Source organism: Crassostrea angulata, chromosome 7, assembly GCF_025612915.1.
Source record: "Crassostrea angulata isolate pt1a10 chromosome 7, ASM2561291v2, whole genome shotgun sequence".
Taxonomy (NCBI): domain Eukaryota; kingdom Metazoa; phylum Mollusca; class Bivalvia; order Ostreida; family Ostreidae; genus Magallana; species Magallana angulata.
The window spans coordinates 31,385,497-31,528,309 of record NC_069117.1 but is presented as its reverse complement, the minus strand read 5'-3'; the positions used below and the strand labels follow the sequence as shown (position 1 = coordinate 31,528,309).

The 142,813-nt window shown below is 34.3% G+C and overlaps 14 protein-coding genes across 21 annotated transcripts in view; 6 read left to right on the top strand and 8 right to left on the bottom strand.

The window, feature by feature from the left end:
• The window catches only part of LOC128191155 (importin subunit beta-1-like), a 9,066-nt gene extending 5,252 nt beyond the window's left edge, over positions 1 to 3,814 (bottom strand). For 2 of the 3 annotated variants that reach the window (XM_052863222.1, XM_052863221.1), the window contains exons 1-11: positions 3,649 to 3,814; positions 3,453 to 3,511; positions 2,795 to 2,977; positions 2,484 to 2,684; positions 2,115 to 2,191; positions 1,909 to 1,984; positions 1,748 to 1,807; positions 1,570 to 1,659; positions 1,324 to 1,434; positions 1,106 to 1,216; positions 1 to 44 (exon numbers count right to left, since the gene is read on the bottom strand). The exon at positions 1 to 44 is cut by the window's left edge and continues 128 nt beyond it. In XM_052863222.1, the coding sequence (XP_052719182.1) occupies positions 1 to 44; positions 1,106 to 1,216; positions 1,324 to 1,434; positions 1,570 to 1,659; positions 1,748 to 1,807; positions 1,909 to 1,984; positions 2,115 to 2,191; positions 2,484 to 2,684; positions 2,795 to 2,977; positions 3,453 to 3,511; positions 3,649 to 3,688 (1,052 nt within the window). In that variant the 5' untranslated portion in view covers positions 3,689 to 3,814. The remainder of the gene's footprint in view (positions 45 to 1,105; positions 1,217 to 1,323; positions 1,435 to 1,569; positions 1,660 to 1,747; positions 1,808 to 1,908; positions 1,985 to 2,114; positions 2,192 to 2,483; positions 2,685 to 2,794; positions 2,978 to 3,452; positions 3,512 to 3,648) is intronic. The other variant, XM_052863223.1, reaches the window with a different exon arrangement.
• A 1,369-nt stretch (positions 3,815 to 5,183) lies between these two features.
• Positions 5,184 to 7,769, bottom strand: LOC128156546 (uncharacterized). Of its 2 annotated transcripts, none has more exons than XM_052818720.1 (3): positions 7,635 to 7,769; positions 6,054 to 6,261; positions 5,184 to 5,489 (listed from the first exon to the last, which is right to left on the bottom strand). In XM_052818720.1, exons 1-3 carry the CDS (start codon positions 7,696 to 7,698, stop codon positions 5,393 to 5,395), a joined length of 369 nt encoding a protein of 122 aa, XP_052674680.1. In that variant the 5' UTR covers positions 7,699 to 7,769; the 3' UTR covers positions 5,184 to 5,392. The 2 variants fall into 2 exon arrangements, with proteins under 2 accessions (XP_052674680.1, XP_052674681.1); XM_052818721.1 differs by having other exon boundaries at positions 6,054 to 6,258; positions 7,635 to 7,738.
• A 2,211-nt stretch (positions 7,770 to 9,980) lies between these two features.
• Positions 9,981 to 19,444, bottom strand: LOC128156780 (actin-related protein 3). Of its 2 annotated transcripts, none has more exons than XM_052819069.1 (10): positions 19,291 to 19,444; positions 18,265 to 18,433; positions 17,606 to 17,716; positions 15,176 to 15,379; positions 14,204 to 14,347; positions 12,832 to 13,005; positions 12,546 to 12,638; positions 12,221 to 12,346; positions 11,893 to 11,976; positions 9,981 to 10,624 (listed from the first exon to the last, which is right to left on the bottom strand). In XM_052819069.1, exons 1-10 carry the CDS (start codon positions 19,332 to 19,334, stop codon positions 10,529 to 10,531), a joined length of 1,245 nt encoding a protein of 414 aa, XP_052675029.1. In that variant the 5' UTR covers positions 19,335 to 19,444; the 3' UTR covers positions 9,981 to 10,528. The 2 variants fall into 2 exon arrangements, with proteins under 2 accessions (XP_052675029.1, XP_052675028.1); XM_052819068.1 differs by lacking the exon at positions 19,291 to 19,444 and adding an exon at positions 18,886 to 19,066.
• Positions 19,445 to 28,758: 9,314 nt separating this feature from the next.
• Positions 28,759 to 33,688, bottom strand: LOC128157353 (uncharacterized). The gene is made up of 4 exons (XM_052819850.1): positions 33,409 to 33,688; positions 32,544 to 32,613; positions 30,622 to 30,667; positions 28,759 to 30,064 (listed from the first exon to the last, which is right to left on the bottom strand). Exons 1-4 carry the CDS (start codon positions 33,590 to 33,592, stop codon positions 29,798 to 29,800), a joined length of 567 nt encoding a protein of 188 aa, XP_052675810.1. The 5' UTR covers positions 33,593 to 33,688; the 3' UTR covers positions 28,759 to 29,797.
• Positions 33,689 to 37,639: 3,951 nt separating this feature from the next.
• LOC128156802 (phosphoglycerate kinase 1-like) lies at positions 37,640 to 46,015 on the bottom strand. The gene is made up of 12 exons (XM_052819101.1): positions 45,860 to 46,015; positions 45,337 to 45,387; positions 42,824 to 42,976; positions 42,468 to 42,612; positions 41,361 to 41,464; positions 40,247 to 40,366; positions 39,985 to 40,099; positions 39,529 to 39,708; positions 39,273 to 39,349; positions 38,982 to 39,082; positions 38,788 to 38,886; positions 37,640 to 38,244 (listed from the first exon to the last, which is right to left on the bottom strand). The coding sequence occupies exons 1-12, from the start codon at positions 45,919 to 45,921 to the stop codon at positions 38,201 to 38,203; spliced, it is 1,251 nt and encodes a 416-aa protein (XP_052675061.1). The 5' UTR covers positions 45,922 to 46,015; the 3' UTR covers positions 37,640 to 38,200.
• Positions 46,016 to 47,124: 1,109 nt separating this feature from the next.
• On the top strand, positions 47,125 to 62,407 carry LOC128192856 (enolase-phosphatase E1-like). 3 transcript variants are annotated; one of them, XM_052865858.1, is made up of 9 exons: positions 47,125 to 47,338; positions 47,574 to 47,668; positions 57,066 to 57,126; positions 57,570 to 57,705; positions 58,000 to 58,212; positions 58,468 to 58,521; positions 58,698 to 58,744; positions 58,887 to 61,736; positions 61,898 to 62,407. In XM_052865858.1, exons 1-9 carry the CDS (start codon positions 47,219 to 47,221, stop codon positions 62,180 to 62,182), a joined length of 3,861 nt encoding a protein of 1,286 aa, XP_052721818.1. In that variant the 5' UTR covers positions 47,125 to 47,218; the 3' UTR covers positions 62,183 to 62,407. The 3 variants fall into 3 exon arrangements, with proteins under 3 accessions (XP_052721818.1, XP_052721817.1, XP_052721816.1); XM_052865857.1 differs by lacking the exons at positions 47,125 to 47,338; positions 47,574 to 47,668 and adding an exon at positions 56,222 to 56,378; XM_052865856.1 differs by lacking the exons at positions 47,125 to 47,338; positions 47,574 to 47,668 and adding an exon at positions 56,426 to 56,576.
• Positions 48,167 to 53,753, bottom strand: LOC128192857 (uncharacterized). The gene is made up of 7 exons (XM_052865859.1): positions 53,631 to 53,753; positions 53,518 to 53,555; positions 52,828 to 53,011; positions 51,488 to 51,714; positions 51,070 to 51,330; positions 49,774 to 49,893; positions 48,167 to 49,251 (listed from the first exon to the last, which is right to left on the bottom strand). Exons 2-7 carry the CDS (start codon positions 53,546 to 53,548, stop codon positions 48,959 to 48,961), a joined length of 1,116 nt encoding a protein of 371 aa, XP_052721819.1. The 5' UTR covers positions 53,549 to 53,555; positions 53,631 to 53,753; the 3' UTR covers positions 48,167 to 48,958.
• Positions 62,408 to 70,828: 8,421 nt separating the features above from the next.
• LOC128191761 (glutamate-gated chloride channel alpha-like) lies at positions 70,829 to 75,108 on the top strand. The gene is made up of 8 exons (XM_052864019.1): positions 70,829 to 71,148; positions 71,237 to 71,301; positions 71,576 to 71,637; positions 72,548 to 72,783; positions 72,899 to 72,981; positions 73,105 to 73,233; positions 73,319 to 73,662; positions 74,589 to 75,108. The coding sequence occupies exons 1-8, from the start codon at positions 71,078 to 71,080 to the stop codon at positions 74,733 to 74,735; spliced, it is 1,137 nt and encodes a 378-aa protein (XP_052719979.1). The 5' UTR covers positions 70,829 to 71,077; the 3' UTR covers positions 74,736 to 75,108.
• A 4,933-nt stretch (positions 75,109 to 80,041) lies between these two features.
• LOC128191760 (glutamate-gated chloride channel alpha-like) lies at positions 80,042 to 82,798 on the top strand. The gene is made up of 8 exons (XM_052864018.1): positions 80,042 to 80,205; positions 80,304 to 80,368; positions 80,707 to 80,768; positions 81,348 to 81,583; positions 81,686 to 81,768; positions 81,879 to 82,007; positions 82,108 to 82,451; positions 82,563 to 82,798. Exons 1-8 carry the CDS (start codon positions 80,135 to 80,137, stop codon positions 82,707 to 82,709), a joined length of 1,137 nt encoding a protein of 378 aa, XP_052719978.1. The 5' UTR covers positions 80,042 to 80,134; the 3' UTR covers positions 82,710 to 82,798.
• A 218-nt stretch (positions 82,799 to 83,016) lies between these two features.
• LOC128191762 (L-aminoadipate-semialdehyde dehydrogenase-phosphopantetheinyl transferase-like) lies at positions 83,017 to 87,744 on the bottom strand. 2 transcript variants are annotated; one of them, XM_052864021.1, is made up of 6 exons: positions 87,649 to 87,744; positions 85,569 to 85,741; positions 85,198 to 85,411; positions 84,957 to 85,075; positions 84,323 to 84,532; positions 83,017 to 83,510 (listed from the first exon to the last, which is right to left on the bottom strand). In XM_052864021.1, exons 2-6 carry the CDS (start codon positions 85,704 to 85,706, stop codon positions 83,337 to 83,339), a joined length of 855 nt encoding a protein of 284 aa, XP_052719981.1. In that variant the 5' UTR covers positions 85,707 to 85,741; positions 87,649 to 87,744; the 3' UTR covers positions 83,017 to 83,336. The 2 variants fall into 2 exon arrangements, with proteins under 2 accessions (XP_052719981.1, XP_052719980.1); XM_052864020.1 differs by lacking the exon at positions 87,649 to 87,744 and adding an exon at positions 86,517 to 86,657.
• LOC128191759 (uncharacterized) lies at positions 87,689 to 91,697 on the top strand. Its single transcript, XM_052864017.1, has 7 exons — positions 87,689 to 87,821; positions 88,398 to 88,540; positions 88,659 to 88,775; positions 89,231 to 89,344; positions 89,464 to 89,825; positions 90,123 to 90,284; positions 90,604 to 91,697. Exons 1-7 carry the CDS (start codon positions 87,697 to 87,699, stop codon positions 90,769 to 90,771), a joined length of 1,191 nt encoding a protein of 396 aa, XP_052719977.1. The 5' UTR covers positions 87,689 to 87,696; the 3' UTR covers positions 90,772 to 91,697.
• Positions 91,472 to 112,063, bottom strand: LOC128191758 (laminin subunit gamma-1-like). The gene is made up of 27 exons (XM_052864016.1): positions 111,577 to 112,063; positions 107,692 to 107,993; positions 105,596 to 105,726; positions 104,710 to 104,894; positions 103,788 to 103,976; positions 102,743 to 102,860; positions 102,431 to 102,538; positions 102,133 to 102,269; positions 101,768 to 101,890; positions 101,123 to 101,425; positions 100,501 to 100,728; positions 99,986 to 100,171; positions 99,595 to 99,733; positions 99,259 to 99,371; positions 98,822 to 98,968; positions 98,122 to 98,274; positions 97,776 to 97,913; positions 97,455 to 97,646; positions 96,901 to 97,210; positions 96,090 to 96,227; positions 95,693 to 95,870; positions 95,272 to 95,394; positions 94,960 to 95,074; positions 94,521 to 94,720; positions 94,241 to 94,399; positions 93,873 to 93,972; positions 91,472 to 93,687 (listed from the first exon to the last, which is right to left on the bottom strand). Exons 1-27 carry the CDS (start codon positions 112,031 to 112,033, stop codon positions 93,422 to 93,424), a joined length of 4,938 nt encoding a protein of 1,645 aa, XP_052719976.1. The 5' UTR covers positions 112,034 to 112,063; the 3' UTR covers positions 91,472 to 93,421.
• A 1,564-nt stretch (positions 112,064 to 113,627) lies between these two features.
• Positions 113,628 to 116,872, top strand: LOC128156841 (DNA ligase 1-like). Its single transcript, XM_052819149.1, has 6 exons — positions 113,628 to 113,765; positions 113,860 to 113,930; positions 114,033 to 114,102; positions 114,374 to 114,444; positions 114,831 to 114,954; positions 115,371 to 116,872. Exons 1-6 carry the CDS (start codon positions 113,749 to 113,751, stop codon positions 116,308 to 116,310), a joined length of 1,293 nt encoding a protein of 430 aa, XP_052675109.1. The 5' UTR covers positions 113,628 to 113,748; the 3' UTR covers positions 116,311 to 116,872.
• A 23,570-nt stretch (positions 116,873 to 140,442) lies between these two features.
• On the top strand, positions 140,443 to 141,212 carry LOC128156834 (uncharacterized). Its single transcript, XM_052819143.1, has one exon. The coding sequence runs from the start codon at positions 140,455 to 140,457 to the stop codon at positions 140,983 to 140,985; it is 531 nt and encodes a 176-aa protein (XP_052675103.1). The 5' UTR covers positions 140,443 to 140,454; the 3' UTR covers positions 140,986 to 141,212.
• Positions 141,213 to 142,813: the final 1,601 nt, after the last annotated feature.

Sequence of the window (142,813 nt, the reverse complement as noted above, 5' to 3'; positions counted from 1 at the left end):
GCCGCCTTACAAGGATTCCACTCGTCATCGTCGTCTACCTCCTCCTGAAATCACAGCTCATATATATAGAGTTGTAACTTTGAAATAGCGGGTTCCTTGATTCAAGGCTTGGCTGTTCATACATAACTTTATACTAAATGTTGATAAATCAAAGGATGGAGCCATCATGGAGGGGGAGAGATATTTGATATATATGCAAAAAAGAATACTGTGAAGGTTGTCCATCTTTTAAGGTAGATCCATCATTACCAAAACCCTAACACAGACTCTCCATCTGACACTTAACTTTGAGGCAATTTTTAAGAAGTTTAACTGCATTTATAATTTCATTTTTAAACTGACTTGATACCCTCTAATTATTCCCTCTGAATTATTGATAATTATTACATTAACATTTTATATGTAAAATTGGTATCTAAGAAATTTTAAGATCATTATCTGTAATCCACCTAAAATTCAAGCTTTTTTTTTTTTTAAGAAACCCTATACTCATTTAAAGGAAATAAGATTATCTCATATTTTTTTAAATATTATGTTGATATATATTTATATACAAGTTTATAAATGGTATATCTGTGCAAAGTGTTAAAAAAAAACTTGCACCAAAAGAACAGCCATGCAAATTAAACCCAAAGATACCACATCAAGGCAAGATATTGAATAGAATACAACATAATAACACTGTGAGTATTATTAAAAAATTAAATTGAAACTCTAAAATACTATAAAGCTTTATCTGTTAGATTTATGAATATAAAGTATAAATAAATAAAATTTTCACCAGAATATATGTCAAATTTTCTCAAGTTAGAAGGAAGAAATCTACACCTTACAAGAGTAAGTCATTACAAGCTGCAGGTCACGATTTCAATTCATAACTTTTTCATAATTTATCAAAATATTGATTCCCTTACCCCCTTCCCTACTTTACAGTTTTTCCTTAGGCATTCATGAATTATTACAGGTCCAATTTCCTAAAACCAATATTGATTAATTTAAAAGTCCAGGAATGTTGTTGGGGTGTAGAAAACCTCCTTCACCGGCGCCTACCTGAGGGCAGCAATTTCTTGCATTAGTAACAACAGGTGGTAGGCTGAATACGTACATGCATTACCTGCTTTGTCAAGCTGTGTAACAAGATAGGAGATAAATACTGCAGAGCGCCTTTAGCGTAGAATCGACTGGTTCGTTCTGGTGGTCTCCCTTGCTCAGCAGCCTGCAGGAAAAAAAGGGGGCATAAAACTAATCAAAATTGCTACAGGTTCTAGCAATCAAGTAAAACATCATTATAGAAAAGAACAAGAAAATGTTGAATCTTAATACCTCTGACAATTCAATAGCCAGGTCAACTTCCTCATCACAGACTGTGGACCAGAATTCAATTCCTTGCAGGGCTATTTCATCAACATCACTCTTCATGGCTTCCATAGTTATCTGTATGCAAAATCATTCCAATATAGCAGTCATTTGATACAAAATCTTGAGAATTTCCAAGGAAAGTATCTTCTTGTTATTAATGTCTGTAGCCAACACTGAACAAAAATCCCATTTAATTCTACAATAACTTACTGCAAAGAGTGCTGGACCCATGTAATGCTCCATGTATGTATAGTAGAGTGACATAATCTTCACTAAACACTGCAAAGCGGCAACTCTGACCTGAAATATAACAATGAAATAATTTCTAGTCACTATACACTGAACATAAAGAGAAACTAAATCTTTTTTTTAAATAAAAATTGCCTACCCTTGTGTCTGGAGATTGTGTTGCCTCACAAACTACTTGCATTATGAAGTGTCTCTCTGTCTGCAAGTACAAGAACAATAAATTTTAAAACTCACAATTTTCATGCTTGAATGAAAGATGTCACATCACCATGCCAAAATCACACTTCAGCTTTTTATTACCTCTTTGTCGAAATTGGCTTTCGTAAATTCTAACGAATTCAATAATGCATTGGTTGCTGCTAATCTCACATGGTTGCTATACAAAGATAAAACCATAATTTTAAGCAAAGCTTTGTAAAGAAACTTCATGTATTTGATTTGCTTGCCATTTTCTGATAATCTGTTAAACTGCAACATTCTATAAAGTAAATATCTAGCAAAAAAACCTTGGTTCTTCCTTTTTCATTCCATGAACAATGGCTGTGAGGATTTCGTTGGACTGATTTTGAAGAATCTCTGGGTCCTATAATGCGACACAACTATATTTTAAACTTGAGTCAAGAAATAAGTACATGGAACTCTGTCTGTATGCGAACAAATACACTTAGTGCATACATGTATACTGCATAACAAAAATAGTTGATGACATAATATTTATCAGACCTTGCACTAAGTTCTGTTTACTATTACAACCCAATATGCCCTTAATCCATTAAAAGGTGTAAACTTCATATCATTGAAAATTACACTGCTGACAAAAACATTTCTATAATACTATAATATATGTAGTTAATCTACAATGACAAAAATCTTACAATGTCTTGGCAGATATAACCAATGGCCTCAAGTGTGGCTTCCTTCATCATTTCTGTACTGTTTTGGTTGGTCACGTTGCTTGTTAGAACAGCGATCAAGTCTGGCCACATACCAGCTGGAAGCTCGGCACAAGCTACATAGGCTACGCATTGGGCAGCTGAGCTAGGACGGATTGTTTCTGTTCCCAATGCAGCCAAAATCTAAAAAAAAATATATAAGACAGCTCAGATTACCAAATTAAAACAAACAAATAACAATTTATTTCAAGAAATGGGAAGTAAGCAAAGACCTGTACACACAAAATACTTACATTGGCTTTCACTACATTTCGTACATCGTCAGGAAATGTTAGCCATCTTTGTTGATATTCCGCTTTAATGTTGGAGTCTTTGGAATATAGAGCATTTTTCAGCTGTATACCAGATTGCATTCGAGTGACAGGGCTGTTGCCTCCATGTTTTAAGATTTCTGACAAGGACTTCAAAAATTCTTGCTAAAATAAATAAATTGAATCACAATGTCATTTCCTGCAAGAATTTCATTTTTCATGCAGAATATTTGTGTCGGGCACCACAAGTAGATCTTTCCCCCAAAAAATTACATTGACGTTCCCAGCACTGGGTTATTCCATATTGAAGTTAATAAAAAAAGAGGTTAAGAATAAATATCTTTTCTATTGGAAAACTTATACAAGTTCTTTATCAACACGTTTGTTTCCGCAACTGATGCTGAAAAAATAAAGCATACTCGAAAGTATTTTGAATTTGCACCAGACTTTTTGCAAAAAGTTAGGAAAACAGGACAATAAACTAAGGAAAAGGAAACAATCAATAAAAAGAAAATCAACAAGTTTGGTCACTTAAAACTATTATACTCCTAATTACAGATGATGAGCTAATGACTTGCACACGTGCACGCAGTCCTAGACCAATGGAGAGGTCAATAACTCATCAATCAAAAAAACTTACTAGATTGGTCTGAGCTGCCTGTTCCAGAAAACGCTGGGCTGCTTCCAACTCTTGTTGATCTACAAAATGAAATTTTCAATCAATAGACGACCATGATTCATTCAATGAAAATTTGTAATACTCATCACTTTTGAATCAAACATGTCATTTTAACTTTCTCTTTCTTCTTGAAGAAAAATCGTTCTTCTGCGCATACCTGGAGATACTGTCTTCTCAAGCACACTCAACAGATCCATGTTGACCGCATACACCTATCAAATTGTTCAGTTATAAATAAGATTAAATACGACAGTTCCTTTCGATTGTACCGGTATATTCCATGTGCAATGCGGACGAATCCAAAATGGCGAGAAAAAGGGATAGAGAGCTAGCCTTTGTGTATCAGAGATTTTAATTGGTTCAGACAGTGGAAAAGTGGGCGTTTCTATGAATAATGAACCAATTACATTTCTTCTTGTTTAAATATGATATAGTCTTACCGATAAAGAAACCTAAACTTTTATAACCATTTTAGAGCAAAGTTTAAATATTATCGAAATGACACAACTTCAATTAATTAGTTTAGGATTTTATATACTGGCCATACACACAAAAGCATAACATATTTTATTATAGAGCGCGTAATAGAACATGTAAATAGGCGCATCTGTCTATTTCATTATTTTCGCGCCAAAATATTATTAAAGATGCAAACATTTATTAAAACTTTCGTTTTTGCTTATCGTCATCTGTTCTCTGTACTGTTCTCCTCTGTATCTAGATATTTAGTATTAGGTCACGGTTGATTTATCAAATTTTCTTTGAAAACGCAAGTTAACATATGCAAATTGATCAGTCGTGCTTACGATTCAGATTGCTCCTCTACAACAAGCAGAATGGATCTTTAGCAATTGGGGCTAGCGAAGATGATAGAAAGGTTGATTCATGTATTCAACTATTTATTCTTTATTTTATTTTTTTTAAATATCAAATTCATTAGCTGATCATGAAAGATAACTGTTGAACAGTTGTTGAATTTGGGGGTGTGGGGGGGGGGGGGGCAGACTCAAGGCAAGCAAAAAAGAAGGGTAAACTTAATTCCAACAATCATGCAAATCCTAATCCGTAAGGGGGCCGGGGGTACGCGTAAAGCGTAGTATATCGTTTACCTGTAATCAGTCGATCACTTTCCTTACTTTCACTACAATTTCGTTAACTTTCTTACTTTCACTTCAATTTCAGCCCCCCCCCCCCCCCCCCCCCAATGCTACGTGCCTGGATAAGATACTATTCCAAGTATAAAAATATAAATGATATACAAACGGGGAAAATATCATCACAATTACATTTGATTTTTTAAGTATTTAATTTACTTGCATGAATATACATTATACATGTAGTCACATGCGGAGGAAATTCAATTTCGTAAATCTACATAGTATAAAAATTATCGAAAAAAGCCCCCACCCCGCGGGCTAACATAGATATCAGGGCAAGAAATTCTCTCCCCTCCCCTTTTGTGAATGCTGGAAGAAATTTTAGAACGCCAGTTGGTATTAAATGAATCTTTTTTATTGTATATAGCACGCAAACATTTCCAAAACTTCATAGTTTGAATAACAAAAATTTTAACTTGAAAATATATAAAATACTTATACAATATACGTATACATGTAGTTGTATAAAACCAAACGCGCATTTTTATCATTTGATGATTGCTGATTTATACTTTATTCATATTTTTATAAAAAGAAAAAAAAAGAAAAGTCAACGCCATTGCATTGAATGACAAAAAACATATTGTCCAAGTTTGTGCATCACATATATAATTCTCCCACAAAACTTTTTTTTTATTTGTCGATTTCACAAATGCATGCTCGGTATTCACGTTTAGAAAACAACTTCTCGGTATTGCTTCCTCTTTACACATATTTATTCTATAATTGGTCCATTTTAGTCTGTCAGCAACAGAAACAAAAGCCTGGAATGCAACAGCAACATATCCCGCAACCTATGAGGATGGCAATGATCACTACGGCTATCAACACTGGCGCCCACCTACAAAGAGAATCAAACGTTACATGTATCATAATCAACTCATAAATGGCACCTGACATATAATTTACATGTACTTCATGCTAAATGGTGCTCTCGCATAATATGCTTCCGTGTGAACAAAAAATGGTCCCTTGCTTTTACGTGAACAAAGTGCGTTATGTCATGTGAAGATGCACTTTCACTTGAAATAGCCACAAAAAAAAACACCTTACCATATCATGAACCAAACAACAAAAGGTACTTAATGACTTTTAGTAAACGTCTCATAGGCGTCAGAACCGGGGGGGGGCTCTTTTTTTGCAAAGTTAAATTTTGGTAGGTAAGAATGTTTTTTTTTTAGAACTATAGGTATACCCCCCCCCCCACCCCCCCGCCCACGGATTAGGATTTTCATGATTTTTAGAAACAGGTTTTGTCAAGATTTCTGAGGATTAGTCTAGCCGCCCCCCGCCCCCACTTTCAATTTGCTTCCAACGCCACTGCGTCTATATACTAGGTCGATTCATTGAAACATCATTCACCAAGAATGTCTTTCGAATGCGACCTTGAAGTCATGTGACCTACAGATTAGAGGACGCAGAGAACCACGAGCTGCAGAAGTCGAGTCGATCCGATCTCTCGGCTCTCATGAAAAAATCACTGCAGCAGTAAAGAGGGCTGTGCCCGCGCACCCGGTCCTGGCAGCAGTAATGACTGCACCACATTGTCTCATGACGAAATCCGTTTGCGTCATAATGGGCCCTGCAACACTCACCGCCCTCAGCTTTATCTACTACAAAACAAAATTACACAAAAAATTTAAATGAACAGAAATTTAATTCAATTTTTTATGTCGAGGTAGAACAGAGTGCATGAACCATATTTTCTGATACTATATGAAACGAGAATTGAATTCAAATTCAATATACAAATATATACAATCATTATTCAGTCTAATGTCCCTTAGTTCCATAAAAATGGAATCTTTGCAAGAAAAAAACGCATGCAATCACATTTTACATATGTTGCAAGACATAATGCATTTTCTTTCTAATATATTACTGATATATATAATGACGATTGCTTGGTTTTGAAAACTCCCGTAGGAACGAAATTCAACTGACTCGGATCAGTCAGACATGTTCTGGGTTCGATCCAGAAGGATATGAATTTTCTGTTATTATATATTTTCTTCAGCCAGCTAAGATTCATTCTTGATGTGTGTGGTAACATAAAATGCCTTTTTGGGGATATTTTTTTACACTCCTCTTCGTCAAAGTTCTTTGCGACATCTTTGGCGTGTTCGAGATGATTACTTGCAACGCCATTAAAAAAAATAATTTGTCCGCCGTTATCACACGCGTTCCCCCTGTATTTTTAGTTTGTGTTTAATCTCTCTTCATGCCCGTTATGCTACTGAAGTTCAGCAACTGCTAGATATTTTTTCTGCATAGTACAACTGAGATGAATGAGTCAGTCTGTTTGTTTGGGAAATGACATTTTGACATTTTTTTTAATAATAATAAACAAAAACACAACAACAATGATTTCATTGATTTATAATACCATATCAATATTCGTACTAAAATTGTCCGTATATTAAGAATCTATAAAAATATGTACTAATTAGAGATAATCTAATTACGTATATCTAAAGATAACAATTAATATATCTGTACGAGAATTTATGACTCACCCTTAGTACCGAGTCGGTACACGTTGACGAATGGAAACATATCAACAGAAAGTTAGGAATTGGGGAAACGTAGAAAAACTTTAAAAAAAAATATGTACAGCGCTCCTCACGAGGTTAAATCTAATGAATTTGAAGTTGAACATATTGCTAGATTACTATTTTTTCAAGATTTTCTTATGTGATGGTGTGCCTGGGTCAGTCTTAAAATTACTCTTTGTTTTCAACGACATGAAATCCCTTTTACAGGTAGCTGTATATGACGACAAAAGCTGGTGATGGTTTACAAGTTCAAACATTCTCTATGACACTGTCCTTTCTGACATATCTTATTTTTCAAACCAAATCTGCAACATGACTACTTTTTAAGGAACCTGTGTATTTTATTTAGTGGATTGAAATATAGTGAAACCTTTTCATAATGAAAAACTCGGTTTTTTTTACCTGAAAAACAAATTCTAAAATCTACATACCTGAATAAAGTATAAACACAAGAAATCCAAGTAAAAATACAGAATACACAGACGCAGAAGACATGATATTCTAGCAAAGGTAACAATACACTACTGAATGATTAACATACGTACGCTGTGTTCTCCTTGCTTTCGCCGCGGGATGGGGTGCGGATCAAAACACACTCATACCGTGGCTAGCATGTTCTGACTAATTATTTGTGAAATGAGAAAATCGTCATCAGCATCATTAATTACATTGCTCGCGTTCTCTCTAGATCTGATATCTACCTGTGCGTGTAAAGATGAACCATGCAGACCAGGGCAATTTGTATAGGAGGATAAAGTCGGTATGTGTATACAAGAAAGCGTAAATGCTTCACAAACAAAAGAAACAATAAACAAGATGGTACAGGGAAAGTTAAAAAAAACCCAGATATCAAAATAATTGAAAAAAACCCCACCAAACACTTATATATATGTGCATTTTAAGACTGCTTTGACAATTTAAAATGTGTACATTGTTTATGTGTGTGTACGACAATTACAAAAAATCACATTTGTATATTAATACAACAAATTATAAAAACGTCGTTTATTGGGGAGGGGAGAAAGTTGTTGTCCCTCATCATCGATATAATCAACACAATTTTGCGATAGATGTATAACGCAGTAACCTAGAATATAATAGTAAGCCTGCGCTCTATAGGACTCTTTTTCAACTTTTTTCATTTTGATACGTCGCTCATACGAGAGAGAGAGAGAGAGAGAGAGAGAGAGATCGATCATTGAGAGGTAATGTTTTAAGTTTATTTTTGATTTGTTGGTTCTGCAGTCTTTTGTACATGTGTACATTGGAATTAAAGTTTGCCATTTTGTAAAACTCACTTTAGATTGTTACAACGGTAAATGGAAGTATTTTATTTCTATAACTTACTAATTTCCTCAATATACTGGTATATAGAAAAAAAGAAAACGATCAAAATCTTCCCTGTTATACTATATATGCAAAATCTATGAAAGGATGTAGTTCTAGTATATGACAATGATGTATACTTGTCTGTAATGCAAGAAAACACCACCCTCGATCCTACACACCTCAACAAAACCACTTGCACTGAACATATTGTATATAGGTAAATCAACACATACATAAATTATCGATGGATCTGTAAAGTTCTTCACATTATACACTAATTAACAGCAAACTTTAAAATTTCTTTGTTGAAACCAAATAAAAATTTCCAGTTTTTCCGAGACCAACCCCCCACCCCCTCCTATAAAAAATCCTATATAAAAGGACTATATATATGATAATAGTCAAATTTGGTACCCATGATTCAGCATTTTTCAAAATTCTTTTGTTAATTCTTGGAATAGTTGGTATATAAAAGGTATTTTTCATCTATTTATCATATTTTATTTCAAACAAAAAACTGAACTTTAATCATTTTATAACGATTGATAAACAAGTTCTACAACTTAAATTAATATCTCTCGTCGGCACGGATGTTAGCGCGAAGTGGTCATTGGTGTGGGAAGAAGCCGAAGTACCCAGAAAGAACCCACGTGTCCAAGCGGGCGATCGCCATACCCTATCACATACAACCACTGTCGATCACGGGGATCGAACACGGGTCGCAGCGGTGAGAAGCGAGTGCGTTGTCCACTACGCTACTTGGTTAGGGGAGCCGAGGGGGGTCTCAGAAAAATTGGAAAATTTTATTTGGTTTCAGCAAAGAAATTTTCAAGTTTGCTGTTAATTAATGTATAATGTGAAGAACTTTACAGATCCGTCAAATAATATCAATCGCTGGCAGTACATGTATAAGACATCAGAAGTGACACTATCTTTAGAATTCAAATAAAATTAGTCAAATACGTGCATTTTTCTTATCTTTTTGATTGTGAAATATAGATCGTAGCCTCAAACAAGCAAAATCTTCCTTTAAGTTACCTGTAATAGTCTTATAGGATGGATAAAAAATATTTTGTTAATTCAAGCTTGTGCTCACTGTTTTCGGACAGAAAAACTTCCTTAAAATAAGCTGCATTGAGCAAAACATGCAAAAATGGCTGGAAATGGTGGACTTAATGATGTCATACATTTTGAAACTCGGGGCACTTGGATCAAAAAGAAAATTATATTAAAACTTCACATGTACAAAGGAAACATAGTAGTCATGCAGTCAAAATATGATGCTTATTTTAGGTGGCCATACTAGTCTCTTATCACACATAGTTCTATCTATGGGCTTATATTAGCCTTTCAAATGTGAAATCATAAAATCTAATTTAAAATTTGATTGGATATCATATCTCAAATGATATACTTTATATCGATATTAACAAGTAAAAAAGAACTGGTTTCCATTATAAACTTTTATTTTTTTTAAATACATATCATGTACATAATAATAAAATTTCAATCTTTAATGAAATTGAAAAAAAATAAGAGATATACAAAATGTTATGTGCACCCTACATGTACATATGAATCTTTTGACAATTCAGTCTTTTAAATCTTTTAATTGTGACTCACATTGATATATTTTTTGTTCATTCGTTCAAATAAATTGCATTAATATCATAAAACAGCATGTTCTTAATATCCTCAAATCAAAATTTGACTTTTACACATCAGAACACACTGCATTGTTTGATACCCCTACAAAGACATACTGATTCCAGTATTTCAAGTTTTTTAATATATTCTTTTTTAAAATAAACAAAAAATCACGGTACCAGATAATATACTCTGTATCATTTTAATATGTCTAACTGATAAACTCTATCTTTTTGTCCAATCCAAATTGGTGTCTATTGTTCTATTTGGAAGCCAATGAGCTGTTATTCTAATATCTTTTCCCTGTCCCCCTTGTCTTTCAATGTCATTCTGAGCTGGTTCACATGCACTAGGACATTGTACCGAACACGGGGTTGTGACGACAAATGCTAGGTCCGTGCTCGTCGTAGTCCGCCTTCGTGTGACACACTTGATAAAATTCAGGCTGTAAAAAAGGAGTGTCTACATTACGTAATAACAATGACTATATACAAGTAATTATAAAGACATACTTTTGTTTGTGACAAAAAGAAATTCATACACATTTTTGTTTTCCCTTGGACTGAAATGTCACACTTTCATTGGTTTAAACATAGCACGTGATTGCCTCATATATCTCTATATTTGTTCGGTGAGAAATAATATTAGGCAATATGGCCGTCATTGGCCGACGCTTCGCTTACTCGTTTCGACATTTCATAGTATTTTATACATAAACTGCATGCCGTAAGTTCTTAAAGTATTTGGAGTTGTTGCCCTTTGAAATTCTTTAAAATTAGAGTAGTTGCCCTTAGAATATTGACGTCACATTATTTTGTCTGGGGCAGAACAAAATGGCAGCGTCTAAATTTGCTCAAACCTCTGCAGAGGAAAGGGAGAAAACATTTGAAATTGAATAGCAACAAAACATTGTAAGTAAACATGGGTGAAGCAAAGATTTTGAAAGAGTATTTGAAAGGTGAGATTGAAAATTTTGAAGATTTTAAATGAGTTAAATTGGACGAGATGTAAGGCATCTTGTACATGGCTTTGCGTAGATCATCGCTATTTGTGAATAAATATGTCGCTTGATAGTCCTCGAGAAAACAAAACACTTATTAGGTTAGTTACTGACTCACTACGGAAATATATTGGGTTGATCAATCTCATAGAAGGCTCGGCTTCGCCTCGCCATCTATGAGATTGATCAACCCAATATATTTCCGTAGTGAGTCAGTAACTAACCTAATAAGTAATAATATCCATACCAGAAATAAGATGTGTGGACAGTACTTTTTCCCTTACATCTGCTTATTTCTTTTATTTAGCGTTGAATTAATATGAATGTGTTTTGAACAAAATAAGGAAGGAAAACACCTAATTTCCAGGTTGTAAAATGCATGTTAAATACACTTCAAAACACTGCTTTAAAGTGTTTATACATAAAACTTGAAATGAATACATCCATTGCATATTAGAACAATCACAAATTCACATGCACATGTAAAACCATAGTTAGACATTTTATATAAAAACAAAGCATTATTTTATGACAAGAAGAAAAATCTCAATCTGACAAAAGAGAGTAGGGATTGTCTTGTTGTACTTTTCTTCCCTCAGTTTGAAATTACCTGTTGTTGTACTACTTTACTTCCCTTATTTTGAAAATGACTGGAAAGAATGACCAGTAAGTAAGACTAGTTAACTTTTTACATCTGAAGTAAAAACACTTACAGTAGATGCCAGCATACTGCCTCCAAACCACACGGCGTATCTTTGCATATGATGAGTAATCACCTGGACATCGATTGGTTTTGGCTGTGAACAGATATTAAAGGTCAATCACTTACAGATACATTCTTTCAATAGTTATAGGTAAGAGTGCTTTTTATGCTGTTTTTTTTTAAAATAGAGGACCTTCTGGAAATCCTACATTTCTTACTTTATGAAGTGTTTTCTAGAAACTATGATTCCAAATTTCAATCAGATTTGATACACTAATTTTCATTTACAAAATACAACAGCACAGTCAATTGAAATGAAAACTACATATATATTTTACCTTGATTCTTCCCTGACTTAGTTCTTCGCTCATTCTTAATCTTGCATCCACGACCTTTTTCACATCACGCTGAATTTTCCTGCCAAAGTCCTTGAACATGGTCGAACCTCCAGACAACACAATGTTCTACAAACATAGGATAAAAATCAAACCGTGTCATACTGTAACATCTCTCCAACTGTTTTACTCTAATACATGTATACTGAAGTGTTTCCACTTAAAACAGTCACAAATCACATCAATACATACTAATACACTTGACAGTTTCTGCACAGCCTTTTTTTTCCCTCCATATTTTGCATGTTAAGCTTTGATTTATATGTACCTTATACAGTCCTCTTCGGGTGTCTATAGGACAATGCTGTATAACTGTATCTACCACTTCTGAGATAGGCGTGATAAAATCTGGATTGCAAAACTACAACAACAAAAGTGGAGAAAAAAATTAATACAAACTTTAATTTTTTTTTCTTTTTAAACTTATTCTTAAACTCTGATAAATATATATTTCAGATAAGAAAAAATTGAAATATTTTTTCTTATTGACTTTTTACAAATAAAAATGTACAAATTTTACAACTTAAAATTGAACAAATAAAAACAGATCATACCTCAGGATGGAAGAAAATTTCTGGACCTAAAAAGCGTTCATATCCCACATCAACAGAGAATGGCTGCTTTGAAATGTAGTTGATACTCTCATACTTCTTCATCCACTTGCTAGGGTCTTGGTCGTACTTGGCAAATTCTTTCGCAACATCAGGACATACATAAGAATACTTTTCCTACAATCAAACAAGGAAACAATTTTTTAAAAATCACAAAATATCAATTTTTCAACTAAATCATTGACCTTAAAGTGCATGGAAAAGGAATTCATGTACATTTACTTTTTAATCAACAAGTACAGTAAAACTCGTTTAGTACAAACATGGATAAAGTGAATTGTCAGTTAAAGCTAAGATTTTTTGAGTCCCTGGTAAAATTTTTAACAAATCTTTGCAAAATTTTGCGGTTAACACGAATTCGGATATAACGAATTTATGGATATAGCGAACTGATTTTGAGTCCCATAGAGGTGATAATAACAAAAGCACAAAATATAAGACCACAAAAAAGAAATACCAGTACTAGTACACATCAGCCACGTGTACAATAGGGTGTAATGAAATCGAGGGTTTATATACCTAATTGGCATGCCTATTTATGAGTTGTGTTAAGCTTTAAGTATGGTCATGTTTATAGGAAAATTTTGTAAACTTGATACTCATCATAATTCATTAAAAAGGCTGAATTTGTCATGTTTAAACTGGAATTATAAAATAGGCTCAAGAAAAGCACTTTTCATCTTTGCATTGTTAGAAACAATCAAAGTACTGAAGTACTGAAAGCCGGGCTCTTTTGGTGTGTCTTTATGCATATTGTGTAGTAAAGACTGAAAATCTCTCTCTCTCTCTCTCTCTCTCTCATGCTTTTAATGTCGGCAAAGCATCAGAGAGCGACCAAATTTTGTAAGCGGCTATAAACAAAATATAAGTCTGTCTAGTAGAAGTTAAAAAGTTCAACAGTTGCTGCCTTGAATTTTGCAACAAGCATTATATTCAATCCCCGTTTCTTCATCGTGCAGCAAAGTAGTTCATGGAAATTCATGCGCATTGTATGTGTCCAAAATGCATAGTAATGTTTTAAAAACATGTTATTAATAAGAAAACTAAAAAAGATAGACAATTCATTCGAAATTTAAAAAAAGAAACAAAATGCCAACTTTTTTGACAAAACGTGGCTCGTTGTGTAACTATTTGGTATGGCGGAAGCTTTACCTTGACGCTGTTTGGTTTTTTGTTTATTTGTGCTATTTATAGTAACACTGGCGATTGGCATGCCTATAGCCAGGACTCTGCTTTCAGCAGAGCCCGGCTAAAAAAACCTTCATGTACAAAACTGACCATTGATATCACTACATATAAATTTCTAATAACAGACCTTGATGGCTTTGGCAGTTTCTAAGGACTGTTCAGGGGGAATTCCCACCTCCCTCTCTCTCAGCAGTTGTTGAATGAAATAGGTGATGTCACGGCCAGCGATGGGGATGTGCTTGATGCAGCTTCCTATTACATAGCCCTCAGCCTGTTCAAGTGAAAAAAAAAAGATGAAAAATTCATTACTAATTTATTGATGGGTTCTTCATCAAAATTAGAGAGCAAGAAAAAAAAATACAATTTTCATGAAATAATATAGGTATATCAGTAATTGTACCTCAATCCATATCAAATTTATACACTTTTAACCATCAAAACTGGTAAACTTAAGAAATCCTTTCAACTTTTTATGGCTAAAACAAACTTTGTTTTACTGCATTTACAGACATAATGAACTGATTTTGAGTCCCGTAGAGGTGAAATTGTTTTGTACTTTACACCTTTTACAGCAAATTTATTCATAATTTTAAAACTAAAGGAATACCATTTGACACAATTTTTTTTGAAAATTTATTTCCACACAAATCCTTCAACTTTTCATCCAACTATTTTAGGTTTCCAGAGAAGGTTTTTCCTTTTATGTCTTAATAAGCTAAATGGTAGTAATGTGAGAAAAAAATATTTAAAGCAAATTCACAATACTGATTATTATGAATTTGTTTTACAAATATAACAAATTACGGATATACTATAGCGATGTATATACACTGGTCTATAGGACTTCTTAATGACCAAGTTTTACTATGCATTGATCAGAAACATAAAATGCAAAAGGAATAATATAATTCCAAATAAACCTTGTCCTTATCAGATATAACACTAATTAACTGTGTTTTGTACAATAATCAGAATTAAGAAATGCAAATGGGATACTATCATCCCTATTCTGTATCAAATTCAATATAACATTGATTTGCCATGTTTCTATAACATTTTGTGTACAGAACAACATTAGATCCCAGTACACTATACTTACAACAGGAATGACGTGAGTGACGCCGTCGCCGGAGTCGATGACGGTTCCTGTGAGGGTCCTCTCTCCAACCTGACGTGACGTCCACGACGCAGCCAGGGCAAGCACGGCCTGAACAGCGATATACAGACCAGGGACATTGAATGATTCAAACATGATTTCTGCTGTGTATTCACGGTTCTCTGGTGTGTTCAAAGGAGGTTCAGTCTGTGAGAAAAAAAAAATAACTGAAACTTGTTAACTTACATAAGTTAATACGTATATATAAGATTATAAGGTTAATATAAGATACTGATACATGTACTCTTCAGCTTTATAGTATAGCAATGAGTAGCGACTGTGTTCACATTTTATTTATGCATTGTTGTCTGATAGATTTATGTTGGCAAATGTAATCTGACCTGTCAGTAAATGGAAAAAGAATTGGTTCACTGATTTTGCATAAGATTATCTTGGCCGACTGTGCCTCACAGGTATTTTATGTGAAAAATACATCTACATGAATATCATGTAATATACATTTCACAAGATACTTTGTAAATTTTTTCACCTGATATCCTTCTGTGCTAAATTTCACTACTTTTTTTCATATGCACTTCACATGAAATTCATTTTATGTGAATTTCAAGAGAAATTCATGCAAGGCAAAAATTCCTATTAACATGGATTGGATATGGATGCAAATTATGCACCAACAAGCACTTAGCACCTTGCTTTACACTTACGATAAAGAGAAAAAACCCATAAACTTTCACATACATTTTGTTTTGGAAAAAAAAACCATATTAAGATGTACCCTAGAGCAGGTTATTTTTGCAGATCACTATTTTTTGTATATCCTGACCAAATTACCAATGTTCGGAACATGTATTCTCTTTGAAATAGCTGGGAGGCAATAATTTAAAATGTTAAGATTGACTTTTCATTTGTTTCTGCAAAAAACAAAAACCACCCCAACAATAAAAAAAGACTTGGTTTTTTTTTATATTGATAAATACACAATTCAAACTTCCTGAAGCTTAAGACATAAATTTCATATCCATTTCCCTGTTCACAACTAATGGCTACCAGCCTTTATATTAAGTACTTCAGAATGAACTTTCTCCCTTAAAGGAAGTGAACATGAAAAAATTATCAAGGGCTCAAATTTGTCTGTTTGATGTGTATAATGATATCTGAAAATCGTTTAGACAGAACTTTCCTCAGTAAGAAGATATGCCACTTAGAATAACTAATTCTTGCAATCCATGAGCGCTGCCATATTGTTAAAATCATTACCTCCCTGCTGGGTTATCTCTAAGCATCTAAGAGAGGGCAGCACTGATGCTGACGCCAGTGAGACACATTGCATTTTTACACACGTTTAGTAATAGAGATAAAATGCCATCATCAAAATGTGAATTGAAACTTGCAATGGATGTAAAGAGTTGTCATTTTTAAACAGTGTTTATTGGAGGAAGATTTTGGATCTCAGAATGATGCATTCCCACCAGCAGTTAATGTGACATGTAACTAGAATGGAATGTCCGTGGATCAGTGTTATTGTGACCTATTTTTCTTGCACTCGGGAATTTCTTATTAATGAGTTTGAATATTATGTGTGCTACATAAATGAGCACACAAGTGCATTGCTCAGCATCCTGACTTTTAAAAAGTGCCTTAGTCCTGTTATTCTTCTGACAGCATAAACAGAACCGGCGTACATATATCATCAAGATCTAAGATAAAAACAAATCAGAAAAATTTCCAGGGCATTTAAATAAAAAGTAACGGTAAGAAACCATAGCCACAAAGAAAATGAAATTACATTTTTATAATAATTTAAATTGAAATCTAAAAAAGCATTTTATTTATGTAAACACTGACTGCCACATCTCCGTACAAACATCTGGAATGCGATGGTCTCATATTTCACAAATTAATTTATTTATTCATTTTTTGCACAAATCATATATAGTTATCTGAGGTTCATTTATAGAAATGTACTAAATCCTTGTCTTCTCATGACAGTACACAAAATTTTTCTTCACATCAAGGCATATTTTTTCTTGTAACTTTTATCAACTCTGTACATAAACACTGGCCTAGTTCCAACATTGACCCAGTCACCAGCAGCAAAGTGGCTTATCTACGTCAGAGAACAGATGCATGCTGGGGAATAATGGATTACCTCCATAAACCTTTCACTGAGAGTGTTAAATTGATAAAATCTCTTGATAGAAATAAACAAAAAGGTAACAGACTTCATTTTTAAGTTTCAAAAGGCTTTTAAAATTAATTAAGCAACAATTAATTTTTTCATGTTCACTTCCTTTAAGATGCTTTCAGATTACAGTTCGTTTTTACTTATATGAAATCTGTTATCATCAAGTAGATGGAAGAATGCACAAGCTCACCTAAGTTTACTTGTTTTCCCAAATATCTCTCACTTACCAATAAGAAGTAATGATCTTCAGGTTCTGATCGCAGATATTTAAATATGGCCTGTTCTAGGAATCGCTCCATTAAATCCCAGTCCTCAACAATACCATGTCTTATAGGCCACTAAAAGTGAAAGAATAAAATTTACAATGAGTAACATTCACACATACATGCAACTAAGTTATCGACAAAGTTGTTGCAAAACCCCAACTTTCTTTTAAATTCTCAAATACTGATATAGATATAAGTTAAATTCTGAATGTATCTGATAACAGACTGTTGAAAATGCCATACTATATGCATTAAATGATTGGGAAATGATAGCACTCAGAGTCTCTTTAAGAAACTTTAAGATTTCAAAGGATATGGAAGCTGTTGATTTTTTTGAATTTTTTATATTGTACATTGTACATTGTTTAGTTTTCATTAACTTTTTTATTGGCATATCATGAACCTTAAGTATTTGTCTTGTGTTTAAAAAATTTATGATTTCATCATAGAAATTCAGTTTTTAGATCAAAAATAAAATCTAGATTCAGGAAAAGTTTTTAATATTGATTTTAACATACCTCTATCTCTGAATCTTGATAACATTATTTACAAATTTGCAGACAAAAATAGCCACTTCAGTCAGTATTTTACTTTGTAAAATTTCCAAATACCACCCTCACCTTAACAGAATAGCCTGTTGCATTGACAGCTTCATCCCCAATATAAAAGTCTAAATCTTCCACTCCTTTGGCCTGTCGGCTGCCGATTGAAGCACTCTCTTTCACAGCAATGGCTGATGGAATGATGAACTGTGGTTCAGTGTTACCAGCATATCCCATTTTAGTATACCTGCAGAAATTGTAAATGAAAATTGAAGGAAAGGAAATTTATGAAGATATTTGGTTTGGGTTGTGGTGAAGAGGAAAAGAATCCCTGAACAATCAAGTATGTAAACTATAGTTTCAGAAAACCCATTTAGATACCACAAACATTGTGATAATATTGTACAATCTTCATGCATATGTAAATGTGTGTTATCTATCTTGCAGAAATTTGCTTCCTACATTTGTGATCAATGTACCAGCACAAATTTGCACAAATTCACTGAATATCAAAATAAGTCAAACTGAAGCATAATAAAAACCAAAACAACTGATTAAATCACAAAAGTACTGATGATGACACAAATGTATAACTTTTCTTTCAAAAATAAAGAGTTTAAAATGGCTGTTCATCGTGATCCTAGCATCAGGAAACATATGCACAAAGCAATAAAAATAGTACACGCCCTGCTTACATACCCTGTCCCACAGTCAATGATTACAGCGGGTGTCCCCGTGGGGGAACCCTTGAACCCTGCCGACAACGACATGATCACAGAAATGAATTTCACTCCCAAAAACTGTCCCCTATCAAACAGCCCAGGGACCTCCCAAAACTATACACTAAGTCTAAGAGCAGGAAGTATGCGGATGTGAAACATCGAGCCAAGTTTCCTGTTGGATTATACATCATGATCACGTGTTCATTAGACAGAGCCTCGATCTATTTAACAGGAAGAATTTAAGATGTGTCTATTTTAAACGTATTGTGCGAAAATATTGAGCAGATAAAAGTAAAAAATCCGCCCACCCTGGTACCTTACTCTTGAGGTGTGCATTTCTTGTTTGTTATTGAGTGGAAAACAAATAAATCTGATAGCATACCCAGTTCCATTGTCAATGACAACTGCTGGCAGACGACCTGCCATTATTTCTTTTGTTTTAAGATAGAGTATAATACGTTAAAAAAGATTTTTAGGAATACGGAAGTGACTCAACCGGCTATGGTCATGGCCGTCCATTCAAAGTGACGAAAACGCTTAACACAAATTAAAAACATGTTGTCAAGCGTCCCAGTGATTTTTACTCCTGTGCAGGTCGAGCCCGATACATTTGCAGACGGCATGGAATGCAATCATTGCATGTCGGTCAGATGTTACGACTACCTGACGTTGCAGGAAACAGCAATTTCAGTTTTAAAAATTAAAAATCTTAGCAAAAACGATCATATTTTCATATAGTTATCCTTATACGTAAATGCTTTCCTTCTGTTTGAAACTTTTTGAGACCCTAAACTTATTTTTGTTTTCATTTACACTGGTAAATATTGAAATTGATCTATACATGATTATCATTATGATATACGGAAATAACAATTACAGATATAGCTTAGTATATTCACTGGTCCCTAAGACTTGCTAATATGTTCTACGGTGTGACCGTTCGGGCGAGCGCAGAAGGAGCCACACATCTGTCATCATTGTTAAATGCAACCCGTGGACTTAACCAAACCAAAAAACTTTGGCTTTGTCTCGGAAACTTATTTATTAATTACAAAATGACATGGCTACACGTAGATCTAATAACGATTAGACTTTTCTTTTTTAAAAATTTTTTGTCACCTACCTAACGTATGCAAGGATTGGATAAATATGCAATAAATTTAGCATGAACTTGCATGTGTATTTACTGAGCAAAAAAAATCATCAAAACAAAACTAATCAGCCAAAGAGTCACCGTTAATAGCGAGCGCAGTATCCTACTGAGTACTTCCTACACGTTACATTCAGTACAGATGCTTGATCCACCTCTAAATGTATCGCGGGAATATAAAACGCGAGATCACTGTGACGTCATACTTAACGTTTTGCCCTCGACAGTTTTCGTAAATTGTCGGACAAATTCGGGGAAGGAAATGACGTCATAGGTACAGTTTTTTACGTAAGCATATGTGTTGTTTACTTTAATGTTTTTAAAAGGATTTTTTATTGTTAAATGAAAATGATGTATGCGATTTACAGGTAAGAATTTTCCTTAGAAACGCTTCCTATTCCGCCATGTTGCTATGCAGCGCAAAGGATCACTGGGATAGTAGAACGTTTTCACGTGGCCTCATAAAAATTTCTTTGAACAATGTGCAGATTTCAACTCGAATTTCCTCCGTTCGTACACGTTGTCTATGGAGCTCGCTACGCGAGCGGCGCTTCGCGCCGCCTCGCTGCGCTCGCTATTACCAAGTTTTATTATGCAATGAATAGAACCAAAAAATGCAAAAGAAATTAAATAATTCCTTAAAAAACCTGGTCTCTATCAGATATAACATTCCTTAACTATGTTTTGTACAATAATCATAATCAAGAAATGCAATTGGAATACTACCATCCCTATTAAACTTCTTCTGTATCAGATATAACATTTCATATAGTTATCCTTATACGTAGATGCTTTCCTTCTGTTTGAAACTTTTTGAGACCCTAAACTTATTTTTGTTTTCATTTACACTGGAAATGCTCTGTAATTCACTGGTGTTAAGCCGATATTTGGTACGCATATCATAAGATGGCGACAACCTCTGCAGGTTCGTAAGTTTACACAACTCTTTTTATTTATTCAGATCGTATTTCAGCGGGTAAAACATCAGTGTTTGAAGGGCTAGCGAGTCTTCACGTGTAGCAACCTATAAAATAATCCAAAACTGCATATTAATTGATATTTTCTTCATTAATGAAAATCCCGATGATATGCGTACCTACAAAAACAGATATACGTACCATAAAATAAATAAGAATTTCTGGATATGCGTACCATCGGTAAGATATACGTACCACTAATATACAAATTGATTTGGTTTTTTTTTCAAGGGAATTGTATATTTATAACTTATTTAACTGTATTTCGTTAAAAAAATTAAAACAACTTGTTAAATGAAAACTAGAAATGAAAAAAAATATCTAAGAAAGAAATACAGGTGATTTAGATTGCCTGATATATAATCATCAGATTACCAAAATCTCACTTTAAGTCTAAATTCAACATTCAAGTCCAAATGATACAGATATTTAGAGTCCTTCAATTTCTTTATAAAAAAAATATTCAAAGTATGAAAATGATTTTGTTTATTAATACAGTCAAACTTCGCAATTTCGAACTAGATGGGGCTGTTCATAACTTCGAGATATTCGAGTATACGAGGGTACGATACTTCAAAAAATGAGTGGTTGTTAATTACAAATCACTTCGACACATCCATTGTATTCGAGATATCGGTGTTCAAGATATCGCAGTTTAACTGTATAAAATTACGAACGAATGAAACAAAAAAGAATATTTTGTTCAAAAATTTACCATTTAATGTTGAATTCTGTTCAGATGATTAAGCATGAAACAAATAATACTCGGCGTATTTATCATTTTAAAACAATTGACATTGAACAGATAGGATAATTTCTTGACAATTATTTGAATATATTATCTACTTACTAGGGATCCATCCATTATTGTATCTGAATTCTCTGCATGGGAAAAAAAATGCCAGAATCGAGGTTCAGTATTAAACGTATATCAAAACCGATTGAACCGATCGACCGAAAACAAGAGATCAATTTATAAGATATATTGACAATTTGAATGTTTATTTACCCGCTATTATGAAGTGATGATATATGTCCAAGTTCTCAACATACTGACGCTCTGGGAATAATGATACTAAAACAATATCACCCCTGCGAATGTTATTGTCATTTAAATTTAAGACCACGTGGTTTTATTTGACCCTTTCAATTTCGCAGTAAAAATCGTGCCTCGTGTCTATAGTCTAGTTCATAGAATCTATAGGTACTTTTATAGTCAAATATTAAATCTAGAGGTTTATTGATTTTAAACTTTATCTTTATTAATTGGTGAATAAAATGTGTTCTAGAAATAAATGTGACAATACAAAAAATAGTTTTTGTCAGCTGTTGCAACAATTAACATGCTAAGTAGAGATCCCCCCTAAGGATTAATTTTCGATCCGCGCCTGACCTAGTAATAGCATCAATAGTGAAACAGACTATACAATTTTATGCAGAATGTTCCTTGAAAATGACTCGATATACTAAGTTTTTATGCAAAACAGACATCCATTATTTTTTTAAAAACATGGTATTGCACACCACAAGCATCAAACATGGATATGATTTTATTAAGCCACGCAATGTTTATATTTTCAACCACTCAACACGTGGTTGAACACGAACGATAACTCTGTTCTGAATATTATCGTTTAATATAAAAAAAACCTAAATGGTGAAATAAGACGAACTTATGAAAAGAATTTCATGTTTTAAAATAAACAAAAGTAGGATACGATATGAAAAACGACCAGAACTTACGTATTTTGAGAATATAATCCGAACACTTATACTTCCGCTCGAAATTTCACAGGAACTGAATAAATCTCGGTGAAGTCTCGTGAACTTTCATTCGAGCACCTCTGGATTTATTACATACTTAGCAACGATAAAGAAAAAATTCCGAACACATTCGCAGGGGTGAATATAATACAAATGCATTCAACGTATCATAACCGCACAGTTCAGTGAAAATAAGAAAACACAAAATGTAAAAGGAAAGTAGCTGGTACCCATATCTTCAAAATATGGTACGTATATCCAAAAACATAAACATGCCGTAGGTACGCATATCATCGGGATTTTCATTCACGACGAAAATATCAATTAATATGCAGTTTTGGATTATTTCATCGGTTGCTACACGAGAAGACTCACTAGCCCTTCAAACACTGATGTTTTACCCGCTGAAATACGATCTTAATAAATAAAAAGAGTTGTGTAAACTTACGAACCTGCAGAGGTTGTCGCCATCTTATGATATGCGTACCAAATGGTACGCATATCGGCTTAACACCAGTGGTAATTGATCTATACATGAACCCGTTGATGCATCTTTGTATAAATAGCCGTGAATTATTTCATCTAAGTTATTTCCAGTCACATTGTTTCTTTTAAGCTTATCAGCTGTCAAAATCTTATACAAACTAAGGCATGTTGCGCGTCAAATGTCTAGATATTCGTTTCGAATAGCACATGCGCAAAAGCATTTTGGCAGTAAGCAGCTGGCAGTAACCAGTTAGCAATATAGGCAGTAAGCAGTCAGCAGTTGGCAGCTGACAGTTGGCTGTCCATACCTACGGAGACTCGTTTTTTTTCTATTTTGTAGATTTAAATCTCAATAAAAGAAATTAAACTACATTATATAAATAGTGCCTGTTTGGGAGGGTAACAGTTGAAATTGACACCCCGAGAAAACCATTGTCAACCGACGCGAAGCGGAGGTTGACAATGGTTTTCGAGGGGTGTCAATTTCAACTGTTATCCTCCCAAACAGGCACTATTTATTTTGTTATACTGAATGTCTTTTTAAAATTTTTAAGAAAATTTTACTGCTTTTATATAGGAATAACGTGAATTCTACAGCGAACCGTACGCGCATAATTTTCGCGCATGTAACATTTTTTAATGTTACCCGTTGCCAAGTGCGTTGCTAACGCTGAGGGTAATAGTAAATATTATTAACTGCGTCTTAACCAATCAGATTTCAGTATTTAACATGAAAGTATAACAAAATAATGTTAATAATTTAATTATCAGTCTTAAACAAATTTGTCTGTCATTGTAATTTACCTGTCGACAGTGACCATTTATATGTTTCCAGTTTGGAAAATTAAAATATATCGGTACACCATCTCCCCCCAAAAATGGGGAGAGCTACATGTTAATTATTAAACTGCATCTTTACACATGTAACTTACAGGAATTCCACTATATATTTGATCGTCAACTCACTGAAAAAAAACACACCCCCCTCCAAAAAAAAAAAACAACAAAAAACTGATCCTAGGTAACACTTTTTTAGCTCACCTGAGCTGAAAGCTCAAGTGAGCTATTCTGATCACATTTTGTCTGTCGTCCGTCTGTCCGTCCGTCTGTCCGTCTGTCTGTCCGTAAACTTTTCACATTTTCAACATCTTCTAAAGAACTACTTGGCCAATTTCAACCAAACTTGGCACAAATCATCCTTAGGCAAAGGGGATTCAAAGTTGTGAAAATTAAGGGCCACACCCGTTTTCAAGGGGAGATAATTAGAAATTAATGAAAAATTTCGAGAAATTTTCAAAAATCTTCTTCTCAAGAACCAGAAAGCCAGGAAAGCTGAAACTTGTGTGGAAGCATCCTCAGGTAGTGTAGATTCAAAGTTGTGAAATTCATGACCCCCGGGGGTAGGGTGGGGCCACAATGGGGGGTCGAAGTTTTACATAGGAATATATAGAGTAAATCTTTAAAAATCTTCTTCTCAGAAACTAAACAGCCAGGAAAGCTGAAACTTGTGTGGAAGCATCCTCAGGTAGTGTAGATTCAAAGTTGTGAAAATCATAACCCCTGGGGTTAAGTTGGGGCCACAATGGGGGGTCGAAGTTTTACATAGGAATATATAGAGTAAATCTTTAAAAATCTTCTTCTCAGAAACTAATCAGCCAGGAAAGCTGAAACTTGTGTGGAAGCATCCTCAGGTAGTGTAGATTCAAAGTTGTGAAAATCATGACCCCCGGGGGTAGGGTGGGGCCACAATGGGGGGGGGGTCGAAGTTTTACAAAGGAATATATAGAATAAATCTTTAAAAATCTTCTTCTCAGAAACTAATCAGCCAGGAAAGCTGAAACTTGTGTGGAAGCATCCTCAGGTAGTGTAGATTCAAAGTTGTGAAAATCATAACCCCTGGGGTTAGGTTGGGGCCACAATGGGGGGTCGAAGTTTTACATAGGAATATATAGAGTAAATCTTTAAAAATCTTCTTCTCAGAAACTAAACAGCCAGGAAAGCTGAAACTTGTGTGGAAGCATCCTCAGGTAGTGTAGATTCAAAGTTGTGAAAATCATGACCCCCGGGGGTAGGGTGGGGCCACAATGGGGGGTCGAAGATTTACATAGGAATATATAGAATAAATCTTTAAAAATCTTCTTCTCAGAAACTAATCAGCCAGGAAAGCTGAAACTTGTGTGGAAGCATCCTCAGGTAGTGTAGATTCAAAGTTGTGAAAATCATAACCCCTGGGGTTAGGTTGGGGCCACAATGGGGGGTCAAAGTTTTACATAGGAATATATAGAGTAAATCTTTAAAAATCTTCTTCTCAGTAACTAATCAGCCAGGAATGCTGAAACTTGTGTGGAAGCATCCTCAGGTAGTGTAGATTCAAAGTTGTGAAAATCATGATCCCTGGGGGTAGGGTGAGGCCACATTGGGGGGGGGGGGTTAAAATTTTACATAGGAATATATAGAGTAAATCTTTAAAAATCTTCTTCTCAGAAACTAATCAGCCAGGAAAGCTGAAACTTGTGGGAAGTATCCTCAGGTAGTGTAGATTCAAAGTTGTGAAAATCATGACCCCTGGGGGTAGGGTGAGGCCACAGGGGGGGGGGGGGGGGGTGTTAAAGTTTTACATAGGAATAAAGAGTAAATCTTTAAAAATCTTCTTCTCAGAAACTAATCAGCAAGATGATTCTTTTTAATTGTTAAGACTTTGGCTCCAGGACAATTCTTCGGCCTCACAAGAAGGTTCAGAGTTTGATGTAGCTAAATATCCCATATATAAACAATTGTAAAGGATCTTTTTGAGAACTGCAATACTCAACATGTGATATGACTATAAAATTGAAGCAGGCAGCTATTTTTTCATTAGAATCATTTTGTATTACTGTTTTGGGTTATTGCCCTTGATTTATTGATTCTTGATTATTTTAATTAATGCATCCACTGTTAACCAATTAATGTGATGATTATTTTTATACAATAATAAATATTCAATGTATATAAGTTGTTCTGCATAAGTAGTTTTGGGTTAGGCTGGATTAGTTTGTTTATTTTTGATTTCCAATTTTTAGATACTATGAATTATTTTAGGCTGGCACATATATAGGGACAGTGTCTATTGCAATGCAACGAGTGACTGTTTGGGGTTAAACTTGAACAGGTATGGAGAGATTGAGGGTGTTGACATCCCTGCTCTTTCTAATTTTCGTGTTTTTCTAACCAACGATACAGAATGTGCGGTCATTTCTGCCCTGTATCGCATTGATACAAGTGTGCGGTCATACCTGCTTGTATTGGTGGTGGTTGCGGCGGAGCAATAGTGTATGGTCATCCCTGCTGGTGTTCTGGCCTTTCTAGTGCAAGTGTGCGGCACTCCCTGCGTTAGGTTGAGCTGTTGGCGCAAGTGTGAGGTCATCCCTGCTTGCGTTATCTCTGCTTGCATTAACGTTGGTACCTGTTGAGTTGCGTAGGTGTGCGGTCATCCCTGCCTGCATAACGTTGAGTCCCTATATATGTGCAGGAGCGGTGATTAAAGTCTGCTCTTGTAAATATTTTCAGCAATCAGGGCTATCCGAGTTCCAAGGGGGAAAAATGGATTTTATTTATACAGGATCTACATGTATTAATGTACATTGTCCAGATTGTATTATGACTCCATTAAGCTGACTTTATCATACCTATTGTTCCTCAGGTGAGCGATGTGGCCCATGGGCCTCTTGTTGTTTTTTTCTTTTAACATTTCCGATAACTAATTGTTTTTAGTAAGTCAACTTTGTCTTGAATCAAAAAATAAAATCATGAATTTTTGTTTGTTTATTCACAGTGCCTTTACACGCGACCTTGTTATTAAAAGTAAGTGCAAAAAAGTTAAACCCTTTGGCCTTACTTCAAAGCTAGCATGCCGTATGTTGCATTATACTCGGTGTGTTGAACGTTTGTCCTTCCTGCTGGGTAATAATCCAACAAATTTCTATTGGTATTTTTAAACCTTGGGTACAAGACCTCTATGGCAGTCAACTATTAAAAAACACTTGTTATTGGTTTTTGGAGGAGGTAGGTTGGAATGATTAATTTATTTGTTTAAGTTGTATTTTTTTGTACATGCATCTTTAGCAAATTTATATTACATGGTTGGAAGTGGTGAGTGTTAATAAAATAATGTTGTTGAAATCACTATGAGCATCTAAGTGATGGCGACTGTTTTTCTCACCAAACGCAGTTTGTCATTATACCTCCCAACGTCTTTGCAAACGTTGTTGACCACCTAGTTTTTTGTTTTACTCTCTCTCTCTCTCTCTCTCTCTCTCTCTCTCTCTCTCTCTCTCTCTCTCTGCTTATATTGCTCTGAGTGTCGATGCACAGGTACGTGGTGTTTAAAATCATTGACGGTTTTTCTTTATTAGAAGACAATTTCTTGACTTAAATAATTCACATATGACGTAAAGTATTTATCATGTTTCAATATGATTTAAAATTAAAAATAGTTTTGAGAATTTGAGTACTGTGATCTATATTCATACAGTACAAACTGCACTCAAAGTTAAAAATGAGAGAATTGTGTGTTTATTTCCGACTCGTAAAAAATACAAAAGATCTTTTAAAATTTGAAATTCTTCCAGCTCTTGAACATTGCATGGTGTTAAAACCGGCGTTTTATTCAAATAAACAAGATATACAAAGATGTTTGAAGGTAAACTACATGTAGATATACTATGATATTTTTACTAAAATTGTTATCATTTATCAGTAAGTTCTCAGAAACATCGTTGTCTATATAGTTACAGTTGATTATTAAAACTTTTCTCAATATTCTCATAAACTTAGCAGCATCTAATTATTATACCATGTGAAAAACTGTATGATCATCATACTAGAACAGAACAGAGTGGAACATATGTTTAGACTGGTTTCTGACCACCACCACCCCCACCACCCCCAGTCTCCATTTGTTCTTTTCGAAATGATTTGATTGATTCAATTCGATCGTTGGTGAAAGCTTAAGAATTTTCAACAACCGACTGATCTCGGTTGATTTTTTAAAGGATAAGTTTGATACATATGGCTGCAAAATTACTTGGAGGATGATTTATTCAATAGACGACATTTCGACTTTTTTTTCAATTAAGCAAGACGTACGCAAAGGACTTCATTCTCAATGGTGTGTTTGGTGGAACAAAGTTAAGACATAATAGGAAAATCAATTTTCGTGCTTGAACATTTGTCATACTAAAATTTCGATTGAATAAAAAAAATATTCCTTTGGATATATATAATACTGTACAATCACTTTAAAAGTAAGATCACAAAGGAATATTAGCTCAGGCCTAGGTTCGTACTAATGTTGTGTTAATTGAAAAATCAACTCCCTAATAACGCCGAATACTTTGGTGTGGAAAAAATATGTAATATTCATCTAAAAGAATTTAAAGAATCTCTTTGTCAAAATTTTCAGATCCGTAAACAGTGAAACACAACAAATGTCGAATGACTTTAATAATAATTTAATCTAATAAATATAATAAATGTACAGTTTAACAAAATTCTATATGCATGCTTCAACTGCTGTGACAGTGCACATGCAGTTTGATCATATTGCTATAATTTACATCTACCAGGTATTATTCCCTCTATTTCTTACGAAAACTTATAGTTAATTTATAGCTCTATAGAAACAGCCAGACTGAAATCTACACGCCCCGTTTATTGATTGGTCGAAATCTACAGTGGCTGAAATTTAAAAGAAATTGACAGGTCTGAAATTGACAGGCCCTGCTTATCGATTAATCAAAACTTACAGCGACCTACGAAATGTCACGGACTGCACGAAATAATCATGATGATGTCAGCTTTCTTACAGAAGACGATTTGGCTGTTTCTTTTAGCTAACGTACTTATGTAGTACATTAAAGTAATTTTGTGAATTTTACTTACTTTGCATAATCAATTTATTAACTAGTTAAAAGAGAGCTGTTATTATAAACAATAAAATGCTTTCTGTGATGATTCATGCGGGTTATGAAGGTAGCGATCATTGCCGATAAAACAAAACCCGATAACGCGGGTTATGTATTTTTTCTGCAATTTCGCTACTTTCATATCCCGAATGAATCACCAAAGAAAGCATTTTATTGTATAAGTATTTATACATAGGTATATATATCTATCTCTCTTGAATCTTGCAATTAAAATGTTCATGTTTGCAATAAGGTCACCTGGACGCGTATTCTTATATAGCAAAATTTTGAAAAAGACCAGGAAAGCTATATAGCGCTGTTTCACATGCATTCCATTACACGTTATGTAAAAAATAAACATCGGTATTTCAAATCGATTCACAGAGTATTCATCCTAAAAATCTCACATCATAATCCTCACATGCGATTTCTTATATGAATCTTTGTATGATCTGTTATATTTTGGGATAAAATTTACACTGAAGTCCCTTTTTTATGGACTTCACTGGCCGAGTGACCGTATTCTTTATTTTGATGCCTTGTTATTTTGGCTCTCTGCTCGATGCTCAATCACTTGTCTTTTTTACCTCCTTGCTTTTCGTTTTGACCCTGAGTAAAAGACGGCCACAAATGGTACATGGCCAGGAGGGGTACCCCTATCCAGACTCCGTTAGGGAAGTAGAAGAGCAGCGTGAGGGTGAGGCTGGAATCCGTTCCGATCCAATGACCCGCCCCGCAGATGTCCGTAAACATCAGGAAGTACGTCACTGTTTTCCACATGGTCATGATGTTCACGTTGTACGCCATCAGCCGGGTATGGCGACTGGACTTGTAGTGCTAATGAAAAAAATCGAAAATATGATAATAATAATCACTATAAAACCGTTTTAACAAGAGCTTGGACTTTGTTCACTACGTGACAAACTCCGATTTGATGAAGGTGGGGTCTTCATGCAGTCAATTTAGCACATCTTGGCAAACAACTTCCGATTTTGACAGTCTGTGAATATTAATGAGCTTTACATACCGAATAAAAGAAAGGAGGTCGGTATTTGAAAGCTTGTTTTGATGAGCAAACTAGATAGAAAGTCCAAGCTCTTTTTGAAACGGTTCTTGCAATATATAGATTTATCTGATTTACTGGCATGGAAAATTTAGATATGTTAATAAAATGATTCTAATCCTTGTTATAACAAATGCTCGAGGCTCACATGAAATAATTTTCTTTAGAATAAATATTTAAAAATTAAAGTGGACATGATGAAATAAAATACTAGTAACTCGAAGCTGTAAGAAATCGGTATTTGTTACATGATATATGACGTTGTTTATGATTAAAAAAATCTTTTTAAAACTCAAAAGAAAAAATATAATACTTTAATATAAATACTTACCAGAATAATAGTGATAATGCTGAGTAATACTTCAACATAGTTTTGTCTGCAAGGAAAAGAAAGCATTTTTTTGAGAAGTGGTTAAAATAAACTGTGCAATGAACATTGTAATTCATATGCCAATCTTTGTGTTACTGTAAATGTAGTCCATTATTTCTAATAAGTATTACTATATCGACACTGCATTCTTCAAGAAATTAAATTCACTAAATCTTAACAAAATCTAAAAAAAAAATGACTATATATGGTAGAGTTTGGATTAGATTCTCTCATGACTTATCATATATTCAGTATACTGTATAATCATTAGAATTCGTGGTGGTTCAATTTTCGTGGAATTCGAGGGTAGCCCTCACCCACAAATTTACATCGTCGACAAAAACAAATTTTGAAAGAGTTAGTATTCTTCCTGAAACTGAAAACCGACGCATCATGAAATTACATCACCACGAATAAGCAAAAAAAAACCCCACAATCTATGAAAATTGGCCCCCGAGAATTTTTAAAATGTTACCACAGTATATATCGGGGGTTGAAGGTTGGGTGTGGAGGTTGGTTTGGTAATGTCATACTTTAAATTTTGCATTTACACACATCAAGTGAATTCAAGATTGATTAATGAATGGATAATTTACTATTTAAAAATATTTTAAAAAGTTGATTCGTTAAAGACATCTGTATAAAGCAAAATACACAATATGTTTAACAGTTTAAGCCTAGATTATAATTATTTTTTTAAATTTAACCATATAATTTTATATAAATAAATCGCAGTAAACTGGGTAGATATCAAAGATCTATATACTTTCCGAACACCAGGTTAAAATAGCTCATGAACTTTTAAGATGAAATTCAATAAGCCCTTCTGACAATGACCCAAGGCCACCAATGCTGCACGGGTGCAGTGTTTCTCGACTTGTACAATGTCTTTTGTTTATTTTTGGTTTTCCTTTTTTGTACTTCGTGTGACCTTTTTGTACCGACCCAGCGAGCCTCCAGTCTTCAGAGATTTAAAAAAAAAATAGAATTGACATAACAGAACATTATCGATCAGATCTGTACTTTTTTGACGTCAATATAGTTTACATCAGATCTAGAAGTTTCATTAATTTTATTTAATTCTTTTGTTAAATTTTTGGATCTTCGATCTACTTTAAAACTTGTTTATTTTCAAGTATGTATTTAATCATTAAATGGCATAGAAATTTATGCACGTGTATTAAATACTGATATATTCACGTATTTTCCATGCTATTGTGTTGCATGCATCTTCCCGAGTCAAGGGTTTTCTAATGACATCACCTTTCCTTAATTGTGCAACATGTGAACTTGTATCATCTCATTAATTACACGAGAGAGAGAGAGAGAGAGAGAGAGAGAGAGAGAGAGAGAGAGAGAGAGAGAGAGAGAGAGAGAGAGAGAGAGATCTATCCACTTTTCCAGGGTGTTACCGGTAAAATCTAAAACAACAGATAACAGATTGATCAAACTTGCATTATTTAAACTCAGCCGTACTTGGACTCTGGAATCTACACAATACAAACTACACACGGAGTGGGTGGATTTAAGTGACTAACCTAGAAAAAAACAAATCATTTTGGTCTACAGTATGTACAAGTACAACCAAGAAATTATCATAATAGTCAAGCCAGACTTTGGTTTTCATGGAACTCAGCATTCATTTTTTTTTTAAACGATTGCCCATTTTTTTAATTCTCGGATTTTTAATCAGTAATGTTAATAAGCAGTTATAAATAGCATGAATGTATTTATTGATATACTGCATATTTGTATATTGTGAGTGAATATATATATATATATATATATATATATATATATATATATATATATATATATATATATATATATATATATATATATATATATATATATATTATGCCGGTAAGTTTTCGTGTACTTACAGACTGATTGCCTTCACGAATGGGTCACTTGTGTCAACGTATCTCTTGTCGATGTCGACATAATACTTATCTGCAAAAATTGAACACGGCATTATTTAATTTCACGGGTACCATAATTTATAGATATATAAAATAAAAACAAAACACCAAAATACAAAGCGCATACACAATTTTAAGTAAGCTAGAATTTTTGTACGTGTACTTATCAGTTATTTAACAAACTCGTCTGTCAGTAATTTGCTCTAGATTAAAGACTCTGCACTTAGAAAAAAAATTAAATCAAGTTGAGTAATTATAGACACAATGTTATGACATGCCATTGAAAACTATAGCTTTTATTTATTGTTATACAAGAAAAAGGGAATTAAAATGCACTTCTCGATTTTCTATTTAACATTGAAGGAGAAAAAAAATGCCACAAAATAATAAAAATTATTCTCTCGTAACATGATGTTTTTCATCGATTTCAACCGGGATGGGTCTACGGAGGTATTTTGCCGGTGACCCACTTTTGGGGGCCTATGGAATGACCTTGATGAAGTGATTTCTTTACGTTCAAAGCCTCTCCCACATTCCCACAATGGACTAACGCCGTACTCGTCTCTGTCCTATTTTTCCTAATACAGGTAACTAGACCAAAGTACTCAATTTTCCCTTGAAGACCATAGTACTCAATTTCTCTTTAAATCATAAATTTCAAAACATATTCATAATTAATAAAATTTGTAGAATAAAAATGACATTTTTGTTTATTAGAGAGAGATTTGTTTAATTAACTATTTTTAAATAAAAAGGGATACACAGACTGAATTTATGAATGGTATATGAATTTTTCTAAATTGGAAAAAAAGAAATCGATACTTACAGAAATACCATATCCACGAATATGCACCCCCGGGTAGCGAGTGAGGTCGGAACATAATAAAACTGGCATCCCACGTACAAATGAGGGCATTGGTGTACATCCACCCTAAGATCCATCCTGGAAGACGCCCACAGTTCTGCTGAGCAGAGACGGTCTTCCCCTTCTTGTTATCTGTCCTCGCCATTTCTCTCTTTCACCCTGTACCCTGGCTGTTTGCTATAATATGTGTACACGGCGAGCTGTGTACTGTAGCGGTTTGAGTTTAAACTGGCAGTGATTATGTACAGTAGGTGATAATACTTCGCTAGATGTTTGTGTTTATAAGCTATCTGTCGGGAAACCCGAGTGCAAGATGTCATTTTCGTTTCAAAAATTTAATTATTGGTTGTTATTAACTTATGTACTTCTAATTATCGCGGTCGTTAATGATAATTCAGGTAATTAATTAAGATTCCCTGATAGTGTGATAATTGATATTTGTTTCTGATTTAATTTCAACTGAGATTCCTAGGTGTTGTTATTCTCCCATTCGGTCGTCAAGTCATACATTTCATCTTTACGTTGTAAACATCAATATAGTTGTTATTTTCTAGGATTGGTTTTAAAAAGGGAAAGTGGAATATATGTAATATTAGATGTGACGCACTTACGTAATCATAATAATAATCTTAGAATTAAATGATGTACTTATAAACATGTTTACTTGTTTTTTGTTTGTGGTTTTCCCCCCTTAACAAATAGTCATGAAATACCGTTGGAGAACAATTATTTAGCCTAATCGCTTGTCGTGTTTTGGAAGAAATTCCGTTAGTGCTCAACCCCCCCCCCCCCCAAAAAAAAACACCCCAAAACACCTCCAATAAATCAAAACAAGCACATAAATGTAACGTAACAGGTATCCATAATTGCCAGTGACCTCGAACTAAATTCAGTTGAGAGAGAGAGAGAGAGAGAGAGAGAGAGTATGCATATATTTGTTTTATTGTTATGTAAAGTTACCAAACATCAGCAAACTCAATATTTCTTATTAGACTCACTGTAATGACATGTGTCATAAAATAAGCACATAAATACTATGCGATGTTTTACTGCTGACCAAATGTATGGCAGAATTCTGTACATGACTTGTGATATAAGATCAGGCAACCGTGATGAATAAATAAAAGCAGTGCGGGACGGCATATGTTAAACATTAAAAAAAAAGAAGAAGATTTAGAATGTGAAATCCTGAGTTCAAAGTCATCAGTTGCAGATCCACAATTTTAAACTTTTTGTTGTAAATGTTGAATACCAGTTTGTATATTATGTCAATTCTTCAGTTTTGTTTAAAAAAAAATGTATGAATAATTCAAAGTTCGAACTGACATTGAAAAATTTTCATATATATTTTTGAAAATATATGAATTATACTCTTGCAAATTAAAAATTAATGCTAAAAGGGTTTTTAGAAAATATTATTGAAAAAAAAGAAGAATTTCTAGGAGTAAGAGTATTTACAAAAAATATCGATTTCTCACAGTCTGTTCCATAAATCGTTACTTTGGTTTGAAGTGCCTAATTTCTGTACATATGTTTCCAATTATAAAACATCAAGAAAACGATACATTTCGCCACTAGTACTCACGATAATAGAACTATCATGAGAGAGAAGAGAGGGGTGGGTGTTCGTGGCCATTTTCTGACTACACTCATCTTCATGAGAGGAAGATCTCTGTATAAACATATTATAGGAAAATATTAATTTTAATAAAATCTTATTCATTTTAAGATAGATAACATGGGCAATTTGTTGATCATCCAACATCCTTAAAATTGTGCTTTTATCTTCCTAACTATGTTGTTTATCCTATTAGAAACACTTTATATAAAAATTGTGACCCCCCCCCCCCCCCCGCCAAACAAAAAAAGAAAGAAAAGAAAACCCACTATGATGTTTTTTCAAAGTTACGGCATTTTATTCGCTGGGATATAGGAAAATACCGGGAAAATGGAGATACCGATACGTATCAACCCTTTGAAGGGCGGACAGAAAAGGTTTCAACATGCAAGACAGCCAGAGTCGATCATGCTTATCAACACGTAATAAAGACAGAAGATGTATTATTACTATTATTAGAACACTGTATAATAGTGTGTACAAGAATTTTACAAAATAACTATAGTGGTTGTTTTTGTGTCTTTTTTTCCTTATAACCCCCCCCCCCCCCCAAAAAAAAAAAACCAAAAAAAAAAAACCCAAAAAACAACAACAAAAGGCAAAAAAAAACCCACCCAAAAACCAAACAAACCAAAAACCAACGTCTCTCCCTCAATGCCGATTTGTTTCAATGGACATATTCAAAATGTTAAAAGGTATGTTAGCTAGTCTAATGTCATACTAATGTATTCAGGTTAAGCCAAAACAATTTTTTTTTATCTTTTGACATTGAAAATGTCATGGTAAAATAATTTTTGTACTGTTCAGGAATGTTTTATTTCATCTTTATATAGAATAAGTTTAAGGTCTTTATTTTAAAGGATTCCTATGATATGAATTGGCCTTATTTTTCAAATGATGATTGTCCTGGAGATTCAAAATAAGTGAAGATCATTCATTCTGGTAGATACATATATCCATATTTGACATTGAAGTGAAAATAATAGGTCAAGGTCAACAATTTTTGACAGGAGTTTTTTTTAGTTCAAGTTTACATACTGTATGATAAAAGAATCTTATGCTATGTTCCAAGGGTCAACGGGTATCTAACTTATGGTCCAAACAATATTTGAATGGAAAAGATTAAGAATAATCAAAATTTGACCTTCCGAAGGTAGATTTGGGTCAAGGTCAACATTTTCATGAAGTGCATCTCCAAATCATGTCGACTTTCTCTGAATTAAGTTTAAAGTCTATGTGTCAAAGAATTTAAAAGTTATGATTTGGAACATTATGATTTTATAACTTGACCTTGAGATTGTAAATTTGGTTCAAGATCAAATATTTTTATGCAGTGTACCTTTTCGTGAAGTCAACTTTCTGTGTTCTTAGTTTCATGTTCTAATCTCAAAGTTGTTTTATTCAGGGCCCAGACAAAATTTGGATGAAAAACCAAAACAACATATCTTCTCTCGGAAAGGGAGAAAAACATGTAATTGCCAATTAAAATTTTAATCCAATTTTGCTGAAGAGTGGACAACATTAAGAATCCCCGCTGACGAACAGACAACATAAGAATCTCAGATATAACTGTATTTTTTAAATTTGTTCAATTTATACAAGATACATTACTAAAGGATCATGTTTGAACCTTTGTGCCAAGGAACCTTTTGTAGGCCACCAAAAAAAGGGACAAACTATTGTTAGATTGAGTTTTATAACCTCCCACAATTAAATATTTCACTAAACTACTTTTGTAATCCCATCTAAACACATAAATGTAATCAAATGCTGTTTGTCTTTGTAATTCACAGATAGATTCTTAAAAAAAAAAATCCAGATCATTTCCATATTGGTTTAATCTAATAAATTAATATACATGTACTAATGCCAAGACTTAGTGAGAAAAAAAAATTGTGTGCAACATGCAGTAAATAGACCAAAGCCGATACAAGAATACCGTATATAACGGTAATAAACTCTTATCGTGCATTTTCAATGTAATCTTTTGGCACTTTTTTCTTTTCAGAAACCCACCACCATTTTAAATCTCTTTTGACCTCAAAATTATATTCAAATATATTTGTGACAGAAAATTTCGAAACCTAAATGGTTTTCACACTAGAACCTTTAATTTCAAGATTTTTAAGATAACATTCTTTTTCACTATTTTTTTCACAATGATAAAATAATCAAGACCATTATGAATTTACAGGTCTTAGACAAAACAAGCTACATGTAGATTCATTGTCACAGTTCAACCCTTGGAACAGTTACTTCCGAATTGTACCGAAGTTTTTTTAAATTCATCCTTGGGTTTGAAACGATTTTGACTAATGGCCTTGCCCTACAGCGAAATACTAAAGTGACGTATCCACTGTAATCTATCTGAGAATCTGACTTTTAATTTTCAATGCTAGATGGCCGTAAACATGAAGACTCCTCCAATTCTTTTGCCCCCCTTTTTTTCCAACATATCGCCCTTTAAAGGTCCACATAAAGAAAAGGATTGACATAAGCATCAGAGGAATCTGGGATCAATCATGACAGTTTTGTTTACATCAATGCTGTTTAAATTGAAATCAATGCAGAATGTATTGGATCAGTTTCACTTTTAATAACAAAACAGAGCAAGCACATAAGAAGCATTAATGGCTAAATAACAGTAAACAATTAAAGTATCAATTTACCAATATGCATATGATACAAGTAAAATATCATGTCGACTGCAAGCAGAGTACTTCTTCAAATTTCAAAATTTCAACAATAGGCAAAAAATCAGTAGAAAACCCTTGTTAAACAACATTACAAAGACCACAGAGTTACATATGCCACTTAAACAAAAATTATGCAACATGTACATGACTGGAGAACTTAATAACAACTGACAATATAACTGAACAACCCGCGTCTCTTGTACACATAATTACTGGAGTTACTTTATTTATAAGCCATCTATTCATTACATTATACAACATATTAACATACCAGGTTTCTTTTTGGTGAAAAAAATGTGTTTAAAGTAATCTATAAATACAGATACATATTAATGACCATAATCTAATCAAAATCTTTTGATAATGGCTGCTATTAGAGTCTCCTGCACCAATATTCTTAGATCCTCTCCTTAAATCACCTGAATTTGTTTTTCTCCTTCTAGGCAGCGTCTGATAATGCTGCAACACCAGGAAGTGTCTTACCTGTGGAAAAAAAGATCAGATTTATTATGGAACCAGTTTTAATTCTCACTATTAGTCTGAAATGTGAAATTTTTGCACTTACAATTAAACACCTTTTGATTACCTAAATAACATTTAAACAATATCTGTTTTGTGCACTCCCCAATCTTTAAGCATCAAAATGCTTGGAAAAATTTAATCACTTATAGCAAAATAACATTTTAAGAAATTATCTTTTTTTAACCCAGAATTTGTTTCAAATGAACATTGTTCTAAAAAAGTTGGTACATGTATTACTGATTCACAATGTTGCAAACACCATTTTAAGAAAGTTCTTACACTGATTTAGATAATATGCATTCAAAGATATAGGATTCTTAATATTTAAAAATATCAATTTCAACTGCACAAAAGTGTATGAAAAGGTTTTTATCTCCCATTTTCATCAATGAATGTGCATGTGCTTTGTACTCGCAACAAAGATAGTCTATTGGCCCATACTAAAGCAGCTTACAGCAGCAGAAAACAAGCATCAGACTATATAAGACAGACCAGAGGACTTACCCTCTAACAGTTCTAAACTGGCTCCACCTCCTGTAGAAACATGGCTGACTTTGTCTTCTGTTCCAAACTTGGCTGCACATGTTGCCGTATCACCTCCACCTTAAAAGAAAGTTTTTTGTACATTTTCAGGTCCATATTGTAACAAAGCTTTAGACATCTTACAAATTAAGTTAGAATGATATTTTTTTTCATACCAATGATAGTGGTTGCACCCCTTTGTGTCGCTGCTACAACAGCATCCATCAGAGCCACTGTTCCCTTCTTGAAATTCTCAAACTCAAACACACCTGGAGGTCTAGAAGAAAGAAGTTATACATGAACTCGGTACTATGGTTGTCAGGTTAGGGTGATTTTAGAAATATCAGGTTAAGATGCTAAGTGCATGTATTAAAAATGCCTATCATATGACAAATATTCATTCTATGTATTAGACATACTGGTAGTCAAAGGTTTCTTTATGCAAAATTATCTAAAACATTTATTACCCATTCCAAACAATAGTCTTGGCTCTGCCAACAACCTCTGCAAACTTGGCAATGGACTGGGGGCCTACATCCAAGCCCTATTAAATGAAGCACAAAATAAGTACGGTAATTGTATTCACACAAGAATTAAGTCATCAAATTAAAAAACACCCAGATTATTCAAATTTTCATCTGGAAAAATGACAAATTATCTTGCTTGATGAGTAATTCGCAGACAAAGAAGGCAATTCTTAATTTCAATTTTTCACCGTCTCACCATGCATCCATCAGGAATTCCTGTTTCTACTGTGGCAGATCCAACGGTGGCATCCTCAGCGAATTTATCACCGGTTACAAAGTCCGAGGGGAGAGTAATTGTTACATTGTTCTTAGCTGCCTTGTCCATCAGATTTTTGATGATCTTTGACCCTTCCTCGTCATAGAGAGAGTTTCCAATCTTTAAAAGATAGGAATATAAAGAAAATGATGGAATCCAAAAAGTTCAAAACCAGGAGTTCTAAAAGCAGTAAGGTATAGATCTAACGTGTAGAATAAAAAAGGTTATTTATATTACTTGATGAAATACACCGATTCACTAATAATATATTAACATTTCTTCTCAATTTTGTATGACTTCATTCATTTTAACATGAAATGTTATTGTCTTCTTTTATAGGAATATGACATACATATATTACAACAAGGAATGAGATTTCTGTTCAAAGTTTCTTACCTTCATGTTGTTCAATACTTTCAAGAAGGTGAAGGCCATACCACCTCCAATAATCATTTCATTCACTTTGTCCAACATATTCTCAATCAGTTGGATTTTGTCTGCAACCTTGGCCCTATCAAATAAATGAATTGCCATAATCTTTGCATACTCTTGAATGTAAGTTAGGATCAATGCATATAATTTAAGTTTTAGAGGCATGCATTTTGTGAAAACATGCACCCTGTATGCAAGAACTTTCCAATAAAATAAATGTAATTACCCTCCTAAGATGGCTAAAAATGGCCTGTCTGGATTTTCCAATGCTTTGGCAAAATAAGACAACTCCTTCTTTAACAGAAATCCTGATGCTCTCTGTGCAAGCTGGCATCCAACCATAGAACTAATAGGGGCAAAAATGGTATACATGTATTATCAGTAACAGGTGTAACAGGAAGTTTCATTTTCATAAATAAAACTTCCATAATTTTCTTAATAAGTATTTGCCAGGAATACTACCAGTAATACAGCATAATTTAAGGAATAAGATATCATTCTTTGAGTATATATTATGATGTGATAATTTCGGTCGAGGCGTGGTCAAATCCAATAAAGTCGGTAGGGGTTTATGATATATTTGACCATGCTTCCACTAAAATTATCACCTCATAATATTCAAAGAATGATTCCTTATTACTTCTATTTTTATTATTTCCAATTTGTTCTCTTTAAAGCAACATTTTAAAACCACTATTTTTTCATGTAGCACAAGCTAGGCATTACTATGCGGCGCAGCCAATACCGTTTTTCGGTTATGCTTAGCTATAAGACACACCCATTTTGTGTCATTCATCTTTTATGAAGATATTAGGCTATAGGGTTAATCAAAGTACTGAAGTACTGACGGGAGTTGATTTTATCAATTATCATTTATTCAAAATCAACGATATGTGATTTTGCATGGCAAGAAGTATCAGTAATCGAAATATTTCTGAGAAATTGTATGGTTCCAGGCAAGATTGAACTCTTGTCTTGTTCAACCAAACGCTCGGCTGTCTAAGTGTTGTCAGCTGTATTGATTTGTGCTTAGGTCCAAACACTGTTTTATTTTCGCTTTGCCCGAGTAAGTGCATAGGAGAGTTGATTAAAATCAACTCCCAAAAATTGATTCGTAATGTTATCACAGACAAAGACAGTTGAAAATGTAAATATATGATCTATAAACATGAACATTTCATTGCCATTAACAAAAAGAATCTTTATCATATTCTTGACAATGCAACCAATAATTATCACTCTGCATGAAATTTAGGTTCCCTATGTCCATGCTATTTGGGTTTTCCTACAGTCTAAGCAATGATATCAAGAAGAAAAATCATTTGGTACAAAAATCATACCTGTGAGCTCTGTGTGCTGTTCCGAATGCATCGTTAACATACACATCTCCCAGCTTAGACAGGGACTGACGGAAGGCTTCAACAGCTTCCTTTGATGCTTTAACCTTGAAAAATGCATCATAAAACGCATAGGTAATTTTGTAGTTCAGTTTTTACAACCTAATGGATAACTATTAATTCCTGTGCCGATCTTAATGCTTGAAATTTTTTACATTTTATAATATACCAAACAGTGATACCTGGTGATACAATTATTTCTTTGCACAAAAAAATTTCCAGTACCCATAACTTTCTTCTGAATTTTTAAAGAAATATGAATGAAAAATATTGAGGATTTGGACAATTTTAGATTAAAATGAAGAAACTTTTGTAATGAAATTACCAGGTACGGTAATAAAATTTAGCATCAGGTACATTCCTCAATTCTCTTAATTGACTTCCTCATTTTCAAAACTCACATCTAACCAAACTGAATGAAAGTAAATTTACAATAGATCGAATAAAACAATATTAAATACACACTACCTTAGCCTCTTTCAATTTTTTGACAATACCAATACATGTTTAATCATGTACCTCGGTATGTATTTATTTACCACTACCTTATAACACCTTGACAATTTCTGTAAACCAATTTTTAATCCCAAGTGAGAAATTTTATGAAGTTAGGGAGAACCTCATCAAATTTCTTGCCGTAGACCAGTTAATCAATGTTTCTTAAAATTTTATTTCATATGAAAAAGGCTTAGTCATGAAAGCAAGTTGTGTGAAAATGATCATGATGAATAAATCATAAAATAAAGTCTTAGTGGTTATCATGAATAAATCATAAAATAAAGTCATAGTGACTTAAGTATCAGTACTAATAAAAGGGCTGGATGGTTGAGGCCATATTTAGACTGTATTGATCTCCTTAAAAAGAAGACCTCTACATAAAAATATAGAAAAATACCCAAATTTAAAAGGTAAGCAATATGGATTTTTTCTTCACAAAATAATAATTCATGGCTTTTTTTTATTACCGGTAATTAAAATTTTAGGCAGACATGATGGTTTATTTGCTGAACACTGAGCCTCCTTAAATATTCACATATTTTTAAACACTACCTTTTCGCCAGCCTCATTGACCCCTTTTCCTTCCTCTTCCAAATGGAAGCGAAGATTTTCTAGCAGGAAAACAGAGCCTGCTGGGGGGTCAGCACACTTAGCCTCCACTTCAGCTCCCACACAGTCAGAGAGAAACTCCACAGGCCTGAATGAGGTAAAAATGTACGCTAATCATATAGACAATCAAAAGCCATACACAATGAGCAAATGTGTAAGACGCATAAAACAGCATATTTTGTATGCACAAGCATATTTTGTATGCTGTGCACTTCTTTATACTGGCAATAGATTAAAGTAAGATAAATCAAAATACCCAGTATGTAAAATGATATTCAGACCCCATAAACTTCACTTACTTTCCAAGCAATTTGTCTAGCTCAGCTTTGACTGGTAAAAGAGAATACTTGTCTGCCTTTCTTCCATCAGGACGACCCAGGTGGCTCATCAAAACAACTGATTTAGCTCCTTTTTCCAGTGCATACTTTATTGTTGGAATTGCTGCAACAATTCTACAAAAAAAGTACAGCTTGTTGCAAGAAAGAATATCATGTAGAAAATTTGTATCTTTTCATATCTATATATACTTATACATAATACAACACCAAAAGGCCAACTTTAAAAAAAAAATAAATAAAAAACATACAGGTTTTATCCCCATACACTAATGAGGAATTTTGTTTTGCATGAAGAGTTAGCGGTTACAGGAATTGACTTTAACTTTAAAATCCAAGTGCCCTTTGTACAAGTGAACTTAAATTCTGACGTGCCTAGATGCAAAAACTAGTAATCGGAAAATTAGTAAGATGACATAACCATATTCATAATTTTTATTTGAGTATTGTAAATGCATTACATTTGGCTGTGTATTCTATTTAGTGTTTTTGGCAGAATGTGGCTTCCGCTAAATCAAGTGCATTGCTATGCCATGCATATATGTATATAAAGAATAGTCACATTCAGGAATACGCTAATTCAAATCCATGCTAACTTGTTCAAAAACTATTTTCCGCCAAATATTGTACACAAATATGATATGTTTACGGTAACTCACAAATATTATGACCAAATGCTTTCTATTTGGTAAGCTGTGTTACTGGTTAAAACACTTATGGACCAGCATTTTTGGCATATGGTGCATATCATACATGTTCCTTGTCAATTATATTTATACCTGTAAACTCAGAGTGATATAAAGCAATTAAACCTTGTTTACTATTAATAACATGTCTGTGACACAGATTTTCCCTCTTGTACAGTAGTTGGCCATGAATGAGTTCGCAAAATGGCGGTGGCGTTAACAAATATTGTCCGCTTGGAAAGTTGAGAGTAAAACTTTACCGTAAATCAAGAACGTATCGAGTTCAATTTAATCCGAATTAATAGTTTTATAATTTTTGGATTGTTTTGTTTTATTTTCTGAATTATTCCCCTTTGGTAAACAATTTATCGTCTGCATAGAAACAATGGCCCCCCACGGGAAAGAATTGACAAAAGAACAAAAAGAAATCATTTTATCTTTATCAAATAACGATTTTCAAGCTATAAAATTCAGGAATTCACTAATATAAACAGCAGAACAATTCAGAAATTTTTGAAAAGGGTGAACGAGAGAGGAACTACAGAAAACAAGCGGCGAAGTGGGGGTAAGAAAAAAACAACACCTCGAGATGAGCGAGTTTTATTTAGACGTGTGAAAGGCAACAGACGACAAACATTAAAAGATCTTACAAGTAGGTTTAATAACATAACGGGGTGTAATATATCTGAAAGAACTGTAAGAAGAAGACTATGTGATGATGGATATAGGAGGCGGGTGGTTTCAAAGCGAATTACTATCTCGCAAGTAAATCGAGAGCGACGGAAACGCTTTTGTAGACAGAAATTAACATGGACTGTCCGTGAAAATTGGTCTCGAGTCATCTTTAGTGATGAGACGAAAATTATGTTGGGTAACAACAATAAAATATACGTCTGGAGGAAGCCTGACGAGCGTCTACGACCCGAGTGCTTGGGTGAATTTGGAGACAGGGAGTGCACCTGCAAGGCATCTGTTATGTTTTGGGGGTGCATATCATACCATTGCGTAGGAACCCTTTCACCAGTTGACGGCAACATGAACACTGATAAATATATTTCTATCCTTGATGATTATTTATGGCCTGTGGTCGCACAACATTTTCCGAACCGACCCTGGATCTTCCAGGAAGACAACGCCCCTTGTCATGTATCTGCCAGGGCTAATGCTTGGAAAATCAGCAACAATATAAGCACATTACCATGGCCAGCCCAAAGTCCAGATCTGAACATAATTGAAAATGTCTGGAAAACCTTGAAAACTCGCATACAGCGACGAACATCTGAAATTAAAAACGCCGAAGACTTGAAACGCATAACGCTGGAAACGTGGACTGCATTGCCTCTTCACTACATTCGCAGCTTGTATGACAGCATTCCACGTAGAATTAGAAGTGTAATACGCACAAAAGGGCAGATAACTTAATACTAAACAAGAAGGTAAGTGATTTATAATTTTAAGATCAAATATCGGAGTTTGATTTTAGCAGACGAAGTTTGTTTACATCGACGACGCCGCCATTTTGCGAACTCATTCATGGCCAACTACTGTATATCTGAAGAGAAATCGTTTTTTCGTTTTTGTGAATTTCTAAGGGTCAGGATGAAAAAAAAAAATATGTACTCAATGAAAAAATCTTGGATTTTTTTACTTTATCAATTTCAATTGTTCTTCTTCGACAAATGTTTATTTTTGTTGAAAGAGCGTGAGTGAAAAATAAAATGTGATGTAAACAATAACTGGGATCAAACTACGATAGCAAATATAAATATTTGCTTATCTCTGGTTGCTTACCTCTGATTGTTTGTGATTTTGCCTTCTTTCAAGGGAACATTGAAATCAACTCTGAAAAAGCAATATATGTGTATTTAATTACATGTAATAACGGTCACAAAATAAAATAAACTAAAGTAATATTTATAAACACAATTTACAAACATTGTCAAAAGCTACATAGCAACATCATTTAAAATAAAATCCCATGAGTAAAGAATAAGATTGAAATATAAAGGTTGCAGAGTAACTGTAAAGCAACATTAAGTAACCCCCCCCCCCTTCAATAAAATAACGATTTTGCGTTTGTACTATAATGCAATTACATAGAGATTAAAAAAATTAAAAATAATATGAATGAATAATCAGTAACGTGTATCCATCAGTTCGTACATATCGAGTGTGTTTACAAATTATGTACATGCAAAATGAACGTGCATGGCCTTGAGTTGAGGTAATCACAAGGTCAGCTTGCCGGTCTTTGTTTTACGTCACTTAAAAGCCATTCCTCCGAAATTTACCGAAAAGCAGGAGTTCAACTTACCTCATTAGTACTCTTTTACCACTGACGTCTATCTGATCGATTGCCAACTTGTTCAAAGCCATCTTTCAACAAATCTTTCTAAAATAAGCAAAACTCAAGCAGTCGCCAATTTCCCTGTAAACTTTATATCCTTCTTTGACCGAAGAGTTCCTCTGCTTGGTAAAAAGAGTAAATTGACAAATTCCGAAATGGACAATTTTTAAACTACGAATTGTCACATAATTTAACATATGTGACCGCTTGTTGTTTGCGTATAAAAAGCTGAAATGCATACATCTGAAATAATGCTCGGATCTAAAAAAAAAAAAAAAAAAAAAAATGAAAAATAAAGTCCGGGTAATGGGGGGAAGGGGGGGGGGGTAAATAAAATAGCGCAAATGCTACATTTTCCCATCAAAATTTCCTTTTTAAAAAATTTCCACGGGAGTGGGAGGGGATCCGATATGGTTATTTGAGATTAACAAGGGGTTCTGAGGCATGTTTTTGGAAATTTTATAATGTAGATTAAAAGAAATTGATTTTGCAGGGTGAAGGGGAGTCCGGACCCCCGTCCTCTAAATCCACGCATGTCCAGTGCAATACAATTTAGCAAAGCACATTTTCCAACTATACTCAGTTTGAATATTTTAATACAGTACACGTAACTACTAGTATTTCAACCTAAAATGGTTAATTTCTTTAAGGTTACATATGGTCAGGTGCTCTAACAATAGAACCATAATTAATTAAGTCACAAAGTTATTGTTGATTAAAAAAGGTTCGTTTTCCATTTGACCTTAGTAAGAATATGATAAAAATATGAAGCACAGACCAACGGAATTGAACTTTAAAAAAAAAGACACTATCTGATGATTTTGGGGGGAATATACGTTTAAATAAATTAATAGTATATTCCAAGTATTGAAGCTTACAAATCGATGTTATGTTAAATATATATTGTTTGGAACGATTTTTTGAAGAATCACCAGGTTTGTTGATATTTTTCTTCAGTATCTCATCCGTCCTGCTAAAGGCATTTTACACGCCTTACTCCTCCATCAGATCTCCCTTTTTTTCATTAAAATGGGTGAGTTTGAATTATATATCCAGCCCCCTCCTCCCAGCACCACCCCCTCTAACTGTAAATCAGCGTATGCCCTTAACACCAGATACATGATTGTATCCTTCATATCGACGAAACAACAATTTCCTGGTGTCAGCGCATATTACACAACTGGCATGGTCCTTGGATATACTTGAAGGAAGTGAAACGGAAGTACAACTATAACTGTACAGGCATAGCACACTTCTATTAATGTTAAGGAACACACGTGTGTTTTGATATGTGATACAAGTAAAGTAAGAACAAAAGCTGAAGTTATGGTGGCGTTGGGATTTGACAACCCTGTATTTTCCCAGTTTGTTTGCTATTCCATCCTTCTGATTCTCGAGACCATAGGTATCGCGCTATTGGTCATACGAATTCGAGTCAAACGGAAGGTATGCAAACTGTTTTTTCATTTGGAAATTTATTACCGTCCAACTTAAACATGTACAAACTATATAATGACATATATTTTTAATTTGCTCACTTTAATACTAACCTTATCTTGCCTCTTGTTTAAAATGTTAGCATATAGGTGTAATCAAATACTTTGACCATACCAAGGCTATGTACATTACATGTATTAAATGTTCTGATTTATAGTACATTTATTTTGTATTTCTTTTGTAGGTGTTTTCTTTTCCAGAAGACTGTTCGCAGTTTATTGTTGGAAAACACCATCTTAAGCCAACTGCCGATGATGCCCAAATCAAAAGGCTAAGAAGGTTTGTTTACATACATGTATCAGTTCATTTTTAAGATGCATATATAATTAAAGTGTTTTAATTACATTCATAATTTTTATGTATATTAAAGTTGCAGTAGACTATATAGTAAATATATGGGGATAAGGTATGACCATCTATACTAGTATTTATCAAAGAAGGAAGCCATGCAAAGCGCAACTGTCAAATCCTCCGTTGAAGGTCTTAACGATAACTCTTCTCTCGCCCCTGAATCTCTATACTTTTTTTTGCAGATGTCATTTAAATAATCTGGAAAACATAGTTCCTTTTGTGACGATTGGCCTTTTTTACGTCCTGACCGAACCGGATCCTTGGACAGCCGCTTTGTGCTTCCGGTCTTTTCTTGTGACGCGCGTTGTGCATAATATCGCTTTAATCCAGGCCCTGCCCCAGCCAACAAGAACTTTTTCCTACCTTGCTGGCGTGGTCATCTTATGTTTCATGAGTTTGTCAGTTTTTCAACGTGGCAAAATGTAGACCTGGCATAGCCGTTATTTATTTTCCTGGGGCCGAATAAACTATGATATTTCTTATTGAACGGGCGTTGTTGTTTCAAGGATTTAGCTTTGGTTCTTCTTTTTATTTACATTATGAATTTATTTTAAAAAAATTAAGAATTATTATTTTTAATTACTAGATTTTAAAGGGACTTGGACACGATTTGACTTAAAATTTTCAAATATTATTTTTCCATTTTCAATGTTTATATTGATAAATATATAAGTTTATAATGCTTTGTCAAAATTTGAAAGTGAAATGTCAAGTATTAAGCAAGATACAGAGTTCCTAATTCTTTGTTTTGTAAACAAAACTCGAATATTGTCATTTTTTACATATGTGTTGTATTGGTGAAAGTTTCAATCAAATGTATCTTTCTTTTGTTGATAATAGTATTTATGAAGATAATGAATTATAGTTTAAATTGTTTTTTAAAAATCATTTTGTCTAAGAAATGGTAATTCTCAACATTACATTTTTTGTAAACAACTATAAGACTCGAGCTTTGTTTACATAACAATCAATTCTTACCTCTGTATCTCGCTTGTAAATTGACTTTAACATTCAATATTTTGGTCAATCATTTAAAATACATCAGTAAACCATTTTATACATAAAAAATAAAAATAAAATTTTTGATCTCAAATCGTGTCTAAGTCCCTTTAAGTTATGAAGCTTTTCCCGATTGAAATATAAAAACAACGATAAAGACTTGCAAAATTTAATGCCGCTTCGTAAATTTGTAACACATGACTATAATATTGATTTACATTAAATACGCAACCTTTTTGGGTACTTGCCATTTAAGTGTCCAGTCAAATGCAGTCTAACGGTATTCAAATCCATCATGACAATTCCACCAAAGATGGCGGACATGATTGTTATGGCAACGATTCCGATACCACATGAGCTAATGCGTGAGTCTGTGACGGAGATTTTCTGTCTGATGGCAATGGACGTGTTTTTGGGTGGAATTCGTATATTCTCTACAATCTTTTCTATTTTCTCCGTCAGATTGATCGTCTGTGTCACTTTCTGTAGCCTGCATTCACATCTCTCAGAATCTGGAATCCGAAATTGAAAACGTTTTTTGATGACGCCATTCATGTGTTTGTATATTCAATATAATTAATAATTCATGTCAAAGGAACTGAAATCTATCTTGGAAGAGAGCTATTTTAGGCGCACCTCAATATTTCCACTCCCCACCGCAAAAGCAAATTCTATAATTAAACTGTTACTCCGGTAACAATTGTTTTGTTTTGTTGAAAACCCAATGACTTCTCCATTAAACCTCTCTGAAATTCTCTAAGTCACCTTAAATTATCTCTTAATTCGTATTTGATATGTTCGATTGTAGAATAATTTTTGATGCAAGATATTAATGTACTGGACTAGGGCCCGATTCGACTATATTCTATGTATTTTATGCCAATCAACTGAGGATTAAATATTCCAAATTCCGGGAGAAAACCAATGAATAGGACAATACTAGATTCAAAGCAAATGGAAAAAAAGTCATCGTACTGTTTATTGAACATGCTTATTAAAGGGGCTTTGATTTACTACAGTATTTATTGTTTTACCTGTTTCCAGCTTTCCGTGTGCATTATTACAAAATCGTCGGACGTCAACACACCGACTGACCGGACGCAGGGAACAGGAGAAATCCTGACGGGCCTCTGTTCCCGATGTCTGCAGATTTGCTGGAAATCCGAATTGATATTTCAAATAGATTTGCACAGAAAAGATATTATTGGTTTGGTGGCTTACAAAGACGCCATAATTACTCAATAGTTACGGTAACACGTCAAATAACCTTAAAAACCCACCAAGCATATAAATTGTATTTATAATATTTATAGCGAGCGCAGCTCGCCGGCGCGCAGCGCCGGCTAGCGAAGCGCCGGCTAGCGAAGCGAGCTCTAAGAACCAGTGTGCGCGGGAAAAAGAACGAGCCAAACCTACAGTTCATCAAACAAATTTTTTTGTCTACGTCCCATAATGCTCTCTAATGTTCTCACCCGTGGTGCTATGCCAAAAATGGCCGACTTTTAACTCGTAATTTACGGTGACTTAAAGTTTGAAGACACGTTTTGAGTATCGCATATGCTTTGGTGAGACTCAAAGATTTGTTACATGCTTCCATACCTTCGTATTGAGTCGAGAAACGTAAACACATGGATGACGTCACAGTGCACTCGCGCTATATTTCCCGCGATAAATTTAGAGGTGGATCAAACATCTGTAATGCGTGTACTAGCTATTTCAGTATAGATTGCGATACCTGCCTCATTGGCATATGATTTGTTTTTATTTTTTTTTAATATAGAGATTTTATATATAGAGCCATACTTTACTGTCATATCGATCCATTTTTAAAGTAATTGTGCATGCATGTACAGTAGGCAGGTAAGTGTATGAGTAGGGAGGAAATAAACAATAGGACATTTTGATCTAAATAAAAAGGAATAAAAGAAAAAATAAACAGGTAAAAAAATATGTAGATATTGCATATAGTCAGACCATTAAATTTAAAAGTCGGAAATTACACACCTACAAACAGGTACTGGGCTCTCTCTCTCTCTCTCTCTCTCTCTCTCTCTCTCTCTCTCTCTCTCTCTCTGGGTAGGGGGTTGCGCTGTATGTATCGTAACCATTAAAATTAGTACCTTTGGCATACTTATTGTAGAGCAATACTCTCTCAAAAATTCCTTGACGTTCGTTGATACCTAAATAAAACTATAAGTTGACAATGATGCAAGGCACAGTATGTGTAATTCTTGCTGCGCTCGCCAGAACGGTAGCACCGTAAAACATATTATATAAGTTAACCGATTTTCTTCTATTAAGTACAATCTATGATATATGCAGTTGGATACCCTGGATTTCACAGCGTCTAATAAATAAACGGTGAACAGGCGACGGTCGATGGTGTTTATCCAACCGGAACAGGTTCTCCCCCGTCATCAGTCCACATGTCTGTGTGACGTCATTGAAATTAAAACCCAAGCATCGGTGGCCATTGTTTGAGACAAATCTCTCACACTCGCTCTGGCATTCGGAAACACTACCGTTTGTCAAGTGGTGTGATGCCACGATATTACCAAACGCCCTTGGTATGACGTCATATAAACAATGGTCTGAAACAGCGAAAAAAGGTACATGTATAGTTTATCTCGATTAATATGATCTTTTTTTTTTAAATTATCTACATTTAAGCCTATCTTTCTCTTTCCTTTAAAAATGCCTTTACGAAACAAGGGTGAGAAAAATGAAGAAATTTTGCCGCCATCTTACTTTGAAGCTCCTGGCAAAGAAACTTTTTCTTTGACAGAACACAGTCTGATGTCCCAAACTTTATCTCACGGGTATTCTCCAAACTGATATATCCACAATATCGGTGACTAGAAGAAACACTTAAACCCGAAACTGCCATTGTCGGCTGCTGGCATGAACTTGCCCATTTGAGAGTAGACCCAGTGTCCGGAATCGTAGCGTGAAGACCTGTCCAAAACCGGAGATCCCTATAAACAAATGTGATTCTCCATCAAAAGGAACTTAATTTCTTCTTTGAATCAGATAGAAATATTTAACAATGCCTTGGACTTTCAGTAGGATGTAACTATCTATTTCTTGCTTCAAAACAATTAGTTAAAAATGATGCGGTTCCAAGCGAAACATGCAATGATTGCGTAAGTCTTAGCTCAAAAGCCAGACAATTCATGTTGATTTCAAAAAGCCATAACTGAGGGGCCAGCAATGAAATAGACCAGGCCTACGTCACATTGCTGTTTGTCACAACTACCGAAAGTCCAAGCTCTTGTTAAAATGGTTCTATATAAAAAAAAAACTCAATTCATTCACAAGCAGAAAAAATATATATAATTTTATCATTCTGGATTGACAATGACTTCGAACGCAGTTTATAACTCAATTTACTTTCATTCATTTGGGTTCTGTAGTGTTATATATTTAAAGACGTATATTTACAAGGATATTTTCAAAGCTTTTTGAATGCCGGTCATCCTCTCTAATCCATATTGTGATACCTCAATATGATTATTCTACATAACAAGACATCTGATTGGTTCTAGACAATCACGTGCCAGGGCATGCAATAAAACTTCATATATTTCCCGGTAATCGTCATATTCTTCATCCTATTTTACCCCCTCGAATTTTCATTCCATGCTTATAAAAAAATCCTGAGGATGAACATACGATGCAATTAAATGATAAGTTCTATTTAAAAAATCGTTTTAAATCCCTTTTATTTCAGAAACTGTAATAGAAAAAACCGGTAAACATTATATAACTACGTTATTGCTTTACAAGAATTGAAAAACGTTAGAAACTGATGTATTTTAAATTATTACCTGTCGTTCGGTATAATAAATAATTTATTGCTTGCATGGACGCTCGGGAAATACGAGTATGAAGATGATTTATTCCCCCAGAAAAATCATATTTCACTCGGGCGTTGCCCTCGGGGAATAAGAATTTCTGGGGGAATAAATCTTCATATTTCCCTCATAATCGTGCAATAAATGTATAATAAGCAAGTGTGGTTGATTTGTACAAAACAGAGGTCACGTGACGCACAGGTACCACAGGTGCAATTGAAATCTTAAACTTACTTTACGGATTGCCACGGCTCTTTGTGGAAGAAGTAGAGTAATGCATCCCGTCTCTCTTGTGTGTCGGCGGTCAGCAGTGATTGGTTGACGGACTGACAGAAACTGTGGGCTTCATTCCAAGTGACGGTGGAGGTGTGTAAAGTGACTTTGGCAGTGATGGGGGTGGTTGCACTACTTTGTGAAACTAAAGAAAGGTCGAGTAAAGCAGTAACATAGTTATTTAATGTTTACCGGTATATAAGTTTACGGTTTAATTCATTAATTAAGATATGTAATGGAAAAGATTGACGTATCAAAAGCATGCAGTTAGTTTTATTTCGTCAGTATAAAAAGGAAAAATCTAGATCTAATGCTCGAATGCTTAGGATATAATTTAAGCATGTACAAAGCGCCTCTAGAAAAACAATTTTTTTTAAAACTTTTATCAACCGTACATGTATCTGATTATAAATGAGATCTAGCTTAATTAATGAAAAAACATAATATACTTGTATACAGTTCAGACTAGCCCATGCATGTACCAGCTTTAAGAGTGATTATATTTTGTAAAGAAATTGAGAAATTCATCTTCTGATTAATTAATTAATTAATTAAGGCAAATGCTTACGCACTGGTTTATATAATTATTCTCTTTGTCTAATAATGTATACAATCTAAAATCAGCGGGGCATGCAGAAGAAAATCAGTTACCGAGATATCCGATAATGAAAATCAGTTGCATTTTGTCTCTGAAAGAAATAAAAAATTACACTGTAGAAGAGAGAGAGAGAGAGAGAGAGAGAGAGAGAGAGAGAGTGTCTCACCTTGGTATACATATGTGTATCTGGTATCTGAGTGGATCGACACACCCGGTATATATATTGACATGGCCAACAAGAACGGCGGTCGAGAATGGCGGTCGATAATTTCTAAAAAAAATTTGCAGGCCAATATCGTGATTTAGAATTTTTAAAGATTAAAAATTATTATGCATATAGAGACATGTACAGTGAGGTTGCCTTTACCGAATCACTAAGTAAATTCGCGTTGATAGTACGTAACCAAGCCCGAGTTAAATTCATAATACAACGTTGTTTTATTGTACCATACTTGACTCATAACATCATATATTTCTTTCCCAACAACCAATGATTAAACAAAAATTATCGCTGTACTTTGATGAACGATGTTTTCTCCTTTAGCGGATCATTTTCTCCATTACCGAATCACGTGATATACAGCCGATTATTTTTTTGTTAGGGACAGTGTCGAAATATTTTTTTAAGTTTTAATATGCTTTAAAGCATGAATAAGAAAAATGGAAAGACTAATAATTTTTTTCATTTTGAGTGAAGTGTTCATTTTATTGAACCCGACAATTCATGAAAAAATAACAAAGAATTCAACGGTAAAAAAAATTACTGCATGATTTGTTAACTTTGATCCACCAATTTATTAAAAATCATTTAGTTTTTAGTCGATCATTGTAAGTCATCAATATTGTTAATTTTATGAGATACATGTATATGAACATCTTTTCATGAAATTACAAAGAAATATACACGTAAATGGATCGAGAAAAAACCGAAATACGACATACGAAGGGTTTTCCCAAAGCATAGACAAGTGACGGTATTCAGTTCATAGAACTCACAGAATGATGAAGTTTGTGTCGCAACGGGTTTAATTTATTTGCAATGAAATTATGTGTCGATATTAATTAAATACTGTAGCAGATTGGGTTTTTATAACATATATGTACTACATCATAGATTTTTCATGCGGAGCAACGACACTTAAAAATAAAATAAAATAAACATATACTAAAATTAGAATAAGCATATAGCAACTTTAAGAATATCGCGAGGAAAATAACTCATCGAATAAAAGATTTAAAAAAGAAGAAAAAATTGAATTTAAATTTCTGCATTGTTTTTTTTTTATTTATTAAAAAAAATTAGCCATTTCGAATTTTTAAAAGATTTTTTAGCACGTATGTTAGAAAAGTTGAAGTTTGAATACATAACGGTAACTAATTATAAAAAAGGGTTTTAAAAGATTTAGAAGCATATCCTAGGGCGATTTTAAAGTAAACAAAATAAAATACACAAAATTGCCTAGAAATGTGTTTAATGATTGTATAGTTAAGCAACCAAAAAACAAAAACAGGACCCAGTATTGACATCCAGCAAAAAAAAAAAAAAAAAGAAGAGAGAAATGGACGAACAAATACCGGGAAGACAGACGTTTTGAATCGGCGATCATTTGCACTATGAAATATTTTAAAACAAATCTAGAAATGTATAGTGGATGACTGAATGTGCAAGCTGGATAGGTGTTCAAGGAAAATAAATATTTTCAGGATTGACCTGTACATGTATGGAATCAGCGATCGTTTGCCACGGTACTTATGAAATATTTTTAAAACACAATTAAAAATGTTTAGTGAATCTGCAAACTGGATCCATGTTCAAGGAAAATTATATTTTTTAGGAAATAAACTACTAAATGTCATCGAATAACGAATAACTTTAATTTGTAAGGCATGCTGGTTTTTAAATCAATAAATATCCGTATTAATACAGGGAATTGGGGAAACCAAAATATGGTTGAAATCATTATCAAATGGAAAAACGTTCTAGAAAATGGGAATGAAATGTGTTTTTAAAATCTTTTATTGTTGTTTCTCGTTTTTTTTAATTGAAGCAGATGTGCAAATAATCGTAGCGGTATCAATTAATTTTGACATGACCCCTCCGTGATCCCCGCATCTCGGTGATTCGTTATTGGAACCCTGACTACCCACAACATTATAGCTAATATAATTATTCTCTGATTAAGAAATTGTTTGACGCTTTCAGTGCTTGTAGACAGATAATTTTATTAAACATTTGTACCAAATATGCTTACATACAATGAGCCGTTCACATCAGAGCTCAACCGAAAAGTGAAAGTAGTCAGCTGCACGCATGCTTTTTGTCTGCGTCTTCAAAAAGCTTGTTCATGTTTGTTTCGAAATTACGACATAAAACAATATAAAATTTAATAATTTCGTGATGAATAATTAAAACAAGAATAACTCTACATAACAGGATATGTTAAGTTAAGTATTGAACCCTTAATAGAAAAATACAGAATTGTTTATCTGAAAGTGATTCGTTAATGGAGACGATTCGTTAATGGCAACCTCACTGTACTGTTTGACATAAATTTAGGTTATCAATCTAAGGTTATTATATTTGAATTCTCTTTGAATAGGAACCTGTTTACTGGAAAAAACAACAAATTAAGTTAAAACAATTGGAATGTTATATAGTTAATTAATTATCTTATCTATAGCTTATAACAGTTTGAAAATTAGTTGTTTGATATCTAATACTACTTGTCTGGTTTTAAATTTACCGCCATAACTTCCCGGAATCATCCGAAAGCGTTGCATTATGGGTAAATATCTTCGAAGCGTGCATGATCAAGGAAAAAATCGAAAGAAGGGCGTCATTATGAAATTATGATGGATATTTAGGGTGAAAAAACAGAGATCAATTGTTGTTGGAAGAGACCTGTTGATTAAGGTAAGTTTTCATCAATGCTAAAACATTTTAAAAGCGACTTGAAGCAAGAAATATAAAATTACGGGCGATAACTTCAAAGCTGTTTCGATGATGGCGATTGTGTGGTTAACTGCCCTTGTAGTCGGTGGGCAAGGGCGACAATTGAACGTGTTTCTATCCCAGCTGAACGGCGTTTGAACAGTGCAGTAGATTATGAATGTAATTATAAGTGATAGGAAAAGATGTATTTTCAGATTTATGGATATGTAGCATGAAAATGACATGTTCATATTCTTTTGTTTCCGCTTGCTATTTCAACATGGCGGAAAATTTATGCTCAATTCGAGCCAAGCCGGTTGACGAATCGGCAATCGCCATGGATGCGCAGCAATGCATCTGCTTAATTGCTACTGTATTCTTCCTTGATCAAATAAAGAGATTTCGTTTTATACCTTACATCGGTTTTTTCACATTTGATTTGTTCATTTTGATTAGACTTCGAGTGGTATTTTTTTTCACTGAAATTACCATGAATAATGTAGGTCATGGGTCACAGTTCATAGACACCATGTGACAAGTGCGGTTTGTAAGAATATCAATAAATAAACGATATGTAATAATCATCATGATAAAAAAAAATATGAAGGGAAAAACATGCATATGGATTATTTATTACATGAATTAAAATTTGAATTTTTTTTTTCAAAGGATGGAAAATATAAATGAACCAAGCCCTAATGTCGGTATATCAACTGGAAAATCTGATGAGGTAAATAATGATTCTATGGTTTATCCATCAACATTAAAAATATTTCAAGAAATCAAAAAGAAACATTCGGGCATCTGTCATGGTTAAACATTTCCCATTTGGAAATTATATCATTTGCAAATGTATTAAGTTTTTCCAAAGTGAATTATTTTGATAAAATATCATGCAATTAAAAAAAAAAATAAAGGGGTTAATATCCTCTTTTATGGCCTTTTATGGCCTTTTATTTGTAATATGTACAGAATTAGCATACTATTAAGAATTTTATATGCAAGATTAGAATTTGCATACTATTAAGAAATTTATATGCAATTTAACAATTTTCAGCACCCATTTACATTGTACACTTCTGAGTTCACTAGATACATGTATGAAATTCGTTTGCTTTTGATTTGATTTTGGTATAAGTGATGATTCTCTCTACCCCTTTTTTATTCATCTAGACTTGCACTACTGTTGCCGACAGCATCTTGGCAGGAATTCCAGTGACTGCATCCAATGGTTTTTCAGATGCTCCAGTTGACATAAATCCAGAAGTAATGTCCACAGAATCAGAAAATCCCCAAACTACTGTATTAGGTACATATTTTATGTAACTTTTAATTTTTGTATTGTTTGTTATAATTTTGCAAGCAGGTAAGAGTATGAACCAGTTTATCCAAATAGTGTGCCTTTTATAATTGGTTTTGGAAACTTTCAGATCATTTGACTAATGATTTTCATTTAAACATGTTGCCCAGTAAAAAATAAAAAAAATTAAGTCCAAGTACTCTTTGTATTAACAGTCAAAAGGTATTTCATATATATAATCCTGTTATAATAAACTTTTAAGTATTAATACCTTTGTCAAAAAAGTCCGAATTCAATTTTCAGAAACAGTAACTCTAGTCACAGAACCTGCTGTGGCACAGCTCCCTGACACAGTGGCCATGACACAAGACCTGGAACAGTACATGCAGCAGACACAGGAGTCCATGCTGATGACCACCACAGAACAGGATGTTGTAGCAGAAAAGTCCGAGGTGGAGGAGGGGTCCCCCAGTGTCCAGCAAACAGAGACAGTCCCTGCAGCTGAAAGTGCACAAGGTACACAGCCTTCTATAACTCTTTGTTCATCTTACATATTTTGCAAAATATTTGCTTCAGGTTAACTGGTTGTTTATGACAAGTCTCCTTGATTTCCAGTTTTTATGCAAAAAATTTTTAAGGGGTTCAAAAGATTTGTATGAAATGTTGTACTGATAAACAAGAATTTTTTTCTTCTATGTATGATATAAAAAATGATTTTCTGTTATGGGAAAATGATTTAATATAAAATAGAGAATTTCATTGGTTTTACAGAAGGCGACATTGAGGATCTTGTAAGCACAAATGTCCTTATACAGGTTACCAGTGGTAAGTTTTAGTCAAAAGATTTTACGAAACATTGAACTGTTAAAAAGGAATTTTTTTAGCTCCATGTAAAACAATTTGTTTTGGAGGAATAAAAAAAGCAATGATATTCTACATTAAAAACAATATGATGTCTAATATTTTGTAAAAACTATGTATTTTTCTAATATGATTTGTAGATGGAGGTGTAGTTCCTATTGTACAATCAACTGACATTGAAAAAGAGGTTTGTTTGTTAAAGACTTTGTATACTTTTGATTTTGATGGATTTTTTTAATGAAAATAATCTTTTTAAACAATCATAATGATTTTGTTCTTTTATTTCACATTTAAAGTTTTGATATTTTTATTTTCTTTCATCTTTGTAGGAGACTAATGGAACAGAAAAGAATGAAAATGTGGAACAAGACAAAGTTGAGCTGGAAACGACAGAGAAGGAAACCCCTGAACCAGAAGCTGAAGGGACTTTGGAGGAATTTATCATGGAACAAGGTACAGGAGATGAAAGTGAGGTAGTAACACCTGATGCAGAAGATAATCAACAGGAAATGAATACTGAAAATGAAAACGCAGATGATGTGGAGTCTGCTGATGACAATGGTGTCAATATTGATGATGACAAAATGGAGGAGGCTGTGGATGAAGAGTTAGAGGCAGAAGAAGATGTAGATGAAGGTGAAACAGCAGAAGAAATAAAAGAAGAGGAGGAAGTGGAGAAGGAAGCGGAGGAAGAGGAAAGTAAGACACAAGTAGAAGCACCCACCAAGTCTTACCCCAAGCGTAGTGGAAAAGGAAATCAAAATATTGAAGAGGTGGAGGAGGAGCAACAAAGTTCTGATGAAGGTGTTCAGGAAATTGAGCAGCCAACCAGGGGAAGAGGTAGGAGGTCTACTGCTGCGGAGTCTGATAAAGATACATCTGTTTCAGAGACACCTGAACCCAAATCTAGAGGGCGTGGAAGACCTCCAAAGGAGAGTAAATCCACTCCAGTTTTGAATGAATCTGAACCAAAAAAGAGAGGACGCAAGTCTTCTCTAAAAGATACAACTGTTGAAGACAGCACAGATGAAGTAACCCCATCAAAAGGTAGAGGTAGACCCAAGAAAAATCAATCAGAAGTGGAGGAAACCACACCTGTTGTAAAATCTGGAAGGCGTGGTAGAGGAAGACCAAAGAAGCAAGTTCAAGAGGAGGAAGAGGAGGATGAAGAAGAAGAGCAGGAGGAGGAGGTAGAAGAAGAAGAAGAAATGGTTGAAGATGATGAAGAGATAGAAAAAGAAGAACCTGTAAAGAAAGGTAGAGGAAGACCTAAGAAGAAGGCTCAAGGAGATGAAGAGCCAGTTAGGAAGGGAAGAGGTAGACCCAAAAGACAAGCTAAAGAAACTGTTGATGAAGAGGAAGAGGAGGTTGAAAATGAGGAACCTAAGTCTGCCAAACGTGGAAGAGGTCGTCCCAAAAAGCAAACTGACAGCGATGTTGAATCTACTCCAAAAATAACAAGAAAAACCATGAAAGAGGAGACAGAAACTCCCAGCAGTGAAACTAAGAGACGTGGCAGAGGAAAAAAGAACCAGAGTACATACAAAGATGAAGATTTAGAAATGGAAGTGGATGATGTACCAATTGAACTAAGTGAAGATGAAGAAGAAGAGGAGGAGTTTGAGGAAACAAAGAAAAGGAGAGGCAGACCCCCGAAGTCTGCAGATGATAAAACTCCTAAAGGAAGAGGAAGACCAAGAAAAGTAGACACTGAAGAAAAAACTCCCAAAAGAACACCAACTGTCACTGCCACATTATCTAAAAAACGCAGCAGAGGAGATGATGACACTGAATCTCAGGAAACCACAACTGATGACGCACCCACTCCTGCGAAGAAACAGAAAGGGCAGACAACTGAAACTACTACATCTGATGCCTCCACTGGACCAAATGTTGCTTCTATTAAATTCGAGCAGTCTGAAGCAGGGCCATCCACTTCCAAGAGTTCTTTGTTAAAAGATCCCAACCAAAGTTCTCTTCAAACTGGTGATGTCTATGACTTCGATCAAATTGACATTGACAACATCATGACCGCACAGCCTGGATCAGCAAAAGACTCTCAAGGCACTCAAACAAATTTTGTAGAAGTTGAATTGATTGAGGAATCTCCTGGTAAACGATCGGTCTTGACACAAACAGATCCTAAACTGAAGAAGAAAAAGATAGGTCCCATAGCTCAAGATATGGAGACAAGTATTGATGAAGATTTTGATTCCCCAAAGAAGAGGAGAGGGAAAAGGGAAGAGGATGTAGGGTTGTTCGAAGAAATGGAGAACAAAAGAAGAGGTATAAGGAATACAGAGGAAGCCCTTAATTGTCCTTTCTGTGACAAAGCTTTTATTGGATTGGTAAAACACATTAAGGGGAAACACAAAGATGAGACTGATTATGAAGAGGAGATGAGAAATGCCAAGTGGAGAGAAAAGATCATGAGAGTTTCAGTCCAAGGCTCTGTGGAAGAAGGAGAGCAGTGCCCTGAATGTGGCAAAGTGGCCAAGAACATCAAGAGGCATATGGAGCTTCACCAGCAAAACAGAATGCAAATTCCATGTCCAATCTGTGGAAAGGTGGTGCTCAAGACAGGAATGAGTTCGCACATGAGAACTGTCCACTCTGGACGTAAGCCCTACAAATGCCCTCATTGTGACTATGCTTCTGCGTTCAGAGGAAACCTGAATACGCATTTAAAAGGAATGCATCTTCACACCAGGCAGTATCTCTGCACTACTTGCAAGGCTGCATTCAAGACCCTTGGAGCACTGATAGGACACACTAAGAGAGTCCACGAAGGCTGGAAATCACCCAATCAAAAAATCTTTATCTGCTCAGTGTGTGAAAAAAGATTCACTAAGAAATATCATGTGGATCGCCACATGTTAATCCACACTGGAGAAAAGCCACACAAGTGTGGAGACTGTGGCAGATGCTTCAACAACAAGTCCAACCTTATGTCCCACATTCAGCTGGTTCACAAGAAGCTGTCGCCCTATCAGTGTGATATGTGCCACGAGACATTCAAGAGGAAGAAGATGCTTCTGGAACACATAGGACGCATCCATGTCACTGCCGGTGAGGCGGCTCAGGCCATCATCAGGAAGTTTGAGCTGACTGAAGAGGTAGAGGAAGATGATCTCTTGGACGATTCTGAAGAAGAGGAGGAAGAAGAACAGGAAGGAGAGGTAATTTCCTTTCAGCCAATTTCACGAAATGTCAACGTTTTTTGTTAGAATGAATAATTGAATCCTTGATATATTCTCATAAATCTTTTTTGCTTGTATCTAAATATTAAATTTGTTAACTGTACACATATACACAAAACATGTTTTGCATTCATGAACAGATTGCTGAAGGACAGACCTATGTGACAGTGGCTGGAGCAGAAGGGGACTACCACACAGCTGTTGTGAGTGACCCGTCCCAGATCCTGTCTGGACAGGCCCTGACCACGCTACAGAATGATGCTGGCCAGGAGACCATCATCATCGTACAGAGTGCCGATGGGACCGAGAACGCGACCCACGCCATTGTTGACCAGGACGGAACTGTGCAGTACATCATGCAGCAGCCTGACCAAGCCCAGCCAGCCGAAGGGGAGCAGGTGTTCACTGAAATTCAGCAGCAGTAGAAGGAGCCCAGTGATTCCACTGTCTTTTGTTGGTGTTTGTCTGTGGTTTGCATGAAAATGATGAATATATCACTCTAGGACATTTAAAAAAGCCCCAGTTTTTATTGTGAGAAAGAATTTGATGAATGAAAGTTGAGGGTATTTTTCCTTGAGACAAATTTCTGGTTGACTAGTTGGACTTTTTTTTTATTCCTATGAGAAAAAAAGTTTTTTTGTACAATTGATTATGAAATTTGAAAGTGAAAAGTTGCTGAAGAACAAAATCATATTGTTGTGCATAATAATGTGTGTTGTAAGATTTTATCATGTTAACTTGGTATCGACACTCCTATAATCATGTTGAAAATTGTTGGTGAGTGGGTTTGGTCGGGTATTTTTGATGGATTTTAATGTCATTTTGGCACAAATTCGTTTTACTTTAGCATGGTCTATTTTTGATCAGATTGAATGAAATACCCTCTTGTACAATGCAGATAGTATTATAATGCAGTTTGAAGTCATTTTGTGTCTGTGATGAGTTTTGTGAAAACTGTGTCAAGGATTTATAGCTGACGGTGAACAAGCTTTGTTGAAAGGTGTACAAAGTACAAAAAAACTATGACCAATAGGTTGTTGTAAGCAAGGATTTGAAGTAATATGTGCATATATAATCTTGTATATGTTACATGGAAATCGTTCAAGTATTTTTCTTGTCCAGGGGTAGATAATCTAAGGATATGGATGGGCGTAGACTTTTTTGTCTAAAAGCAAAATCTACATTAATGCTGTATCAATCGGATGAGATAAAATCCACGCTACCTGCCTCACAATCGTTTTATTGTTTCAACAAATATTTTATCAGTTTATGGATATAATCCATTTACATATGTTTTTCATTGAGTCTGCTGGTTTCTTTGTTTTGTTAATGTATGAGAGATTCGGGATGGGGGTCAGGGTTGAGATGGGAATTTGTATAAAACATTCCTGTGTATTATTTTCATCAATTTATTGTTAGAGATGTATGAAAATTTAAACATGGATCAAACACTTCAATTTTGCTATAAACTAGAGTATTGTCTTGTGAAATTATTTGATATAAAGAATTGAATTCTGTTGTCACTGTCTGAAACTATTCATTTGTGTGGAATCAAGATGTGGAGATTTTCTTCCTGTTGATTTTAGGTTGTAAATAATCTTTGTAGACAAAATAAAATATTTGACTTGCATATAGATCTTGTACCCACCGATAATATTTGTAAACATTTTTCAAGAGTAGAATGGAATAAACACATAATATATATATATATATATATTGTTTATTTTAATTTTTAGGTCACCTGAGTCGGTCAGGTGACCTATTGCAAAAAAATCTAAATGAATGAATATGACGTCTATAAAGCCGTTGACCAAAATTATGAAATCCATGACCCCTGTGTCAGGGGTTCGGGCCCTAGGATAGGGCCAATATGGCCATATAGTAAAAATGTATTAAATCTTTAAAAATCTTCTCTTCTCCCATATGTACTTGAGAAAAACTACATTTCTACCTAATTTGTGAAGTTCATGATCCCTGGGTAGGGTCTTCAGGCCATATGGCGTGGCCAATATGGCCGAATAGTGAAAATGTAATGTTTGCATATATTTTTCTGTATTATCACAATCAAGGAGGGGGGGGGGGGCGATAAATATGGCCATGAACATGTGTGTTTAGGTTATTGCTATGTGTCGCTCGTTAACAATTTGAACTTCATCTTGAAAACTATATGGTAAATTGTCACTTGGCAAGACAATGTCGAATTAATTAAACATGTTCTTTTTTATGAAATATATTTTAATATCCTGTACTTTGTATACTGTGGAAAAAACTTGCATGCATTTTGGGTGCATTATGAATAAAACTCTTGAGTACAGTACAGGCAACGCGGATCCCGTGTTTCCCGCGCCCCGTCACGGTATAAACACATCGAGGTGATCGGCCAGGTGAGACAGGTATCCCGCGTTCCCATCACGGTAAACTGATCATCTACTTGTCCCCGTCACGGTAAAATTATCGATGGAAAAGTATCGTATACAAGCGGGAGTTATCTCCCCGAATGACAAATAAATTGCATGTTAATTTATATTTAATGACGATATTTAACCAGATTTTGACAGAGATTATAATCAAAATACTTGTAATCTTTTTTAATAATTTTTTTTTATTTCATAGCTATTAAATATATTATTATAGTATTTAATTTAATACTTGTGCAGCAGTCGCAAATAAAATATTTTCGATTCCATTATCATATTTCAAGAAGGTCGTTAAAATAAAAATTATCATGAAATGATTTTAAAATTATGAATGTGTACGCAGTGTGATTGTGTTTTCTTAACAATTAAATGGTCCGCTTACATTTGTATTGTTTGTTGTTGAAGTCCATGCGTGTCAACTAATGATGAGCAAGTGATTCAAAATCAGGGCTTCCTATGATTAGCAACCCGGTATTTTTAGCACGTTCGGTTCATTTCTTTCAAGGTCTTCTACGTGTAAAGAACATTTTTGTGTATTCACGTTTTAGTGATTTTGTGTTGCGTTACTTTAAGTTTGGCTCGACGTTTGTCATTGCGCGAGGATTCCCACTTTCTAGTGCGTTACGTTTGCGACGACAATCTTCAAGTGCGAAGCCGTGTGTTCTTCAATACTCAGTCTGACTTGAATATTTAATGTGTCCCATGGAGATAAGTCGTCCACGAATCCCAGCTACAGAAGTACCGCTCCGATGCATTCTAACAATCTCCAGCTTCAAATCGTGTCGAATACGCCCCATCGTAATGCGAAAAATCAAATGAACGTGTATCTCTAACAAATAGAGAGTACGGAGCATTAGAGATACCCAGAGTTGCATAAAATTATGTAATCGAAAGATATTGTGGGTATCCCTTGTCATGTTGTCGTGATGGTGTACCAGCTACCCGCCGTGACGGAGGTTAGCGTTCGCTCGCGACCGAGCCCCCCCCCCCCCCTCTCTCTCTCTCTCTCTCCAGAATAACTAGATAATTTTTTTTGAGAATGAAATGTTGTTAAACCGTATTCCTATGTTCTTACACATTTCAAACGAATTAGGAACATGTTTTGAAAGTTTTGCTGTTGATATTTCATGCCGAAAAAAAACCATTTAAACATTTCAGTAAATGTATTGATATCATTTTATGTGTGCTTGTAATTTTATTGTATATAAAGCTACTACACATATGTAAACCCGTTTTCGGAACCTAACCTCTCTCCCCCCCCCCCCCACTCACCTCAAAGTTTTATGTCTGTCAAAGTTAACTTTATTTGACTTTAGTCCCTATTGTTTTACACAAAGGTGTGAAACTATCGCACTGACAGGAAATCACTCTACGCTTGAACGCACAGAATACACAGGAATGAGGCAGGTAGATAATCTGTGTAACGATTGACCAAGAAGAATTCTACATGTATATCAAACAATTTTACTAATAGTTATATTAAATAATTGATTCATTTTACTGCGTTCTTTAACAGTTAAATGTGTTTAAGATGTTCCTTCCCGCAAAAAACCTCCATTATTAAGTAAACGAGAGAGAGTAAAAACACAACGAATTAAACTTTCTAAACACAGTAAATCAAGCATCACGAACATTGTAAAAACTTAACTGTTAGATATACTTCTTATTTTCTTTATTAAAAATAAAACTAATAGAACGAAACTTTGTCATGGAGGGAACACGTGGTAGAACTAGCGGGCTGATTTGATTGACAGATGCAGCACGTGGACTCAAATCTGAAATTGCATGATGGATTCAATCACAGTGTACCATATTCTTTTATGAATACTAATTTTATGAATATTTAGAATTGGATATTACTATATTTTACATAAGTGTACCGCCGTGTACGTTAAATTACTCCTAAACGCCCTACCTCTCTCTCTCTCTCTCTCTCTCTCTCTCTCTCTCTCTCTCTCTCTCTCTCTCCCCTCTTCTGTAAGGTGTTGAGCGATTAGACGAAGCCGTACGCGATTTAAACTTTTTCTTTTGTCGTGAATAGGTGTGAAAACCCTCAAGGGCATGTCGTCTTCTACCCTTTAGTTTGTTAATCACTACATGTATACACAGAAAATGACCGTGACTTAAACTTTATATGTATACACAAGAACGCATACTGACACGTTATTATTCAAGGCGCTTTAAAGCAGCACCAACTTTATATTTGAATGATAATTTTATTATTGAATGGAAAAAAATATTTGATAGTTGATTCCCGACATTTGTTCATTTCTCAATTTAAAACATACACATGTACTGACAGTTTACGGCGCTATGCGTGTCAACTTATAAAATGAGAAGATGAAATTGCTCTGCATTGATACGATGAAATAATTAATTTTAAGAGTGTTCTAAAAACAGGATTAACAACTAATAGAAATAATAACTGAAATAAGCACGTCAAATACAAAGATGTGTGTTCTTTTTTACACATCACATAATTTATTTGCGTAATGTTGTGTTATGTTGTAATTCAAATGTAGTTTCAAATTTCACGAAATTCTATTTCATAAATATTATTTATTAATTTTATATTAATATGAAGCACAATTTATTTACAATGCAGCTGTTATGCTTAAATCTGAAGTCGCATATTTAACGTGGATTTACGCGACCCGCATTGCCTGTAATGTACAGTACAGGTAAAGTAACAAGAACAAGCAGCAGCAGGAATAACGGTAAATCACACCGTCGTGGTGTCATCACGGTCGCAATCCATACCGCGATCAAAAACCGCGATGGTGTATCGCGGGAACGATAAAAATACCGTGACGGTAACGCGGGCCAATACGGGATCCGCGTTGCCTGTACTGTATACCGTAATAAAAAATGATATTTAAAGCTTGCAGGTCTCGTGTTATTAAAAATTTTGGCCGCTGGAGCTTAGGTACAGATAATCCGAGATTCCTCCCACTTAAACACACAACATCCCTTTTTATGAATGAATATTTTTCAAACAATAAAAGCAGGATAACAGCCAGAGGAGTCTCATATTAGGGTTTAATTCATAGGCACTTGTTTCTGACAAAAAAGATTTACCTTATAGTATAATAATAACACCTTGTGTTATTATACTATAGGGTAATTTTTTTCTCAGAAACAAGCGCCTGTGGTTTAATTAGACTTCAAAATGAAGCTTAAAATGCAAACATGAGACTCTGACATGTTAATCTGAGAGATATAAGGGACTCAGGTGACCGTCAAAGCCCGAGAACCTCTTGTAAGTACTTGTGCACATGTAATTTGTGTGCTATACCTTCGTTTACAAGCAAAATAAAGTAGAAGGTGCTACATTTATGAAATATATCTTGTCTTTACGATGACATAGCAGGTCGGTTTTTTTTTAAGATTAAAATTTTAGGACAGACATTGCTTCATGTAACTAGATTTATGTGCATAACATTAGGGGTAAAAGGGAAAGTTGGTAAAGGTGGAGAGGGAGAGACCTACTAGATGTCCCATAGCCACTGATTTTGGCTTGATGAAGATAGAACTTCAAATGAAACCAAAATAGATTATTGTAGAATAGTATTGCAACTTTTGTTATATTACATTGATTGTGAAATTTAAGACAATGACACGATTTTCAAAGGACATGGTAGTGGGAAATGAATTTGTGATTTTAAATTCGTAAATTATATAAATCGCACGTACCCAATTTTGTAAGAACCAGTGACACGTGCAGTGTTTTTGTACACAGAAGTATATACATATACCAGTGTACACTGGTTATCCAAAAAATTTATCAATCCATATTTTAGAGAAACTTGCTAAAATCGGCTTATCCGCAGAAAAGCCTATGTACAGGGAAATAACTGTGAATAGCAGGCCAGTTATGGGTTCTTTCTCTACTCAATATGTAAGTGACGAATTTAAGTCAAGGTTACCTAGGGGAAACAAACTTGCACATATCTCTGCGAGGTCTAGGGACAGAAACTGTTCCAAGAACATGAAATACAGACACACAGGCCTACCAAAAAATTAAATTAAAAAAAAGATAGGAAATCAATGTCAGAACAACGGGCATATTTCGTTAACATTAATATTGCGTAAGCCCTGTCTAGTGTGGTAAAAAATTATGATATTTGATAATTTTCTTGTCATTTATTACAACGTAATGTAAAATTCGGTATTTTAAACACAACGCTAAAATAATATTGAGAGCAATTCTTGCAATGATTTTTTTTTACATCTCAAAAAATGGATGGTTTGGAGAATTATTCCATATTATGCTAAAAAAAAATATTTCGTTAAAACTTTTTTTCTTCAAAATCAGTCAGATGGCTCTTTGGAACGACATTTCATATAAATAGTTCTAAAGGGAATATCATATTGACATTCTTTTTATTTTGCACTTGAGTAAAATTCTCAGTTTGTGTGCTATACCTTCGTTTACAAGCAAAATAAAGTAGAAGGTGCTACATTTATGAAATATATCTTGTCTTTACGATGACATAGCAGGTCGGTTCTTTTTTTAAAATTAAAATTTTATGACAGTCATTGCTTTATTTAACTAGGTTTATGTGCATAACATTAGGGGTAAAAGGAAAAGTTGGTAAAGGTGGAGAGGGAGAGACCTACTAGATATCCCATGATCGCCACTGATTTTGGCTTGATGAAGATAGAACTTCAAATGAAACCAAAATAGATTATTGTAGAATAGTATTGCAACTTTTGTTATATTACATTGATTGTGAAATTTAAGACAATGACACGATTTTCAAAGGACATGGAAGTGGGAAATGAATTTGTGATTTTAAATTCGTAAATTATATAAATCGCACGTACCCAATTTTGTAAGAACCAGTGACACGTGCAGTGTTTTTGTACACAGAAGTATATACATATACCAGTGTACACTGGTTATCCAAAAAATTTATCAATCCATATTTTAGAGAAACTTGCTAAAATCAGCTTATCCGCAGAAAAGCCTATGTACAGGGAAATAACTCTGTGAATAGCAGGCCAGTTATGGGTTCTTTCTCTATTCAATATGTAAGTGACGAATTACCTAGGTTACCTAGGGGAAACAAACTTGCACATATCTCTGCGAGGTCTAGGGACAGAAACTGTTCCAAGAACATGAAATACAGACACACAGGCCTACCAAAAAATTAAATTAAAAAAAAGATAGGAAATCAATGTCAGAACAACGGGCATATTTCGTTAACATTAATATTGCGTAAGCCCTGTCTAGTGTGGTAAAAAATTATGATATTTGATAATTTTCTTGTCATTTATTACAACGTAATGTAAAATTCGGTATTTTAAACACAACGCTAAAATAATATTGAGAGCAATTCTTGCAATGATTTTTTTTTACATCTCAAAAAATGGATGGTTTGGAGAATTATTCCATATTATGCTAAAAAAAAATATTTCGTTAAAACTTTTTTTCTTCAAAATCAGTCAGATGGCTCTTTGGAACGACATTTCATATAAATAGTTCTAAAGGGAATATCATATTGACATTCTTTTTATTTTGCACTTGAGTAAAATTCTCAGTTTGTGTGCTATACCTTCGTTTACAAGCAAAATAAAGTAGAAGGTGCTACATTTATGAAATATATCTTGTCTTTACGATGACATAGCAGGTCGGTTCTTTTTTTAAAATTAAAATTTTATGACAGTCATTGCTTTATTTAACTAGGTTTATGTGCATAACATTAGGGGTAAAAGGAAAAGTTGGTAAAGGTGGAGAGGGAGAGACCTACTAGATATCCCATGATCGCCACTGATTTTGGCTTGATGAAGATAGAACTTCAAATGAAACCAAAATAGATTATTGTAGAATAGTATTGCAACTTTTGTTATATTACATTGATTGTGAAATTTAAGACAATGACACGATTTTCAAAGGACATGGAAGTGGGAAATGAATTTGTGATTTTAAATTCGTAAATTATATAAATCGCACGTACCCAATTTTGTAAGAACCAGTGACACGTGCAGTGTTTTTGTACACAGAAGTATATACATATACCAGTGTACACTGGTTATCCAAAAAATTTATCAATCCATATTTTAGAGAAACTTGCTAAAATCAGCTTATCCGCAGAAAAGCCTATGTACAGGGAAATAACTCTGTGAATAGCAGGCCAGTTATGGGTTCTTTCTCTATTCAATATGTAAGTGACGAATTACCTAGGTTACCTAGGGGAAACAAACTTGCACATATCTCTGCGAGGTCTAGGGACAGAAACTGTTCCAAGAACATGAAATACAGACACACAGGCCTACCAAAAAATTAAATTAAAAAAAAGATAGGAAATCAATGTCAGAACAACGGGCATATTTCGTTAACATTAATATTGCGTAAGCCCTGTCTAGTGTGGTAAAAAATTATGATATTTGATAATTTTCTTGTCATTTATTACAACGTAATGTAAAATTCGGTATTTTAAACACAACGTTAAAATAATATTGAGAGCAATTCTTGCAATGATTTTTTTTACATCTCAAAAAATGGATGGTTTGGAGAATTATTCCATATAATGTTAAAAAAAATATTTCGTTAAAACCTTTTTTCTTCAAAATCAGTCAGATGGCTCTTTGGAACGACATTTCATATAAATAGTTCTAAAGGGAATATTATATTGACATTCTGTTTATTTTGCACTTGAGTAAAATTCTCAGAATAAATAATCCATGATCAGTTATACGTATCACCAAATTTTACATCATAATAGTGCAAAGCGTGAGAGAAATCTCTAGTTTTAGGTAAAACCCTTCATTAAATATTTAAGATACACTTAGCCTTTCGAAGAGATTGAGAGTTTTGGTGTAGCGTGGTTATCTGAATAATGTACACGAACCCCCTATCGCTGTATAAACTTTAAATACGGATTATACAGATCAGCCATCATGCACGTTTCTCAAAATCTAGGTCGTGCCATTTTCTTTTCAGTCTTTGGAACTCTCACTGCTTTGCCAAGGTAAATCCAGAATTCATTTTCAAATTCTATAATATAATTTTTTTAAACACCCTTTTTTTATATAACTGAATTAGTAACCATCTTTCAGTTGGGAGCAACTTGAAGCAAACTTGACTCGAAGTAACTTCGACCTACCACCTTGGATACACACAGGTATCTCTATCCACGTATTTGTATTATCTTGGTTTTTCTTGTGGTTCGGATTTATATAAATTGGAATGACCGGAGAAGACCGATGAAAAAGAGACCATGCTTTTAAAAAAAATAGTAGCAGAGTTTATATCATTTTAATTTATATCATTTTAAAATTGTATAAGTTATGAGAAAAGGTGGAGACGAATTTCCTATCATAATCTGAAATATTTCTTTTCCATGAAGTTCAACATTGAAAACTTTCTGTGTAGTACACGTCGTTTATCATTTTCAGGTCAAATCACACAGGTTAGGACCCAGCTTCTGTTCACCTACATCCAGTCCGTAACTCTGACGGTAGGTGACCTCACTGACTGACCCCCCCCCCCTCCACCGCACCTTTCAAGTTTCAATCATTTTTAGAATACTTAATTAACACTAAAATACTTTCTATGGTGATTCATTCGGAATATGAAGGTGGCGACATTGCAAAAAAAAAAAATAAAAATAAAAATACATAACCCATGTTAGCGTCTTCATCCTCACAACGTCAGGGGCCCAGAGTTCACTCACGACCACAAGTGGACTCAGGACCCCTGACGTTGTGAGGATGTGTTATCTTGTTCATTTTCTATTTATAACATGATTTAGTTTAATACTTGTATCGATCCGTTGAATAATACTAGTACATTATAGAACTTTTACCGTTTTGTTGAAAATAATACTAGTAGCCTTTGACTGCATTATTCATTAATTGAAAAAAGTATTTTTATCGATAATCGATCGATTAATTTGTTAATGAAAAGGAAACGAGTACATTTTGAACCGAATGAAAATACGTGAAGCGACAATTAGCAACAAATGGTTCTATTTGATGAATTTTTAACGTAGAGAAAGCTAGCTTTAATTTAAAAAGCACCTCTTCATGTTATTCGTACGAGAGTGAAAGCAAAAAGGTAGGCGAAAAAATCATGATCAACGAAACATCAAGCATTGAGTGCAACTCCTGGTCGATATTTCTCTGGTTTTTGCATTAAAGTTTCACATGCAGTTTCATAGCAACAATTCATCAGTTGGACCATTTCTATGCATTATACATATAAATAATTGATGAGAAATTTTGCAATAGTATGATCATCTATGGATTTTCAACTAACTATATAAAATTCTGAACAAAATAAATGATGTAATATTTGCACATTTTGTATGCTGTCAATGGTAACAGAATGTCAACGGCCAATCATGTTTCTCTTTATTCCAAAAGTAGGAGCTGGCCTCGTCGTTTCATCTGATACAGAAATGGGAGGACGTTCGTCTGCAATTCGACGCCAGTTCCCTGAATTTCGCGGGGAAATACGTTTTGTTGGACCTAGACAAATACGTGATGATATGGACGCCGGATAGCTACATCAGCAACGCCATATCTGAAGTTCAGCACAGCGTAACCAAACCCAATGTATTCATACGCGTCTATCCTAACGGAACTTTAGTCAAGAGTACAAGGTTGGAGACAAAATGTATTACATGCTTACTTTCCTGACATTGATTTACAGTTTCATAAATACTTAGTCTAGCTATAACAACCTCTATGTTTATCTAATTAATGATAAATTTACAGACTAACTGTTCATACGCCATGCCCTCTGACGTCACAAGGCTTTCCACGTGGTTCTCAATCTTGCGAAGTTACAGTCGAAAGTTGTAAGACTTTCTTTAAACAGATATTCCAAAACACCAATTCAATGTTAAAGCAAAACTCTTCACTTGAAAATCGACATTAACACGTTGTTTTTGTTTTTAATTGACATACAACATACTTTTCAGATACCTATTCATCAACAGAAATAAGTATGACTTGGGACCAGAAGAGTCCTTTTCGTTACAAGGGCGAGTTTTCTACCAGAGGGTTAAGTGTTACAAATATAAAACAGAGCAGCTGTAAAGACACAACAAGTAATTACATTTCTATGGCTTTGTCCCAGAAATGCATAGGACATATTAATAAAGACAACATAAAAATATCATTTTTTTTCTTCAGATGAGTACCCCTGTTTAAAATACGATGTCGGGATAGTGAGGGACTTCAGCCAATACATATTACGTATCTACGTCCCTAGCTTGTTCATCGTCATCTTGGGATGGCTGAGTATGTGGATTGACAAGGCTCAAGTCGGCGCGCGCACCAGTCTGGGCGTATTATGTGTTCTCTCCATAGTGACACAACTAGTGGGCGTGGTTTCTATTGGAAACGGACTAGACGGGGTGCTGGCCATTGACATTTGGATTGCAGTATGCATGCTATTCACCATTCTGGCACTTTGTGTCTTTGCTGTTGTTCATAACATGAAAAGGAGAAGAGATAAGACCAAAAGCAAATATCAGGTACAAAAAAAAACCTATCGCTTGTCGACCCCAGTTATAATTAATGAATCATCGTACGCAACTGGTTTACTAAGCATTTCACTTTACATGTACATGACAAATGAACATTTATTTGAAAAAAACAGTAAAAAACAAAGCATTTACCTACGGAGGTAACAGTCGTTTTCAATATAGATTTTAAATGTCTGAGCTTTAGGATTGTGTCTGTGTTGCTTAGATTTAACCATTATCGGAACACTTAATTTTTAAAGAAATAGAAGTTTGTGGACGAGTTCCGAGTGATTATTAAGCCCAACTTTTCCATTTCCAAGTTAGGCGAAAACTGTTTAATTACAGTTGTTTTAAAATCACGGTCTATTGACCGAGGTTTTGCGACGATGCTTTAAAATGCACCAACCCGATTTTTAGAAATTTTTATACAATTTTTCTCTCTGTTTGGTATTTCTTTTGTTTAATATGTGTGACAATGCAGCTGTAATTGAAATGTGTAGAAGGGTTGTACAGATCATGACGGGATGGGGCCTATAGTATCACTTTCAATGTAATAAAAACCTGAAAAATTTAATTGATTTAATTTTTAAAACACCTTCATACCCACTATGTAAGTGGACAACTGCAAAGAAATATTTTCTTAAAGCTTGGCCATAAGTCATGTACATGTATTAGGGAAAGATAACACATTTTACTTTAAATGTACAGAAAATGTGATTCATTAAATGGTACCCTTGTCACACACTTAAGCAACTTTATACCTCAAATACACCTCTAATAGTTAATTATCTGATTTCAGATCTATCAAACCTCTCATAGTTTTCATGTAAATTTAAAAAGTGTCCAGCTTTCTTTCTATTATTTAAACATTTGGTTGGTGACCATGAAGACTTATGGACCTCTTGCTTTTTTTTAAAGAATGCTCTCTTTTGCAGGAGAACTCTGAGGCTGTAGAAGGTAATGGGCGTTCTTGCTGCCAAATCCAACACGGAAAATTACAGAACATATTTAGAGTTGTCTACCCATTCTTATTCATATCATTCAACATTGGATACTGGGCATATTTCATAAACATTGACTAATGCTACAGTTTTTGCGCGATATGGAAGGAAAAGACAATTGATCTATAAATTTTTAAAAGATTCAATATAGTATTTAATTGTTTTTGTGCATGTATTAGAGGATGTATTAATTTCAAAGTTTCAAAGAAACCTAAATTCACGGAGTATGGTTCCATCAGATTGCTTGGCCTTTTGAACAGTGTTTCTTGCGTCGACTTAATATTTCAATTAATCAGTTTTTATTCTTTAATTTTCCATTTGCATTTGTATTATTTTCCATTTGCTCTGCATAAATTTCATATGTAAACTAATTCATCTGTATTGTATCTTAAGGATTGTTCAAGGAAATTTATGTAAAAAGGACCAAATTGTTGTTTACTCCTTAGAAGAGAGCATAAAAAGTTTTGAAAATAATTATTCAGCCCTAAGTATTAGTAGTTTATCACCCACATGCACATAGTGCTAATATCGATTTCACTGTTTGTAAGAGTACATGTAGATGTTCACTTATCCCTGGAATATGGAGGGTAATCGTGTTCATAAATCCAAACATGTAAACTTGTAAATCCGAATATACAATCGTGTTGATGTGTGAGCCTGAGTATGAATGAGTGTAGTTTTGATCGTATAACCTAAAAAAAACTCAGGGATAAACATTTTAGAGTTGACCCCACAGGCCTTCAATCTAATAAGATGCTTAATAGCAGCTGTAAAATGCTGTTTGTTAATTACATTTAACCTGCTACTATAATACACACTTTCCATCTGTAATCTACGAAAGACGAAAAGGGCCACTTCAAAAAATATTTTTATCTCGTAATTACGAGAAAAGATCTCGTTATTACGAGTAAATTATCTCGTAATTACGAGAAAAGATCTCGTTATAACAAGTTAATTATCTCGTAATTATGAGAAAAGATTTCGTTGAAACGAGAAAAGATCTCGTTATTACAAGAAAAAATCTCGTTTTTTCGAGATAATTTTCTCGTAATTACGAGAAAGATCTCGTTATTACGAGAAAAGGTCTCGTTATTACGAGTTAATTATCTCGTTATTACGAGAAAAGATCTATCTAAAATGGCACGAATCATTATTCTATTCTTTTTATGTAAAGTGTATGAACTACTGCAATGTCTATTGATATACACATACTTAGCATAATCATCGTTTAAAAGCGTACGCATAATTTGATATAAAATCGGACCAAGCAGTTTTAAAGAAATTCCAGAAGAAGTAGCAAAGCAGATTGATTAGTAAATTCATTGAACTATTTATCAATAATTAAGAAGGACACGTGTAATTTGTTTTCAGACTCCAATATGTTCTCATACAAAATCAATTAATTTCAATATACATGTAGGTTTTGTATGAACATATAAAAAACAAATTCGGTAAATCCTGTATATCCATATCCATGACTGAACTATATAGTCACTAAAGATATCTGTAACTAATAGAATTGTGTTTTTACGACTATAGGACTACCCGGTATTTACTTCGGAGTGGGATTATAATATATATATAAGTTGAATAGTAAAATTACATGAAGTTCTTTCCTTTTCATTTTGATCTGTAGAAATTAATGAATAATGATCGTTGTTATTTTAAAATATTAATCAAAATTGAATCAATGTTTCTGGAATGAAAAAGATACACTGAAAGGGCGATCCAGTCGAATTCTTTTCAGAAACGCACTATTTTATATAGATCTATTATAGTAATAACGATATCTTTTCTCGTAATAACGAGAAAATTTAATTGGAATAACGAGATCTTTTCTCGTAATAACGAGAAAATTAACTCGTAATAACGAGATCTTGTCTCGTAATAACGAGATCTTTTCTCGTAATAACGAGATAATTAACTCATAATAACGAGATCTTTTCTCGTAATAACGAGAAAATTATCTCGTAATAACGAGATCTTTTCTCGTAATAACGAGATAATTAACTCGTAATAACAAGATTTTTTCTCGTTATTACGAGATCTTTTCTCGTAATAACGAGATAATTAACTCATAATAACGAGATCTTTTCTCGTAATTACGAGATAAAATTTTTTTTTTTTATGTGGCCCTATTCGTCTTTCGTAGTAATCCCTGCATTTGTATTTCCGTTTTCTGAAATGTAACAAATTGACAAATGTAAAGTCTACAAGTTTGTCGAATTTTGACATGACCATAAATGGAAACAGTGACGTCACTGTTAGAAAAAGGCTAGCTGCAGGTAAGGCATGCCGTAGTTGCCGGAATAGGGACGGAATAAATAAAAAAAAATATTAGGTAGGCCTATATCTGAATAACAACATTTTTTAGAAAGTATTATTTTTCGGAAAATTAGATTATGAGATTGGTGTACATTTTATCAAGAGAATGTATAAAAGATGCGAGTGAAGAATTTGATCGGCTTCAGATATCAGATATATAAAGTTATATACGTGTTTTTATTAGAGTACATGCAACAAGTTGTTAAAATAAAAGCCTCGGCTGAATTAAGAAAATATCCCCAAAAGCATCCTTATCGCTACCATAAAGTTGCGACTAGAACCCCCCCCCCGTGAAAAATTACACGGGGTCGGCCAGCTGAGTTGCAAAGTTATCGATAGGAAAACAAACTATTTAAAGGCATTGGTTTGAAATTGTGATTAATATGAGACATTAGAAGCGACACCCTCTTTAAAAAAAATAAATAAAAATTATAAAGATAAGGTTAACTGTCGTGAAATCAAAATGTGTATAAAATATTTTAAGAAATGTTTCATTGCATTGTCGGCAATATATAGGGGAAAAGCCTATCATGCAGGTAAAAATTGGCATTTTTTTAATTTCAAGCAATTACTAGTATTACGGGATATGAGTATGACGTCCTGAATGTCGGTTCAATACAGACTCACTTTGTGAAGTTGGTTGATAAAAATTTTCTGGAGAGATATTATACAGATATATACAGCTTTACAGCCACTTATGAACTAGCTGCAGGTCTGTAGCTCCCGGTCTGAAAAAATTCGGGAGCTACAATGCCTCCCATAGTGAAAAAAACTTCAATTTACGGCGCACAAAACTATGCGCTGGTTTTTTTTTTTCATTATTATTGAAGATTGTTATTATTTATCTTTCACTTGCACAACAAAATAAAAGTATAAATATAGGTATAGTAATATAATTTTTTCCGCAAAAAATTACCAGATCTTTGCAGGTCGTTAATTCTAACTAATTCAGAAAAATTACAAGAGTAAAGCTGTCAATGTGACAGCAAACCGCTTTTCTTTTGTGTGAACAGTATCCATAATCCATTTGTCAATCCTGAATTGATAAATACTGCCTATCCAAGGAAATGGGGTACTCTATATGCAATGTTTTTGCCCAAAAATGACTAAGTTCAACAGCTGATATTTTTTCATAAATTATCAGAAATCAAAGTACCAGCAATTTGCATACCTCTGATATATGTATAATTGATCTGCAAAAGAACAACTTCCTATCTTGAAAACTGTTCGAGGAGTTATCCGTACAATAAGGGTTCCTTTTTGGCAGCCACTCGCCCGCCCGCCATTTTTACTATTTCAATAATCGGAAACCCGGTTAAAAATTCTCTCTCAGAATTCTTAGAATTCAGAAGCAATGGAGTTACACGGGACCTCACGGCAGTCTTCGAACCCCATGCCGCTCAAAATGTATTTACCCCCTTAGAAATTTTCTTGATCCGTCTCATTTCTAGAAAAGAGTACGCATTATCTTATATTCTAGTTTAAATTACATGCTATTTTTTTTTTTAAAGAAATAAGATATTAGGCATTTCCTTTTATAATACCATGAGAATTATATTACGGAAATTAGCGCATTCGTCACATCGGCAACGATTTTTTTTATTATGATATATGAACCTCTTCCTGTTTGGTCCAGTTTCAATCATACCTCAATTTTTTTTCCTAAAAATAATACCAGTATTTTCGATAGAAAAGGTGTAAAAAATGAACAAAATATTCAGCTAAACTATTGCAACAGTTTAGCTGAATATTTTGTTCATTTTTCGTCCCTTCCGGCGATTACGGCATGCCTTTTTCCGCAGCAAGGCAGTTGCCATATAAGGTCATGTCAAAATTCGACAAACTTGTAGACTTTACATTTGTCAATTTGTGCTATTGCCGAGCCTGAAGTTACAAATGCACAAACTACGGATTGAAAGTGTGCAAAGTTGAAGGTTTAATTAACCAATGTAAACAATAAAGTTGCAAAATGTCCACCATGCGAAAGAACTGAGCCAAATCTTACACGTGTTTATGCCCGATTTTTATAGGTTACACAATCAGAATTACACAAAATCATACTCAGGCTCACACATCAACACGATTGCATATTCGGATTTACAAGTTTACATGTCTGGATTTTTTTAACACGATTACCCTCCATACTGGAATAGTATCACTAAAAATTCCGATCCAAAGAACGTTAGATTATAACAGTACTTCTATATTGCTATGCGTACTGTCGAAAGATTCGAGATTCGAGATTGGTAATAAATAGATTTTAGCGATTAAGAAGGAGGTTGCTTCTTTACACAACGAGCGTCAAAATTTATACGGCAACATGACGGACGTAACGTTTAATTTGAGCTGATATTTTTACACAAACGTTCAACCATACCTTTAATTTTTTAGCCCCAAAATATTTAGAGTGACCCCCTTTGATCGTGACGTAATATTACGATCCTACAATGGCATCTAGGTTTGCACAGACGGGAAGGTAAAAGAAGAACTCGGCTCTGCCTCGCCTTCTACGAACTTTACCGACCCCACAAATTTCTGTAAACAGTCAGTAACAAACCGAGCAACCGAGACCTTATTTGTTTGTTAAAATTTTACATAATGTGATCTAAAGCTTTTAAGAAAATTGTGTCTAAATTAGTCCCAATAGCGTGTGTTAAGCGACATAAGCATGTTATTAGTGACGGCTGTACCCTGCCAATGTTGTTTCGAGAGAGAGCATACCTTTGAATAGCCCTTGATCATTTTTAAAGGTTTCGATCATTCCGTCATGCTGGAAATGTTTTAGTTTCGTTTTCAAGTGAAGTGAGCATGACGGTCTCAGTTTATCTACAATCATTTAAACTTGTCAGACACCTACATGTTCGTTCTCTTCACACGATATCAAATGCCACCAAATGAAGCGACATAATTAAACACCTTCACCGCAGACGCCGAAAAAAACCCCACCCCAACTTCGTGTTGTGTTAAAAACTCTATTGATTTAAAAAACAAAAATCCGCAAAGTTCATTGATAAATATTTAAGGAAAAATTTTGCGACAGAATTTCGAAATAGAAATGAACAATTGAGGCACTGCGAATGGATTCAATTTGAATGAACTTTAAATACTGGTTTTGCAGAAGGCCGTTATTCATATAAGCGGACGCACCCGACATCATGTCCATTTCTTTATACCTAGCTTGTTCTATTTCCTCCACAGTGTTTGGAATTCTCGCTGCTTTGCCAAGGTAAAACGCTTCGCTTATTTTCGAATTTGAATATCATGCAATTTAAACACTTTTCTATGGATACACAGGTGCATGTATGTTAATCTTTTTTTTAAAAGTTGGGACCAACTAGAAGCAAACTTGTCTCGCGTTGACTATGACCTACCTCCTTGGATACACACAGGTAACTAGATATACATTATCACTACCTGATTTTCCCCCCATCAGAGTTCTGATGCATATAGAAAAAAAGATGATCAAGAAATATCTAAGATGTATAGATGAAGACTGAGACTGACCTAAAATATAAATATACACTTATTACAAAGGGTTCTATAAAAAAAAAAACATAAATACCTTAAAATCAAATTTAAACGTGTTAGTTATATATCAAATGATGAAAGTTAATATTTCAAAAGCGAATTTTTCTTGATCAAAACAACTGATAATTCTTGTTCTGCGTACGTTCGAGTTTGACACAGAAAGATCTCAAGTGTAGAACTTTTCTTTCACCATTTTCAGGTCAAGTTACACAGGTCAGGACCCAGCTTCTATTCACATACATCCAGTCTGCAACCCTTACGGTAAGCAAGCTCCGTGGTTAATGACTGATTAGTGAATCCTACCACCCCCTTTCTGGGACCACTCTTGTTTAGTCATTTTTCTACCATCAGGGTCAAATCCTTTTTTCTTTGCTTACATGTACGCCATTTTTAAATTTAATCAGCTTGAGCTTCTTCATTTCACTCGATATACCGATATCAAGCCAGCTACATTTCCGATTGCTCCCAGATTGTTCCTAGATGATCAAAAAGTATAATTATATTACAATAAATTAGGCTTTCAATTTGTAAAAACTTAAAAATACATTGTACGTTTCTAGTAATTTTAACTTATATACATGTGTCTTGTTGTTTATTTCATCGAGCTTTATCAGCCTCTGAGGCATAAAATGTTCTTAAATAATTGCATTATTCAAGTCAGTAAAAATCTACAGGTGTTTTTACCCTTTTATCAAGATGCAAGTACCTGCATTGTAATAAATTGAAAGCACAATGATAAAAGTCCATAATACAACAATAGAATATTTGATAACTTTTGCTTTTTAGCCACTAAGCTTTTGGCAAAGACATGAATTTCTCTGTATTTTCTCCCAAAATTAGGAGCTTGCCACGTCATTTCATTTGATTCAGCAATGGGAGGACGTTCGTCTGCAATACGACGCCAGTTCCATCATTTTCGCGGGGAAATACGTTTTGGTGGACCAGGATAAATACGCAACGATATGGACGCCCGATAGCTACATCAGCAACGCCATATCTGAAGTTCAGCACAGCGTAACCAAACCCAATGTATTCATACGCATCTATCCTAACGGAACTTTAGTCAAAAGTACAAGGTGATAGACAAGTTTCCTTTTCCTGAAAATAATATAGAATACCAAAAGCATAAATCATTTTGATTCTGACCTCTTAATATGACATACAATATTTTCTGTTAGACTGACAGTTCGAACACCATGCCCTCTGACGTCACAAGGTTTTCCTCGTGGTTCTCAGTCTTGCGAAATTACAATTGAAAGCTGTAAGTTTCATTATGCCTATCGATTACAATGATAATCAATTGAATTAGTAATAGGTATTTTACAATGATTCAAGTTTTGAAGCATTAAAATATAATACGTTACGTTTCAGACACCTATTCAGCATCGGAGATGAGCATGGTTTGGGACCAACAGAACCCTTTTAGATACAAGCACCCGTTTTCCGCCAGTAGTTCGAGTGTAACAAATATAAAAGAAGGCAGCTGTACAGACCCAACACGTAATAATTTGATAGGTGGCTTATTGCCTTGCAATTGAATATCTCAGATTTATAAGATTGAATAATCAAAAAAGGTATCTGTGATTTTTTTCTTCTTCAGAAGAGTACCCTTGTTTAAAATACAATGTGGGGATAGTGAGGGACTTCAGCCAATACATATTACGTATCTACGTCCCTAGCTTGTCCGTCGTCATCTTGGGATGGCTGAGTATGTGGATTGACAAGGGTCAAGTCGGCGCGCGCACCAGTCTGGGCGTGTTAGGTGTTCTCACCATAGTAACACAACTGGTGGGCGTGGTTTCTCTAGGAAACGGACTAGAGGGGGTGCTGGCCATTGACATTTGGATTGCAGTTTGCATGGTTTTCACCATTATGGCACTTTGCGTCTTTGCCGTTGTGCATAACATGAAACGGAGGAAGGATAAGTCCAAAAACAAATATAAGGTACACAAATCACATCGTCCTAATTTTTTTCTAGTTGATTAAATGTAGGTCTGTAACATCCATAAGACTACATGTATTCTAAAAGCTAACAAACGATGTTTTTTGTTGCAGGAGAATTCTGGAACTGAAGAAGGTGATGAACATTCTTGTTGTAAAATACAACACGGAAAATTACAGAATATATTTAGAGTGGTCTACCCTTTTCTTTTCATAACCTTTAATGTTGTATATTGGGCCTACTTCTTAAACGTGAATTAAGAAGAGCATTTATGACTGTATTCAAAATAAAAACTAACAAAATTGTACTTGTAGTATATATTTATAATAAATATCAATATAGCTTGTCATCTGGTGTTTTCCATTAAATGAGTCGAAATGATCCCTATACACATGTACTTTCATGTACCTTTCCCACTTTAAGACTTAAAATGGCATATTACGTACATGTACAAAATCTTATACCAGGTACAATGAAACTGACATAAAACTTTCCGTGCCACAGAAAATTGACCCCTTACAAATCAATGTTAATAATTAAAAACGACCTGTTTTCACAACAATAACATGCATATGTATTTCATTTTATTGCTGCATACACGTAGTCATAAAATAAAATATTTCACAAGATTTTAGGTGAATTTAAAGTTTTTCAGCTTTATAACAATTCAACAGAGCAAAATAACTGTTTACTATAACAGTATGTCAGCTTATACACTGAAAATGAGAAAAAATCTTTTTCATGCATTAACAGTATGTCAGCTTATACACTGAAAATGACAAAAAATCTTTTTCATGCATTAACAGTATGTCAGCTTATACACTGAAAATGACAAATAATCTTTTTCATGTGTTAGAAGAGTAGTATATATTCAAGATTTTTAAAAATTATTCACTATTTTTCTGTTTAATCTGAGGTGCCTCATCTTTAAGGTGAAAGTTTTCCCAGAATCTTTCATCAGGGTCACTTATGGGTGAGGCTTTTTCTAATAAGTCCTCTAATGATAAGAGTTTGAAACTACAAGGATTTTCATCTGTTTCGTTTCCACTGGATGATTGAGTCTGAAACACAGAAAAAAGAAATGTTATGCTCAAAAATTTTAGGCTTAGTTAATATAGTCAGATAAAAAGGGCATCTAATACTAAGTAGTCAACTAAATTTGAGTGGCAGTTGTCAAGTTATAAGCGTGATAGAGGGTTCACAATTCTTTGTTTTTATAAACAAAGCTCAGGTCATGTTTTGTTTACATTTTGAAAACAAATTCCTAGTTTAGACCTAAACTGAATGTGGCAAACACTGGAAACTGTTATGTTAACAATAAATAAGCAGACAGAAAGTGAAACTCAGCTTGAAAAAGAGCTTTTAACGGTATATTGAACTGATGTAAACAAAGCATGGCACAAGCTCTGTTTAATTAAATAAGGGCGCTTTCCATTAATGTTGCCTAACTGGCTAAGTCATCCAGAGAGATGTCGTTAATGGTACGGTTGGCAATGTCACAATACTTCAACATAGATGATTTCAACATTGCAGCTTAAAACTTATACTTATCTTGAAATGAAGGCTACTTACAGTTATAATGTAGTTCAATGTAATAGGACAAATCAGAGTTTCAGAAATCCCCGTTTTGTAGAATAGGAAAACTTATTGCCATATTGTTTCCTGATATGCAATGGTAAAATGTGTTGCCATAATCACCAGCTGGCAATGCACCTTCCATCAATCAGCGATAAAGGCACCACCAGAAAATCCAGCAAATGGCAGCAATGCAGGTTTAATGGAAAGCACCCAAAGTGTCTATTGACAATTAAATTCTTTGATAGACTGGTATTTAGACAGACCAAATTTTGCTTACATTATGCTTTTGACCCACCTTTTGATTCTTTGCCACTACAATACAGTGGTTGTCAAGAGAATGTTCTTCAAAAGTCCATTCTGAAAGATCCTCTTCATACACTCTCAACTTTGTATCTGTTGTAACTTTGTTTTCTTGCAAAAAGTCCATTTTGAATTCAAAGTTCAGTTTACTTAAATCGTATCCTATTCCTGTTCCCAGAGCTTTCACATAACTCTCTTTCAGACACTGAAGTAGATGACAATGAAATAACTTGTCAATGAATGAAATAGTCATGTAATCTTGTATATAATTGCCTTCTTAAGTAACAAAGTGTTACAATTTATGTTCATAGGAACAGAAATAACATACATGTAGTAACAGAAATAAGTAAAACTGAAAAATACTGCACTACAAGCTAATAGTAGTGATGACATGACGAAAATGCAGGTATCACTTGATAATTATAGCCTTAATCTGGAAATACATTATATAAACTGGGCCATATTAAATTTAAAAAACTATCTTTGAAATGTTACCACATAGTATGTTTGAAAATTTCTTATGCATAGATTGAATTCCCATGAAATGAAAAAAATAAACTACCACTGGTAGTACCCATGGCAAATTCCATGCTCAGCATTTCAAAGCTTAAAATAAAATGCAATACTACCCAGAGTCTGTAGAATGTTTTCAACTGCTCACTTTCCTCCGCTGATTTCCGTATCTGAATCCATTCAGAATCAGTGAACTGGCGCCTCATAGTATGGAAAAAATTTGGTACAGAAGTTTCTGCAAAATTGAAGAACAATGATTACAGACCAATGACTGTTGTCTTGAACATATTAAGCAGATACTAAAGAGATTGTGTCCTTTAACAATGTATGTAGCATTTAGTTTTTCTTTATACCTACTGACTTCATACTTCATGACATCCACACCAACCAATCCATCTTTAGTGGCTGCCAGAACTGCATAGTCTCCATGGTGAGAAACATTAAAACTAAAGTCTTCCTGTCCTGAATTTTCAAGGAAAGGTTTGCCCCTTTCTGTTCTTCCTAATTTGATTTCTGTACATGGTATGTGTAAGCAATCTGCAATTGCTTTTCGAATCAACAGCCGCCCAATCTTAAAATTTCAAATGAAAAAGTTCTTACAAGAATTTTGACATCATTATTTAATTCAATCTTTATTCATAATAGACCTTCCATGGCTGTAAAAGTTCTTGCATGAATTTTGACATCATTGTTTCATTTATCATTCTTTTTTTTAACATTGGACCTACCATGGCTGCTTTTGCATCTTTCTTAAAAACAAATCTCTGAATTCGGTCTTTTTCTTCACTCTGTATACACTGGCCACAAAACATCCACTCCGATCTTGTTGGCTGCCAAGTTCGGAAACTGAAAGCCCATTTTATCATTTTCTCGAGAAGCTATATAGTTCTGTTCAAGTACGCTACAAGTGAAATATCTCATGATAATTATATGTGTTTATAACGTGAATTAGATAGAATGTTCTTTCGTTAAAATGACAGATGTCTTACAGACCCAGTTTAACGATAGAATTTGTCCCATATACTTGCTTCATAGCAAATAAAAAAATTATATGGCGCTGTATCTCGCCTAAATTTTCATGATTGGTCTCAAATACCTGCAATGTTTCTTTTTTATAATCCCATATTACCACATAAACTGTTTTTGCAACGAAATTGCTGCAACTTTTATCATCACATTTGAAAATTCGCTATTATGGTCGCCATGTTAACGATAAAATCCAAGACATTCTGAGTGCAATTTCCGACAAAATGGCAGGTAAATTCAAAAGCGTAGTTTAACAAAATGCCTTGGTACGACGCATTAAATGGATATTTTGTGGACTAAACTACATATGTATGTCCAAAAAGGTTTGTAATGTATTAAAATATGTTTTTCCTCTGCAGATTATTTTTAAAACGGACTTAAAATCGACGCGAAGATCATCCGCTTTGCGGCTGCTACATTGCAAGTGTATAGGACAAATTCTTACTGTGACTTGAGGGTAGCCTGGTCACGGTAATATTATTCTTTCTAAACGTGAATATATAATCTACAAAATACTTCAAAATTAATTCAACCCCCAAAAAACTCAAACAAATTAAAAAAAAACCTATCCTAAGAGGCTTATTTTATAGTTAAGTCAAATCCAGCACAAGTTCGCCACAAGTACTTGTACTCGTTACAGAAACTGTTACCTGATATTCAACAATGAAAATCAGCTGAAATATTGTTCATCTATTTGATAACCATAAAACTATCAACTATTTTAAATTAACATGTTGGTTAGTTTATCAGCAATTCAAAGAGGAAGTAAACAAAGCTCGCTAAAACCTAAAACTGTGTCAGTATGATTTTTATTTCCGGAAAAGGGATAGGTAGCCATTTTGCATAGTTTTATGGACCATCATTTGCAAATAAAAAAATAGATACTGTAAAACAAAGATAATACACATTTTTTCTGCATCAATACTAATCATTCGAAGATCAATAATTTTTTGTAAACTAGGAGGGACGAAACTCATTTTTCAGTTTTGAAAACAACTTGCATAGGTCTTTCTAAAAAATGAGTGCAAACATTTAAATAAGAAGAAAATGGTGGTATTGGTTAAATAATGCGATAATACATTTATAAAAGAAATACATAAGCGTTGCTACAGATAGGGATAGGGAGGATTTTTTCGCAACAATTTAAACATATATATATATTTTCAAAAAAAAAATTACTTATAAGAACTGAATATTGAATTATGAAGGTGTCAGTTCCCACTCCCCCTCCATCTCTAAAATTTGAAGTGAAATAAACAAAAGAAAAGTAGCAATAAAATAAAAGTTTAAAATACAACGCTCAGTGGCGTCGGAAGCACAATGAAAAGTGTGGGGGGGGGGGGCTGGACTAACCATTAGAAAAACCAAATTAAAAAAAGGTTACTCCCAAAATCATGAACGAAAATGTGACGGCAGGGGACGGCTAAGCCCCCCCCCCCCCCCCCCCGGCCAGTTCCGACGCCTATGATCCTAACCCGACTTTCCCCTCCACACCCCCCCCCCCCCCCCATCTCCCAGGGATAATTAAGGTTTTTGAACTTTAAGGTTTTTTTTCTATTTGCTTGTCAAGATTTTGGATTAGCCTGTAACCTATATTAATATATACATAAAAACACAAATTTACATACTAATATTGTATACATGTATATCGTTTCGGTCGACTTCACGTGACGGATTAGAGATAGAAAGAAACAGTCACAGTACCGCCCCTTCTAAATAAAAGGTGATAAATGCTGTAGATCTAGATCCGCTTTGTGTGATTATTGTGCCTTTAGGTGCTACCTTTGCTTTTGGATCCGCGCCTTGCAGAAAATCTAGACACGAGGGACCATGGCTAACGCAACATTTGGAGCAGCTATGAAAAAAGAATGCTTTCGTTTCGAGGAGGGGGTGACCTTTTTAAATCATGGATCATATGGGGCGATCCCTATAAAGATACGAGATCGACAAAAACAGTAAGATTAGATTACACTCCAAATATTTCAGACATCGGCATTTACGAACTTATAATCTGTACAGAGTAAATGTACCTTATTTAAACCCCAACACATGAAAAATCTATGGCACCCCAAAATCACCAAAACAAGCTAAAATAGTTTCACAGTTGATAAACTAGGTTAATCGGCTATCGGCGGAAAACTATAGATTTCAAACCGAAAACTCTGTGGCTGAAACGATTCGTTTACTATAATTTTCATTTGAAAAACCATTTTTAACGGTTGTAAACTATAATTTACGAATGCTTATCGACGGTTGGTTATTTTTTTGGTATGCAAATAAACGTTAACAATAGAGTTTGCTGATAAATATAGACTCAATTCTGTAAATGATAATTTATAATCTTTAACCACTATTTTAAAATTCCATCATCATAGGTTTACAAATCGTTAAACTATATTTATCAGATAACGCTAATTCTGGATTAGAGTTGATAGCGGTAGCTACAAATTGTGCAACCGTGTTTTGATCAGATAAGCTAGGCTTCTGCAAAATTTTGTCATCATATCTACATGCACAGAATATTGTTTCAGATTACATGATGAGTTAAACGACAACCCGGACCTGTTCTACAGACAGACAGAGTACCAGCTGTACACGCAGGCTAGGGAGGCGGCCGCCAGATTAGTGGGCGCGGATCCAGAAAATTTAGTGTTCGTCCAGAATGCGACCACAGGTCAGATATGTCTCCAAATAACCATATATTTCGTATATTTAGACATATACATGCATTGTACTTTATATTTCCAATTGAAGTTTCTCAATACAAGAACGTACATGAATACGTTTTTCAGGTGTTAACAGTGTTCTGAAGGCTTTGCCCTGGCGAGATGAAGACGAGATTTTGACGACAGTACATACTTATAGAGCTGTTGCTAATGCGTGTCGTAAAGTGGCAGAATTTTCCACAGGTCTGATATTTCTCTGTATACTTTTTAACCATCAAGGAATTTTTATATACATGTACATGCTTATGAAAAGTCCCCAAAATTTTTGTCATTGCAACTGGAACTGGCAAAAGTTTAACATATTTATTTTTTTAGGGGGGGGGGGTGGTATAATACATTATTTATGTTTTATTTTTTTCTCTAGATGTGTTAGTAATAAAATATGCTTCCATAACTAGGACCCAAATAGCTAGGATAATCTTAATTTCAAACAGTTAACGCCCATCATTGACAATTTCTCAGAACCCGTGATAGATCTAAAAATCTTGTGTACTCAAAACTGTGGTTTGCGACGATGCCGTGTTAACAGCAGCATATATTTTTGGTCTCCTACATTTAACGTTTTAGATATTGTTCTCTCGATTACATGTACTGTAATGTTGAATATTGATTAAGAAGACAGTGCATGAACGTTTTAGGTGGACACATACACCAATTCGATATACGCTTCCCTATTAGGGACGAACAACAAGTGGTGGAGAGTATGACGTCACACCTTGACAAACATCCAAAGATCCGATTAGTTGTTTTAGGTAACAAAAGATTCAATTTGTAAAGTAAAGAAATATTTGTCGTAAAATTTGGATGCTAGTTTTTTTTCTTCGTCAAAAAATGAATCTTTTCATATATAACCATGGCATGTTTCTTGCAGATCACATTACCAGCCCGACAGCATTAGTATTCCCCTTGAGAGAAATGATTGCAGAGTGCAGAAAAAGGGGAGTCTTGGTGTTCATAGACGGAGCGCATGCTCCAGGGCAAGTGGAAATCAACTTGGAAGAGCTTCGACCCGATTTCTATACTGGGAACTTTCACAAATGGGTGTTCACGCCTCGAGGGTGTGCAATTCTCTGGATTGCCAAACAACACCACGATTGGTGTACTCCACTTGTGACGTCACATATGTACAAAAAAGGCGTTCAGTTAGAATACTTTATGCAAGGAACTCGAGACAATATACCATATTTCTTAGTCCCAGAGGCGCTAAAGTTCTTTTCTGAAATTGGAGGAATGGTAAATGATTATGTTTTTGGTTTTTATGGTACGCGGTAAATAATATTTTTGATTGAACGTTACCGACAGGAGAGAAGAAAGCATGTTAGAACTCTCTTGTTCTGACTACATTTAGATCACTTTTGATTCATGACTTACTATTCAAGGTATTGTTTAAGGGTTCAGTTTCATATAGATCTGTTAGAGGTTATTCATTCGTTTTAAGCTTCACTCTATCCTTATATGTAAACATTCTTTCGGTGGCAAATTATTATTCATGTTCAAATCTTATCGCAACCATATATCCTTCACACGCAGGAGAAGATTCACCAGTACACGAAAGCTCTTTTGGACAACGTTACATCAATGATATCGGATAAACTAGGAACTCCAAAGCCGGAAATTCCAAAGTCGATGGAAGCACCGTACATGAGACTAGTTTTGCTTCCAGAATACGAAGGATATCCAGCTGGAACAGATGTAAGTATGAAAAACAGGCATGAGACTGAGACTCAACTGTTTTGTTTTCCAGCAACAGAGCAAAACAGAACAAATTTATACCTGGTAACACTAAATTTTGTCGGTATTGATTTGGAAAGATGAAAGTCGATGATGAATGACGAAAGTCATCCTCTGACAGCTTTGAGGTCTGTGATGTATCTTCAGTTGTTCTCATAATAAAAGAATTGTCAGATATCATAGAAGAAAAAAAATTGGATATATGTTGAACAATTTTTTTTTACCGTATTTAAGATAGATGCACCGGTACGTTTATACGTAAAATTCGATCTTATTTTAGGAAGGAGCCGAGAGATTGATATTAGATCTGATGAGGAAGCACAGAATCAACACTGCCGTGTGTCCCACCCAGGGCCAGCTCTACCTAAGACTGTCCGCCAGTGTCTACAACCAACTCTCTGACTACGAAAAAATAGCGGAGGTCCTCAACGCCTTACCCAGGAAATGAAATACTAGTACTACAGACTCTCAAACACAAATCTTTTTTCTTCACATCTTGTAACTCATTAAACTACTAATTTATCATTATCTACAATATAAATAATAGGATTCTTTGTTTGAATAAATCAAGGATATGTAGATCTCACACCATTATCTTTAAGGTACACCACCACAATGATAAGAGAGATAATCCTTGCAAATTCTATATTCAATGAAATTAAGTTCCAGCAAGGTATGCTGAAATAGGTTTTCATTTGCAAATTGTTTCTAAAACATCCTGAAATGTAATTGGTTGGTTGGTTGATATGGGTGCACTGAATTTACAATTTGTTTTTTTTTTAAACAAGTACAGTAAAACACGGTTATAATGAACACGCTTATAATGAATTAACGCTTAGAGCGAAGTGAATTTCATTCCCCAAGACTCTTAACATATTAAAAACTTGACGGATGTAACGAATTACGATTAAAACGAAATTAAAATTCCCCTCCCTGGCGCTTCGTTATAACCATGTTTAACTGTACATGTATATTAAAATCCTTGTAATATACTACAGATAATAATTTCTTGTGAAAAGTTCCACTACAAAACATACCCCCACCTGTTTCCATAAAATTAAGAGGACTCCAAAGTGGTGGTCACACTAAGACATCCCCCCCCCCCCCCAAAAAAATACAGAAAACAAACCAATATTAATACAACACTTAAGTTTTTGGAAAATCTGGTTTATTGTAGAAAGACAATATTGACAAAGAAAGGGACCTTCTCACACTAGTACTTCCTCAGTACATTTTACAAATTCAGTGAAATCATTACCCACTACATGTTAAAAATTTTGCTGTATCTAGTACAAGAAAAAACATTTGGCACAAAAATTAAAAGGCACATGTAGAGGTTCAACCATTTCCTTGAAATTTCGTTAATAGGACATACGGTAAGAGAAAAATTATACATGTATATCATTAATAGGCAAGAATTTTTTGATTTTGAAAGAACTAATTGTATGAATAAGTAGAATTATAAGATTAGTAAACACACACATAGTTTACATTGGCTACCTGACATCACATATGCTTTGTAATGGATGGATTTTCTATTGAAACAAAAACCTAGTAGAAATAATTTAATAATTAAGACACACAGATTCAGATCTCTGGACAATTACAACCCTAAATCTATAATTTATTAAACAAATGACAAAGAAATTCTCCATAATACCAACAAAAGAAAAATTGAATTGTAAGCTGGATGGGTATATTTTAATAGCACCATGCTTTCAAATTTCTACATAAACTTTAACAGAGGGGTTATTTCATTGATGATCCCCCAAAATGCCATTTAGTCAAGCTAGATTCACTATTGGGTAAGACTAACGGAAGGACAATGTATATTGCATGGATTTACATTTTGCTATTCTAATACAAAAGTTGTCTTCCCTTACCAAATAAACAATAATGAAGAGAGAAATATTTACCTTCTTTCCAAAAAGAGCAGACAAGGTTACATTTTTTTTTTTAACAATTACCTTCATATCATTATGACATATTCTATTTTAAAGTGATGAGCAGTCAGTAACTTTAGAGTTTCTGCCCAACTGCAATAATAAAGATGGTAAACATATACATACAGGTATATTCATATATAAAGCAAGTTCACGTGATACACAGGTCAATAATACTCATGAAGTATGACATACATCGAAGACACTATACATAATGCTCGTTTAGATATTCTGACAAAATGATTTTACACTTATGAAAGGATTAAAAAAAACAATGTCCATGCAAAAATTACATGTATATGTATTTTCATACTATGAAAATCTTTAATATGCATCCAATAAAAAATACTATGTACATTTATCTAAATTGTCACTAATATACATGAGATACACAATATGCTAAAGTTCATGGTAAAAAACAAATATCAAAACTGGGAAAGTAATTTGATCAACCTATTTTGTCCTTTTTTTTCAAACTTGGAAAAACTTGTTTTAAAAATAACAACCTGTTTGTTTGTTATCACAATTCCAATACATTGAGGTGTAAAAATGAGGTAAAACTTGAGAGTCAAAAAATTTCCAACAACAGATTCAATTTGACACATCACCATCAAGCTTTGAACTGATGTGAATTCACTCCATGGGAGCCTATGAAATACATGTATCACAACAGGAACTTTGAAATGTAAATAACAATTTGTTCAAAATGAGAATTTTTTGGTTAAAATTTGCTGATGTACCCACTGTACATGTATAAAAATTTTGATCAATTTTTTCTTTTCTTTTTTTTTGACAGCTGCAAACCCACATAAATCATTCCTCTTACACAAATGCCCAATCCTTGCTAATTTCTCTGGCTGAAATTGACAATGCTTGTCCTATTAAAGTTCGAGGTTTACCCTCTCTATACTATAACACACACTTGCCCATGTAACAGGCATGCCTTCAACATTACATACAAACAATCATTGAGTATTAACATGCTGACAATAAAAAATCATCTACATTTTACATATTTGTTCAGAAAAAAAAAAATTAAAAAATTCCATAAAGTTCCATAATCACATAGGACCAGTATGTGACTACTCTATACAAAATATCTGTGGTATAATAAAACGTTAAAACTACCGGGTTTTCTTGCTAAATATCCATTCACTATTGGGAACCAGGATTTTCAATTCCTATGTTTTTAAAGCACCCATCAGGTAGAGATTCTTTGATTTCTTGTATATTGTCTACCTCCTTTCTCAAATAAGCTAAATCGTCCTCGTACTGGGCCACTAACTGTAGGATCTTGTCGTTGGCCATCTCTAACCGACTGTACTGATCTTGTAGGTCCGTTCCCATCAACTCCTTTTCTGCCTCATCCAGCTCTCTCTCCAAATCATCCAGTTTGTTCACATCAACATTCACTAATTGACCTTTGTTGAAAAAAAAATATACATACAGAACATAATCTTTTTAAAAATTGCCAGTTTTGAAAGTAAAACATTTTAATTAACAAAACTTGTACCAGGTACATAAAACATATGTACATCACAACTTATTTTTTTCTAAGGGATAAAGATACTAGTCAATGATAACAAATAACAACGCAAGTACATACCTAACAGGGTGGAAATGTTGGTAACAGTCTCTAATGCTTTAGTCACATCATCCGACACCTTCTTTGCTGTATTCTTTGCTCCATCTACTTTTCCAAGCGCCTGTAGTATGAACATCACAATAAAAATAAAATGAACATTTTTTTTTAACATTATCATTATTTCTGAAAATAAAATGCTTATAAAATTTTGATTCTTTACTGAATAGCCAACTATCAAAGAATAACAGTGAAATAATTTATTGCAGGAAGTGTTATCTCTTGTACACGAGACCCCCCCCCCCCCCCCTTTTTTTTGTTTCAAAGGCAATAGTTCACACTAGGAATTCTGAAGTAGATCTACATAAATATGACATATAAGTTCCCCTCACATCTGCTGCTAGCTGTGAATCTATGGTGGCCTGGTTCTCGTATTTAGCCAGCTCCTGCTCCGTGAGAGACATCTCGTTGAACAGCATGTCCGCCTGGTCCTTGAGACTTGTGGATCTAACTTTAGTGGATTCTGCATCCTGGCGAATTCTGCTGGCTTCCTACAAATTGTTAAAAAGAATGCATCTTCATATGAATTGTTAAAAATAGAAAGTTGTTTAAATCTGAAAATATTTAGACATACTGACATATTTTTTCGCATACAGGTAAAACACAAATTACCATAGAAGCATTTGTGGCAGTCACTTGAGCAAGCTGAGCCAATGAAAGAGCTTCATTAGCATCAGATTCGGCACCACTCAATGCATCTCGAGCCTCCTGAGTCTTGTTCTCAGCTCGTTTGATCAGGTTCTCAATGTCTGGGATTTTCTGTATGGCATCTTGTGCCTTTCCTTTGCTCTCTTCTACTTGTTTATTGAATCCTACAACATTTCGAACAAGCATATGATATATACCTAAACATTTCACCCCTTCAAGATTTTCGAACGATTCATGATAAAGCCAAAAACATGTACATATATCAGCATATAGATATTAATTGCCCCACTCCTTAATAAGTTTAATATGAAAAACTTTAATACAGACACTAGACAATCCTTATTATTCAACTTAATTTTAATCCATTTGGAGCAATAAACAAGAACCAGCATTAGATCCCTACCTAGTAAAATCTGCAGAGTCTCGTTGGCCTCTGCCAAGGTTTTCTCTGCCCTGGCTACTGCCTCCCTGGCCAATGTTCTCGCCACATCCACCTCTGCTAACAACTCATCCACTTTCTGCAATGATATATTTGATTTCAGTCACAATCAATTCTATTTTCAGCAAATTGTATATGAAAATCATGTGAAATGTAAATCAAAATAACTTTATTTTATATATACAAATATCTCAAATGAAGATTTTATATACAAATATCAGAGAGAGAGAGAGAGAGAGAGAGAGAGAGAGAGAGAGAGAGAGAGAGAGTCCTGACCTGCTGGTTCTTGATTCCAGAATCCAGTAATCCCTCGGCCTCCGACCTCTGGTTGATGGTATCATTGAGGAGTTTAGCATTTTCCTGCATTAGTCTTTGTGCCTCCTTCTTTATGTCTGCAGCCTGATCAAAAAATAAGAATCATCTATACATACTTAAATCAATTCATTATACTTTAAAAAAAATCAAAACCAAACATGCACTACAATTGCTGTCAACAAAATTTACTTGAGGGTTAGCAAAATATTTGAATAAAGAAAAACCTTCAACTGTCACAATTTTTTTTACATCCAAGACTAGAATTATATTAAAAAGTTGAAAAAAGGCAGCATAAAGATAAATCAGTTGTAGAATTTTCTATAGGAAAACCATAAGCTGAAACTGACCCACCATCCCCTAATCCTAGCTTTTCTTTACTTACCGATGTTTTAATTCTCTCAGTGTTGCCGTCCAGCACGTCGAGATCGAACACTGGCAGCTGAATGGAGGTGGCCTCGGTGTACAGTTTCAGGGCCACCTTGTAGGCCTCCTTTGCCCTCTCTCTCGCCTTATCTGCCAGTGCCCTGGTCTGGTTGTATAAAGTATCTGCTTCAGAGTACCTGTAAAAGGCAAACAAAATTATACATGTATATTTGTATTTCAATACTTTGTCATGGGTCTTCAATACTAGCCTGTGCAGTAAGACCTTGCACAGCACAGATACTCTCTGCCTCAATTCTAAAATATAAGATTTTCCTGTTACTCCACTAAATACCCGGTAATCATAAATGTATTTTCACAAATTTCTCTATTGCATTTTTGATGAAAGTTTATCATACTTTTGTCGCAGCATCTGAATTTCCCTGTCTGCTTCATCAGGCATGGCCAGTGTTTCCTCAGCCAGACGCTTGGCTTCCAGAGATGTATTCAAAGCATTCTTGGCCAACATTTCTATTCTTTCTGCTTCCTTTCTTTGTCTGAAAAAAGAAGAAATTAAATTGAATTTCCTTTAACGTTTTCCTGTATTTCATAGCTGAGGATGAAGTATATTGAATAACCATCCTTGATATTCAATTTGATATTACAAGTATGTGAAAAGTAACTCAAGATATCTATATTTATTTCTCTTTGCTTTTTTTTTTTTAAGAAAAAAGGTCCTTGATCTCCATTTCCTGAGAGACTGCAGACAATCTAGATATATTTTAATTGTAAGACATGGAAAAGACTCCCAAGATTTGTACTTGGATTTTTTTCATATTTCATTGAAATTGAGTTTTAACACACATATTTCCATGTAAACAAAAAATTTAAGCTCTAATATTCCTCTTCCATTCCTTGACATCAATTCTAATTTTCAAAAACCTCTTGGATTCTTTTATATACTAGATCTTGACCTTAAACCATGCGTTTGATAAAACTCTGGACAACTGGAAAATGTAGCTGGACAAATCTACATCTTCTGAGGGATCCCTTCATTTACTTGATTTGTTTTAATCAAGATCATGCTTTAAAACTCAAAAATGCACAAGCCAATCTTTAGATTAGAAATATCATAAAATTAATGTATTGCTAATAATAATATCTCAGTAAACAACTGTGACCTGCAGTATGTGATTCACCGCGGGGAATGACCTGCATTATGCGACTCACCTCTCAGCCTCCATCTTGGCTTCGTTGGCTATCTCTGTCATCTGTTTGGACTGGACTCCGTGCTGCCTCAGTGCATCCTCTGCCTTCTGTAGGGCCTCCCGTCCCTGGGTGTCGATGTACTGCTCCGCGGCCTGTAGTGAGGACTCTGCCCGCCGGATCGCTTCTTTTGCCCGGTCAACATCCACCAGACTGTTGCTTGCCATGCTCTCAGCGCTGCGGATGTTGTTGGTGATCTCGTTCGACTTGATCATTACATCCCTGATTGAAGATCTGAGTGCGGATAACTGCTTGCCCATTGATCCATCATCACCTTGAATGAAAAAAGATAAATAAATAAAATAAGCCCATAGAAATTGCATCCTACTTCTTGGAACTATTGCAACTTTCAATTATGATTTATAATACATGCATATTTTCAATTAATTCAAAGCAAAAATTCCCCTTCCCCTCACTGGATTAATAAGATAATAAAACATTGATCTTACAGCATTTTCATTGAACAACATTTAAACTCCGCCGAAAAGAAATCATCCTAAAAGTTACTTCAGACTTACTGATAGCACCCCTTGCCTCGTCCAACAACATGACAACAGAGTCGTTGACCTGGTTCATGTACACCAAGAACTGGGTGTCGTTGAATGCTGCAGGGTTGTTGCCGATGTTGACGATCAAGTTCTCCAGATCCCGCAGTTTTCCTCTGTGGATGTTGACATGAGTTTGTACCAGTCTGTAGCATGGTGGACACTCTGTTAAAAGAACAACACAGTTTAATAACTTGCATGAAAATTCAGGCTTACATCAAATTAAGTGGTTTATTATTCTGGTATTTCAATTGATAGACAGCTACACATTAATACAGCTATGATTCTGTTTACCTATGCACCCGGCTGTAATGTTGTACTTGTTCTCCATACACCTGTCACAGTGCTTGCCCTCTATGTTGGTACGGCAAGGACAGTTACCATTGGTGTCACACTGCAAGCTGACCGAACCCTCAGGGTCGCAGTTACAGGCTGAAAAGTCATGGCACATAAACATCCATTGCAGATATATTTTCAATGACTGGAGCCGCTTTTTTTTTTTTTATACACTTGAATCCTGTTTGTTAATTTTGTAAAATGTTGTTCAACTGGCATATCAAAAAATTCAAATGATAACTTTACATCAGATATTATTTGTAGCTTTATTTTTCAGGGCAATAATATATAACAGAATATTCACCTGTGCATCCAGTGTTGGAAAACCCATAGTGATTGGGCTGACACTGGTCACACTTGAGTCCTGTCACGCCTGGACGACACTGGCACTGACCGGTGACCTGGTCACAGACATCGCTCAGTGACCCCATAACATCACAGTAACAGTCCTCACAGCCTGTAGAAAATTAACATACATGTATGATCTCCAATTTGCAAAATGGACAATCATGAAAAACAAGATTTCATATTCATGAAATCACAAAAATGTATTTTGTTCAAACACGCAAAAATTTTATATACTGTATACAGTGAAATATTTGCCCCCCCCCCCCCCTTCCTTTTATTTTTGCTCTATGTCTACAGGCAAATTTAAGATTGGGCAAATTGCATTGACTCAAAATTATCTCACTTTAAACAGCGGTGAATTCAAGACGGGGCGAAACCATTTGCAAGTAAAGAACGGCAAAAATAACATGGGGCAAAAATAACCCTGTATAAAGTAAGGTTCATTTCTTCCTCTAAACATTCCATATCTGTTATATGATATTGCAATAAACGATTATTCTTAATCAATTTCCACTGATTTTGTGTGGAGTCTGTTCTCATGACCAGCTACTCCAACAAACCAATAAGGTGGATCAATTTACAAGTCAGTCTTCCGTAACGATTTCATCACCAAGTACGATTAAAATCATTTGTTAGTATGTACAGGAGTTTTGTACCTGTTCCGGTGTTGATGTTCCAGTAGCCGGCTTCACAGGTGTCACACTGGAGACCCACCACGTGGTCCTGACAGGTACACTGTCCATTCTTAGGGTCACAGGACAGGCCGTTGATTGGCTGAGTTCCCGGGGGGTAGCAATTACAGGCTACAAGCACAAAACACACCATTACAGTAAAAGAAGATAATTTCACAGAAGTTCATACAAAAAAAAAATTAAGGATTGTCTTACCTAGTATATTATACATATACTAGAATAAATTTGTTAATTTATAAAATTAGTGCATTTCAAGAAATAATTAAAAGATTTACTACTCAATATCATTCAAGACAAACTATAACTTGAAACACCTATAAAATTTGTTACAAAAACACAGTACAATGTATATACACACAACATGCATTTGTTGCAAAGATGTAAAAAGATTTGAATGTTACCTGTGCAATTTCCTTTTGGCATGGCCAGGGCATCACCGTAGTAATCTGGTAAACATTTCTCGCAGTAAAATCCATCAGTATTGTAGATGCACTTTAAGCACTCTCCAGTTTTTCTAAAAGATATGAATGAACAAATACATAAAATCTGTAGTATACTGACGTGATGTATTGTGCTTGAACAACAACAAATGTTTTAAAATTGGAAAAGATATCCAGCAAAATTAACAACAGTATAGTATCCCCTTTTCTTCCAAATCATAGGTATTTTGATTCCCCTTCATAAAGTCTTGATTTTATTAGTACACAGCATAATCTCAACTTTCACTTTCAACTTACGAGTCACAATTTCTGATAGCATTGGGATCAATGTTATCATTACAGGAGCATTTCTGGCACGCCTGGTAGTCCTGATGGATTCCTGGACCTCCCTTAGGATTACCATGGTAACCATCCAAACAAATGTCACAAAGATTTCCTTAAAAAGAAAAATCCAAAATCCAACTAAGATTTTTATTATTTAATTTTAACAATAAATTAAAAAAACTTTTTTTTACAACATTTTTTTAAACAACTTATTTTTGAAAAGAAATTTAACCAGTTAAAGCTCCTCTGACCAAAACTTCACATTTAAACAACTGCTTAAGAGAAGAACCATAAGTACTTTCACTGCCTTCAAAAAAATTGCAATCAATCCATAGATGTTACTGTAAAGAAAAGTAACTCTTACCACCGTGCCCCTCCTTACAGTCAGTACACACGACGTCCCCGTTATGCAGCTGTGCACAGGGGCCACCATCAGGGCAGGGGCAGGGCTTACAGTCAAACTCGGAGCCATTTTTAGGGTTACCATAGTAACCAGAGATACACCTCTCACAGAAGTCTCCCTCGGTATTGTGTTGACAGATACACCTTCCTGTAAAATCGAAATGAAAGAAATTCTTCACATTTTGAAAACTTCAATCTACATGTATGTGGTAGAAAAGTTTTTTGGCTACAGGAACGTAGGAATTAGACTTCAGTTTCCCAATTGCAAAACATGTTGGGGAAATAATGCATGAATTTTTAATTGTTTATACCTTTTCAGTTAATAGGGGTCTCAATAATCTTAGATTAACAACATACAAAAACTTTTCATCAAGTGATCATCAATCTTCACATAAACTATTTTTCACCACACTTTAAATGTAAATTTAAGCTACAAAAGGCAAAACAATTTGGAGACCAAAGTCGGTATACATGTACCTGAATCTGGGTCGCAACTGTCAGAATGTCCAAAACATTGGCAGGGCACACAGGAGGAGAAGGAACCACTGTTGGGAGGGTCTCTCTTGTATCCCCCCGCACAGGACTCACAGAACTGACCCACAAATCCCTCAGGACAGGTACACTGCTCCACCCAGGTGGCAGGGTCTCCTACATTAGACCCAGGTCTGGCTGTGTCCAACTTGATATTGTCAATGAATCCAACTCCTGAGATATAATTCAAAAGTTTAATATGTAAACTGGTACCGGTACATATAAAATCAAACATAAAAACTGCCTGGCTTGAGCCAATATCTGAAGGTAAAACTTAATGTTATTGAGGACTCAAACAATGTTCGTGGGCATCAATTTTTGAGAACTTAGTAAAACTTAATTGTTAGAAGGTACATTGTATGTATATGTGTGTGGACAATTGTTTTACCAAGTGCATCTGTCTTCACATACTGTATTTTGATTTCATGGAGAACTCAACAATGAAATCAACGAAACACTTACATCAATATAACTAAATAAATCAAACATTTCCAAAAATATTGCCATTTTATTAGAAATTAAATTGAAAAATAATTGCCATCTCAGAGGTTTCTACATAAATACTGACCTTGATTGTTGTAGGTGGCCCTGATCTTGAGTCCTGTCAGGTTGGCCAGAATGGAGATGAAGGCCTGAGAGTTGAGTCGGGGGACCCACTGGGACTCTTGCCTCTCGTTCAACCTGTACCTAAAGGACTTGGTCTGTACGGAGGGCTTGTCATTTCCCTGCACAAAGATTGCGGAGGAGAACCTCTGTCCGGATCCCTCGAAAATGATGTCAATGACCGAGGGCCTGGAGTCGTCTTCCCCTATTCTTAGATCAAAGGTCAGAAACTGGTTGTAGCTGAATCTCTGGTCACCCAAGTAACGAGCTGAAAAAGCATCAAAGGTTTTAATTACAGTATCTTATCATTAAGTTACACTAGTTTGCTATCATATTTTCTTCTTCAATATCAAATCAGGCTGTATTTATCACTCACTGTGATTCAACATTGAAAGCGTTTCTTTTTAAGATTCTAACAAACAATAAAATCATTTTATATACAAATTAATAAGATATATTAATTAAAAAATCAGAAATAATTGAGATAAAAAACATGTTGAAATCACAGTAAAATGAAAAACAAAAATTTATATAAAAACAATTATATGTACAGTATAATTCTAGAATTCGATTTTTCATAAAAAAAGAAAGAAAAGGAAATGTGATTTACCTGGAGCAACAAAGTAGACCTGTGCGGGGCCTGAAGCAGACACACCCAAGCTCTGTGACACTCCATTGTACTGCGTTTCTATAATATTGTTAGCTCTGTCTGCTGCTGTCCATCTTTGTTTTCCTGTTGAAAAATGCAAGGCCATTGAAATAGATATACATGTAACTTGGAAGATAAAGGAATTAAAAGCATCAAAACCACTTTCAAATCTCCCCTATCCAAAAAAGGTATTGCTCCCATACATCTAAAATAAATCCCCATGTTCATTTTATAATCATTCAATAATGCAAGAAAAAAATGTGTGCAACCTAAGTATACTTCCCTTAACAGTCAAAAATTATTTTCTAATTTTCCAATATTCTCACCTGTTTCAAAGTCCGAGATGATGCTGGTAGCGTAGTACCCTACAGCACTTGAGCAGTCAGAGGAATGACCATAACAGAAGCAGGGGATACAACCCTTGGGGTCGTCCTCCCTCAGTGCAAAGTAACCCAGCTTACACCTAGAATATAACACAGTTTTACTTTAACACTCTAAGCACTGGTAAAAAATTCCATACACAAATACTTCATGTGAAATATTTTCTGAGAGCTTATTTCATACGGTTGATTGATGGTCAAGAATTCCCTTTGATTGAGAGTATAAATGGTGTCTGTCTGTTACCTGTCACAGGTGCGGCCATCTACATTCTCCTTGCACATACAAGTACCATCCACAGGATTGCATCTGGCAAAGTTATCCAAGCTTCCAATGGGGTTACATCCACATGGCCTATTTAACAAAGGGTACTTAGATAAAATGACAAAACATAAATGTCTCTAGGGTTTTTTTTGCATTGCCAAGTTCCTTTCAAGAAGAAAATCTTCTTAATTCTTCAACAAGATGAGAGTTATGTAACTCGCTGATCCACTTTGCCGTTTGTTATTTTCATTATCAAGAGGGTATCAAACTCCACAATTCTAGTTCATGAATTACCTGCATCCCGCTTGTCCAAAGTCAAAGTAGTTGTTTTCACACCGATCACACTTGTCCCCAGCGACTCCTGGCTTACACTGACAGCGACCACCAGCATCACACTGAAGATTCTCAGAACCTACAATTCAACCACAAATTAAAGCTATTGTATTGTATGTAATCTTCCAAGCAAAACTGATTTCATGAAAAAATAGTGCTTTCTTTAATACCCTTTTTAATACCTTTAAATAATTTGATAACATTTAAGAATGGTAAAGATCAGAAATTAAACACGGTAAAATTTGAAAGTAATACAGAAACATCAAAACAACATTGAGCAAGTATATTATAGCATTGAATCATGATTTTTTGAAGTATACAGTCTCATAACTGCAGCGGTGTGTGCATACAAATTGAGTTAACGCGTGTTATGATATTTGTATGCAAACATTGCTGCAGTTATGAGACTGTATACTTCAAAAAATCATGATTTAATGCTTATACATGTATTAACATTATTTTAACTTCATGCCTTGTCTGCAAATGAGATTTGTAACTTAAAATTCCTATCTTATCCTAAGGGTAAGTTCATATTAATGGACTAGCCACAGTAACAGCCGCAAGTGTGAACTTTGATTTTCACTTGTGACGTTGCAGTTAACAGCGTTTAAAGTTTGTAACGTCATAATAAAACTTGTCATTTTAACCTTTGAGTACCCTGTGTGCATTACAGTGTTATAACTGCTGTAGATTTTAACAGACTTTTCAAGCAAAAAATTATGTGGAATGTAAATATTGTATCATATAAGCAACAAATATTTAGATAAAATGAATTCTAAAATATGACCAGAGTTTTTGTCTTGCTTTCCAAATCACAGGACTAAGAAATAAGCATACGCAAACAGATATTGTGGGCAAAAACTAGACACCAAAGAAACTAGGAGGTAGAGCAGTGATCTTAACTGAGTTCCCCCACTCTAAGCCTGGTAACGCTATCCTGTAGAGCTACTCTTTGGGATCAATTTTACCTGTAGGATTACACTTTGGGATTTGGGATCAGTCTTACCTGTGGGATTACATTCACAGGGAGTACACCTCCGGTCGTCGGGCTTGAGGTAGTGGTTGTCCTTGCACCTCTCACAGTGAGGTCCGTCTGTGTTGTCCCTGCAGTCGATGCAGTGACCTCCCCTTCCTGTTGTCTGGTAGAGGTCCTCATCGAAATAACAACGGTCAGCCTTGTTGTTACACTCACAACCTGTCAAAGCAATTAATGTAAGGTATTTCAAATGTTATTCCAAATTTATGGTATTAAAAAAACCCTTTTTACATGAACTTCAATATTTCATTGACACAGTATTCTTTTTAGTTTCAACCTGGAGTCTGAACTCCAAAAACTGTTCTGATTTTTTCGTCACTTTCATTTCCATCAGCCAAGTCTATAAATGCAGCCAATTCTTTCATTAGTTTCTCATCCATTTCATAACTTTGCTCTCTCTCTCATAACATTAATGATATTCCTATCACCATAATACACCAACATTTCTTTTAAATAAGGAAAGAAGGAAATAAGTAAAGAGGTATTCTTATCAAAACCAGTTTGACACTCATGCATTTTTTTTTTTACCCCACTGAAAATAAAAATCCTTGTCCACATCAAGTATAATTCAAAACACATGCAAAAGATTCATCCCTTCAAAATGTTCAGGCAGCCACCTGTCAAATTAAACTTCTCATTTGCTCTTACCAGACAACTTGTAATGCCAAATCCTGTGTGTATGCATAGGAATAGAGAAAAAAAAATATCCAAGTTAAATTGAATTTCAAACTCAAATTGAAATTTCACTTCTTCCATCCATGTTTCAACATCTGTATTTGTATGGTTTAAATGTCCTAAAATATCACTTAAAATGGATTTATCCCCCCCCCCTTTTCCATTATACTATGATTAAGGGGTATATTGACAAGTAAAATAACCCCCAGAAGCTTACGTTTGCATTCATAGGCACTGGTTTCTGTGGCCCTAGCCCAGGGCTTGTCGTTGTACATGGGGAGACACTTCTCACAGTTGGCTCCATCGGTATTGTGCCGACACCTACACTGTTCTCGCCTCTCAAAGTCTGGGGCGGGACCCTGACCTAGGTAACACTCTTGGGCATGGCCATTGCACTTGCACCTGAATGATAGAACATCAGAAGCATACAGAATAAACAATTTCTTCCTCAGCAGCTAAATAATGATGTTTATTGGAAACAATATAATTTGATCATTTATGGAAAATCCTGTTGGCATCAATTTTAAAATCCAAAGCATGACGAAATCTGGAAGCATGTGAATTTTTTTCCAAGGGTGGGGGTTGGGTTAAATGAAGATGAGCAAAAAATTTAAAAAATAACCATTCCTGTACAAATAATTCTCTGCTTTTCAGCTAAAAACATCAACAGTAAACTGATTCAAGTCATATCATTTTTCAACATAGTAGAATATTATTTCATGAAAAAATAATCTCTTTCATTTTTATCCATTTGATATGCTGTGCACATTTTGCGGGGCTTGTATTTCTGTACCTATTCAGCTTTGACCTCCATGACCTTTCATTCATTACATCCAACAAAAGGGGTCATTCAACCTTTCACATTTCAACTATGTGTTACTACTTAGATCTTGAAAGGAATATTGATATGATTCACACACGAACTCATGATTCATACCCATTGTTGTTTATATTCTAAAATTGCTTTGCAAAGAGCAAACAATCACAAGAAGAAAGATTAAAAAAGACTTGTACAGCTTTTCTGACTTATTTTTTTTTTTACAAAAGGGGAGGAGTATGGGTGACTGGGTGCTTTGAACTGCTTTCATCTAGTTGTGAAGTACCTGGCTCCAACTGATAAATCTGAGATGGCAAAGAAGTAGGACTTTAAGACTCGTGCATCTCCAAATACCTCATCACCAAAGGTATTCATGCGCGTCAAGGAGATTCGAATGGCCGTGGCTGTTACCCATTCCTGCAATGAAAATTCATTAGTACAGTATATTAACAAATATTACTTTCACATACATTATACATTTTTTCATAACCAGGTTTGAAAAACAAAATACTTTTGCCCCTCCCTCTAGACAACTGGGGCTGCATTTTACAATAGAACTTTGTTCAACTTACCAATTAAGACCAAATTCATACTTTTTATCGGCAACTAAATGTTTCACTTAAATACCATTACACATTTACAAATGCAGAGTGATATCATCTACTGGTAGAATATTTTGTATTAGTTTTGCATATTCTATGAGAGTGAAACTTTTTTACAACTTAGTTGTAATTTCTTTTGTAAAATGCAACCCAACTCCTTATCTAATGTATGTTTTGAGATGACCCCCCTGACGGTAGCTTCATTGTAGGTAGCATGTGGTGGTGGCAGTTCATTTCTTTGACCCACTTAACAGGGAGCTGATTCATAATCTGCTTCCACAACACTGCCAGTCTATATTCCTCAAAGCCTGTTAACCTTAAAAACTGCCCAAAGAGTTCCCAGCATGATGGGGTTATACTAATCACTTCAAGGGGAATTATAACGAAAGAAAGATGAAATCCAAATCAGAAACTGCATCACGAATACAGCCCACTAGAAGTGCAAATAACCAGTATAGTAATATATCCCGAATTATTTTGACATGTTTACCTAGTATACATCTTTATTCTGACCCATTTTACAGATTTCACTCCCATACACACTGGATGTGGGTCCCCAATTCTCTAACCTTCGCCCAGTTGACCAGGGGTTTTCCCCAAACCTGTCTACATCTCTGACATTCCCAACTTCCACCTAGAGGTACTGGGTATCTAGAGCAAACATAATTCTAGGCCAGGTAGACTATGTTTGCTGTCTGGTTCTACAGATATTTTATTAAGTCTATTGCTATTTCAGTGTAGTCAACCTCTGAGCAAGGCTTCAATGATAAATTTAAAGTCAATTTACTTGAATGAATATCTCTCTCTCTCTCTCTCTCTCTCTCTCTCTCTCTCTCTCTCTCTCTCTCTCAGAACTTGGCCCTCCATTTTACAAATAAAAAACTTTGATAAACCATGAGGTCAAAATGAAGGTAAACCATCACTTTCCCATTATTTACACATGTCATTTAACAACCAGGCGTTTGTCACTAATATACACATGCAGAAAACCTTCAAACAACCCTTTCCCCGGTTCTTTTCACACCAGTACTACTACAAAAATCACTTGACAATTGAAACAGTGTTTATGTTTGTATATCATATTTGCATTGGTCAATAATTCTATTGTTGCCAGTGAAAACTCATCTGCTTGGAATTAAAAGATTCATTTGGAATGTGACATAATTTTCTGAATAGAGTTTTGATTATATGTGTATCTCATTGTGTGGTCAAGAGCTTGGTGTCAACAGTGTAATTCCTAATCCTCTTATAACAATCACCCTCTGAATGAGAATCACTTTATTTCTCTCTCTGACTTCTCCACTGCACTTGAAGTATTTGCACTTGAGTGAATGGCATTCATCAAACAGTATTTTAGTGCATTCTTTCTGGCATAGTCACACATTGGGAAAAATAAAATTACTATTTCTGCCTACAGTACATTCTCTTATTGATAAACAATGATTACACTTAAAAAGGCTACTGCCGAAAACAAAAACTTATCAACCTGTTTAAAACATAATGCTGCAAAACCAATCTACTTTTCAAGAGAATATATTTTTTTTTTCCTACGTACCCATACTTTTGAAATCAAATAGCTGTTTGATTTCTGACATAGTGTAAAATACAACACTCATTGCAACATTTTATATTTCCTTAATCTGTCAAAAGTAAAAGGAGCAGCTTTGGTAATACATTAATAATTATATACTCATGAATCCATTTGGCAAAGTAACACCACCTTATAAAACCTAACACACAAATTTCCTAACTTTAACCACTTTAACCACCAATAACCCACCTGAAGCAGAGGACTGCTCTCAAAGTTAAAGGCGCTGGGTCTTCCCTCCAGAGTACTAAAGGCCACGCTTCCACCCGTCAGAGGCGAGATGTTGCTGTATTCGTCGGTACAGACAGGCTGATCTTCGTTGTCGGATGTGATGATTCCACGATGTTCTAATCCGTAGGTTCTTTCACAGGAAGCACTGTAAAACTGGTACGGAATCCATTCGCCATCCTCCGTCGTTTTCTTGTAGATAGCGAAACTCTCTGGTCTCGGAGAATGAAACCGCAGTCTGACGTAGGTAACATCATAGGCTTTTTCTGTAGAAGAAAGATGGAAAGATTTGAATATATATGCAAGGTGAACTATAAAATGAACAGTACCCATTAATTACTGATTAAACCCATATGGGTCATTCATAACTTTATAACTCTCCTTACTTATGCAGTGTGCATGTATTTACAGTAACATGTAACTATTTCTTTCATTAAAGATGCAGTCAATAGATATACCCCATAAAGGAACTCTTTTAAAGTTTGTAAATTATAAATATGAGGTATCTCAAGAACAAGTACTTTATTAAGAAAACTAGTAACTTGCAAATTATGATATTCTGTATACATAATTGTGAATAAAAGCACTCTTTTATGTGCATGTGTGTGTTTTTTATACAAGTTTTAGTATGATAAGGTAGATCTTAACATATTTTTTCACCAATGACAGCCCAGTTGGACTCTCAGCAAAAGTTCAAACTGGTCAACGAGAATTTTCACAGCCCCACTAGACCAATGTGTATGTATGGAAAAGTCTATTACGGTGCTCCTTTAAAAAGAACTTGCCCAAATCTAAAATTTACTGGTCCTACGCCATTGCACTACCAATTATTTCATAGACCTGCAAAGCCAGTGATAATAAATGAAGTAACTAATATAATTTTCTTCTTTGTCTGCATATATATATTCACACCAAGGTTCCTGATAATAAACTGCCTTGATTTGTTATGTTTGTACTTTTGGCCACTCTGTTTGTACAAACATCTGCAGCATTCACACCACGCCCTCACAAATCTACGCATTGGAAGCTCTTTGAGAACTTCAGCATCCAGAATGATTTCTTCTAGATAACGGACTGGCTGCCAAAATAAGAAACCACCATGCTAGACAAATTCTACTAGCAACATTCTACACTTTTGCACTTTTGTGTCAGCGCAAATTGGTGTACCTTCACTATCTATATCTTTTGATAACAAAAGTTCCCCCGCTTAGATTAAACTAATAAGACAATATAAAATGACACAAAACCAGCATCCCAGTTTTTTTAAACATAAATTTGGAAATTAAGTCATTCAATACTAGCTTCAAGAAACATTCTTACTAGAAAATTATCATCTTTCATAACCCTGATCATATGATTATGTAATGTTTTTCCAAGCCTCTTTAATAAATTAGCTCTGGAGATGACCCCCTTTCTGTGCCAATAGATGAGAAAAGATAAGGCCAGGCTTTTTTCTTATATAGGAAGCTGTTATCTTCTATGAAGATAAGCAAAATCACCTGATAATGCTCTCTCTTCATCCCCTCTAATCCTGCTTACAAACCATTAGAAACTACAGTGTGTGCTCAACACACACATACATGCTGTCTGAGAATCAGATTTAGGGGCTATTTTTCTCACAAGATTAGTTTGCCTACAGAGTATGCATTGCTGAAATGAAATAGCGAAAAAAAATAAAAATAAAATAAATTGGGTCTGACATATATGTGGTAGATGTTATTCATGTAAACTGACAAGAATTACACAACATTCTACACCTAAATATTTCTCTCCTTGCAAAACTTGCAAATCAACCAACTTGATGTATACATGTACATGGAAAATGAGTAAAATTGGCAACAAAGTCACCTTTGCCATTTAATACAAATTTCAGAGTGATGACATGTTTTGTTAAAAGAGTGATAAACAGAGTGGCCCATCCATTGTGTAAATAGAGTCCCACTGCATATTACATAACAAAGCTACTCAATGAATGATGCTAATTACACTTGATCAATCAAGGGTATTCTAAAGAGTTTTCAGTACATGTACTAATTAATTAGGTGTATACACCAAAACAGCTATGCTCAGTGAAAGTGTCAAGTATCGGTAATGAATTACATGTACACCCTTATCTTTTAAACACAAGACAAATTCAACAAAAAAATTTAAGTAAATATAAGTTTTCCCAGTATTGTATATATATATACGAAAAATCTGTTGTTTTGAAATACATCATTGATAACAGAACTACTCAATAAATTATGCTGATTCCAGTTGACCAACCAAAAGTGTTTGATTTTATTCAATAAAAAAAAATTGGCTTTTGCAGATATTCCAGTCTCTGGACATTTGGGGGAAAAAGTTGTGATTTTGGAGTGCATCAGTGATAAAACAATTAACTGTGATGGCTACAGATGTAAACCGCAATGTATCTCTCCCGCAATCTGTCTGACGCTAGAATCCTACAAATGTACATGACATCGGACAAGCCACATTGATCCGGAAAGTGCAAAAAACTGCCAGATTCTGGCCTGGGAAACGTGTAACGTTTACATAAACTGTGACATTAACAGCAACCATGATTGTACAACACTGACAATAAGCACAGAGATTGATAAAATGGTCTCTGTTATTTTCAATACGCATTTCAATGAAAATTTAAAATAAATGTGATTGAATATGATAAAAGAGAATTTTAAGAATTTTGACAATTATCATGTTTCTTCAACAAAGAAGTAAAAGGGTTTGCTCATGCTGATTTTAACTTTCACATTAAACACAGCATAAAGCCTATTCATTGCGGGTATTAACTCAAAGATTTACGTAATCTGTGAGATTTTTTTTCTTCACCCCCATGGTGGTCACTGGCTATATATAAATTAATATAAACACCAATATTGACCAAATATACTCCCTTTTAACAAGATGTCAAATAAATACAAACTCAGCAATAAATATTTTAGTTCGCAATATTTACTCAGCCATTTAATTTGATCTTTTATCTGCCATGCGGAATTTGAAATGAGAGGTCAAGCAAGAGAATAACCCAATTAGATATTTATGTCAGGGCACACTTTAAAAAGCTTTACAAAGTGGAATAAGGTACAGTGAAAGGAAAGGTACACCCAGTTTATTAAGGAAAGCTAACAACCCCTTGTGGTGTCTCTTGTTTCTCCCACCTGTCTGAAATCTAAACTCACGCCATACCTGAAAATCTGACACCTGAATATAAAGCTTTTTAACTGTACCACCACCAAAGTTAAATAACCGCACAAACTCGAACAAATCTTGAGGTTTTCAGAAAAACAATCTCCCTACACACTGAAGCTGATTTTCCATTGATTAAGCAGTTTTCATGGAAACCGCGAGTGGTAAAATTTGCTATTAGCGGCATGCAGCTCAAGAGGTTATCAAGAAAATTTTTGTGAATATTATCTTCTTGCTCTCCTTCCTCTTGGCTGCTCCATTTCCTCGAAGAAGAGTCAGTTAAGAGTTGCTCTCAAGAACTATCTTCATCATCTTTTTTTTTCCAGTTTAAAAGCTTGTTCAGTATAAATAAAATAATCTTATATACACAACAACGTCGCAGTTTAATTTAATAAGTTCAAGGATTGATGCCTGTTACAGCAACAAATATTAATCTGGATTGGGAGAAGGAAAAATAAGAAGCACATAGCATCATTTTTAACCTCCTAACCCAGACTGATAAAACCTTAAGCTATTAGAATGTGAAACCAGACCATCATTGAGAAAAGATAGGGTTTCATCTTTCTTAGGTTGTTTGAACTCTGAACAATTTATACGCGAATTCACATGAAATTTTTGGGATTCTTCTTCTTTATTTTTTCTTTTGGTATGCATACTTACTTAAATTCAGTGTTAAGTTGACTACTACAGGGTACTGAATTCCTTCTAACATGGTGTCCGATTGCCACCATGTCCAGTTATGATTGTTATTAAAATCCGTCATAAACTCGGGGGGGTGGCTGTACCCCGGTCTCTTGGCGTCACAGATTTGGCACTGCTTCCTCACCCCCGTGACCCCCGTCTGGAGACAGTATTCTATGGGTCTTGTAAGACCACACGTGTTTGTGGCCTCAACAGTTTTACTAAAAGCAGCGTTCACAAAAACGGGCATGCATCTTTGAGCGTTGCCCTGTGCATTATAGCACGCGGAACTTGGAAGATTTTCTAGTTCAGTCTGTCCGTTAGAGATGTGAGGTAGAGATCCGAGACACAACACAATCACAACAAGTTTACACATTTTACAATCCGCCCAAATCGACGACTGTACGGACTTCATCTTTTTCCCGTCCGCCGCCATCAATCACAGTGTACAACACAGTGAAGAGGCATGATGGGAGTTAAACTTTATTGCGGGAAATTCAAAACTTTTACAACATATAGAAAGGGAAACAACTCTTACAAATAATATAAACACTGTATTCATATGAAAAATTATCCTTGAGATAAACTGTGCAAAATGATCGAATTTCATTATTTCTTAAAAAAAAACAACGAACGGAGAGTCAGATATCTTGTACCTTAACACATCAGGCACAGAGCTGATTTACGACCAAATTAATGAGTGCTAATTAATCACAAACTAATCCATGTTTTTACTCTCATGGCTGTAGAATATTATTATGGACATCAGAGTAGTTTATAAAAAGAGTTCTGTCTAAGTTTTGTTCTTAATATATCATTTCATGAGACTGAAAATATTTATGACTTTATCGTAAGTTCTTTAGTAAAACGCAGCCCAGTCCCCTCCCCATTTTTCGGAAATGAAATCAGTACTTCATATAATAACTATTATAGATATTAAAACCAAAGTGTTGTACAAAAATTGCATTGGATTTGACTTGACAGTATTCTTTAAAATAAATACAAAAATGGATTGAAATAATTGAAAGGAATGTTTTTATGATAATATTTTTCACATAAATTATATACATATAGGCTTGTAGCACAGATTTATGCTACATTTTTGTATATGATATCGTACTGAAGGAGACATTTAATATTTATTCTCAATTAATTCTTTACCAAAATTTTAAATATGTTTGATTATAGGCAATATCTAAAACATATATGTATATATACTGATATTTTGTTCCTTCCATCGACACTAAACGCGAGTAGAAGAGACTAGCCGTGTGTTTGTGGTCCCCGTATATAATTTGAGTAAAAATTCCACAAATGATACATTTCAGAATTATGATGGATACGTTTGATTTGAAACCACTATAACCTGGGACTCCCTAAACATTACGCCAGCTATAACTGAAATAAACCAATAAAATGTTAATTTATTTCAAGCTTTTAGTTTTTCATGTTGGAAGTAGCGATCATTGCAGAAAATAATACATAATCTATCAAAGGTTTTCTCTCGAACTTTTATTTACCGATTTAAAAAAAATCTAATAAAATGATGGAGAAACATTTTGCGACAGAATACATAATTATTTCATTGACTCATGCACAGTTTAAACAAAATAACAGTGCAATTTTAATAAAGACAAAAATAGGAATATATGAATAATTCCATAATTTAAAATATAACGATAAAGATGTATGGTCCAATTTATAGATGAATTCTTACAAAGAATTAAAAAACAACCAAGGATATTTTTCGTTTTCTTCAAACATTAAACTAAACTAAGCTAAATTACTAAATTAACAGTTTTAATAATAATGGAATGTTTCTTTTATAGAGCCCGGTCTATGAAAAATATAACTCCATACGTAAATACCGGTATATGAATTAATTAGATAACACTTAGTACTATTTTATAATTTATGCCTCGAGTTTTTCGGAATTCGTACGGCATACAATCTTGCTACTAGTATTTCTATGACGTCATAGTATTGTTGACGTCACAAAGACTCTTGAAGCACGGTTGCTACTGTGGCAAAAAAAGTCTACTGTGACACACAAAAACTCAAAGATATTTCTTGAATAGAAAAACAGTTCTTAGAGTTTATACGATAGTGCAAAAAATCGAAATCATTGTTAGTTTCAATTAATTTCTAACGATGATTTTGCGTCAACGGTAAGCTTAGTAATGATATCTGGTTTTATTTTTCACACTCTATGAATTAATTCACTGATAAATGTTATCAATCTTAATATCTTTTTTTTTACAGTCTACCCACCATCCATGAGGATAAGGTGTTTGAAAAAATCCCTGTGGCCGGCCAGTACAGAATCATTAAAGGTAGGATATACATAGTTTGACAATATGATTGTGAAATATTTAATTTCAGTCTGAGATAAGAGTTATATATATTTTCAAAGTTTTACTTCTTTTTAAATTAAGGAATAAAAAAAGGCGGAAGCCGAAGACCAGCAAGTGCTGCTAAGAATCGAAGGATAATCCAGAGTTCCAGGTTCTCTCTCTCTCTCTCTCTCTCTCTCTCTCTCTCTCTCTCTCTCTCTCTCTCTCTCTCTCTCTCTCTCTCTCTCTCTCTCTCCACTTTAAAGTGAAAGAGTCCAACAACCATATTTCTATGAGATGTAATGCAATCTATTTATTATCCTCCTCATCTAAAGGTTATGTACTCTCTTAAAGTAGAAGCTTTATAGTTTTTCTAACTGAAATCTTACATAACATCCCAAATCCTACTATGCTCTCTATGTTGTATAGTTATTATATTTCAGCCGTCCAAATATTGAAGATTTCTACAGAAAAAGTGCGGAACTAGCCAATAAGAGTAACGCCGCTGGTTTAGGTACTGACAAATAAACGTACACACAAGACTTGGTTGGGTCAAATTTCGTTTGTTTAAACGCATTTATTCTTTTTTTTTAAAATTCATTTTTAGATACGTGTAATTTGATGTACTGCAAAATTTTGCGATTTCATGTATATACATGTATTATCTAACATCTTTGACCCCTGAAGTTTGTTTTAGAAAGTTGTTTATTTAAAAAATTGAGAAGCACAAAGGTAAGAAGTTTATATTTGTTGTTCAAATCCTTCGGGTTATTATCGATTGATTTTGATATTTTACACATGGAATAAAATAGAATAAAATAAGTGGGATGCATGCATAAAACAAGAGGCATGATTTCCCATTTCACGAGTTTTTCCTAACACTTTCAATGATAATTGTAGGGTCTAGTTTGCCTTGTAAGGTCAAGACGAGTTTCTCATCGAAAGGAGGGAATGCCCCCGTGAAAGTGAAATCCGAAGATGTTACTCCGAAACCCGAAGGCGGACGAAACGACCAACAATTAGAGTAGGGAGAGTGCAACTTGATACTTATGTTTTAAACCAATCTGATTAAAATCAGCCGTTCTGATACGCTACCGCTCTCGAGAACGGAAGCATATTAGAATGGCTGATTTTAAAACTAATATGAATTCATAAATAGCCTAGACATTATTTCCCTTTTATCTCCGACTTCCGCCATATAAGTTGTCGATTTATTAATAACATTAAATTGTAAGCTCTGGATGTCGCTTAAAACTTGACAGATGTTTAGGCTCACCATTGCATTAGAAATTCATTGGTTAAGTATGGTTAACATTAAAAATGGGAAAATAAATTTTAAAAAGAAAACCGTAACCATGCCTTTTTTCATTTGTATTTTGCCAGTTAACACATCCTCTGTTTTAAGTGTTTAATTTTTTCAATTCATCTATATTTTTAAAGAGCCCAGAAAAACCTCGCCGTTGTGAAACCTATCATCGATGTCGATGATCAGAAGGACAACCACCAGGCTCAGGTTGACACACCCACTCTGCGCTTTGCAACAGATATTGCAAAGGACGAAATGACAGATGCAGAACACAAGATCAAACTTCAACAGCAATATCAGGCGAACATGGCCGCATTTGCTGAGAAAGAAATGAAGAAAGAAAAATCAAAGGAAAAAGAATCTGCAATTGAACTGGTTTCAAAAGAGCAAGAAAACGAAGTTGTGGCAGTTACCTTGGAGGAAATCAACCATAATAATGATAAACAGGAGCCGGAACCTTTGTCAAAGAAAGGAGTCCAGATCCAGCTAGATGAAGAAAAGAAAGATACCATCGCAAAGGAGGTCGTATATAAAATAATTGGATTTGGATCTGTTGACCATGTATCCAGACATCGCAAGGAGAGCAGTACCGACGCCAAGAGGGCCCAGACCCAATACCCTCCTCCATATGTGAAGAGCACTGATCGTCCTGGATCATCGCAATCAATTTTGAAAGAGCTTCAGGTGGAGCGAGGGCTCCTTTCTTTCAAACCAGTTGCCTCCAAACACGTGCTAAGCGCTGAGAAGAAAGAACATTCCAAAATTAAAGCAGCTTCTTCTCAGAAACAAACTTCCGGTCTGCCTCTACAACAACAGCAAAAGGCATGCAAACTCCCAAATATTCGGCCGGGACCAAAGAAAGTGTCTTGGGCGGCGGACCCGCGCCAAAATTGCATGGTAAAACCTTTGCCTCGCGGGGAAGACAGAACTGGTCAGCCTACTATCAAAACCACGCCCAGAAATCCTCCAACACCCAAAGCCTTCTTAACAACCCTTCCAAATAGCACAGCCCAAATTAAAAGATATTTCCACGCCCCGTCCCAAATTTCAAACAGCAAGCTTCCAAAACGTTAAAACAAATAAACGACCATCATTTGCCAGAACTACATCAAACGGAGTACAAAAATGCTTTGGAAAAAAAAAACTACCCATATGTTAAATGTGATATTCGGTGCCTCGGAGAAAAATTAAGCCAGAGATGCCTTAGATTTTAGTAGGAGTCGACCAAAATGTGTAACAGTTGTAACATGTAAATATGACCATATTGTTGTGCGATAAGATAATAGGTACACGAAGTGGTACTTAAGGGAAATGCTAACCAAACACTCGTTGAGCGCACGTGGGAGGATGACTTTCACATGGAAGAGGTTCACTCATGGTCTGGATTGAATGAACTTAAAGTTAACAGTGAACAGCAATCGCTTCGCTCTTCTTACAAAAATCAGAGAGCAGAGGTGATTCGTCATAGAGATTTTCCAAGAATTCAGAGCACTTATGAACCAGTGAAAAACAATGGAATCTAAATGCTTTGAAATGTTAAAAAAATTGTGTGTTGTGAAAAAATATCATGTTATAATATTTGTTTGCAGAAGATTAACAGTAAAAGCAGCTATTTTATTAAGAGCTGTACATTAAGTAGAGATAAATAAATGAATTATGCAAATAATATAATTTCGTTACAATTGTGTTGTATTTTATTAATGAATTTTTATCTTTAAAAAATCTTGCCTTTTAGTTACTAAATAATACAGTAGCCCATACATTCAGATGTTACAATCTATAGAGTTCTTTTATTGATTTAGACTACACAACATTGAGATGCTGACAATCTCGAAGGACACCTTTTAAATAATGAATAATAGGATGAAAAGCACTTAGGATAATTTTGCTTTGACCTTGACCTATGGTGACTTGGTTCAAAGTCTCTGCACACCATTTATCAAAAAGCTCTGTTTATGCGAAGTATGAGTCAAATAGGGCTTAGTGGGGATAACATATGCTCTTAAAGATTTTTGTTTGTTCTGATATGACCTTGATACTTTTACCTACAAACATCATTTAAAATTACTGCATACTTTTTGATCAAAGGCACCCTGTTGGTGAAGTATGAACCAGATTTGACCAAAGGGAGAGAAGACATGCTCTGGACAAGAGATCTCGGATGGACAGACGGACGGACGTACGGAAGGACAAATAAACTGATCACTATAGGGCGTCCGCAGAGCGTGACGGAAATTGATAAACAGCACTTCTAAAAAAAGTTTTACAAAAGAAATTACGACCAAATTAATGATTGCAAATTAATCACCAACTAATAAAAGATTTATTCTTATGGCTGAAAAATATAATTATGGAAATTGAAGTATTTGTAAACAAATGGTTTTATGTCAATTTTGTTCTTTAAAGATCATTTTACGAGGTTGTAGATATTTACGACTTTATTGTAAGTTCTTTTGTAAAATGCAGCCATGAACCTTTGTAAAAAACTCAAAATATTTTATCCCTGACCCACAGAAGTTTATTGTGCATTTGGTTAAAAATTAAAGCGATTCCTGGTACTTAAGTACACCAATTCCTTCATGAAAAGACATCCAGTGTTACATGTATGTAGTACTATAAATACATGATATGTAAACGATATGATCGTTTGGCCGAACGCAGATTTTTATGGTTTGAAAAGAAAACAGTAGGATCCGCCTTCCTACTCAAATCAGAATTTAAATTTAAACTGAACGTCACATGCTTAGTGTACATTATGACGTTACGTTTCATACGTAAAACGTAAAAGCTGTGTCTTAGGAAAACCCGAAGAAAGGTACGCGATTCCAAGAACTTTTTATATATTATTTCAATCCTTTTCAATTTCGGAAGTTGATAAATTTTGTATTTATACTTTTTTCAGTGTCTAAAAGATCGGTGCCTTGATGTTAATTCTGTTTTTAAATTTGATAAGACATACATGAAATTAGTCTTATCTTACTGTGTAAACTAATCTGGTTTGCATAGTCAATTTTTGTAATTCAAATTACTTTCCAGTGAAAACTTGGAAAGTTTTTATTAGAGTTGATGAATAATAAACATAGAAAAGCGTCAGTCATTTAATGAATGAATTAACTTTGCCGAACAAAATGATGGCCAATATGGCGGCTCCCGTGAGGTGGAAGAAATTTTTTTTAGCCCTTAGTACCCTTGTTTCAGCTTCTATTTTTCCACTGATTTTCATAAATACATGTATACGTATTGTTAAGCCTCTCGCTGCGCTTGGTATTACAGGAAAAGGAATTATTTTCATCTTTGCACCCCCCCCCCCACCCCAATCAGTAAAACGAAATCGCGGATTATAAAGCGTAAATTGCCCCAACCCAGGTTATACGAGTATAACTTGGGTACACATTGAGTTCATTTCATTTCTTAAATACTTTAGCATATAACTATTTTCAATATGAATAAAGCTGGCTCCTGTGTCTTCAAATTCCCCACAAGATTACAGCAATATTGAAAAAAATTAATTTCAATAATTCACTACTTACAAAACACATATTATGTAATTGTGCACAAATAGCTAAGACCAAGACATCGTGTTTTAAAATTTTAAAAAATACACTAGACAAATTCACAATTAGTTTTGATTGATCTAGACATCGTGTAAATGTTTAATCACACCTAATCAAACAATCGCCTTGTGGCAATCGGTTTTTAGAACGCAGTTCGCAATTCAAAATTTAGAATTCATATTTGGGGCCCGATTGCCTTATATGCAATTGAATAGTGAACTGCGTTCTATCTAGAATACAGTTCGCAATTCAAAATTTAGAATTCATATTTAGGGGCCCGATTGCCTTATATGCAATTGAATAGTGAACTGCGTTCTATCTAGAACGCAGTTCGCAATTCAAAATTTAGAATTCATTTTTGGGGCCCGATTGCCTTATATGCAATTGAACAGTGAACTGCGTTCTATCTAGAACGCAGTTCGCAATTCAAAATTTAGAATTCATATTTGGCGCCCGATTGCCTTATATGCAAGTGAATAGTGAACTGCGTTCTATCTAGAACGCAGTTCGCAATTCAAAATTTAGAATTCATATTTAAGGGCCCGATTGCCTTATATGCAATTGAATAGTGAACTGCGTTCTATCTAGAACGCAGTTCGCAATTCAAAATTTAGAATTCATATTTGGGGCCCGATTGCAATTGAATAGTGAACTGCGTTACGCAGTTCGCAATTTAAAATTTAGAATTCATATTTGGGGCCCCGATTGCCTTATATGCAATTGAATAGTGATCTGCGTTCTATCTAGAACGCAGTTCGCAATTCAAAATTTAGAATTCATATTTGGGGCCCGATTGCAATTGAATAGTGAACTGCGTTCTATCTAGAACGCAGTTCGCGATTCAAAATTTAGAATTCATATTTGGGGCCCGATTGCAGTTGAATAGTGAACTGCGTTCTATGTAGAACGCAGTTCGCAACTCAAAATTTAGAATTCATATTTAGGGGCCCGATTGCCTTATATGCAATTGAACAGTGAACTGCGTTATATCTAAAACGCAGTTCGCAATTCAAAATTTAGAATTCATATTTAAGGGCCCGATTGCAATTGAATAGTGAACTGCGTTCTATCTAGAACGCAGTTCGCAATTCAAAATTTAGAATTCATGTTTGGGGCCCGATTGCCTTATATGCAATTGAATAGTGAACTGCGTTCTATCTAGAACGCAGTTCGCAATTCAAAATTTAGAATTCATATTTGGGGCCCGATTGCAGTTGAATAGTGAACTGCGTTCTATGTAGAACGCAGTTCGCAATTCAAATTTTGGATTCATGTTTGGGGCCCGATTGTCTTATATGCAATTGAATAGTGAACTGCGTTCTATCTAGAACGCAGTTCGCAATTGAAAATGTAGAATTCATATTTGGGGTCCGAAATTTTCAGGGGCATCTACTAGTGGTATTTCACTACCACTGTGAAAATTTGGTGAGGTGGTCTTCTCTACTTTTTGAGGTTTGGGCTCCCATGCAAATGTAATGCATTTTCCCCGAAAGTGTGGTATTTGAAGATGAATAGAATATAAGTAGATGGAAGATTAGTATTTTTTATTGAAGAAAAAAAAACAAAGAAATCAAAAGCAGGGAAAGTGCTCCATGTTTATTTTACACATGTTTCCGCGGAATATCTCTCCTTTTTCCAAAGAATGATTCCTTAATTCATATTTTATTTTCAATTTCTACACTTGAAAGCAACATTTTAAAACCATTATTTTTTCATGTAGCACATGTTATGTATTACTTCGCGGCGCAGCGGTTTTCGGTTATGTTATTCCTTGCTTGTTCCTTAAATAAGAATTAAATTACTCTACTGCAGTAAGTAAACAATCAAAAAAGTTATTTTGATACGGAATAAATTCTCAATTCATAGATATAGAAGGAGTCGTTGACACAGATCATAACTTAAAAATAATGACACAGGCAATTTCAATTTTGTTGCGTTGTGCATTTTAAATTATATTAATCTAAATATCAATTATAATAATTTTTATGCATTTTATTTGCAAATTCTATTTTACGATATGAAAATCAAATACGTATTTATTTCCTGTAATACATAAAAGAAAATTATGCCTATTACTTGAGTCTTTGAGTCTACTGAAGATCGGATTTTTAATATTTTAATATTTATGTGTTTCACTATTGCAGCGTGTGCTGAAAAATCAGTTAATTTTGCTGAGCAACAAAATCAAAAATCAATTATAGACCCTTTTATAGGTAAATATCATTCTAAAATAACCAAAGCATTACATCTCTTTTATCATAACTTTAATAATTCTGATTTATCTTCCAATACATTTTTTTGATATTCCATTTTTCAAAAGTACATGTAAACTGTTTATTTATAGTTTATGAAATGGGCATTCCGACGGAAACTTTTTAAAATGGAGCCCGGTCCCAGTGAGACCCTTACCGCAGAGGACACTGCCCATGTCTCACATGCTCGCGCAAGACGGATAGCTGCTCGAAGAAAGTTCAATATGTAACCATTTCAATTCCTTTTTCTAGAATTATTTTTTTAAAAGTCATGTGATAATGTAACTAGTAATTACAAAGAGACGAATTTTTGAAAAATTAATTGTTGACTATTAATTAAAAGATAAATAAAAGATATTCAGTTCGTTTTTAAATCTTTATATTTTTGAATTAGAAATATATAAACCCATTAAAAATATCTATTTTGAAATAAAAAAATGATTATGTTTTAGTGATTTTTGGAGAATAGAACGAACACAAAAGATCAAGCTGTGTTGAGTCTAGTAGAAGTTAAGCGGTCTAAGCATGGAAAGCATGTATACTTGAAAAAATTGTTATAACATTGGAAGCTAAACTGAAAAAAATATGTATACCGATTTTTGGGAGTTGATTTTAATCAATTCTCCTATGCAGTTACTCTGGCAAACCGAAAGTGAAACACTGTTTGGACCTAAGCACAAATCATCACCGCTGACAAGACTTAGTTCTTGAAAAAATATAAAAATTCGATGTAATGTATGCTGAAGCATTGTTTTTTAAGGAAACTTATCAATAAATACTTTGAAACTAGTCAGATTTTATATAATACGACAATTTAGATATTTTTGTAGTCTCGTGTGTTCCTACGCCAGAGTTTAATATAGTCTCGTTCAACCAAACGCTCGGCTGTCTCCATAAATCTCCGACAAGCAGAGAGGCTCTCTTGCTTGTGGGAGATTATCGGAGACAGTCGAGCGTTTGGTTGATCGAGACTAGAGTTCGATACCAATAGTGCTTGGATCCATACAATTTTTAGAATTGTTTCGATAGTTTGAAATATATCTTTAAAAATATTACACAACATGATTCATATGGGGCTTCTCGAAATTCTTATCGGAAAAGTCTAAAAATTCACATTATAAAAAAGTGCGTAATTCAAATACAGACTAGAAACTAATTGCCATGCAAGATAAGTTGATTTTAAAATAAATGATAATTGATAAAATCAACTCCCGTCAGTACTTCAGTACTTTGATTTTAAAGGTTCTTGCAATTCACTGTCTTGTTTGTTGAGCTGTAGCTGGGGCAATGCCATTGCGAATAGTTACTGCATTGAGTTTAACGGTGGAACCATTTGTCGATGACCATGTTGTGGAGCATGAAGCAGGTCTCAATAACCCTGTGGCATTTTTGAGGAGAGAAGTTATGAAGGCACCTTGTTTGAAAAGGAAAAAACAATGATGAGTACTCAATATAACAATGAAGGTAAATAACAGCGCCATCAATCTACTAGTATTCGAAAAGATAAAGTTTAGGTTATTCGAACAGCAGTCTAAAAGTATGGTTTTAATTTTTTTTTAAATGGGATATTTCCTTCAAATGTTTTACTAGTATTTTAAATGAAAAAGCCGCATATATGGGGCTTCTCGAAATTCTTATCGGAAAAGTCTAAAAATTCACATTATAAAAAAGTGCGTAATTCAAATACAGACTAGAAAATAATTGCCATGCAAGATAAGTTGTAATAACATAATGGTTTTAATACACCATAACATGATGTTAGTACTGCTTATAATGAACTTATCACCTAATGTCAAGAAGTTGCACTGCATAAAAGGATTTTGCAACTGCACATGAAGAGTGTACCATATAACATAACGATTGAACAATAGTTCATTATGAGTTTATCATATCATATAAAGATTTATTCATAGCATATAATGAATAAACCACTGCACATAATGATCTTACGACATAACGTAATGATGTTACCACTTCATATAAAGATTTTACCCCTGAATATATTGGCGAAATCCCAGTATATATTGATGTTAGCACTGCATATAATGATGTTACCACTGCATATAATGATGTTACCACTGCATATAATGATATTACTATTGCATATAATTGAAATACCAATTCATATAATATGAAATTGACTTAAAGGCAGCTATGGCGTTCCATACGCATACTTTATATTTTTTTGTACTAGTCTTATAAATACCTCCATGATATCACTGAGCCATGGATTAATTTATTAGTTGTGCCATATATTTCGATATAAAAACAAACTCATGGTACGAATAATTTTGTTATGGATTTTTTTAAAAAGCCATATGTATGGAAAATAGCCGAGAAGCGGACAACGTTAAGCTAGAAGGTGTTGTATTTGAATCTAGATTTTAAGACACCGAAAGCCCTTTCAACAACAACCCAAGTTCTCATGTGTGCGTCACTGAACTTCGTTCCCTATCGTCCCCTAAAATTGCAAAAGGGTGCCATTAGCGGGTACATGTACCCGAGGCGAGTTCAATAGAGCAAGCGATCGCGAGCGCTCGCCAAACTTCCCTATACCCGCAACACAAATTTTGATGAGCGATCGCGAGCACTCGCTCTGTTGAACACGCCTCCGGAGTCCCCGAGTAATCCTCCCTCGGGTGATGTTGTCATTCATGTTGGAAGTCCCGAGTTGGACAAAACAAAGGCATCATGGGAGGATCCCGGAAAGCATGCGTTGAAATGTAGGAATCTTTTGATAAAATGTACATGTCAAAACAATATAGGAGTTCGAACCTATTTGCTAAAAAGTGTTCAATTATTGGTAAAATTCGAACCTAGCATCTGACACCGCATGTATAATTAAGGTGTGAAAGCTATGGAACTCCATAGCTGCCTTATGTGGTTATTTTACGATAAGATGTAACCTGTATCCGCCCCAGGTATACAATGTATCTTCGATATGCTGATCACTGTTCACTATTGTGGCTGTGTGATGGTATTGTGGAGGAAGTTATTGAAAAATGCCTCAAACAAACGTAATGTAGTGTATTCTTATGCAGCAGGAGGCCATAGAGAAGCAGGACCATGATACGAGTGCATATGTATATTCTGTTGACTTATTAGTAATCTATTATTTACTTTCTAATAAATAAAATTTTAGTGTTATATAAATATTCTCTTATACTCAAACATTTTAAGAAGTTAACATAATTAATCAAGGACTGTTACTAATTTTTTCTTTAATTTATCAGCAATGGACGTCCTGGATGTGGAAGTCAAGGACAATGAAGGACTTTCGCTTGATGTGGATCTTCGCCATGAATTTCCGGAGATGGGGATGACGTGCCAAGTACCCGGGTGTGAATATATACATTATTCCTCTTTGGCCTCATACCGGAAACACTAGAGGAGATTCCATGTAAGAGAAATACTCCTTATTCATTGTGAGTCTTGTGGTCATAGAGAATATCATATATCACAACAAGAAATATAAAGGAAAACCAACATTTACACAGAAACAAAATCCTCTAACAAAGCATATGTGAAGACGTGTTGCCACCCAAGAAACCCAACGCAAAACTTCTGGAGAATATGTTCACCGAGGATGTTATCCCAGTTCCTCGGGATAGCGATTCCTTTCTGCAATTCCACGAGGATGGTTCTTCTTCTTTCCATATGAAATATTAATTTACTGTCATGTCATTGGTTAATTATCTGTAATTTTATAGAAATATTTGTAAAATTTGTAAATGTATAACAAATAAATATTTTTTTTGTCAGGGTTAACTCATGTTTTATTTTAGAAACATAAGGAAATAATATGCTGCTATGCAAGTTGCAAACCGAAAGAAGTATTTTATCATTAAAAATTCTTCTATTGTTATGATTTAAAAATCCGTAGGGGGATTTCCAAATATTTCATCTGGGTTATTTGTTTCATAAAATTAATGTAGTATGCCTTTCTTGAAGACACGTTAAACAGCTTGTGAGATGGCTTTTGCAATAGGAAATGTTCGAATGGAGGTTCAGGACAAGACTCGCGTTGTCACTGTACCTAATCACCCTGTGGCCAAACTGATGTATTACTTGGACTGTGTCTGTGATGCCCTTCAAATAGACAGATCCGACTCGGAGGACATCGAGGAATTGCGAAACTACCAAAATTACCAATATCTAAGCGAACAGCAGAGAACTGAGTTGATGGTACTTTGCACAATGTTGTCTCCGGACGTTCTGCTAGACAAAGTGTTTTTCCAGAATGACGAAATGTGTGGGGAACTTGGGAACAAATTTTATGAAATTGGAATGATTTCGAACAAGATTTTGGTGTCTTCTTCTATTGTTATTGGTGGACAAACGCGGAATATCAAATGCATCATGGCTTTTCAAATGTCGTGGTTAAGAAACAATTATGTGGAACCAATGCAAACCATGGCCCGTCAGTTGGAAGAAGCAGAAGAAAATCAACGAAAACGTGAAAGTCAAGCTCGAAAACGCAATAAAAGCAGTTGTGTTATTTTGTAAGGCTCTGTTAGTTCATCAGAAACTGTATTCACAAACTGATTTTAAAATATGCTGCTATTTAAAACTGAACCCCGCTCGTATATAGACACTGTCGGCCATATTTATCTTTTATCAGCGGTATCCCATCAACCCCTATCTAAGCCGCAAACCTCTTAACAGTAAAAAGAATTTCCCTGAAGAGGTCTCACCTGTGTGGACGTACATCTGGTCTCGCCGTGTTACTTAGTCGTGATGAAATTATCAAATTTTACGCACTTTATGGAGCATAAAGAATATTTACATCAAATTATCAGGTTTATGCATTTTTACGAAGAGATTATGCACATAAAACAAAAACAAATGCATAAAATCTTAAGACCACGAAAGGATAACTACAAGTCAACCATGAGTTTCATGTGTGCAATCGAGTGTAACAAAATCGAAGGGGTTTAAAAACCTGTGTGACAGAGGCTATTTACCAGCGGTGTTCAGCTTTAAACGCCGCGGCATTGTTTTTCATAAACAATATAAGTGCATTGTCTTACCTAAAAGACAATTACCTACTAGTACATGTACTAAGCATTTCTTTAATGATGCTTCATGTTGTAATGATACGGGTTTTGTATCACTCTTTAAAATTTGTGGATTATATTTCAATGTCATTTTGAGTCTTCAAGTGTTTAGTTTCATGTCATTAAAAAGGCATGGTTAACACAGTTATGTTTTTAAATATGTTCCTCTTTCAGTTTCATATCTTTTTGCCTGCAAAGGTAAATCTATACATCAATATTATTTACCCAGCACACATTTTATAATCGCTTTATCTATCAAGGAAGAAATTTTTTCCCTCAAAAGCAAAAAATTTTGTTTGAAAATTGGCATGCAATAAATACGTTTTCTATAGAAGACCAATCTGAAATTGGGATTTGGTCATACTTTTCTGTATACAAAAAAATTGAAATGCATAGTCGGCGTCTGTGTGTGGATGGTGGGTGTCTGTGATTGTCACAATATTCACAAGAGTTGTTATGTTACTGCACAGTTGGCGTATCATTATATATCATATTATGCTTCTAATCACTTTAATTCTGTTTTTAATCCTGTATTTACATAATTATCATGTTCCCTAACGAGAAAATATTTGTATTTTATCACGTTATATATACTTGTTTTGCTGAACTGGATATAAGCCAAGAGTGTTTACTACTAAAATAAATGTTGATAATAATGGGTATTATGCTACATGTATATTGCATAATAAACATATTGAAAAACTTTTAAAAAGACCATTGTCCCTTTTTGTGCGCAATAAGAATACCTTTCGTAACTAAAATATCCATTGGAAATTCATACTGTAAATTTTCAGAATAATTTAAAGTGCTTTAAATTTCATGAAAACCATAAACGTAACCTCATAGAAAAAGCTTTAGTTTACCCGTATCACATTTCAGCAGTCGTTTTGTAGTGTCCGTTTTGCTTTTCAGTTAGTAAACACCCTTTCGATTTCTCTAGAGCCTTTGAAATAATTTTGTGTAATTAACGTCTTTTTAAGTTAATACTTTAAAATAAATGCATTTATTTTTTGCAGAGAGCATATATTCAATTTACATATTTAAAACCAAAACTATCAAAACAGGCCAGGTATATCATCAAAAACATATTGTACCGAGATCCGGTAAATTCAAAATTTACAAAATGAAATCAGTTTCGCAGTGGACATATAGTCGGCTTCATGACTGTGATTGAAAAGTTTAACACTAAAGGCATCATGTTCTACAGTGTAAATTTTACATTGCTTAAACTGCCACCAACCGACTAAAGTGGGGTAGGTAACAAAGTTCAACATAGAAATACAAGTTAAAAAAAAAACTTGGAAAAGATGGGTGGTCAACTAGTAGCCCATTAGATATGCTCTAAACATTAAAGTATAAAATTATCGACAATTACTTAATATATAGTAAAGAAATTAAAAAAAACCATAAATGAATATATTAGCTCATATATTTTCAAATTCTCATTTTTGGGAGTTGATTTTTAATCAACTCTCCTATGCAGTTACTCTGGCAAACCGAAAGTGAAACAATGTTTGGACCCAAGCACAAATCACCACCGCTGACAAGACGTAGATCTTGAAAATAATAGATAAATTCGGTGTACTGTATGCTGTACCATTGTTTTTCAAAAGAAAAGTATCTATAAATACCTTGAAAATAGTCAGATTCTATATAGTATGAACAATTCAATTGTTTTTTGTAGTTGCATGTATTCATAAACTAGAGTTCAATATAGTTTCGTTCAACCAGACGCTCGGCTGTCTCGTAAATCTTCGACAAGCAAAGAGTCTCGCTTGGTAGTCGGAAATTAACGGAGACAGCCGAGCGTCTGGTTGAACGAGACTAGAGTTCAATATTGCTTGGATCCAGATGTGTACAATTTTTGATACATTTCGATTACTGATACACAGTTTGATGGAATAAATTATATCTTTAAATATTACATAACATGATTCATATGGGGTTTTCTCGAAATTCTTGTCGGAAAAGATCGAGAATTCATATTTTAAAAATTTGCATAACATATCGTTGATTTTAAAATTGATAATAATCAATCAAATCAACTCCGGACAGTACTTCAGTACTTTGATTTTTTTATGTTAAGAGTTTTTCGTCTAATTGAAGGATGTAAATATTGCATATCAACAAATATTAGATATTAATTCTATTCATTTCAAGATTTGGAATTTTGTTTATAACTTCTAAAAATTTAGAAGGCAGCATATAGACAATGTCAAAATGGTAGTTGAGATTGTCATGTTCAGCAATCTGCTTAACTCAATCTGTTTGTTTTCTTGTTATTTTCCAGCGAAGTTAAAGTGGACACGATTTCTAATGCATTTTTAAAAATAAAAATTTGAAGAATAATATACAAGTATGTAAAATAGCAAAGCGAAAGAAGAATAGGGTTTTATAAAAATTTCCACTGTTATGATTAAATAAAACCTTATTGGGGATTTCCAGATATTTTAATGCGTTATATATGCGCTACTGTACATGTAGTATGCATTTCTCGAAGACACAATGCACAGCTTGTGAGATGCCTTTGCTATAGGAAATATTAAAATGAAGGTTCAGAACAAGACTCGTATAGTAAATGTGTGCCTCATCACATTATGGCTAAACTGATATTTTATTTGGGGCATGGGCAACATGTTTTAAATAAGTTCCTCTTTCAGTTTCATATCTTTTCTTTTATATAGGTAAATCGATATTGATTAGCAAGAACACATTTATAAAATTGCAATATCAATAAAGGAAAAAGTATCAAAAGTAAATATTTTGTCAGAAAATTAGCATGCAGTAGAGGGATTTTTTAACACCAATCTACAATTTGTTTTGTCAAATTATATCTTTTAAAATGAAGTGAAAATTAAAATGCATGGTCGGCGTATAGTAAACATTGCATTTGTTTCATGAAGTTTGTTAGGATTATGCATAGTCGGCATATATATTTATAAACAGCTCATTAATTACCTAAAATTCGTTCTTTCTTCTTAACTAAATATCATGTAATCAACTGATGAGGAAACATTCGTATTCATGCGATCGTATGATTTGCTGAGTTTAATATAACACTTATAAACACAGAGACTGTACTACTCAATAAAATAATGTCGATAATCATTCGTATTATATTTATACACACAAAATAAAATTTAAAGTACAAGTTTCAAAATCTTTGAAAAGAAAAATTAATCAAAATTTATAGCGCCTGTCTTTGAAAAGTTCATAAGAGCACAATGAAACAATGTTGATTCTTATTGACTTTTTTAAAACTAAAACTTAGGGAAAAAAGGTCAGAGACGGAGATACAAGCTCAACCAAGACAAACACAGGAAAATATTTTTGAAAACTTTGTTCTCAAGAACTACCCCTACATTTTTTATTATTGCCCATTAAGCATGAATGGCCTAAAACAGATAGAAAGTGCAATTGATAAATTGAAAAGAAAAGACGGTAAAAATCGTCTGAAGAAGTATATTGCTAAAACTACTATAAGATGAAAATTTGAGTTGTTAAAGCAGTAGGATCTCTTAATTTTTCAAAAAGTGTGATTAGGAGACTATTGTTTATAATTCATATATTAAATGTCATTAAAAATTTCCAATCATATATATAATAAACTAGTTCAAGAAAAGGAATTTTTAACCTATATATAAATAAGTTATCAAAACGAAAGAAGTCAACGAAAAAGTTTCTGAAAATCCCCAGCATTGATTATTTAAACTCACACCGCAGATCTATATCTGTCGGTCGTCGGCTAACCTAAAGAGCAGTCATGGCGTTTGCTATGGAAAATGTCCGATTACATGTAAAAGCGACAGGGACATCTGTTACAGTTCCTGAAAACCCAAGGGCCAAACTAATGTATTATTTGAGTTGCGTGTGCGATGCGTTGCAACTTGATAGTTCGGATACCAGGAATATTGCAAGACTGAAAGACTATCAAAACTACTTTCGCCTGACAGAAGAAGAGAAAAGTGAGTTACTTGTTCTCTGCGCAGTGCTGTCTCCAGACGTGCTTCTTAACAAAGTGTTCTTTCAGAACGACCGGATGTGTGGCAACAGCAGCAACGAATTTTACGACATCGGTACTGTTGCCAGTCAACTGGTTGTGTCCAGTTCGATCGTAATCGGAGGCCAGAGAAAGAACATCCGAAAAATCATGACTTTCAAGATGTCATGGCTTAGAAAAAACTACTTGGAGCCAATTCAAGCTTTGGCCCGCGAGTTGGAAGAAGCCGAAGAAAGTCGCCGCAGACGTGCAATAGCAGCACGTCAAAGTGATGATGATTGTGTCATTTTGTAACACGCGTGCATGGACTACATTGTCGTACTTGACATACGGCAAGACAACTACAATAATAACTGATCTGATATAACTCTAATAGACTATTTTTTCAGCAAAACTAATTTAGTTTAGCTGTATATCTTAAATAAGAAATTAAGGCATTGGATTTAATATATTAATTAGTAGTTCAATGTAAACAAATTCATTGTGTTACATTAATTTCATGTAAAATAAACAATATCAAGATTATTCTTGGATGTCTTGATAAATTTTTAAGAAAGTTTTCACCGCCCCTACTTAGTTGATTATCAGCAACGATACATTTTTTGCAATTTAATGCCATTTAGTTTTTTCGTAGGTTGTTTAATGTTTGCCTCAATTTTAACAGTTTGGTTTTTGGAATGACACATTTTGATTTGAATGAAAATAACCATGAATTAAAACAGTCATAACTAGAAGTAGTGTGAGCAAAGATCACAAATAAGAGCTCCCGCTTAAAAAATACCAATCTCAAGTATTTCTCCGTTAGAAAATAATCGATGCTCTTTTTTCTTTATGTGAAATTGAGCCTGCACAAATGACCAAAGCCACAGATCACTAGAAACCTCTGTGTTAAATTTAAGATTCAACTCATTTCAATTAAAAGATATGACGCAGACAGGAATTAGGCAATTTTTCAACAATGATCTTAAACATGCACAACTGACCCTGGGTTAAGTTCATGACACATCATCGGGTCATAAGCAATCCGTATATGAAATAAAAACTACCAGTGTTTCTTCATAAAAACAGTACAAAGCAGACACAAATTCTGAACTTTTACCTCCATGACGTTGACATTACCAAAATGACCCTGGGACAAGGTGATGACACATCCTCAGGTCATAATCAATCTGTATGTTAAGTAAGAATTTGCAATGTTTCTTTATAAGAAAGATATGGACCGGACACGAATTTTGCACTTTTCCTGCAAGTGACCTTGACTTTGTCCAAATGACCTTGGGTCAAATCATGGCACTCTCATTGCATAAGAAATCTTTGTGTGAAATAAGAATTTCCAATGTTTATCTTAGAATTATGCACCTTTCTTGACCTTGCCAAAATGACCTTGGGCCAAGGTCATGACACACCTTTAATTCATAAATATGGACCAAACACAAATTTTGCATCTGTCCTTTACATTGCCCAAATAACCTGGGGTCAAGGTCATGACTCATCCGCAGGTCATTAGCACCTGTTGTTTGGACTTCTAATGCATATGTTTCTAAATTTAAAAAATAGACCAGACACATTTTGCACAGCCAGACGATCGGACGAGGTGATTGTTATATACTTCCCAAAATTTGTGTGCGGGAGGTATTGTGATAGACCCTTTCTTAGCAAGCAATAACAAGGTTACATTTTGTAGAAAAGTAAACAAGCAAAATTATCTCGAGAGCATTAGCAGTAGCCGCATATGTTTCCTAATTTTGTAAGAAACTGCTTCGTTTCTAAGACAAAACTACGATGCTTCAGCTTTAAAAAATTACACATGCATTATACATATATCATTTATAGCGAAGTCCTATGGACCACTAGAATTACTTCGTTACAAATGTATATCCGAAATTCGTCTAATCCGTATAACGAATTCGTAATAATAGCTATCATGGCGAATTCATTAAGTCTCCCAAACGAAGTTTGGAGACTTATTGTATTTGTACGATTCTTATTCTTTATTTTCTTTCCCGCTCTGAACTTGTCCGGCGCGTTTCTCAGAGTGGCTGAACAGAATTGTACAAAACTCTAGGATACGATAGGCCTGCATATCTAAATGTGCAATCTGGTTTGATTTTTCTCATTTGGGTTGACCAACCACTTTTCATGGGGGCAAAAGCTCGTGGGGTCTAACATTGAACCTTATGGGAAAAATTGTAGACTCTATTGTAAATGGTTTTAACTTGAAAATAGACAAATGGTTTTCAGAATCATATATTGCCTGTTACAGGCAATATATAGGGTTTATTAGATCTGACCCTTGGGGTCATCCCCACCCCCAAGAAATTGGAAATGACCATATATCTCAGAAACTGTTAGAATCCTGACCCCTAAACCATATATATATTCTTGTTCCATGTGTTAAGGGGAATCAAATGGTATGTAGGTCATGGGCCCCGGGTGTGTTCCTGACCCCCCTCAAACAGGAAGTGCACAAATATCTTGAAAACGGTCGAGATCTCCACCCCTAAATCATATATATTCTTGTTCCTTGTGTTAAGGGGCATCAAAATGTATATAGGTCATTGGCCCCGGGGTAGTCCTGACCCCCCTCAAACAGGAAGTGCCCAAATATCTTGAAAACGGTTAGGATCTCCACCCCTAAACCATATATATTCTTGTTCCTTGTGTCAAGTGGAATCAAATGGTATGTTAGTCATGGGCCCCGAGGGCTGTCCTGACCCCCCTCAAACAGGAAATGCCCAAATATCTTGAAAACGGTCAAGAGCCCCACCCCTAAACCACATATATTCTTGTTCCTTGTGTTAAACGGGAATCATGTGGTACTTAGGTCATGGGCCCCGGGGGTGGTTCTGATCTATCTTTTACCAGACTACAATTTTTGCTAACTGAGGCTTTGAATGAAAATACATTCTTTTGATACCTTTAATATTCGGATTGTGAATTAAAGAGCTTATATCAAAATAAATTCATTCAAACTATTATATTAAATGGTTGTGCAAACTTTTTTTTTCAAAATGTAGAGAAATTTGTTAGAAAAGTGTCAAATTTCGTTATCATTCACCTCTACGGGACTCAAAATCAATTCGCTATATCCGTAAATTCGTTATATCTGAATTCGTTGTAACCGTAAAATTTTGCAAAATTTTGTGAAGAATTTTACTGGGGACTCAAAAAACCTCGCTATATTTTAACCTTGCTATATCCACGTTCGTACTAAACGAGTTTTACTGTAGGACTCAAATACATCTATACATTTCAAGGGAATGCAGTTTTTTTAAAACAACTTTTATTGCGAAAAGGCATTGTTTCAAACTGGAAGAATGCAAGCGAACATTTTCATTAAACCGAAATGTAATGTATTTACTGCTTTAAATTATATATTGAGGTCGTTGACTTTATTGTTAATATTAACTTTTTAAAAGAATTTTGACGAAAAATAGCTTTAGAGGGCAGGACGGTCGGGCCCATTTCTAGGCTGTTTCCAGCTCCTCTAAACGGAACGCTCTCTATAAGATACTACAGTATAGGAAAATGTTCAAATTTTAAATTCAAATACTTTTTCTTTACAAAAACTTAAAACATGGCCCAAAATATCATGTTTAAAAGTTTATGGCAGATCTAATAGTTAATTTGTTAAATTGACAATTCAGCCTGTCAAGTTTTATTTTTCATGTTTAATGTCTTAAACAGTTGAGGGTATAATTAAACATTCTGTTAACAAAGCTCGAATAATGATTTTGTTTATAAATACCTGTTTAAACATTGAGAAAAAAATCGATATTTTACACAATATGACTCGTGACAAATTAAATGTTTTTTTGTACTTTTGTATTTCACCAATTTACTAAAAAGAAAAAAAAAAACAATTATCAAAGTATGTTTAACAAACGAAGAGTTTTGACCTCTGTATACCTCTTGTTACTTTACTTATTCATTCACATTTTTGTTAAGGATTTGAAATACCCCAAGTTATCAAATCTAGGCTCTTAAAAATCGAAACACAGAATTATTTTTTTCTGGTGAAAATATTTGTAAGGTCCTTTGTACGTGTTTAAGTTGAAATCATTCGAATAATTCCGTATTTTAAATATTTACATTAGTCGGCTGACATTTTTAATTGGACGTCACATTTTTCTCATACCTTTTTTCAATTGACTTTGGAACTAGTTCCTTTAGGTAAATGTGGAGCAGATAACTTCCGTAACTGGAAACTGATTAATTGGCATCCTATTAACTTCCGTTCTCGGAAAACGCCATAAATTAACCTTTTACGCACAAAAAGGTCACTCTGAATTTTTTTGTTCTTTAAACTATTGGTGTGTGTTGCCAAACCTTCTATACAACGACTGGCTTCTCTCCAATAATAAAAGAAAAGCAATAATAAGCTACAGAAATCTTTTATATAATTTGAGTTCAGTTGAATTTAACAAATCTGTTATTGGTATTTTTGGTACAGATATTGAAGTCACGTCAGCCCAAAATATTGTAACTAGTTCAAGGCAAGCAAGCCATGGTGATATTGTTCTAAACAAGAAAAAATCATCTAACTTGAAAGATAAATTTATCTGAAAATCCCCAGTGCTAGATATTTAAGATCATCTCATAGGTCTCAATCTATCTTTCAGTGCAAACGCATACAAACATCATGGCATTTGCCTTGGAAAATGTACGTTTACATGTAAAACCGACAGGGACAACAGCAAATGTTCCTGAAAATCCGAGAGCCAAACTGATGTATTATTTGGACTGTGTGTGCAGTGCGCTGCAACTAGATAGTTCGGATACCAGAAATATTGCAAGACTGAGGAACTACCAAAACTACTCAAGTCTGACAGAAGAAGAGAAAAGTGAGTTGCTTGTTCTGTGCGCCATGCTTTCCCCAGACGTGCTTCTCAACAAAGTATTTTTTCAAAACGACCAAATGTGTGGCGACAGTTCCAACGAATTTTACGACATCGGTACAGTTGCCAATCAACTGGTTGTGTCCAGTTCGATCGTTATTGGAGGCCAGACAAAGAACATCAGTAAAATCATGACTTTCAAGATGTCCTGGCTTAGAACATACTACTTGGAGCCAATTCAGGCCTTTGCCCGCGAGTTGGACGAAGCCGAAGAAAGTCGCCGCAGACGTGCTATAGCAGCAGGTCAAAGCGATGATGATTGTATCATTTTGTAAAAGGTGTTTGGGGAACAGTTCTTGATAAAATGTTACTATGACGATTAAATCTTGTTGTGATTTAATCTGAAAAAAATTTGAAAATGTATATCGTATTAATATTTTGCAATTTGCCGTTTCGTGATTAAAATTTAAATAAATAAATCTATTTTGTGTATCTAACATGTGTAGAGTTAATTTCTATGATTTCGTTAAAAAAAAAGCAATTAACATTTTGTTTCTGGTCTGGAGCAAGAACTTTCCAATATTTTATTAGACTATTTTGAATATTTTTCATAATTTAGAATTTATTTTCATACCTTAAGGTGAAAATCTAGTAAATGAAAGGTGCCTACAGGTTTATGAAATTCAAGATATAAATTCTTGTATTGTTGTTTCATAACAATATCCCTGTTTCATAGGGTGTACCGAGGCTTACATTCTTTGTAATCACAATGAAAAATAATGTTTTAAACAACCATTGTCTATGAAATATGAAGGATAAAAGTAACAAATATCGGAGTTTTGTCCATTTTTGACAAATGAAACATATCTAAAATGCCTACAGTCTCTCCAAAAAACGGCATTAAACAAGCTCTTGAGCTCCTCTTTAAAATGATGTCAAATTGAATATAGGTACCGGGATTACTTTTCCCGTGATTAAATATAGAATGTCAAAATATTGTTTTATTTTCTACAAAATTCAAATACGGTAAAAGATTCATCAAATCAATTATGACGTCATAATGGTTCTGGCATTAAGGTATTCAATGTATAATGAAAGAATATTGAACAATTTTAAATCATTTTAAACTAGTTAAATATGTATTGCTAGATAACTATGAAAGTGTAATGAACCAAATTTATATGACTGACAATATATAAGAAACTAGCTGCAGAACTGTAGCTCTCCGGGAAAAAAATATTGACAGACCAGAGAGCTACAGAAAATTGAAAAAATTGTATATTTATTGCGCAGAAAAACGTGCGCTAGTTTTCGACTAATTTACCTTATTTATACGCAAATTCTGTGAAAACAATTAGTACCATTAAATTCTTCATGCAATTTACTACTGATATCGTCTCTTTATTTGCCTCAGACTTTCTCCGAAACACGCTACCGACCTCGGAAAATCAAGTATGTTGAATTTACAACGAGATCGAGAGTCGCCATTTTTACACGTTTTACAAGTGCACCACGTGAATTTACGGGACTGGTGATGGTGTTTAAAAGACTATCCGAGGCAAGTGAACAGACGATATCAGTAGTAAATTGCATGAAGTATGTGTCATGTCACTTTCGAGTTTTACTTTCTATAGCCCCGCTCTTAGGGAGAAGAGGGTTTACTGTTTTATCCTTATTTGTCTGTCTGTCCGTAAAAAACGTATCTATAGCATTTTCTCCAGCAACTATTCAACGTAGATGCCTGTATAGCATTGAATCATGATTTTTTGACACACACACACACACACACACACACGCACACGCACACACACACACACACACACATACATACATACACGCACAGCAGCGATGCTATATCCCCTTCGCAACAAGTTGCGCGAGGGGATAATAAAGTCATGGGTTACAAATTACTTAAAAGTGTTTAACTGTTATGAATTTCCTTACTTTAAATGGGAATTATATATTGAGTGATCTGCCAGAAGTTATTGTCGAATGACATAAAATTGGGAACTCCGAACTGAATCTATATGCTTTGGATTTCTTTACAAATAACTCAAAAAACTGTTATGGTCTAAGGTAATGCGGAAATATTTCTCCCGCCCTTTATCAATCCTGTTTTTGAGAAACCGATAGAAGGCATTAATACCTGTGGACGGATAGAAACCAAATTGTACCGTTTTGTAGGACATAGGGCACAGATCTGTGACTCACCGAATTAGACAGAAATGATTTCTTAACCACCTGGTGACAAAAATGGATCTTTTTTCCAGTAATATTCAACTTAACACTTGATTTATGCAAGTATACGAGTAAGTTAATCGATTGAATTTACTTTTCTTTCCTTGCAATATCATACACATGCTGGTACTATACCACTACTCTTTTATTTTTCAAAGATGTATTCACAAAAAAATTTTGTTTATTATATTCATATACAACGTCGTTTACTTCTATTGTCATTATGACACAAACTTATGAAATGAACTCCTTTATTACAAAAGCATCATGTTGGATTTAAACACAGTATATATTTTCTGAGTTGGGGATGTAAAGTGTGCATGACAGATAAAGCAAATAATACATGAAAATAAATCAAATCGTCCCAATGGGATTTTTCTTGCAGCAAAAATTACTCCCACTTCTAAATATACCTTAAAAGTCATTGTAAAAAGTTTGGTTATTGATTATCTACCTGGATAAAAAAACCCAGAAAGTTAGTCTCTACTAAATTCTTGGCAAAATACCACATCGTAATGATAAAAAATACATTGCAAAGTACAGTACTTAAAGTTTTTTAAGCATAATATCATTAATCAGTTTATCCTCGTCTGTGTTTCGAGCCAGAGTGAGCTATTCTGATTAAGGTACTTCACTACACCGAGACTTATACTTTTTAAGACACTACGTCACAAGATGGCGATTTAAATGTTTTGTTAAACTATTTGTATCAATCGATTCAGATGTATATCGTCATAGCTATCCACCTGGGAATTCTGTTAATGTTTACTCAATGACATTTTTAAAAATACAATTTTTATCTAAAATTGCACATTGTCTCGCCTATTTGATATATATATATACTTCTTTTCCATCATACTTTCTATCATAATCAAGTAATTTTGTGCTGATTTGAGAAACTATTTCAAGGTGTAGTGAGGCAACTTAAATATACATTTAAAGTGCTTTGTAGGCTGCGGTGTCAACTCAACTATTTCTCTTGATCAGCAACTACTTATGAAATATTTTATCAGCTGTCGCATATTAAACTACAATATTTGCATTTTTAAAGGGGCCTGGTCACGATTTTGGTCAAAAATCATTTTTCCGATTTTAATATTTACAATGCTTCGGAAAGGCATTTTAATAGGCAACCGAAATTTGAGTGTCATTTGTTGAGTTATAAGCGAGTTACAGAGCTTGAAATTCTTCGCTATGTAAACAAAGTGTTTGTTTACATTTGAACGTTGAAGTAAAAATTTCAGTTTTAAACCTAAATGAATGTTTTAAACGTTAGGAACTGTTTATCCATGCCTAAAATAAATAAAAAGATATACAAATAAGCTGGAAAAAATAGTTTTTACTGGTATATTGAACCTATGTAAACAAAAACAGGGCACGAGCCTTGTTTACATGACAAAGAATTGTGAGCCCTTTGTCTTGCTTATAACTCTTCGAATCACTCTCAAATTTTATTTGATTTTTAGAAATGCCTTACTGAAGCATTGTAAACAATATATATCGAAAAATAAAATTTTACCAGAATCGTGACCATGCCCTTTTAAGTGTCTTTTTCTGTGATGACACTTCCGTAACGAATCGATTTTGTAAATTATAGTTAATACATTTCATCAATTACTATTTTAAGATTTAATCGTACAATTGCTCAAAATTATATATCATTCAGTTATTCCTTCTTTAATTATCTATTAAACCTATCATAAATCCTTTCGGGCTTTTTTGGATTTGATCACACCCGACAGTAATTGATTGCCTCCTAGATCGATTCCTTATTTCTTTAAAAATAAAACCAAACTTTTATTAAATCAATAATAAACGAATTAAACTTGAACTCAGTCTCAAGTATAGTACGTGCAACATCTGATTTCCAATCCGGTTTAGTAACCATATGTGCTGTGGATTTTTTAGGGGGGGGGGTGCTTCTTAAAGTACTAGTACTTAGATCTACGATTTTAAAAATATGACTGAGAAATCATCCAAAATTTCAAGTCTGTTTTATTTTATTTTTTATTACCACACATACATAAATAAATAGACAAAATTGATATTAAGGAAAGCAAAATTAGTATTAGGTAAATTTATATAAAATACATGAAAAATAATATCTGATCTAGATTCATCTTATCATTTGAATTGTCAAGACTGTGAACACAGTAAATTGCAGAACGTTGCTTTTTATATATATATCAAATAAACTGACCGACTTTACTTTACTTTAACTGTTGAATGTCAATGACCTAGTCCGTCTGATGATCTCTTGACTCTTGAATAATTCTAGGAAGTGGCTGTTTATTTACATTACATCTTATCTGAATAGTTTAAGCTCATAACTCTACTCATAAAGTTGATCGGAAGTCAGAGTGTGGAGATGTGCATAATGTTTAATTTAACAAAATGCCACACATCGTATCTATTTTGAAAATATTACCACGATTACATTTGCTAAATCTATATGCCATCATAAACCGATATAAATAAGTATACACTCAAATTTATAATAATTATTTCTATTCTTCATATACACAAAAAGTATTAATACCTCTGTATACAGTACAGAAACGAAACGAACGTCAAAAATTAAAGTTGTTGATTAATAGAACACAGCCTAGTATAATTTTGTGGCCCTTTGCCAACTTTAAACCACTGTGTGTGTGGTATTTTTACTTAAACGCAATACAAAGCTTTTAGAATTTAGATCACCTTATGTGAAGAGCCATAAATAAGTAGGGTTTCTTTGCAATTTTCCACCGCGGATTCATTGATAAAATGGTATTTCGTTGTATTAAATTGAGTAATAGCTGATATGAAATTTAGATTTTGTCAGTTTTTTGATTATTTATGTTTACCTATATATAAAGCAACCATATGATTTTTTTTAAAAAATTGTTTACATAACTAGAGTACTAGTACTTTCCTTTTAGACTGCATTTTGTACAATGCAGGGTGTAAAATGTCTTACATTAGCATTGGATATCAGTAATAATTTATTAATTATTTGATGCAGTCTAGCTAATATTTGATTGATATATATATTTAGTTCCTTAAACGCTTGTTTTAATATGGTATCAATAGCCAGATGGAGAAAAGCAAGTACAGAGATCATGTATCAAGTGAAAAAAGGATAACGTGAACTTTTATCTGAAAATTTCCAACACAGATAATATATATATATATATATATATATATATATATATATATATATATATATATATATATATATATATATATATATAAGCCTAATCCCCAGGTGTTAATGAATCTTGACTTAGCACAGTAACAATGGCGTTTGCTTTTGAAAATGTTCGTCTGCACGTGAAAGCAACGGGGGTTTCAGTCAGCGTTCCGGATTACCCGAAAGCCAAACTAATGTATTATTTGAGCTGTGTTTGCAATGCTTTACAACTTGACAGTTCGGATACCATGAGCATTTCGGCACTGAAGGACTACCAGAACTACTATCGCCTGACAGAGGAAGAGAAGAAGTTGCTTGTTTTCTGCGTCATGCTATCTCCAGACGTACTTCTGAACAAAGTATTCTTTCAAAATGATCGGATGTGTGGCGACAGTAGCAACGAATTTTACGACATTGGTACAGTTGTCAGTCAACTGGTTGTGTCCAATTCGATCGTAATCGGAGGCCAGAGAAAGAACATCCATAAAATCATGACTTTCAAGATGTCCTGGCTTAGAAATCACTACTTGGAGCCAATTCAGGCCTTAGCCCGCGAGTTGGATGAAGCAGAAGAAAGTCGACGCAGACGTGCAATAGCTGCAGCCCGTCGAAGCAACAACGAGTGTGCTATGATGTAACGCTACGGTAGCCATTAAAGGAAACCTACATCATCAACAATGTCATAAACAATATACCGATTCTATTTGATACAGTATTAATTTTGTGTCTGTAAGTACTCTCCTGTCAAACAGGAATGAATTTTTAGCATGAATTACTTTATAACCTTTGTACTAATTATGTCTTACACTGTGAAATTCTTGATATATGTTTTTTTTAAACTTCTACTGCTTAGTTGTTGCCTTGATCTTGCTTCTTTCAACCAAGTAGACTGGATGCAAAGAATGATACATCGCCTTAATATTTATGCGATAAAGCAATATAATATCTTGTAAATAGTGCTACAGATTTAAAATACTTTTTAAATTATAAAAGATCCATCTGTATTACTTTTTTACATACTTATATGAAAAATAATTAATATCATCAACTTATGAAAGCCATATGAGACATTATGAATTTAAATTAATCTCACGATAATAATAGTAAATCTACATGGCTACATTTTGCAAAATTAACTGAAAGGTTTGATATGTTTAAGTTACATTATTACTTCTTTCAACCAAGTAGACTGGATGCAAAGAATGATACATCGCCTTAATATTTATGCGATAAAGCAATATAATATCTTGTAAATAGTGCTACAGATTTAAAATACTTTTTAAATTATAAAAGATCCATCTGTATTACTTTTTTACATACTTATATGAAAAATAATTAATATCATCAACTTATGAAAGCCATATGAGACATTATGAATTTAAATTAATCTCACGATAATAATAGTAAATCTACATGGCTACATTTTGCTAAAACTACGGATGTTTTTCAAGGAGAAGCATCCTTCCTTTTTATATTTACCATAGCATACACTGACATTTACTTTAAACATAAAACTTGTCATTGATAAGCAAAGATTTCATATTTATCGGAATGTATACATTTCATATTCATCTTGATTTTTTTAAATTAAATCTGATAGACCTATATATATGTACTGAACTTGAGATTTTGGGTCTTAAAAAGATCTTCCTTATATCTGTAATTTTTTTTAAAAAGTACGAACAGAAACCATTTTCCTTGCATTCTCGAATAACGAATGATTCCAAAATTAAATACATACATCAGTAGAGATAGCTTATGAATCTCGCGGATGTCAATTGTATGGTTATAATGAAGGCTTACATTAAAATTTGAACTTACTTGCAGTGTTCTTAAAGGACGGCTTTTTATTACCCAAATTACATTACAAGGAACTATGATCCCTTTCTGAACTGACATTATATCTTGACTACTGAGGATAAAAATTTTTTACTGACCATTGGCACCCAGTTTTAAGCACTGCATTGTAAAATCACGAAAAGAAAAATTGGGCAAAAATTATTATATTGCCCCTTTAAACCTTTCCATCTTTGATAACGTCACTACATCAGTAACTGAATGTTGGTTTTGTTACTTTAGGGGTCTCTTGGGTTTTTTTTTTTGTTTAGGAGGAAGGGGGCGTTCTCTAAGGAGATACTATTCTAGACGTTAGTTAAAGGTGAATGAAACGAAAAACTATCAAAATTTCTTTATAAAATAGAAAATACGAGAAGTGAATTAAAAAAAAAAAGATTACTTACCCAGACGACGGTTTTCCATTGTTTCTTTCATTTCATTATGTTTATGTGGTTGAATAATTAAACCAAAAGAAATGTTTAGCGACAGTTATTCCTCACTGGTTTTTTTTTTAAATTCATTGTTATACTCTAACTGTTGAATACATTTCAAGAAAGAAGCATACTTGGCACGATAAATGATGCAACCATTCCGAGCTATGAATCTTTTTTTTTTTTATACTTTATGATA

Excerpts from the sequence above, each read along its gene's own strand:
- LOC128191759 (XM_052864017.1), top strand. The coding sequence starts at position 87,697 with ATGGCTAACGCAACATTTGGAGCAGCTATGAAAAAAGAATGCTTTCGT. Across the intron at positions 87,822-88,397 it reads ATACGAGATCGACAAAAACA|ATTACATGATGAGTTAAACG; the intron begins GTAAGATTAGAT and ends ATATTGTTTCAG. Across the intron at positions 88,541-88,658 it reads CGTCCAGAATGCGACCACAG|GTGTTAACAGTGTTCTGAAG; the intron begins GTCAGATATGTC and ends TACGTTTTTCAG.
- LOC128191760 (XM_052864018.1), top strand. The coding sequence starts at position 80,135 with ATGTCCATTTCTTTATACCTAGCTTGTTCTATTTCCTCCACAGTGTTT. Across the intron at positions 80,769-81,347 it reads TCCAGTCTGCAACCCTTACG|GAGCTTGCCACGTCATTTCA; the intron begins GTAAGCAAGCTC and ends TCCCAAAATTAG. Across the intron at positions 81,769-81,878 it reads CGAAATTACAATTGAAAGCT|ACACCTATTCAGCATCGGAG; the intron begins GTAAGTTTCATT and ends GTTACGTTTCAG.
- LOC128156841 (XM_052819149.1), top strand. Across the intron at positions 114,445-114,830 it reads GAGTAACGCCGCTGGTTTAG|GGTCTAGTTTGCCTTGTAAG; the intron begins GTACTGACAAAT and ends TGATAATTGTAG. Across the intron at positions 114,955-115,370 it reads CGAAACGACCAACAATTAGA|AGCCCAGAAAAACCTCGCCG; the intron begins GTAGGGAGAGTG and ends ATATTTTTAAAG.
- LOC128191762 (XM_052864021.1), bottom strand. The coding sequence starts at position 85,706 with ATGATAAAATGGGCTTTCAGTTTCCGAACTTGGCAGCCAACAAGATCG. Across the intron at positions 85,412-85,568 it reads AAGATGCAAAAGCAGCCATG|ATTGGGCGGCTGTTGATTCG; the intron begins GTAGGTCCAATG and ends TGAAATTTTAAG. Across the intron at positions 84,533-84,956 it reads AAACATTCTACAGACTCTGG|TGTCTGAAAGAGAGTTATGT; the intron begins GTAGTATTGCAT and ends CATCTACTTCAG.
- LOC128156780 (XM_052819068.1), bottom strand. The coding sequence starts at position 18,956 with ATGTCGTTGTCGGCAGGGTTCAAGGGTTCCCCCACGGGGACACCCGCT. Across the intron at positions 15,380-17,605 it reads AAGATCATTACTTCTTATTG|ACTGAACCTCCTTTGAACAC; the intron begins GTAAGTGAGAGA and ends TTTTTCTCACAG. Across the intron at positions 13,006-14,203 it reads AAACTGCCAAAGCCATCAAG|GAAAAGTATTCTTATGTATG; the intron begins GTCTGTTATTAG and ends GTTTGATTGTAG.
- LOC128192857 (XM_052865859.1), bottom strand. The coding sequence starts at position 53,548 with ATGCAACTGATTTTCATTATCGGATATCTCG. Across the intron at positions 53,012-53,517 it reads TTTCATTATCGGATATCTCG|TTTCACAAAGTAGTGCAACC; the intron begins GTAACTGATTTT and ends ACCTTTCTTTAG. Across the intron at positions 51,331-51,487 it reads TCTTTGCCAGGAGCTTCAAA|ACCATTGTTTATATGACGTC; the intron begins GTAAGATGGCGG and ends TCGCTGTTTCAG.
- LOC128191758 (XM_052864016.1), bottom strand. The coding sequence starts at position 112,033 with ATGGCGGCGGACGGGAAAAAGATGAAGTCCGTACAGTCGTCGATTTGG. Across the intron at positions 98,969-99,258 it reads GCCAAAAGGAAATTGCACAG|CCTGTAATTGCTACCCCCCG; the intron begins GTAACATTCAAA and ends TTGTGCTTGTAG. Across the intron at positions 96,228-96,900 it reads GCCAAGATGGAGGCTGAGAG|ACAAAGAAAGGAAGCAGAAA; the intron begins GTGAGTCGCATA and ends TTCTTTTTTCAG.
- LOC128191761 (XM_052864019.1), top strand. The coding sequence starts at position 71,078 with ATGCACGTTTCTCAAAATCTAGGTCGTGCCATTTTCTTTTCAGTCTTT. Across the intron at positions 71,302-71,575 it reads ACCACCTTGGATACACACAG|GTCAAATCACACAGGTTAGG; the intron begins GTATCTCTATCC and ends TATCATTTTCAG. Across the intron at positions 72,784-72,898 it reads ACTTTAGTCAAGAGTACAAG|ACTAACTGTTCATACGCCAT; the intron begins GTTGGAGACAAA and ends ATAAATTTACAG.
- LOC128156834 (XM_052819143.1), top strand. The coding sequence starts at position 140,455 with ATGGCGTTTGCTTTTGAAAATGTTCGTCTGCACGTGAAAGCAACGGGG.
- LOC128156546 (XM_052818720.1), bottom strand. The coding sequence starts at position 7,698 with ATGTCTTCTGCGTCTGTGTATTCTGTATTTTTACTTGGATTTCTTGTG. Across the intron at positions 6,262-7,634 it reads TGTGTTTATACTTTATTCAG|TAGATAAAGCTGAGGGCGGT; the intron begins GTATGTAGATTT and ends TTTGTTTTGTAG. Across the intron at positions 5,490-6,053 it reads TTCTCTGCGTCCTCTAATCT|GTGGGCGCCAGTGTTGATAG; the intron begins GTAGGTCACATG and ends TTCTCTTTGTAG.
- LOC128156802 (XM_052819101.1), bottom strand. The coding sequence starts at position 45,921 with ATGGCTTTGAACAAGTTGGCAATCGATCAGATAGACGTCAGTGGTAAA. Across the intron at positions 42,613-42,823 it reads CTAGACAAATTGCTTGGAAA|GCCTGTGGAGTTTCTCTCTG; the intron begins GTAAGTGAAGTT and ends TACCTCATTCAG. Across the intron at positions 39,083-39,272 it reads AAGACTATTGTTTGGAATGG|ACCTCCAGGTGTGTTTGAGT; the intron begins GTAATAAATGTT and ends TCTTTCTTCTAG.
- LOC128192856 (XM_052865858.1), top strand. The coding sequence starts at position 47,219 with ATGGTGGCGTTGGGATTTGACAACCCTGTATTTTCCCAGTTTGTTTGC. Across the intron at positions 47,339-47,573 it reads GAATTCGAGTCAAACGGAAG|GTGTTTTCTTTTCCAGAAGA; the intron begins GTATGCAAACTG and ends TTTCTTTTGTAG. Across the intron at positions 58,522-58,697 it reads CCTTATACAGGTTACCAGTG|ATGGAGGTGTAGTTCCTATT; the intron begins GTAAGTTTTAGT and ends TATGATTTGTAG.
- LOC128157353 (XM_052819850.1), bottom strand. The coding sequence starts at position 33,592 with ATGGCGAGGACAGATAACAAGAAGGGGAAGACCGTCTCTGCTCAGCAG. Across the intron at positions 32,614-33,408 it reads TTCGTGGATATGGTATTTCT|ATAAGTATTATGTCGACATC; the intron begins GTAAGTATCGAT and ends CAATTTTTGCAG. Across the intron at positions 30,065-30,621 it reads GCATTATCACTATTATTCTG|CACTACAAGTCCAGTCGCCA; the intron begins GTAAGTATTTAT and ends TTTTTTCATTAG.